The sequence below is a fragment of the Astatotilapia calliptera genome, chromosome 16 (assembly GCF_964374335.1).
Source record: "Astatotilapia calliptera chromosome 16, fAstCal68.1, whole genome shotgun sequence".
NCBI classification, from domain to species: domain Eukaryota; kingdom Metazoa; phylum Chordata; class Actinopteri; order Cichliformes; family Cichlidae; genus Astatotilapia; species Astatotilapia calliptera.
In genome coordinates, this window is record NC_137437.1 from 27852742 (window position 1) to 27974198 (window position 121457).

Consider the following 121457-nt stretch of genomic DNA (forward strand, 5'->3'; position numbering starts at 1 on the left):
CTGTGCAGTACCTGAGTTACACTAAAAGCCCGTCCTGGATTTTTCTTCAGGATTTTTTGACAAGACTAAGAGAAAATATTTTTTTCTATACATATTTTTGGAGGATTCAACCCCATGCTGATTTGTTTATGATTTATTAGATGACTATTTTTTCAGTTAAAGATACCACAGGTTGCTACTATTAACTGTGCACACATACATGTAATAAGTGCCTGTAGAAAATGTGTATAAACCTTGTTACAACACCACAGAAAATATTCTTAGTCAGCCCTGAACTATAAAAAAGAACATATGTGACAAATTTATGGCTGCATACTTATGGAAACAATTTTATTTACTTAAGATTGTTTAAAACAAGTATTAAATAGTTTACTTGCTTATGTCACTTTTACATGAACTCTGCTGACCTTCAAAGGGTTCAGTTTCAGTGACAGACACACTGGGAATTATCACTCAACTGCATGCTTTTCTTTTGCTCTCAGTACTTTCAGAGATGTTCATCTTCATTTGCTTGTATTTGAATAGAAATGGGCAACCTCCAGGCTAAAAAATAAACCAGAAACCTGCAGCACTTCTGATGTTTGCTTGAAGCTGGCTTCTAAAGTTTAAAAAAAAGGGTAAAAGACTTCATGCAGTACTTGTTTTATAGTCCTGTGGTTGTTACAACAGAAATGTTCACAAAACCTTTCACGGGATGTGTTTTTTAGAACCCCAAACTCCATTTGGATACAGGAAGGACTTGGGAATGTGCTGCTTTGGATAACAGGTTTAGAACTACTAGCTGTCTCGGGGATCAACTGTTACTGATTTAAGTCACTGAAGTGCCGCTGGTTACTTTTAGATCATTAATGATGGATTTGCCTGAAAAATAAAGTGTGTTGTTACAAGGTTATTTAACACTAATTAGTAGGGATTTGCATTTGTGAAACTTTGATGGAACTTGCTAACAATGTAGCTAGAATTAGCTTAGCAAGTCTGTTTCTAGTCTTTTTGTTTCTTTTTTGGTGTTTTCAGTTTGGTTTATTCATAGTTTCTGATTAATGTTAGGTTAAAGTTTTGATTTCCTGTTGTTTACCTGATATTGTTTCAGTATTTTAGGTGTTGTTCTTGTAACTTTAGAAATCAGCTCACTGTTGTGTTATTTAAATGTGGTTCCTTGTGTTTGTTACTCTAACCTCTCTGCGCCCTTTGATATCATGTTTAGTGTGTGTTCTCTGGGTTTTGTATTTTGGTGAACTTTAGATATTTTGTTTGGTTTCATTGTTCTTGTTCATAACTTGAGATTTTGATTTATACACTAGAATTCTGATCCCTTAGTTCATGTATTTGACTCCTAGTCACTGTTTATAGAGCCTGAGTTTCCTCAGTGGCCCTTTTGTACAGTGTAGTTTGTTTCTGTGTAGTAGTTAACCTTTGAGTTACTTCCTATTATATTTTGGTAGTTTGTTGCCTCCTGTTTAGGTTCAGTTTTCATCCTTCCCTGTCTTGTTGTCTTGATTGTCCTACCCGTGTCCAGTTTGACCCAGCTGTCTCCACTTCCTTGATTACCCCATATGGCTAAAAGTACTGTCTTCCTTCTGTCTTTATCACAGTGTCATCAACCACCCTGACATGAAGATGATATTTTAAATATATTTTCACACAGAATTCATTTTCCTTCATTACCAAGTGATCAGCTACATGGCCCAGTGACAGTGTTAGGAATAATATACTGGGTTTTTATCATTTATCATTATCTTTGATCTATTTCTGTATTTAAATTAATATAAAGACTTTACATAAACATAACTCACTTTTCATTCACTACTTGATGGCCATACTGGCTGTGTGGGATATTTAGGGAATTTGCATCAGCACAGTGATAATGACTCAATGTCTGAATTCCTTTTGTAAATCGGCTTAATTAAAATTTGCAGTTGAAGAGGCATTTGACACTTGTCCATTTTTAATAAGCGGGAACCTTTGATGGTTACCTAGTAAACCAAAATTCACTCGACGTGGACAGTGATGAGCAGCTTTCAGTGTATTTTTGGATGACGCGCAGTCAAATTCAAGTGGTTTAAACTGATGCAAGAAGCTGATGGTGAATGAAAGAATTAGATCCCAAAACATCACAACACTTTTTCCTTCCTTCTAACAGCACTGCTTGGTTTTATTGTCCTACACAAACCTGCAGTGTGAGCAAACTTTATGTGGCATTGTGCATTGAATGGAAGGAAACAATTTGTGTTTTGTCTAAGCAGGTTTATGTTCGCAGACCTCCTTCCTTGCCTGAAGGGACAGAATAACGAATATATGATATCTGTGAGATGCTCAGGCCTTGTTCTTATGTCACTAGGTGAAACTCAAAGAAACCTGACCCCACAGCTTTGCGTGGCTGGCTGGTTTCTCTAAAATAACGTATGGCACCAGTCTCCTCCTTGCTCCACTGATTTATGATGGGATGAAGATTATCTCGGTGCTCTGCTCTTTTAAGTGCTTCCAGGACTGTATGATTAAGGAAAAACAAACATGTTGAAATATCTATTTGCAAGGTTTTAAGGGCAAGTTCTACTGCAGAGAACTCATTTTGAAGGCCAATCATTCCACTGTAGCTGTGCTCAGACTTTCAGACTGTATTTGTAGATGGCATTTCCACTACATAATTACAGTGTTGTGGGATCTGAAAATACTAACTCATCAACTACAACTCCAAAGGGTTAAGAGTTCAGTTTCAGGGTGGAGAAACAGCCTTTGGAATATTTTGTGTAAACTTTATTTTTGTAGATCTTTTAATTCACAATTTACAAAGTCAAGTCAGCCTCTCTCTCTGAAGACTCTCTGAGCCTCTGTGCTGACCAATGACTGAAAGGCCAACATAATAACACATGTAACACCCAGCCAAGTTACAAAATTGGTACACAAGAAGTGGAGTGCACCATCAGTTGTGATGTCACTTTGTGCACATGTTGCATCATGAGGGTGAAAATGGCAAGCAAAAACTAGGTGTCAGACTTAAAGGAGATCTGTGGAACATCTACCATGAATAAACCATCCTACTGGACTGGCGCTGACTGTAGTTTTCACCAGTGTTGGTCAAGTTACTTGAAAAAAGTAATCAGTAACTAATTACTGATTATTTGCCCAAAAGAGTAATCCCGTTACTTTACTGATTACTTATTTTCAAAAGTAATTAATTACTTAGTTACTTTTTAAAAACACGATTTATAACCTGAATAGGTAATAAAGCGATAGATCTTTCAGCCCAATTCTACTTTTTCTGCATAATCCATCATACAAAATGTAATCAAATGGAAAAGTCTCTTTTTAAAACTTGTTTTATTAGTTTTGATCTTTTAGCTTTATGCATCAAGCAAAAATTTAATTATATGCAACATTCTCTGACTGGAAGAAATTTGTTTAACATTTAAACCTATCTTCTGCACATTCCAGCACATAAAATAAAATATTTTTTTGTGTTTACATTCAGTCTTTCAAATAAATGCAAGTAAAACACAGCATAAAATAAATAAAATCAAAGACTAGCGGTCCTTTGGCTCTATTTTCACCTGTAAAGCAGGAGTGGCGTAGGCGTAGGTTTACCCTGGTGCAGGTGTGCCGCAGCGGTCAGTTGAAGAATCATTACCTTGTTGCGCACTCGGTGCTTGCTCAGAAGTTAAGGAGTTTTTTTCGCTGTAAATAGAAGTTTTCTTCCCATGCAGCGATCAGCAGACGCAAATGTTTTTGTCACTTTTTATAGAATCAAACTCAAAGCAAGGTCAGTACTTCCACGCTTTAAACGCTGCACGCTCATACTCGCTCCTGCACTCGATATATTATCCATTGTTGATCTGCACACAGCTGTTGCCACCAACGTTGCACTCGTTTACGTCATTGTCATGAGACACTCTCGCAAGAAAATCACGGTTTTAGTAACGCAGTAACGCAGCGTTCCTACGGGAAAGTAACAGTAATCTAATTACCGTTTTTGCAATAGTAATCCCTTACTTTACTCGAAAAAGTAATCGGATTACAGTAACGCATTACAAGTAACGTGTTACTGCCCATCTCTGGTTTTCACTGATAGTCGAATGCTGTTTGGTTAGACAGGCTTGGGTAGATGAAATCCTCATGTGGAACTCATGTCATGTCTGTACTGTTATTCAACAGTTAGCTTAAGTGTCCTTTGAAAGCCAAGGTCTTCAAATATAAATCCTCCACTGGCTGCTCGAGGAAACCAAGACAATCAGATAAGTCCTTAAAAGATTAGAGAAGAAGTTGCATAAAGCTCCGACTTTGAACCATCATTAAGAGCCCCAAAAAGGATTTAAAGTGAACTGACTCATGGGGTCAAAATTTCTCACACAGAGTCGAAATGAACCTTGGAAGCCAGACGCAGGCATACTTTAAATCTTAAAGTTAGTTCTATTATGTACAGGAAGTCAGTGGAGAGGAGCCAGGGCTGAAGTGATGTGATGCCATCTGCTGAAACCAGTTAAAATCATGCTTATTTCTCTGAAAAAAGAAAGGAAAGATGCTTAGGTCAGTGTGGCCTACACAAAAATGCAAGTTAGCCTAACCAAAGGAACGTTGGTAGGAACTGACTTGCCCATTCTCCCTGTGGTGTTTACCCAGTACATTTCTCTTTGCCAGAATAACAGATCTATCATTTCAATGTACACAAGAATATTAGGAAAGGCTTCATTTCAACTTAGCAGACAAGTGTACAATCATGCCCCTGTAATCCGAATGACACAGCATTCATTTTAAAGGATGCAGTGAGTGAGGGAGATGAGTGGGCGCATTCTTTGTGCTGGTTATGACAGGAAGAGGAAAAGTATAGAAAACATAAAAGAGAAGCAATCAAAATGCTTCTGAGCAATAACTAACACAAGGTCATACACATGCCTGCTCTCTCATTCACGTAAGCCTTTAATCAGACGAATCCTCCTAACTTCAATCAAACTATGGCATTCCTCAACGGCCTACTCATGACGAGGTTCTCAGACCATCTGACCTCCAGTTTGGCTGCTAATAGAGAATAACTAAGGAGAGGTCATGATCTGGGTTAAAGACTGACTCTGGGCTCTCAAACCCCGGAGGAAGGTCCACAATGCTGCCCTTCTTCACAGACATTCTCTGGGCTCTCTGCCAGTTGATCATAATTCTTGTACTTCCAGAGTTTAGCAGGGTACGCCTGCCCTTGGGCCAGCAGCGGCGGGATGGGCCAAAGCTCTGTCGGAGCAGTAGGTAACCCTGACTCGGGTCATTTCCCTCTGATCTCAGTAGGCATAGAGCTCAGAGCAGGAAACCTTTGATGAGAAACTGAGCAAAGCCCCCAGAGAAAGGCACAGCAGCTCAAGCCAATGAATCGCTTTATTATGATGACCTGGCCTCAGAGGTCAAAGAGCAAAATGTGACACACTCCGATACAGCTTCAGAAGGGCTCAGATGTGTTTGGAATATATTGTGGATTCATTGTGGACACATGTTACGACAGTTTTGGGCTTAGATTTATTTACAGGAGCGCCATCGTAGTATAAAGAGTTTGAAATGATGGATATATTATTTTGCAGTTTGTTTAGTGACCTTAGTAACACTTGGTGACATGTCTGTTATTTTTATTGTATTTTATTAAATTATTTTTTATAAACATTACATATGTTCATCTCACTGCCCTGATAATTAAATTAACCAGATGGAGAAACACATTTATAAGCCAGAAACACACTATATACACTGATCCGCTACAAAATCAAATCAAATCAAATCAAATCAAATCACTTTTATTGTCACATCACATGTGCAGGTACATTGGTACAGCACATGCGAGTGAAATTCTTGTGTGCGAGCCCCACAAGCAACAGAGATGTGCAAACACAACAACACAAAGGAGCAAAATACAAGAATGGCCAACCTGAAACTAATAAATATATGTACAATATATAATAGTGTATGCATTTCTGGATGTGTATACTAAATATTTTCCTACGTGTGTGTGTGTGTGTGTGTGTGTGTGTGTGTGTGTGTGTATACACATTTTTACAAATTAAATAGTAAAAAAAAAAAAGAAAAAAAAAAGAATAATAATAATAATAATATAATATATAAAATATACAGAGTTGAATATGTGCAAAACAAGTGGCATTTATATACAGTGTGGAGTGCATAATGTTGAAGTTCCAGTAGTGAAGCTGAGGTGTCTATGACGTGTTCAGCAGTCTGATGGCCTGATGGAAAAAGCTGTCTCTCAGTCTGCTGGTACAGGACCGGATGCTGCAGAACCTCCTTCCTGATGGAAGTAGTCTGAACAGTTTATGGCTGGGGTGACTGGAGTCCTTGATGATCCTCCCCGCTTTCCTCAGGCAGCGCTTCCTGTAGATGTCTTGGAGGGAGGGAAGCTCACCTCCAATTATCCGTTCAGAGCACCGCACTACTCGCTGGAGAGCTTTGCAGTTGTAAGCGGTGCTGTTGCCATACCAGGTGGTGATGCATTCAGTGAGGATGCTCTCAATGGCACAGTGATAGAAGGTCCTGAGGATGCGGGGGCTCATGCCGAATCTTTTCAGTCTCCTGAGAAAGAAGAGGCCCTGCTGCGCCTTCTTCACTGTTTTGTTTGTGTGTACTGACCACGTAAGATCCTCAGCCAGATGTACACCAAGGAACCGGAAGCTGCTCACTCTCTCCACAGCAGCGCCGTTGATGGTGATGGGGGTGTGTACTTCTCTGCACCTCCGGAAGTCCACTATCAACTCCTTTGTCTTTGCGACGTTGAGGGTGAGATGGTTGTCTTGACACCAGTGGGTCAGGGCGCTGGTGATAAGACATTAAAAACCAACATTAAAACCACTGATGGAAAAATCAGGGGGTCAGCATCCAGGAATATCTGAAGGTTTTCATGTCAGTCCCTAGTTGTTGGGATATTTGGCTCAAAGTTGGGGATGATCCAACATTCCCACATTATTCTGAGTTTGGCCCCATTGTTTTTTTTACCCCCCAGGGGCAAAAATAGAAATTTTATGTCAAATCTCAAATAATAAAAATCATGGCACACTATCTTGATCTTCCTCCATAAATAAAGGGGTTTTTTTCTAGTTCTAAATGGGCATCTACAGGTGATGATGCACTGATGGAGGATTGCGCCACATATAGTTAAAGCAACGAATCTGTTTTACCTAAAGGTAATTTTTTAAAACCAGTTGTATAAATTGTAAAATGATTCATGAATAATAAAATTACCTAAAGATAAGCTGCATGTAAAGAAATGGCATCCACAGTATCTGATGTGTGTGTGTATTACATTGCAGAGTTATTACAGTCCTGGTGATTTTCTTTTGAGTCTAAAACCTTTTTGGGGGTGCCTAATGTGTTGTTTTTTCTGGGGGTTTTTTGAGTGGGAGTTTTTTATGCAGGAAAATCCCTGCAAAGTAATCCTGGTCCAGATATCCTTCTGGATCCATGGACTCAATTCATGCATGGAGTGGAGGGAATTTTCTGCCTTCATGGAGGTATGCAGTCACAGGCTGATCTGGTTCCCTCAAGCCTCAACAGTTGTGTTGCTAAAAGAGAAGGACAAGCTTTTATAAAACTGTCAAGTCCTTTAAAAACAATTCCTCTTCATTTCTTTAAGGATATATTATATTTCACTTATTTGTCATTAACCTTTACAGGGCATTGTTTGGCCCATACAGTCCCTATAATTTACTGCTTTTTATGTTTGCAGCTCTGAGAAGTTATTTTAAGGCTTTATAGTTCCATTTGTTCCATGTGGGTCAACTGAGGGGATCCGTCTTTCATCCACTTGACCCTCTGCCCCTGTGATGGAAGTTGTTTTGTCTGGTAGCGGCCACGGTGCAGGGTGTGAATACTACCGACCAACAGCTGATTCCTAATTGCATTCGACCTCATAAGCAGTTGTATCTTAGAGCAAAGAGATGTTGTCCACCCTCAGAACAGCTGAGCCAAACAAAAATAATGTTTAGCAACTCTTTGCTTTCAGTCCCTCTTTTTCCTCTAAGAACTTGTTGACAAACCTGGCAGCAACAACCAAACCCCCCTCAGTCTTTTCATCAAATTAAATTATTTTTTTTTATTAAAAATCATTGTGTTTGGGAGTGTAACTTCCCAGAAAGCTACTTATTTCCTCAAAAGAACACTTTCTGCTCATTTATAGAGTCATAAATAATCCTTCTTTCTCTCATTCTGGGTCTTGCTGCAGCCCTTCAGTTCATCAACTGTCTGAAACAAACAGCTTTAGTTTCCCCCTCTTTAAACCAATTTTCTACTGATTAGCTGCCCCTCACAAACAAGAGGTTTGACCAGCAGGTGGATGGGACATATTTGTTTGAGATATTACGTAGAAAAAAACTAAGTATTAAAAAAGATGAGATTTAAGAGCTGAGCTTTTGGCTCACGTGGATTACTGCAGGTTTCATGCGAACATCCTGCAATGGAACAGCAGAAAGCACAACAGGTGCACTTTAAAGCATCACTGGCTAATAATTTTATATGAACAGCTGGTGAAACGATAACGTTGATTGATACTTGATGCTACGCTCGCTGCCTTTTGGAGCATTATTATTTACAGCCCGTCCAACAAGTTTGTACGAGAGGGAAACTGAGTCTTTACTGTAAAACGCAAATTTTGTGTGAATGAAACAGGCAGTATGTGTGCGTATGTGTGTGTCCTGGAGCCTGTTTATGATGTGAAGTCGTGTGCTTCAGAACACACCATTTCTCCCCAGCTGTGTGCTTTGTCTGATCATCCGTTTCTGCCTCACTAACCTCTTGTTCTCCTCTCTGCTGAGGCTCCTTACCCCGGGGCTATTTTTCTCCCATCCTCTCTCTAAGAGAATAAGGAATTCCAGTGGCAAAAGCAATCAGTGGGCTCCACTTCGAAGCAGTCCCCAGCTGAATTCACTGTCAGATTAAAAGTGATTTCTTCGCTCTCTTTTCTGCATCTTTTCTTCTACCCCCGGCCCCTCATGTGGCATCTCTTTTCTGCTCTACACCTCTCACTGGCTTTGCTTTCTTCTCTGCAAGAGCCCCCTCTTCTTCTCTGATGTTCCTTTTCTTGTGCCACCTTTTCTCCCGCCTCCTCTTTCCTGCTTTATGTTGCCCCTCAGACCTGTTTCTTCAGGGCCGGCCTGCCACTGTTAATTTTGGCCAGTGTACCATCTAACTTTAGAAACTGCGCTGTATGCATTTTGCTGTATGGAGTATCCTTTTTCACCTGACTTTTCAGATGGGATTTTCCCCCCCTCTTTCTTTTGTTCTAAGGAAGGCTGGAGGATTGTGTGTAAAAGTGCAACTACTAAAATAATCCATTATCTTTTCATTAGCAGAGGGGCACACAGACAGTGATGTATGCAGAGGAAAGACAGGGCTTCAAAGCAAAACAAATGCTGCTCCTTTATTATTGAAGCATATGCACTGAAGCTATCACACGGCAGTCTAAAGACACCTTACTTAAAGGCAAAGGAAACAAGTGTGAAGGAAAATTGGTTTAATTTGACACCACATTAACTGTGATGTTATATTTATGCTGAAGAACCTCAGGAGTTTTTTTAACCTGACACAGAGTGTGAAATCTAAACTGAAACATAAGAAGAATAATTTCGAAGACTGAAAGCAGGAACATTTGCACAAGCATTTTCTTTACTTGGTGAAAGTTCTTAACAAAGCCCAGAGAAAATTTATGGATGGAGTACGCAGAAACCTTGAGTTTAATACAACTGTAGATGTAGACTGTCCTTGGGCTGCTTCATTCTCATGTTCTTAGTGTTTTTCCCTTTATGCTGCATCTGTATCTCCTGTTTGTCTGTGTCGTTGTGCATTTGTGTGATGTTGAATAATTGGAAAACTGAGTTGCAAGCATAAACTATGTAAAATATATACCTTTAAGTACATATAGCCACTGTGATGTTACCCATCGATCTTGGACTCCACATTCACAAAGTTTTGGCTCGACCAAGTTGTTTCTTTATTTCTAAAAGTGACCATTTTGGATGAGAGAATGGAGTGCTAACTTACCAGCTGGCTTTATTAGACAGAGATACCTGCTGATTACTGCTCAGTCGATTCAAATCAGTTTATTTATATAGCATTTAAACATATAAGACATAAAAACACTGCACAGTAAGTAAAACAAACACAGGATGACAAATTGATGAAAAATTAATACAATTACAGGCTGAAAATAATACTACAAAATAAAATAAATAAAAAGGATTAATAAAAAAACAGTCAAAGTGGCCGTGCCCCTAATTAACAAACTTTAAACAGGTGAATTAAAGAATATTCTCCTCCATTCTTTGGTTTCTCATATAAACATGTTTAGTTTTGCTGTAAAGTTGGACTCTATGGGTTGTGGGTTTGGTGCATTTAACCGATGAAGATTTCTGAAAGCAAAGAAACTGAATGAAAACCTAGTTGCTGGTTTGCAACTGAGAAAATAGTTGACGTGTGCAAATAGTGAAGTAGACTGTAAGTAACCCTGAAAACCAGTCAGGTTAAAGGAATTACATGATGGAGATAGTTATCAACATGGTTTAAATGCTGTTTTGTTTCCAGTAAGAATTAAAAGCAACTACGTCCCAGGTCCTGGATTGTGACCATCTGAGGAGAAGTTAACTTCAGAGTTAGACTGTTTAAATTTGCTTCCTGTTTTTTGGTAGTGACTTTCTTTGGGCATTTTTTCCTCTTTTCTTTGCCTGTGTTTTTCTTTCTTTGTGATTGTGTGCCCCGTCTTCATTAGTTTTACCTGCGCCCAATCAGTTCTCTGATTGTTTCTCGGTCACTCTGTATTCTTAATTCTTCAACCTCCTTGTGGTTGTTCAACTGCTTCCGTTTTGTATCATGAAGTAAGTTTTGGGTTAAAGTCACTGATTGTTCCTGTTGCTCGCTTGATCCTGTGTCTTGATTTGGGCCCTTTAGTGAAAAACCATCATGACTGCTTATAAAAAAAAAAATCAATCTGGTCTGTTTGGCATTTTGAGTAACATCATGGACAATAATTTAACATTGTATTTAGTAAAATTTATTGAATTTGTTTATTTTACTGAAGGTAGAATAAAAAAGAGAGCACACCAAATTTGATCCTGCCCGTTAAAATTCTTGCTGGATTATATGCTGGACTTCCAGGTTGGTGATGAAAACACCACCTGCAAAAAACTGATATCCTTTAAAACCAACAATTAAATCACTGATGATGAATCATTTTTAGCACAAATTCAACAGACTATGTGAAGTGTGTTAAAAAGTAAAGCTACAGGTCCATTTCTCTTCTTAATTAGTATTTACAGATGTCAAACATCAAATGACGTATTTATGAAAATAGCTTAAACCCAATAACCATGTGAGGCATTTATTAAAATGCTCTCATATAGTCTGTATATAAAAGATAGATGCAGCCATGGTGAGGTCACCCATCGGCATGTGTTTGAAGCATCGAATTCATCTTTATAGCTGCCACTTTGGTTTCTAGAGCCAGACGTTGCTGTATTAGACGCAGAAAATAGACACATTAGAGTCTAATGTGTGTTACTTTTTGCACTGAGGGTAAGTATGGCACTGGGGGTGATTTGTAGGCAGATTCAGGTCCAGTACTTATTCATGTTTCAGGAGATGAGTTGAAATTGCTAGCAAGCTTCACTCCTCTTTCCTTTATTAGTGTCTTCCTGTTTTTGAAATAAGCTGCAACCCCTAATAATTCAATCTTGGTATGAGTTATACAGGTGACTTATTTACCCCCCCCCCCCCCCCCCCAATTTAAGATATATCTGTTTTCAGTAACTTGTATGGATGAATATGTGATAGTGTTTGGTTTCAGTTTTTCTCAAGAACAGTCTGAGAAAATACACATTAAATGAGATTTCGAATGCAGTGTAGCCTCACTTTCATGGTCTGTCTCCAGGGAACACAGATCAAAGAAGACACAGCAAGCAGATTTAGACAGAAAAAGAGGAGATAGTTTATTTGAAATGTACAAAAGCTATATACACATGCACACGCACGCACACACACACACACACACACACATACCAAGCATAGTAAAAGTGGATGGTAGCATACACACAAACATTTAAAAGGCTACTTTCAGCAATTTCAGCAAACATAATAAAACAGAGGAATTTGCAGACCTAGTTTGCCCATCCTGTCCGAAAACAGGATTTCATTATCAAAGTCTGAGTCCTTTCCTGGACTCTGCAGTTCATTGAGAACCCAGGGGAGAGACAGGGTGCACTGACGGGGGTATGAATGTGTTAATTAGAGTTGGATCTCTACTGAGAACACACAGAGGTACTTGTATATTCTTTCAGAGAGTGCTCCTCATCAGATGCGCAGGGGTTCATGTGCCCTGATGGACTAACACTGATGCATATCCTTGTCCTTTTCAATCATTTACCCTTGTGAGATGGGACCATGGAGAATGAACGTCTCTGATCCAGAGGGCAAAGAAGGAAATCACATTTCACATCCTCACAATCTCAGATTATGACCAGAAAGCACTTCAGTTCTGTGGATGACAATGCCTAACAACCATGTGTTTAAACTAGGGCTGTCAAATATGTTCACTTTGTAAACTGCATTCAGTGAAATTTTATGACACACACACATGTTGGTAACACATTTCAAAACATTTCAGATGGTAAACATTTATTACATAACGACATGCTCCAGCAAACACAGCTTTTATTTCCTCTGCTGCAGGATGGTTAAGTGCATATATGAACTACAACGGCAGTTTATTTTTTTTCCAATACTGGCATTTATTAGGGAGCAGAGATACGCTGATATTTACTGGAACTTATTCGACTCCCAGACTCAAATACTCGAATGAGTGCACGCACATGTAGTAACATGCTAGCTTTACCTGACAACATCTGCACCGAACCTCATTTTTATTTTTTATTTTGTTTAAATTTTGGGATTTCTGTGGTTGTCTTTGGCTTGGCATGTTTCTCCTGTTTGTACAGCAGCGTCTAACCTTGCTGTACTACACATGCTTCTGTTATCCAGTTATTTTTCATAACTTATTTAACCTGTTTCCGTTGTTTAATGGTTGTCAGCAAACAGTTTCTACTGTGGCTACATTACTATGACCTCTGGGAGTATTAGTGTGTTATATATCCACCCAGATTCTGGTAAAGCCAAAGGAAAATATAGTTTAGCATAACCAACTGATTAAAAAAAAGAAAAGAAAATGATAGAAGAAAAAATAATTGAATGACTATTGAAAATCATGACCATCCCTGGTGTATAATTTGGCCTCAGGCTTTTTTAAAAATTTATTTGGTCACTGTGTCAAAGTAGTACTGCAGGCTAGACCCTGCCCCGCCTATTTGGTGCTATGGTAGCTCAACATGCCCTCCCATCTATGCGCATTCATGGATGTCAGCAACAGGAAGAGGCACTGAGCATGACACTGATGAAGTCAGACAAAGTATTAAAAGCAAGGAGCTGGGACTGGGGTGGGTTAAAAGCAACTTGCAGATGTGTTGAAAATGTAGAAGGTAGAGCTACTTAATCAGATCACCCTGTGTGAGGTTTGCCAGTTAGTTGTAGTAAAGAACCATAACATGGGCTGAAGAAACTGCTCCACGCTTCCATAATCAGTTTTTGCAACTGCCTATTATCGTTTAGTTAAGTCAATACAAAATGAATTTATCATTTATAAACTGTTTGACAGCTCTAGCTTAAACAGCAAGTGTGTAACATATCTTAGACCAGGTACCATACAGTATCATCTACAAACATAACAGTCTATCCACATATTGTGTCCATTTCCTGATAATTCGGTTTTTGTGTCATATTCAGATTCTCACACTTGATGACCTCATCAAGGCACTATGTGAACTGCTATCAGTGCACCACTTTTTAAAGGCCTATTACGCTGGCAAATACTGAATGGCAATTGTTCTTGATCTGTTTATATACCCTGGGCTATCATAGACTTGTAGCTAAAAAGTATGGCTTTTTAACAAATGATAGAAAATGGTCCTTAACCGTATCTATATTTACTATTAACCTTTTAATGTAACATATAATCTGAAACAAATATTACAGGATAAGCATATTACTATGAACAGTGTAGAAAAAGTTTATGTAATGAGCAGTTTTGCATTGTACAATCAGTGCTTTCTTGTATAGTCTTTATATTCCTGATATTCATGGTAAGAATGGATGGATGATGAGGTGTTTGATTGCTCTCAGCTAATCATGTTGAGGAACTTGCTTTCCTCAGCCAGGGCTGTGAGCATAGAGTTCATGTCACCGATGGCCATGTTGCCAATCCCTGCCGGTACAGAAGCGAGGGTGACAGAGTTGCGGGGGGTGGTGAGACGTGAGGAACTCTGAGAGAGGCTCTGCAGAAGGCCTGGACTCAGGGTGCCCGACATTAGGCTTGAGTGGTCTCCGTCATCAAGCATGGTATCAAAGTCGATCTGGGCGTGCTCTGTGGCCCCAGATCCACTGGTGGAAGAATCCACTGTGCTGCTGGAGACCTGGTTGACGCCTGGTGAAGCCATGTTGGCTGCAGAAGTGTTGTTGCTGGAAGGAGCCTGACTGGCACATGGGGACATGGGAGCATCAAAGCTGACAGAAGGTGGCTCAAACACGTGAATCTGACCTGTGTAGAACACAGCGGAGTTTGGATTTTCTGAGTTGCTGTCATGGGCTACTGACCCACTGGGCCTCTTTGGGCTTGCCTCAGAGGTATCATTACCTTGACCGGGGCAAACATCCGATGACTTGAGCAATCGGCTCGGTTGTGTCATGCTAGACCCTCCGTGTGGTCTGGCAGTAGACCTGGGCTCTGTGGGAGGCCTGGGTTGTAACATTCCTCTGCCTCCATTTTGGACATTGTGCTGCTGTTGGGAGATAACGTAATTTTGCTGAGGATCCACTTGGCTGACATAAGAATAGACATCAGTCTGTGTCCTTGATCTGTAACTTTGGACCTCTTGATCTGCCATACTGTTGCGCGTAGGTCTCATGCTAGTGCTTCCAGATATAGAACTTGGGATTGCTTCTTGGCCAAACCCTTGCTGAGGACTCATTTGGTTACTAAAGTTCACACTGTTGCATTGTCTCTGTTGTGGATGCTGCTGTAGAGAGATGTTCATCAGCCTCTGGTTGCTGTGGTTTGCATACCCCTGCATAGATATATTCTGACTCATAGGCACAACTTGCTGGTTGTTGCTCAAGCCCTGACCTTGCGTCTGGAAGGACCCAAAGTTCTGCCTCTGCTGTACAACAGCTAGATTCCCCCTGAGAGGATGCTGCTGCTGTTTGGGAAGCTTGGCTGTGGTGTCCACTGTTCCTGAACTCACCTCATTCCACTGCACTGGCATGTTATTCTTGTTCATGTTTTCTGATGGTGCTGCAAAAGGCTGCTGAGCACCTCCCGGACCCATCTGGCAGGACTGCACATCCTGATTGGACTGAGCCATCATGGTATCCACCATGGCCATCCTCCTCTGCGCAAAAAATGATGCTGGTGGAGCCACGCCTGTCTGGTAGCCCTGAGTCTGACCGTGGGAATTATAGTCGGTTTGTCCCAAGTTGTGAGTAGAGGGGCCAGAATTCTGTGACCTGAGGTACTGTACCACATCGTCTGGAAGCACCATATCATCCTCTCCACCCTGCTCACCCCCAACCATCATTCCATCTACCGCCATGTTCTCCATGGCTACATTCTCAGAAATGCTTGGTGGTCTGGGGGCAAATGGGTAGCGTTGCAGGCTTCCATCAGAGCGAGTATAGCCCTGTGTAGCCAGTGTCTGGTGACGTTCTGCAGCTGGTGGAGCATTCATGGGGTTCATGCTGCTCATGCTGTTGTAGCGCTGGACCCTTGGAAGGGAGAGAGGGTCCAGTGTCGTACGACGCACTGGATCACTTGCACGGCGTGGCAGATTGGTGGGTACTTCGTGGGGCATCATGCTCTGCGTGCCATATCCAATATCACTGCACCGTCTTGGTACAGTTCCAGAGGGTGGCTGATGGAAGGGATGCGATGAGCCTTCTTGGGAGTCGCTGTAGAGTGCCATGCGAGTCCTTAGGCTCATTCGTTCCATGTTGGGAAGAGGAGTAGGTGGTGCTCCACCAATGGCAGCAGCATACTTTGCCTTTAGCCGATAATGTTGTGCTGGTGTAAGACTGAGAAGGCTTGGAAGGCCTGCTCCACCTCCTCCGCTGACACCGCCACCTCCGCAGTGGCTGGCCTCACTGGATCGACGAGACAGGTCAGTAGAGATTGGGTCATAGGAGTCAGCTGAACTGATATTGTTGTGGCGATTAGCGCCAAACTGGGATGTCCCACTGGAGCGACGGCTGGAATAGCACGGGGATATACCAGAGGAGCGCCGGCTTAGGGTGTAAGCAGAGCTGATGGTGCTGGTGGTGCTGTCACGGCGCTCGTTCAGCTGGTTCAATAGCGTCACTTCACATGACAACAGGTCATCCATGCGTTGGCCAGGGTACGAACCACTTAAGTTACTCATGTTGGAGTTCTCCAGCAGGGACCCTGGCAGATAAAAAGATTAGAATAAATATTATTATATTATAACATTATATATGCACATGAGTTTATAATTACAGAGGAAGCATTTCTCAGCATCGCTGTTTTTGGTCTTTATAGCTAGTGTCCACCTTCATAACAACTGTACAGGGACTGAAAGCTAGAGCACTGTCCGCTTTGTTACATGTACAGGGAGCTGTAGCTCCTAGCTGTCTGCAAGGCTTAACCTCACCTGATTAAACTCACCATCACTTTTGGAACAAATAATACGGCTGTTGTGTAGTTAACTGTACTGACAGACTGTCCAAGAAGTCTGTGCTCCAGTTTGGGTAGTAAAATTCTGGGATTTTACTGGAATGTACTGAGCATTTATTAGCAGGTTTCTGTATGACAGACAAGTTTTGGATGTTCCTTATTAGTGCTAGCATTAGCTTACTGCTCCAACCTTTAATTGAAATATGATCACTCATTTAAGAAAAAACTAAGCAGCACATATAACTAAAGCTTAGGCTTCAAGATGGGTATAAATGGTTCATTCCATCTCCATCTCCAACTTCACAGTCTATGACAGTACAGCCCAATATGAGGTGTTTCTTCAACATGTAGTCCTTACCAACTGCAGGTATGGGAGGCAGCTTCATGCTAATGCGTTGGCCCTGCAGCGGCTGTGGCGCAGAGTTAACCCAGGGGCAGGGGTCCCTCACCGTCTTCAGCCTTTCCTTCTTGATGTTTTCCAGCTTGATGGTGACTGCACCACCGTGACCCGTGGCTTTCCTCAACTGAAGCCCCATCCCAGCCTGCTGGCCCCCAGTGGGAACAGTGGAGTCAACCATGGGGCACTCGTCCTGTGCGCTGAGGTCCCCGAAGCTGCCCCCGCTGTGCACGGCCATCTCTACCCCACTGTCGTTGTTGTTGGCGCTGCTGAGAGGCGATGGCTCGCTGCTACATGACGAGTGGCCACCAGGACTGGACTGATACGTCTGGAGGAGGACAGACGAAAGTGTCATGAATCAAAATCCAAGAGGTTAGTAGATCATAGAAATATTCACTTTGCTGTTTGAGTAAATGAAAAAGAAAAGAAAATGATTAAAAAGTGAAATTTAAAAATGAATATAAATGAAAGAAAACTAAAACACAGCCTTGTGCCAAGCTAAAAAAAAACCTATTAGATATTCTTCAATATTAAATAATTACCACAGTTAAAAAATTCTGATTGTGATGGTGTTTTGTAATAACTAATGTAGCCCTATAGCTTCATACTCTTGTGAATTATAAAGGAGGTTTATTTATTTAAGAAAACAAGTGGATAATAGAAAAGTTCTGTGAGCAGCACACATGCTACACAAGTCCCTGCCTTTCAGTATTAATGTGACAATGACTTTTATCGTTGGTTGAATATTGAGCTCATAGATATAAAAATCCAGTGTAATGGCAGCGTAAGACTGTCTTACATGCAAAGGAGCAAGAAAATATATGAACATGGATTATCATGCACCATACATTTCCACCATACAGGAATTTGAAAAAAAAAAAAGACATTGAAACAGGCTGCGTGCTCACCTCAGTGAAGTCTGTCCATTAGCAGGGTTTCAAAGGAAAGAGAGAAGCAGGTTCAGACAACAAACAGAGAGTGAGTTTGAAAGGACGCATGCAGGTCCAGCAGGGAACCTCTCACTAACAATGTTAGTAAAAATGTAAGATAACTGTTGTTCCCCTGTTTTAAAGCTCACCCAGAGCCACTGTCTCGTGTAACCGATAAACAGGACTCACCATAGAGTTCTCTGTCTTAATAGACTTGACTTGTAGGCAATCTTCCCCTCCCCTAGAGGTGCTGTTGGCCTCCACCTTGCCATCTACGGCTCTTGCGCTGTGCTTGGAGTTTGCCTCGTTCTCCCCATTGCCTTTGGGTGGCTGTAGCCTTGGGGGAGCGTCACTTCGTTGTTTCTTGGTCACGTGAGCTTCGGGTCCATGGACCGTCTTGACGTGCTTCCTGAGAGAGCTTGGGTCCGTGTAGCGCTTGGTACAGCCCGGGATTTTACACACATATGGTTTCTGCCAAGATGGATTCAACATGATTTTTACTGTGGCAAATCTAAATCTTAGCTGACCTTTCCGGCTGCTCAGATGAGATCCATGTGTGAACTTACCTCATTGGAGTGTGTGCGGTTCTGGTGCTTCGCTCGGTCTGAGGCATTTGAGAAAGCCTTGTTGCAGCCTTCGTGCTCACATACATAGGGTTTCTCCCCAGTGTGGGACCTGAGATGGGTCTTGAGATTCTCCAGGCGGGAGTAAGCTTTAGAACAGCCCTCAAACTGCAGAGAGACAGACAATGGGACAGACGGACAATGAGATTGATGCTTGAGTGCTGTTGTTTTGTCTGCAGCTGGCCAGAGAAAAGAGCCGGAACACAACAACAAAAACAACACGAAAAAGCTCTTTTTGTTCCAGTTTTTAAATGTCATTTACTCTTGGACTCTTGCCCACCTACTGTGGTGTGCCACACAAAAGCAAAGCTCTGCTACACTTTTGGTAAAAAAAGGGCTATTACACAAAAAATCCAAACTAAGTGTGAGGTGTGGTAGAGCTCTTTGTCTGGTGCACTTTGTTGAGACAAAGAGAAGTCTGTGTTTAGCCTTTGTATTCACTTATACTGTACAAGCTATAATTTGGTATTCCTTCTGAGCAGTCATTGTGAGTGTAATTGGCTCTGAAATTAAAAGAGAATCAAATTAGAGCAGCCCAGAAAGGGGATGAAAAAGTCCGAAGACTCATCCTTAAAAAGAAAAGACTAAAGGGGAGTTAGGAGAAGATGCATGTGGGATTTGTGTGCAGAATATACAGCTTGGTCTTAATAAGGACCCATGGCCCCCTGCTTGTCTGCAAATTTTAATTACACACCCACACTGTCAATCAGCTTTCTTAACTTTATCCTTCACAAGTCATCTGTTTTAATACATTCATGAGAGGCCCAGAGTGAGCTTTGAAGCCAAGCAAACAGGCCCCTCAATTTGATCTTCACACAGCAAATGAAGGCTTCAATGAAAGCCCATGATTTATCAAACACGGGAAATATAGTGGTGGTACGCACAAAGAAAATCATATCAAGTTTTTTTGTAAGGGAGTTTTTTCCACAGGCGAAACTGACGCACTAAAGGGCTGACATTCTTTGACTGCTAAAGCGGCGGAATAAATTCCAACTTCAACTAGTTGGTTAACATGTTAACAAGAAGGTTAAAGGGCCTCTCCAGTGTTTTTACACAGATCAATGAACCAACTGTGAGAATTAAAGTCAGTGTGTATAACTAGTTGTATCATGTCTGCTGTGGCTCTGCAGGAACTTTAGTGAATGTGAGAGGAGATTTTGTGTCTGCCTTCTCATTGTTATGCACACACACATTGTTAAAAAGCATTTTTGCAGATCACACCTAGGTTTATGGTTTTGGAAACAAAGTTAATACATCATTGCTTAACAGGTGGGTTTTATAACCTATGCCATATATGTTATGAAAGGAATTCTTCTCCCCCCCTGTTGCCTTTTGCTGCTTATAGTGGATCGTTAGGTTTTCTCTGTATGTCTGTATTTCTCTGGATGTCACCAACTATGCCAAATAGCTTGCATTGCAATCCGAGCTGGAAAATGGTGCTGGCTGCATTATGGGAGATGATGGCTTGTGATACCAGTCAGCAAATTACCAAGAATACGAGGCGCTTACCGTGCACTTATGGGGCTTCTCCCCCGTGTGTCGCCTCATATGGACCACCAGCATGTACTGTGCCTTGAAGGGCTTTTGCTCCCGTGAACACTCCTCCCAGCGACACACAAACTCTTTCTTCTCACCGTGGATGTGGTCATTGTTGATATGCTGTACATACAGATTGATTCCAGTAAATTGTCACAGTTCTATGATACTTTTCCCTAAAGATGAAAATAACGTAACAAAATGCTAAAGAAGAGTCAGCAAATTCTTGTCTTTTTCCCACCAGAATAGGCTCCCGCCTCATGTGTCCATGCATGCTTGACTCACTGACATCACTCTGCAATCCATTATAGCTGACAGTTATTATGCCTTTGTCAATAGTAGACAAAAGCTACAAAGGCTGTGTGTGTGTGTGTGTGTGTGTGTGTATGTGTGTGTGTGTGTGTGTGTGTGTGTGTGTGTGTGTGTGTGTGTGTGTGTGTGTGTGTGTTTTTTCAGGCTGTGTTTGTGTTCACATTTCTCTTGGAAAAGGAACTACAGCGGATCCTTGTAAAAAGTGATCAAGAAGAGGATTTCCGACTGCATTCCTTCATTTCCTTCATTTCCATGGATCATGAGGTCAATCGAAACAGTTTCTATGTGACTTTTTAACTTGCACTTTAAATATGCAGAAAGTCTTCAGAGAAATTAGACAGTACTCAATTATCAAAGGCGTGAAGAGTAAAAAGAATGGCATGCTGGAGTCCAACGTACATACAGCCTAAAGCACTTCAAGGCAAAATGTCCTCAGCTACAGCATATTTAGTCACATGACTTCTGCTGCAGTCAAACATGATTTCTCTGAACAGACACATTTCAAAACACTTGTCCCGTCCACCGCATTCAAATATCCACACACCCAGAGGAACCACCTCATTTCCTGAGGACATCCAAGCCTACAATGCTCCACTTATGTGGCCACTTCTTCACCAGCAGAAAAGGTCTGTGGTTAGCAATTCTACTGAGGGCTATTCTGGGAGGAAGGAGGAAGAGGAGGAGGAATGGAAAAAAGTGTGTGGCCCACGCAGAGGTCTCTATTTTCAGGTTACACACTACTGTGAATCCGTAATTTGGAGGCTCTTGAAACAGGATTACTCTGGTCAAACAGAAACCACAAGAAACCCACAGGTGTGTGTGTGTGGTGTGTATGTGTGTTTGTTTTGGTCTCTTTTCGCTGATGATGTTTGAACCTCATGTGAAACCCCAGATGTGCTCAGAGAGGTGGTGTTAGAGGTCACACCCATGTAATTTATACTTTATAGAAAACAGGAACATAAACGCACTGTTGGCACTGTTTATCAGCACAGTCCTCTACTGGTCCACAGAGTTTGCAAAGTTGTTAAAGGTAACTCTGGTCCTGTGTGTAGCAGCTTATAGCGACCTGCCCACCTCCTCCCATTGGTCTGTAGGTCTATGGACCTGACATATGACTCTCCTACTGCTACTCGGAGGTGACTCACTGCCAGTCAGAAAGTGTAGAGAAGAGAAGTTGGCCTGGAAAAAGCAAGGGTGCATAACCCCAAAGTTGCTGGCATGACGATGGATTTATGGCCGGCCCTTTGGGCTTCGGGGGTTGGGGGTGTTGCTGGGAGTAAGAGGTTAGGGGTTAGGGGTCTCTGGGCTTGTGGAGGGGTGGGCACAGCTGCAGGGCTTGGGCTTGAATTTGGTAAGAGCCAGCAGGCTCATTAACATTACGCGTGTCGACCCAACAGAAAGAGACCGGTCACTACTCAGCTTTCTGAGTGGACCCAATCAGCATGGATTTAATTAGGAGCAGAAGAGGAATCTGAACTTTTGAGTTTTTACACAACAACAGTAGTCTATCCACTGTCATTGCAAACAAAACAGCAGATACTGACAACATAATGAGCAACACAACATAGAACCCTAACAACCACCAGGGATTAAGGAGGGTAGTATGTATTTCTTTAAAGGAATTTCTAATTTAGCAGTTTTGGTGTTTCCCAACGTTAACTGAGTATTTTTTTTGCAACTCTCAACCATTTTAGAATATATTTTAAATTCATAGACAATGCTCTTATTTTGAAAAAGTTGGTTACTGCTAACAAGGTCCCCAAAAGTTGATTCTGTCCATCTAGACAGTGTTTTCAGTGTGAGAACAGAATCAGCTTTTTAGGATTTCCTTTCCTTGATGATTGAGGATGCATTAAGACATGCTAACAAGGTCGTTCTTGTTGTGGTCTGTGATGTCTCGTATTGGGACAGACTCTAAATCCATCTTTGGAGTTCCTGTTCTGCTTTTAAAATCTGTTTCTGGATGAGCAGTCCAGAACCTGCAGCAGGTGCAACTGGTTTAAACTGACTGAGGCTGCAGGGCCGGTTCCTGAAGTCTATATTACTTATTAATCTAATTAAGAAAGCTTGCACGTCCCCGTTCACCACTGCAATATAATCTAATCCTGTGGGAATCGCTGGATTTATGTCCTCTGTCTGCTGGCTGGCTGTCATTAAAAAACAAACAAACAAAAAAATCCAACTGAGTACTCAAAAACTCACATGAACGAGTTGGTCCTGGGTATCGTACTCTTTGGAGCAGCCATCCCAGTGGCAGTTGGTTTCATAGATGGCCTCTGGCTCCTGTTTACACTCATCTTTATCCAGATCTTCACTCAGGTCCAGGATCCCCCCACCGTGGTCCTGGAGACAAAGTGTATGATACTTCAGATATCAAATACGTGCATCCAATTTAAATGAGTTAAAAAAACAAAACAAAAAACAAGACTTAACCTTTCACAAGTCATTAAGAAGCATTCCGCACTATTTTGCATTTCTCTTATCTTATCAACCTCTTTATTACAGAGGAAGAGTTGTAAAAAAACACACCTCTTGTCACATATTAAAGCTGCATTTGTATCCATTACTTATAATCAATTAGAGACTAATTAGCAACCTAACTTTAAGGTGCACCACTCTCCCACTTTAAGGAGCTTATTATTTTCTCACCTGAGACGATGGTGAAATGGGCAGTGGACCCTCTGCTTCGGTCTTCACCTTTGACCTCTTCGTGATCAGTGGGTTGACAGTGCTGCTGACTGCTGGATCTCCACTGGCGTTCTGAAAGACATGAAGGAACAGAGGAATGTGTTTTTAACTGGTTGTCATTACCTACATTTCTTTTTATTGAAGGAAAATTAGTTAGAATTATCGTTCTTAAAGGGACAGTACACCTAGAAATATATATATATATTTATTTATTTACACGTTTATCCTTGGGCCACTAGTTTTGCTTGTCAATCCTAATGCCCAGTTTACATCAAGCTTTTGGTGTTTTGATGTTTGCCTTCCCTTGAATATAATGGAGATTACTTTTTGGTGCTTAAAATACAAAATACAAAACAAAACAAAAAACACAAATCCCAAATCCTTATTTTTACAGGTTTTGATTTTAAAATTTTGAGTTTGTCTCTTTAAATATTCAGCCATCCCTTGACACTGGAAATATCTCATTCATAATTTATCAGCCAACCATTCCATTACTCGTAATACAAACCATCCCTAACCATTCATTCATTTGTGAACTATTAATCTTCCCACTCCCTCACCTTTTAATTAAACCAACGACTGAGCACCAGACTCTACTGCTTTCCACACCACAGGGAGCAGAGGGGAGTCACAAAGTTACGCTGTGCCGCTGCAAAGAGATGTGACAAGTCCTGGTTGCACCAGGCACCACGGTTCATAAGTCAGACTAGGACCCGCCGCCGAGACTAAACAGTTTAGACTGCTTTATGATCGCCAAAGCCGCAAGGAAATATGAAAGAAGAGGAGTTATTACCCTCGCTACAGATTGGGAGAGGAGGCAGGGTCGGGGCTAGAGGAGTATGTGAGTGTATGTGGGGGCGACGAGAGGGCTTTGATCTGCCGACTGATTCTGAAAAGACAAAGACTACGAAGGCCTGTTAAAGCTCTAATGGAGAAGAAAAGAAAGGATGGATATGAGTGTGTGTGTGTTTATTGAGGTTCGTTGGAGGAAGTCCAACAATGGAGAGGGGGGTCTTCTAATCCCACCCAGAACACTACAGTGCAGTTCTAGGGGCCTCGATGATTCATTCAGTTGGCTGGAAACCAAGAGGGAAATATGGTTCTGATCACTACAGAAATAAAGCTGTGTGTGTGAGTGTGTGCAGAAAGGTGCAAATATACAGTACACTCCAGCACACTTGGATTCAGCAGACACAGTGCTGAAACAGAGCTGGAGGCAGTGGCGTGTAGTGTGAGATGGAGTGATTCACCAAGTGGGAAGTTTACATTACGAGGGGCTGCGGTGTTGACAGTGGGCTGATAAAGTGGAGCAGAGGAGACAGTGGGAAGTAAGACAGATGGAACTGGGAAGGAGCCTCAAACATTTTTCTGACCTGAGACATCATTTGTAAAAATACTTCATGATAACTCATGCAATTAGGCTTTGTTCCAGCACCTCAAATCTATGTCTCGGTTCACTATCTTCTTTTTACGACTATTTGTTGGAGTTTTATAGCTTCTAAAATTATCTAAAAATATCAAAAGAATGTGGAGAAACAGCAGTTTGGACATTTTGTCCAAGATGCCTGCGTATCGTGTTGCAGAGATATCAACTTGTGTTTGGTTTATTTTACTTGTTATGGTTGCTATGTTTGTTTGTTTTTTACATTTTATTTTCATCTGTAATTAAAATGTGTATGCTATTACATTTGAAGAATTCTTTTCAAAGTATTATTTTACAATTTCTCTTACCTTTATCTACGGTCAAGTTCAAGAGACACTTAAACTCTTTGCAATGTTTTATGTATCAGGACAAAATAAAAATAATCATTTGCTCCTTATTAGGTCTTAAATTTATTTAAAGACAAAACATTAGATGAACAACAACATGTGAAAAATGAGACCGTGGCATTAGTAACAGCGTAAAAACTAAGTACAGCCCAGAAATTCCAAACAAGTCATATTTGTTCAGTCTTTTTCTAATTGTACTGTCATGAACATTAGCATAACAACTGAGGCCTGCAGAATCTGAGGTGTAGCTGCAGAGCATTGCACATTCTGAGCTCAGGGTGAAGTTCCCTTCCCTGGGAAGACTGGCAACTGTCTAGGGGATAGTGTCCGGTGAATGTTATAAAGGTTTTGCTTGTTGGAGAACCACAAGACTTAAACTTTGTTTATTCTATTAATGTTTATGTGACCTAGTGATCACAAAACATTAGAATCATGACATAAAAAGTGAAAATTTGGTAATCAGAGAAAATCTGTATTCATCCCAAGCTTACATATCCGTATAATGCAATCTGAGGTATAACTTTAAAATATAAAGACATGAATGTTACCTGGTTTGCTTCGGAGTTGGTGCTATTGTGGGAGGACATAGGTGATGCAGTGAGGGGGTGTTGACGAGCAGAGAACGAAGATGGCGACTGTTGAATGAGAGGAGGCGTGTGGCCAAAGGCGTTGAGACTCCTTTGCTGGGACAACAGCTGCTGGTAGGCAACGGGGTTGATGTGATGGGGGAAGCTGAATGTCGGGCTGAGTGAGGGGGTGAGAGGAAAAAAGATATTTTAAGGCTAACATGGCTGGAGACTTTTGTCTACTAACATTAAAGCAACTGGAATCATGGTCGCATTGTCCCTCACTACCAAGTGAAAATAGATAAGCTAGCATTCTCCTTTGAAGCAAGGACCATGTAGTGTAACCTGGCACTGCAGGAAAGTCGATTTTACTCTGAATCTAAAATGCCTCATAAAGACCAAGTCAACGACTACAGAATTGTTTTTTTGTGTGGTTTCAGTCCAAATCCCGGACAAGCCCCCACTTACACTGCACCTTTACTTCCAGTGCAACCTTACACTTTAAGTGATAGTTGTAAAATGCTCACTGATGTATTTTTAATAGTTTTTGGAGAAGAATGTGTCATCTTTTCTTCAAAGCAATCTTGCTTAACTTGAAGCCACCCTGCATGTCTACTGGTTTGTTGTAACAGTATGAATACAATAAATTCGCTCCATTTGTTTTTAATAGCTGTGAATAGAAAATATATACATTTACTAGCCACCCAAAAAAGGAACTTGATTATAATGGATATTTCAAGAAAAATGGTGATTTTTAAAAGTGTGACTAATTAATAACTGTGGTAGATCTGAATCAACAGACGCCTGCAGACTACAGTTGCTGGAAACTATAAATATGCCTGTCAATGTTCATACAGTATTCTTGTATGAACCGCAATTATACCTGATTCCGCCGACTGAAAGGTGCCCATAGGAGCTGCTAGCGGCTGAACTGGAGCGTGAATTGTTGATGTAGGCCACCAGGGAGTTGGGTGAGGTACGAATCATGGTCTGCAGGTCAATGCTAGCATCTGACAGTGGCGAGATGGACAGCGCCCTTTTTCTGCTGAGCCGGGGTGTCAACCTTGGGCTGGAAAAACGGGATACTGGGGACAGACAACAAGAGACACAAATGCAGAAATGTCACCAATTTTGCCTTTTGATATTTGAGTTTTTTGCCACCAATAAATTAACTGCTTGAAAAATGGACAGCAAAATGCAGACTGTGAGGAAATGACAAAACCGCCATTCCCCTAATATATACTGGTTCCTAAAGTGACCGGATCCACATACACGCCAATGTTAAAATTTCTGGCTTTGCAGCAAAAATAAATGCTACAAAGCCAGAGCACTGAATACACCCAAGCTAGCTAACAGTATCTAACACTCCACACATATTGTCCCAATATGTTTTTTTGGATTTCACGTTGAATGCCTTTAATGTGCAAATTCCTTGTGTAAAAACTATGCATGGCCTCAATAGAAACCAGCAGTTATCCTGGACCATGTTCGAGGAAATGCTGAGCCGCGGGCATTCTAGTGGAGGTCACAGCCATGCTAAGCTAAACCCTATCTCCTGCATCTCTCTCACACACAGCTCCCCTATTTAACATTTGCATCCTCTTATGCATAATGAATCTGGGCCTAATCATTCTCCGTAATTACTTTGATAGGAATCTCTTTCAGCCGCTGTACTTGGGGAAGTTAAATAGAGGCAATTTGAACAAATTGATTTCAGAATCCCATTTAAAAAAAAAACAAGGCTGACTCACAAAGGTAGAGTTAATGGCCTCCTGTTAGACCTGCTTCTTGTACTGTTTTCTCATTCTTTTCAAAAAGAGCACAAGAAAATGACGGGGTTCACTACTTTCCCATGAACTTAAAGAAGGCAATTTGTTTTTCCACACATACTGATGTGTATTTATTTCTTTTAAAGGCATGCAACTCTCATTCCCACATAAGACGGAGACAAATCACTGGTGGGGACCAACAGGTGCTGGTCCCAGTGTGAGGGGACAGAGCTGAGTTGAGTGCGTTCAATTACAACTTACAACAGGCATCATCAGAGGTGTGAGAGGCAGGATACTCATAATAGCCCCATCACGGCTCACCTAAGCACGTGCATAGTGACCTAACACACACACACATTTCCTGCATGTCAGCTACGCTGCTGCCAATATGTTGCCAATCGCGACTCTTTGCTGGTACAACTCACAACCCCTCTAGCCAAATTAATCCAGGCACCGCCATAATCACCGCACCAGACCTGCAGCCATAAAGAAGGGGCTTACTTCCAAAGCTATTATGTTTGGAGGTGGCAAGTCGTAAAGCAGAGGCATATGCACTCAGTTAAAAGGCTCCCAGGAGCTTCAGATGGCAGACAACAGAAGTTGGGGGCCTGGAAAAGGAGAAAAAAGGCTGGTGGAGATGATATAGACATGTATCAAAGAGTTGGCAAAAACAACAAACGCTGCTCAGGAATGGGACTCCGTAGGGTTAATAAATAAATATGTCATCATCTCCCAGCCACACAGAGGGGTGGGAGTGGAGTAAAGGAGGGAGGCGGGAGGATTGAAGCAAAACTGGGATCATGAATGGGGACTTTTTTTTTTTAAAGGTGAACTTGCACCCTTGCCAACAGATTTAATGGGAGATACAGGTATTAATATTCCCCTTTATAAAGCAGGAAACAGGCCTCACAGCCTGGTGCCCTGGTAGGCTGGCGCCAGCCTCACCCTTCTGGGCACGGCGCCCACAGTGCCGCCCTCTACCCCCATCTTTAAACTGCCGCCTTCAATCTGTACATCTAATTCAGCTCAAAAGAATTCTCAGTGCCTCCAGCAACAAATTTTCAACAATGTTTGGTCAGCAAGCTCTTGTTTAGCCCAGTAATCTTTCCTAATTTTACCTGGAACAACTTTCATTCACTCTGAAACTCTCACCACTTGGTAAAGGAGCGTTTTATAGGTGGTGGTTATGACTGAAAGGGTGAACAGGTTCCGGCAGGGAGTGAGAAAACAGATGTTGCGCAGGCCGTGGCGACGCAGCAGTGTGTGGTAACGTGTGTGAGTGTGTTTGTGCGTACATATATGCGAGTGTCTGCATGTGCATCGGTGCTTTGTGGGCCTGAATCCCGGGCTGGTTGTAATTGTGGGATCTGGATTTATATAGAGGCATAATTACAGGCACACACTGATACAGTAAAGAAAAGGAATATTAAAAAAGAACCCGAGTGAGGAGTGTGCGTGATTATTTTAAGCATTTGCTTCTGCCGAAATAGTTTTGTGGAAAATGAAAATGCTCTAATTGGAGGGTTGTGCTGATCTCCAGAAGTTGCTAGCACTCGGTGTCGCTGCAGCCGGAGCCAATGGAGGGTCACTTTGCAGCCCTGCAAAGAATAGGTCTGCAGCTTTTCCTTGTGTAACACTGATAACAAAACAGCAGTGTTTGAAAAATATTTGTATTCATGGCCAATATGTGAGTGAAAACAGTTCTCTGAGAATCCACTGGCCTCTTGATAAGTTCATGGAGACAGTTAAGCTAATGCAGAGTTAGCCAACAGCAGAACGAGGAGTGGTGAGGATTGCAGCTGAGTTGGACCCACAAAGACTGCCAAGAAATTCAGCTCAGTGCCAATAAATCCTCAAACACGTAGTAAGAAATGCAAACCTTCTAACATCCTTGAACGTGTGAACAAACTGTCTCTGCTTTCGAAAAAAAGGGTTAGCATCTGTTTTGAGTACAGGACAGCAAAGCTAAGCCAAGAACATGCATACTTCACTGTGTTTTACTGCAACTAACTTTGTGGGTCAAAGGTTTTCATTAAGAACTAACATTTATGTTCTCTAAACAATTCTTAAGGGATTTTAGTTTGCATAGTATTCTGCAGATATTCAGCTTTGGACAGTGAGCACCATCATATGAATATGGAAGTAGAGCAAAGATCTATTCACATACACAAGGGGAAAATATCAAGTAAATATTTATGTTTCTAGGGGAAATAGATCAATGTAAAAACTTGGATTTTAATGGTTATTGGTAAAATAAAATACATTCAGTGCAGAGTGGCTTAACTTTTCAATATTTAATGTGTATAAACAGTAACATCTAGATACAAAAGTAACACAAATCTGCGAACCAAAGCATGCTAGTTTTTCCAAATAAGAGTTTCTAATAATGTTTCTGTGCTTTGACAAGCGCTTTTAAATGAGCAGATAATCTTGAGCTTACCCACCTTGACCTTGAATAGAGATATAACCACACCACCCACACCACCATTACACCAAAGCTAAGGTTTTGCCAGTCGGCCTCCTCATCTCCATCCACCCCCCAGTCAAGCCTGAGACGGGGACTGTTTATTTTTCCTGTTAAATCGCACTAATACGAACACTGTGAATTTTATTAGCGAGAGGGTTCGCACTGTATCCTCTACGAGCCCCCGGTGTCCAGCCCAAAGCCAGCGTTGTGTTTGCCATCGTGTTTATGCACACACTTCCAACCCATGTGCTCATGAACTAACATATAGTTAAGTGTTTGTGTAAGCAGTCTGAGGGGAACCCCCCCCCCCCTCTCCCCCACCCCATCAACTCCTTCTCCCCTCACCACCACATCGGTACACAAATCTATGGCCCCCACCCCCCACCCCGCTACATCAACACTGAAATCTTTTTCCTCAGGATGGCAGACATTTACTTTGGCTGCTGCTTTTGTCATGGGAGCTTCAAGGTTTTCCAGCAAACTACTCTGATATTTCTCTGCCCACCCACCCCTCACATACCTGTGCATTCATATACAAACAGCCTTCTGAAAGCCTCCCAATGTGATACCATAATGTGACTTTATTTGCATCCATAGCAGTGGCGGTGTACCAATGCTAATAACACTTTAAAGTCTATTCACTAACTAACTTTACTTTCCTTAGTCTTAATTCTACTGGGATTAAGAGGCTAAGACCAGCTCGGGCAACTGGTTTTATGGGCCCTAGTTTATCTTTTGTAATTTTAATATATTTATTATTTTGTATATTTATTTATTTATTAGTAGGGCTGGGCCATATTATACCATTCACAGTAATACCGGTACAATGTTAGGCAATGATAAGAAAATCAAATATCGCGATAGAATATGGGTAAAATGTGCATGCGCAGTGCCTTTGTTTTCATACGGACATGGCGGCGAATGAGAAGGGCATAAGCAGATCGTTGAATGAAACAGATGAACCAGAATTGGTTGGTAAAAATGGTGCAACTTCAGTGACGTGAAACTGGTTTGGTTTTTGTCCGTCAGATAGGCACCAAAGCACAGTTTTTTGTAGAACATGCAAGCGGGCCGTCGTTATTACTGTATTTTTCGGACGCTAAGGCGCTCTTAAAAGCCTTTAATTTTCTCAAAAATTGACAGCACACCTTATAATCCAGTGTGCCTTATGTATGAATTCTGGTTGCGCTTACTGACCTCGAACCGATTTTATGTGGTACACGGTGCTCGAAAATCTGCAAAAAAGTGTCTAGTTTGACTTTGGTAATCTATGAATCCGCACCGCTTGATGGATTGTCGGAGCATTACAGCTACCGTAGTCAGGAGCCTCGCAGAGTAATACGTACTGCGCTTCAACATAATATTACCGTATTGTGTGTGTATAAGGAGCCCAAAATGACACCTGTTAAGAGACATGCGTATGAAGCGGATTTTAAACTCAAGGCTATCAGTCACACAGTAGAACATGGGAACAGAGCAGCTGCGAGAGAATTCAGCAACAGCTGCTTGTTTAAGTGAAAATAAATTGATGGGTTTTTTTGCACTGATAAAGTTGTGGAGTTGTAAAGTATTTTGTCTCGCATCAATTATGTAATCAGTTCTATTGTTATCGCAAATTTGCAAATATATATCATGATAAATATTTTTGTCCATATTGTCCTGCCCTATTTATTAGTATTTATTTTTTGGTATATTTATTTGTAACTGTCTTTAGGTTTATTGAAAGGTGTTATACAGATCTAAGTTGTTGTTATTATTATTATTATTATTGTTATTTTTTTTTACCATTATCAAACCCTTAAAATACGCAAAGGGCATTTAAAATAATATTCATATACCCAGTATCACTTAAACCTCATTCAAGCTTAGGCCTCAAACACAACTAGATGCATCTGTACAGATCTGTACAGATTAAAAAATGCTAAATGTACTACTATTTTTATTTTAATGTCCCCCTGGTCTCCTTTACTTCCCTACTGTTACACATTACTTCATATTCATATTAGTTTCTTCTTTCCCAGGTCTCAGCCTCACTGCAAGTGGACCTCCACACACACACAGAGTGGAGCACAAAGAGACGGGAGAAGGAAAATAGTTCTTGTGGAAGCTGATAAAACTGTATATTACTATTATGCAATAAAATAGCTTCCTTACAAATATTACACTGAATATAACAAGAAAGAACGAGAAAGAGAGAAGCACCATGATTACCTGAGTACCTGAGTTTTCCAGTTATGTTGACTCACATAGGTCATACTGCTGATGGGATGTGACAATTAGCTGCACACATCTTTAGGTTGGCAGGTGTAGGTCAGCGTAACAACAAAAATGTTTTCTGATTTATTCATTTTTTTCCTTTTTGGCTTATGAGCTGGTGTAAAAATCTACTGAAAGTAGGTTAGTCGTGGGATTAGCTGTCACTTAAAGAAGCAACTGAAGGAACTTTTCTTTAACTCTAAACCAGCCGAGCTATTTTAATTAAAGAAACTCTAGGAAACAATGCTAAATTAAACAAGCTGCCAAACATGCACATTTTTCATGAATGTGTCTTTGGACTTGAATGTACTTTTGTTATTTCAGCCCAGTCGATTTCTCACCAGATAACGACAGTGATTGATGCGTGAAAAACATACCGCAAACACAGATACTAACTTACAGAAGCAGTTAAGCATTGCAGCGAGGCCTTCACGGCCACTGCTAACACTGTTTGCTTAGGAGACCTGTCCATCACCCTGTCATATGGCAGTCCTGAGGGAAGGGAAAGTCTTAACAGTGGAAAAAAAGCAATCATTTTGCTGGTTAGGTTTGTGTTTTTAACAGTCTGTGCCACTTCAGTCAGCGCCACAGCAGTGTCTTTCAAATGCTGTCATCCTCATCGGGGAGAAATTGGTGTGTTTAAGTTTCTCGTCTGAGGTATACCCGACAGCAAATCCTAAAAATTCTTAAGTGGACCAGCAAGACCTGCAGACCTGCCAGAAATCCCATGTGCTCACAACTTTTCCAGCAGCACCCTTCTCACAGCAGCACCCAGTGTTTGGGGCTCTACTCTGAGCCTTGCTGTTCACTCATCCAGAGGGAAAACATGGGCTGGACGAGCCATACTATAGGGTCACTGAGTGCTCCCAGTTCTTGCGGTGGGTCTGCTGAATATTAGTGCATAAATTGATTTTTAATATGGATTTTATCTGTGCTGCCTTCCAAAACTAACGGCAGGGGTGAAGCACATATTTGCCACGTCCTCCTCCTCCTCCTTCTCCCATGTTCTAGCAGTAAATAAGGCTATTGATTCAGGCTGAGGCTGCCCGCAATGACCATTAGTTGGCCGCCTCGGTCAATGTGGTCCCTGTGCCTCGAGACTGGCAGAGTGACCCAAACCTGACCACATCACTCCGAGGATGGTAGAACACTAAATAAAAGCTGGTAGCTAGTGTGGACGTTGCAGTGAAGCAGGCGGTGGGGGTGTTGGGGTGGGGGTTGTGGCTACACAAGTAAACAACCACCCAAACAAGTGTGGGCATGGCAGCACAGCGGCGGTCACTGAAGTGGTGGGAGAAGGAAGAGGAAGGAGGAGGGCGGGAGAAGGCGGTGGTCTACAGTTTCTGAAACCCCGCCTCAGCCTGCAGCTCAGCTCAGCTCTGTTTGACTAAGTGATTGAGGTAATTTAAAAGATTAATGTTCAAGCCATCCTGTACCTGATTTTCTCCTCTCTGCTGAGTTTTCCTACCTGTGTGTGAGGATGGCAGCTTTAGTGTCTTCTGGAAGCGTGACAGTGCAGCAGGTTTTTTTTCTTTTTTTCTGGGTGGGTGGTTGGATGGAATGAAAGGAAGAATGAGGGCTCCTGAAGGGGGTCAGTGCCAAGCAGGGTGTTTGATTATCAGGCATCGAAAAGGCTGACTTTCCTCTCTGTGAGCTTTCTCTTTCTCATTCATGAGGGCTGAAGGTTTCTTGGAAGCGTTTCCTTGCTGAAGTCAAACGTCTGTTCTGGTGCCTGACTGTCACTTTGATAGAGGGCCGAGGTTCTGGCTGGCATCAAAGAACAGGCTGGCCTCTGTGAGTTTGTGTGCAAACACGTGTACGAGTTTGTGAGCATTAGCCTGGCGGTTAAATTTCTGCCTGCCACTGAGTGTGAGTGTGTGTGTCAGCAATAACCTCCCTGCTATTACATAGCAGTATATGCAGGATTGAGCCCTGCCTGATACAGAGCAGAGATGAAGGTATACCTCCATGCTGCCTCTTTATTGGCTACCCCGGACGTTTTTCTTTTTTGTCGGCTGTTACTCATAACGACATCACAAACACACCTGAAACACAATCAGAATTAGAGACTTTAAGGTAATGTGGTTTTATGAGATCCTGGCCTCTGGGCTTTCAGTGTTTACACACCCTCAACTAGCCTCGGCCCCCATACGTGTAAGTCTAAAAACCACTAGCTTTGATGTTGAAAGCACTGCCATGAAAAAGCCTCAAGAGGAAGAACAAGAGGACCGTATCAACATGTCTGGTGCTGAGAACAAAGGACAACGTGGCTGTTAAATTTGCCTCTTAGTGTTAAAGTGGTGATAAAAGACAAGCTTGGGTTTCCGTATCAAGATGGTTGATAATATTTTGACATATCATGCTGGAAGCGCCGAGAGCTTCCACAGGTTCTGGTTTTGATTTGGTTTGAGGTTTTCAAAAATGCCTAATTATGAAATAAAAGTCTGCAGGCTGATTTTCAGCTGAACCAAACAGAATGATCTATCTTCTCCAGTGACTGATTTTCATGTCAGAATCTCCCAGTGAACCCAAACATTCTGTTAGATAAAATCTGGACAATAATTTGACGAATTGCTGTTGAAATTTGACCTCACAGTGGGAATCATGGTTTTTTTCTTCTCTCCATGCTACCCCCATGGTGTCACTTTTCAATGTGAGGCTCACACAGAGCTCCAAAAGTCCAGTCCTGAACATGTCTTTGCCTTTTTTCATTGATGTCTGATTAGGTCAACACACTAAATTAAGCAGTTTAGGCACTAAAATGACTTAGTTACAATTAGAGATGGACCGATCCGATATTACGTATCGGTATCCGTCCGATACTGACCTAAATTACTGGACGAAAGCACCTCACAAAACTTGCAACACGCCGTAACTCGCCTCAGAACGTTAGCACGTCGGAGCAGTATGCATCACGTGATGGAGCGGCTGTGGCATGCGGGACCTGTCGGTGGTCTGGTTGAGGATGTGGAGCTTCGCTAGCAACCCGGCATTTCATCTCCGACAAAGTTATCCCCGAGAGAAGTAAAGCAAGTGTGTAAGTCCATCTCTGAATGTTTGTAAAGCATTCCTGCGTTAAGCTTAACAAGCGATATATGGAGCGACTGCCTCTTCTTGCTGCTACTTCAATCATGAAACTGCTTAATGATCAGCTGATCGGCTTTTCTGTCGCGACTCCGTCTCTCTTGTTTGTTTTTGGCCCACTTTGCACCAGAAAGAGGAAACCAGTGTATAAACAACAGCAGCACGTTTAAGCTTGATCAGCTGTTGTTAGAATTTATTTAATATTACTTTCTACACCAGGATCTTTTTCTACGTAGCTGACGCTGGTAACTGTGCAGGGGCGGATTTAGCAAAGTTTAGCCAGGGGGGCCGATAGGGCATTAACATGGAAAAGGGGGCACAAAAACACACTTTTCTTTCTTATTCTCATTTAAAATGTCTAGCTTTTAATAAATAATTATCTGACACCCAAAGTTTTAATTTGATGTAAAATGAATAGAAGTCCATTACTGTATATAGTGACTATTAAGTCTAATATATATATACCCTAGTAAGCTATAGTACTTTTTCCTTTGGGAAGGTACCATCTGTGCAGTCTGCAATTTTGTTGAAGAAAGATGTTGAATCTATTTAATATTTCTTGAAAAATAATTGATTTCTGTGCATTTTTTTTCACACTGCATCAAATTAAGGTTGATTACGTCGATTAAGCATCACGAGGTGGAGCGTGAGGGGTGGTTCCCTATTTTTTATTTATTTATTTTTGTTGTTCCTGGGAGTTGGAACCCTATTAGTTAGGTTGCTTAATATTTACGCTAAGTACTCTTTAAAATACCAGAATAGGGAGGATGGTGTAGGTTTAAGTTTATTAGATTGATCAGTATTGCTGAACTATGAAATATTTTTTTTTGCATACAGGTATAACAGAATAGTTTTAGTGTAGTTGTTGTTTTAAACTTGAGTATGAACTTATACAAAATGCAGCAAGATATTTAAAAAAAACTGTTTTATTGATTAAAAAACACTATATCGGCTTCATATCGGTATCGGCAGATATCCAAATTTATGATATTGGTATCGGACATAAAAAAGTGGTATCGTGCCATCTCTAGTTACAATTAGAAGAAACCCTGGGTTGATATAAAATACACCTTTATGTAAAATTTGTTAAAAGTCTAGTACCATCTATAATAAGCTTCTCCAACATCTCCTGAGTTACAGGTATACCTATTCTTGCATGCATCCTTTCATTTCCTCATCATGTCCATTTATGACAGCCCTGGATGCTAGACAATGACCTTAAAGTGGTACATCTATGACAATAGGCTCTGATCATGTGTCAGTGTCTTTTCTTTTCAGTTTTCTTCCTGTTTTATTTTGAAGGTTATTTCCTCATGTGGCTTCCTGTCTCTGTTGAGTCTACTGGTTTACACAGTTTGGTTTCTTTTTTACCCCATTTTTCCTTTTTAGACTTTTTTCCACTATGGAAACTTGAAATAAAATATTGTATTTTTTTGAACATACCATTTAGCTTCCTTAAAATGACCCTGTCTTAAACTCAAAGTATTCTTTCTCAGCTAAACTATTAATGCATACATTGATGGGTACAGTAAATGCGTCAGTACACTCAGCATTTCTCTCCTCACCATCCACAGGGCTGATGTAATCGGGAAGGTGAGCTGCGGCCGCTGCAGCTGCCGCCGCCGCACCACTTTGCATCAGCAGGTCACCGTAGGGGCTTCTCTGGCTGGCGCTGGCCATCAGGTAGTACTCTGCAGGGTTCGCTCCCGGAGGCGGTGGCGGGAGACTGAATAGGGCGCGGTCCTTCAAGTGTTCGTGGGTTACTGCGGCAGAGAACAGAGACAAATGGAGAATAGATCAGCTTCTCTTTCTGGAAATAAAGATCAAAGCAAATACTCGCAATCAGTAAGAGAAATTGTTAGAATTCCCGCTCATCCCCCAGTGCAGAGGTCGTTGTAAACCTGTGAAGTGATGCTAAAGTAATTCTGACAAGTCAGAAGGGCTGAGCAAAATGGATTTCCTGTAATGAAGTGATATGTTCACAGACAGTGTTTGACATATCCCTCGACAGAATGACAAAAACAAACAGGAGAACAGCGAAGGAATCGAGTGCCCTGCTTCACAGACTCAAGATTCGTTCCTGCATGTTCGTGAGGCTTGCTTTTTTTTTTTTTTTTTTTTTGATGAAACAAGTCTGATGTCTTTGAGGCTTGAAGGGTTTGGGGAAGAATCTCTGGGGACTAAAGGGAAGCAGAAGAAGAAGGGGAGCAGGGCAAATGGGGGAAGGGGGGGGGGGGACCACATTCCTGCACCTCTTGTGTCTGACAGGCTGAAGTCATACACAGAGTGCAGGTGCTCACGGACCCGTGCAATGCTGAGGAAGCCTTAAACGCTGCATGAACAAAAGTAATATTGACGTAAAAAGTGTTAACACCTGCATCCAGTAAAGCAATGTTTAAAAATGTCATAAACTATAAGAGTGAGGGACAGATTGCTTTTACTTTTTCCCTATTCCTCCAGTGGGTGTGGGTATTTGGAGGAGACAGGGGTGTGGGCTGAAAATGGATTAATATGCACCCTAATGGAAACACGGGGGAAGCTGGGGTTGTACCCTCTGCACGCACAGACGCATAAAGCAAAACTGTGGGTCCATCAGAAACTATTAGGCCATAGCTGTGGTAACAGCGCACAGGCAGCATGTTTGTGCTGCTGCAAGCATACTCCTGGTTTCTCCACGGCTGCCAGATCACGTTACCACCGCCGCACAGAAGCATTTTGTGTCTGGGTGTATGTGTGTGACCTCACATATGAACACAGAGGGATGAGGGGTAGCGGCTACGCTCCACAGCCCCAGAGAAAGCAGACAGAAAGTTACACTGGTCAAAAGTTGAAATGTTTTCCAAACTCAGCTTCTACCCGTGCACACCCAGGCTTTCTCCAGCTTCAGTTAAGTGAAAAAGTAGAAAACAAAGAACTGTAATTCTGCTGTTTTAGTCTTTGTCAACAGATCAGCGTGAGAGGATTTTGAGTGTCTACATGAGTGTGAGTCACCTGTTTGTGTTGTTGTTGAAAGTGCTAAGAAAGCTTTCTGAAAGTGCTATATGAATAAATTGCAAACGCATATATTTCTTTTGACAAATAATACAGAAAATTATAATAATACTACAGAAAAAAACTAAAGCTACCACTCAAACTATTATCAGCTGAAATAAACAAATTAATCATTTATTCTGGTAACTTTTAAAGGCATCATACATTTCCTGCACATAACCAGTTCAATCCAATATTGTCAAGTAAAAACCCTACAATAAACCAGACTTCAAGAAGGTGTCAAAGGTAGAAAGTCATTTTGGAAACCGCTCCAAAGCTCAGCGAGTCATTGTCACATAGCTGCCATGTTTCCCATCTATATATCCAACAGACATTCAGAAATATTCTGGTGAAAAGCAAAAGTCTTCCAGTTCAGTGCTGAGCAAACATCCATGGATGTCTACAGGCAGTTTACTTTATTCTCTGGAGACCAACCAATACTAGAGGAATGCTGCTAACACGGCTGAGGCTATTTTACATGCAGTCAGATGTTAGGACGTCCTTCCTTTTACCTCTCCACACATACTGTAGAAATGTCAGAGATACATATCAGTGCAACTACCAGCTACTAATTACATTTGCGTTTGGCATTATGAGCACAGACTTTGTATCACACCAAAAGCAGTTTTACAAACAGTCTTTAACACATGCATTACACCTAGGTAACTGTATCTGGAGTTTACACATGCTCCACTGAGCTCCATGCTTCCAAAGGCTTTATTTATGTTCTGCTGAGCTGCAGAGTGCCCTCCATTTGGTGCCATACTTCCCCGCCTGTTTATCAGTGACAGCATCTCTTCCGCATTGCTTCTCCTGAAAGGTGGGGAGGCTTTGCTTTGCCAGCAGCGTGTGCTCTGTGATTTATTGGAGCTCGTTGCAGGCCTTGGGCTCCTCTCCTCTCCGATCGGTTGTGGAGGATGGCTCTGTCACTGTGTGAACTCAATAGTTCAGGCGCACGGAGCGTTTGTGTCTGTGCTAATTTTCCACGGTCCCCCCCTTTCCAAACACACATACAAACGAGCGGGCACCGCAAAGCATGTGCCTGATACAACCACAAATTACCAGCATGCGCACACATGCAGAAACACCAGAGCATGCTTGATGAAAGGTGTGGGTCAGGACTTATGTAGGGGAGTGTATAAGGTGTAAGACTAATTATCACTGCTGGTGAAATAATCAGCTGTGTAAACTGCAGCCGAGCAGAAACACTTGGTTTATAGTTCACAGGATACATAAATTCTAAACCCGCTCAACTCTTGTCTCACCTCCTTAAAGCCGAGTTTCCAGTTTACTCTTCAGTCTGTGGTCATTACGTACAGCAAAGAAGACTGAGTGTTTAAATCTTGCAGATGCATGGTGGTGACTGTAATCCAACAGAAGGTAGTCTCATCTTATTTTACTTGAGCAGATTTTAGATATAAATGTAATAAAGGTGCAAAGAAATTGTTATAAGCTTCTGATTTAAGTTGCCAGAATTATAGCTTGCATTCTTAGACGCTGAATTTACATAGAAGAGTGACTGGAGACTTTCAAACAAATCTCTTGTACGAGTAGTCCTTTTTCTGCTCTGGAGACTCTAAAAGTTGGAGGTCCACTTTAACCAGAACCTGCACAAGGTGGCTGACGCTGCTCCCCTTGTAGCTCGCTAAGGCTGCAGATCAAAACAAAGTCAACAAGATGCAGTGCAAGATAGTGGAGGTGCAGTTCATCCATGGGATAATGAAGTTATTATTGTGGTGATATTTATTGTTACAAATCTTAATTTGAGAAAGTGTGTACGTGCCTCCTTTCGTGTTCACACACACTTGGATGCACACGTGCTCTCATCCTTTCCCTCTCCTACCACACATACTGTCTAATTGTGCAGAAAACTACAAGATGATGATTTTTATGGCTTGAAACAACTATAAGTGCTTTAGATTTTTGACTTGGTGAGCAAACACCTCATGCAAGTTTATTCTAAATGGACCATAAACTTAATTCTGAATTGTACCAGAATGCAAGAAGGACAATCAGTGAAACCTGAGCCATTTTCAGACACAAACTCTAAACAATGTCCAACGTGTCCTTTCTTACAAACACAGCAGCAAAAATCTGACTATTATAAGAACTCTGGTTAGATTGTGATGGAGGGCACGGGACGAGCACACCACTTTGAGTCTGCAGGCTGATTACTCGCACATATTCTTCAAGTTATAAAAAGTATCACACAGACTTTGTCGGAATCCCATTTAACTTCTTAGTCTACAGAATTACACATTTGCATCCTGACACACAGCTTCACAAGGTAATGCTGAGAAAAATGCACTCTGATAAACTTTAAAGCACAAGTTCTATTCAAATATACCAACAAGCTTAAGCTCCACTGCTCACTGACATTTTTGTGGTGGTGCATCAGATCCACTGAGGGGGGAAAATCTTACCGTCAGCAGGGCTCAGTCCTCGGGCCGCTGAGATCATAGAGAGGGTGGGACTGCTGTGTACTGAGCGTAGGTAGTGCTCCATGTGAGGGCTGACATACGGATGTGGAGGGCTGAATGGTGACTCGCCGGTCCCGGCTGCCGCGTGAGGAGACAGGCGAATCAGCGAAATATCTGAGATGACTGGACTGCCCGTCAGTCCAGGAGGCCTGTGGAAAGGAAGTAAAAATTGGACAAATATAAATAGCGGTAGAAAGATTTAGAGGCAGAGTGGATTAAGGGAAGGCGCAAGACAGACTGCGAGAGATCAAGGGAGAGAAAATAGAGTGCGTTCATTTGAATATTAGCATTGTTGTTATCTCCTGAATGATCTCCAGTGGTATGTTCATAGACATGCCTTAACTTTTGTGTCTTCAGTCCAAATCCATTTACACCCTTTCCCCTCCCCAGTCACACAGCTAATACATAATAATCTCCATTTGTTCACCTTCTCCCATTAAGCCCTAAAGCTACAGACAAGTTGAGACCAGGACTTCAACTGCAACGCTACGATGAAGTGTGTTGTATCTGTTCGGGTGGGCAAAACTGCTGGGTGTCTCAAATCAAGTATTACAAGGAGTGTGATAAGAGGACACAAGCAGATGCTTAAAACCTTAAGTGGTTCCCTGTAGCCACATTCCACATTCGGCTCGAAGTTTGTCTGAAGTTCTCCGTCAGCCTTCCGGTCAAATTGGCCTATACAGTAAATTTGTTACCTGTGGCAGGTAATTGGCAGCTGTGCTAGCAAGAACGCAGACACCTAGGTGTTGTAATCCTGAGCTAGATAAAACTGTCTGATAGCCGCTGGCAGTACGACACAGCCCTTTGAAGGGGCACTAGTATTTATGTCGGCCAAGTTTGCTTTAGGCATGACAAGTGGCTTGTTTTTCCCCTGAGTGTGTGGTACGAAAACCTGGCACAGATCCAGCCCTCAGAAACACACTTAAGCCTAAGCAATGATTACTAAAATGCTAAATAAAAGAGGGTGGTTATGTTACTAGCTAGTAAATTGTCCATCAGTATGTTGCAGAAATCAAAGTGAGACCCTGTATCCACTTGTTTTCGTGAACGCCGAAGAAGGCATTGGAAAAGTTTCATTCTCTGTGATCACGTGGGAGCATCGCAGCCATAGGTCATCAGTCATTCATACTACAGTCAGGACAGAAACAGGCACTGGGAGGAAGCTGTGGGTAATAACTGTAAGACAGCCCTGAAGACAGCGGGGTCCTCCCTTTCTTAGAAATGACCAGACTAATGACTCACTAAAACTGTCAGCGAGTTTGAGGAGGGCCTTGCACAATGAGTCGGAGCAAGAAATGATTAAAGTTTTGGCCACCATAAGGCTGCTTTTAACCTTCTAACATCCCGCAGGTCTTCAGCAACCTATCTGTGGTTAGAGTTGGGCTTTTTTGTTGCTGTTGTTTTAGCCACATACTAAATAAGCAAATTTTGTTGGCTATAAACTATACAATGTTATATAAGATTTTCCATTTGGGTGGTCCGATTAAGCAAGTGTATAAAAAGGAGTGGTGTGTAACTGAACACTAACCCCAGATGAGTTGCCAATGACCTGTTGGATGTTAAGAGGTTCAAACTGAATGTTGAAATGTTCCCATTTGGTCATTTTGTTCCCATATTAGGCCTTACTTTACATGTTCAAGTGTGTGATTGAAGTGATTTTATGCTGGCCTTGTTCAAATCTGTCAAACATTACACGCTAAATGCCTCGAGTTAGCTCTCTCGTTCACATAATCTTCTCGTTTTCAGTTAAATGCATCTGTCAGCAGCACTCACTAGAACAATTCGAAGTAATAAAAATAACAGAAATGCTCTCTTTACGAGTGACGGCAAGCAAACTCTGACACTTCAGCATCTCCATGGCTGTTGTGTGAACAAGTGAGTGTTTATATGTGTGGTTTTGACTTTTGGCAGCATTGACTGCAGGCTGGGTACACATCGTGTGTGTGTGTGTGTTAGGAATGGTTAATCTTTTATAGAGGTATAACCTAATTTATCAAAAGTTTATGGCATAAATCAAAGTTAATGAGGAAAAAATCAAAAATCAGGCAGGATTTGATGAAATGAATGTGACTGCTCCTGTTTGAAACTCCTTTCTGTGGCTATGAAAGGTGGGCCAGGGACCTGGTAAGGCTGAGACGTCCCCCTCACCCCATCCTCCCTTCAGAATTTCCCTGCTCAGTCTTTCTTTCAGTGTATCTGTGCAGCCGCCAACCTGCACCCGGGCCCAGCCCTGCCCAGGCCCTCGCTCCATTTCCAGTAAGCGCCTGCAGACTGCCGGCCTTGTATGAGGGCCAACTTTCTGCCGTCCCCTACAAACAACCATAAAGAGCCCTCTGTTCTGGACGGGAGGGGAGAAGTGAGAAGAAACAGACGCTCCATACACAAAAACACGCTTTGCCCGATCTGCCTGTAAACAGCATACAGAGAGGCTGGCACTGCCTCCTCAGATTAGTGCCTGGGTGCTTCACTGAAGGACTACCTGGGTAAGCTGGCACTGGTGCTGTCTCAGAGCGGACTCAAAGTCCATCATAGTAACTGGGAATCCCAGCCTTTAGCTAAATAAAAAGGCAATCCAATGTGTCCTGAATGGACAGAACAGTAAAAATACCTGCCTCAATGCAACACAGGACTCTGCTGAGCATGTTGCATCTGTACCTCCATCCTGGATCGAAGCTGAGTCCATAATGAAACATAGTCAATTTCATTTAGGTCTCATTAAATCTTAAAATATAATAGTTTATATTCTATCTGCAATAGAGGGCAGATATCCAAGCCAAAATCTGCAGATATCTGACAGTTTTTGTTTATGGATACAAATGCATTAAATTAAAAACTACATAAAGATGATAACTGATGGTTTCAAGCACTTGTTTTACCTACTTACCTGCAACCAAAGAATGCAAACATGATCAGAACACGAATAAAGTTAAAGCACAAAGCTTTTTAGTACTAAATATCTCAGCCACTGATGCTGCACAGTCATTTGTAGGTGTGTCTTTATGTTTATAGACATAAGGTCAAATGAGCTGCCTTTAATTGTAACCACAGTGTGTTTTCACTGTTGTTCACTGAATGCAAAATCAAAGTTTCAAGTGTGAACTTCAACCCATCCTCTTCCACTTATCCAGTTCAAACTTGATTTGAAAATAAATGTATTTAATTCCGGTTATAATAAAAATGCCAAACTCTTTATTCTCACCTATTTTCCCACATTTTACTTTAAACCTTTATCCATCAGCAAAGTTATTTGTTTCTTGGCTGACAGCAAACCCGCGTGCTGACACACAATACTCGAACTGCAGTAAATCACTCAAACAGCCAAAGAGTGTGTATGAGGCCATGATAATAAGGTGAAATTTACTGCCCCTGCCTGTCAGGTGGTTGCAAATAATAGTCTTGCTTGGCAGGTACCATTATTGAAGCCTTGTCAGTCCACCCTTTTTCTGACAAGATGTTACTTGAAGTCTGTGTGTTTTCCCGAGGCTCCAATCACAGAGGCTTAATAGCAAGCTCTCCGAGGAGCTCTGAGCTCTGGAGGAGCCCTGCGTCTTAATCAGGAGCTGCCACTTAAAGAGATTTCCATCATACCTGAACACTATGGGTGGCTACCCAGTGGAAATAGACTAAGAAATGGAAAACAGACCTAATATAGATGTCTTGTCATTTGTCCTGGTGATGATGATACTTGAGGAGAAAAAGAGACAGAGGGATAGGAAGCCAGTGTGAGCCGGTAGATGACATGCTTTCAAGCAGGTAATTGCTATTTGTCTCTGTGTTCTGTACTGTGTGATTACATGCTCTCTGTTGTTCCATTGTTAAAACGCTGCTGTGAGAAAAAGTGATTTGGACAAGGTACGGCTTGTTGAGCATATGAGTAAGTGCATACCACAGAGCATGTACATTACAGCGCTGGTGGTGGCAGATTTCACTACGATTAGTTATGAAGTAAAGAAAAGTGGATCGTTTTTACGGGCCAGAACAGTTCCAGTCCAATATCATACAGAAACAATAAGTTAAGCAAACATGCTCTTTTTGCTTTGGTCTCCCTTCAATTTCAGCCTTTAAACACAAATGTGAAAAATTTATAGTTTTTATTAAGACTGTGGGGTCAGATGAATTTATTATGTCAGACTTTCACAAACCAACAACCCAACAGGCGCTGATTGGTCAAGTGTGCGGAGGTAAAAAGTGAAAAGATTAAACTGAACAGAAATATACTTGTTCTGACTGTTAAAGGATTTGAGGGAAACCCTGTTTAATTAAGAGGACCCAGAACTCAAAAAGAGCCATTCAACCAATCTGATAAATCTCGAACAAGAATGAATGTCTCCATCTGGACTGTCTGAGCAAATAAAGATTCTGAAAATGATCAGTTTTCTTTACCAAAGGATGCTTTCTGTGTTCCCGGGGAGGTCACATAGAGTCAGCTCCCCTTCTGACTCCCTGCCCTTTTAGCTGCCCAACAAGTTAGTGTTTGCCTCTCTGGCATTTTCCCTACTGGCTCAGGGTGGGATGAATTATGATGCACCACACTCCCTTCTGTACTTCTGGGCAGCCAAGGCGATCAAGATAAATCACCATGCTGCCCCACAGGGGATGTGGTGAGATCCTGCCTTGGATGTTTTTGGGGCCCTGATCAGGATGCTGAGGATTTGGAGCTGATGTGATACTGCACTCCCTGAGAAGCATGCACTGTGCACACAAAGGAGAGGCCTTGTGGAACTATGTCAGACGATTGGATAATAAACTAAAACGAGATGGGATTTTACAGTGGGTAATTATCCATTATTCGGCTCCGCTACTGTCACATACCATTTAGTCTTTTCTGAGTGTAAGAAAATTACACTGAAACCATGCGATAAACCGTGCAAATTTCAGCCTATTGATTCGCAGCATCCCGCTCTTTTGATTGATGGCTCTCTTGTCTTTTCAGCCGCACATTCCTGGCTGCAACTCAGGGGAGCCTCCGAATTCAAACATGAGCCGTGACAATGAGTAGGTCCTGGAGCCAACAAGAAACAACACAAGATACCAACATGTCTGTCAAAACCACCGAAAACTAATCGACGGAGTCGAAAATCCAAAGTCCACCCTACCCCGCCTCGCCCCATGTTACCCAAACCAAAACAATGAAGGGCAAAAAAAACAAAACAACAGCAGCCCAAATGGCTCATGCGTAAACTGTATTTAATCAACACATTCCGAGCTGTGGGGCTGCGGGCCGTCAGCAGGCTGATTGCCTGGTGAGCAGCACCACATCTGTTTGTGTACAGGGGCGGTGTAGGCCACAGCTCTGCCACACAAAAACCTTGGGCATATTTCAACTTTTCAGTGCTGCAATTTGCCCCCAACTGCTTCCCAAAAAGCATAAATACAGGCTGTGGAATGAGCGGGGGATCTGTTTTTCTCATCCACGGCGTTGTCATTGAGGTTCTGGGAACGGAAGGCTGGATTTCAGATGCTAATTACTCGGTCAAACGTACTGGCACGGTGGCTGGCTCTCCTGGCTTGTGGGTTTGCACAGAAGATGCACATATGCAGCAAACAGCACACAAGTACTGTATCAAAGTCCAAGTTCTACTGTCCGCCCACCAGAAGCTCTTCCTAATGTGTTTCAGAGCCAGCTCGGATATGGCACGGAGACCACAGTGTGACGGTTGCTACTTTTAAATTTTTGGACCAAGCCTTTAGAAATTTGCTGAAAAATGCACATGACATTGAAAGCCTGCATAATTAATAGAAAGTTGATACATACTTGGCCTAGACACTGTTTTATAACAGTCTTTTGTTCTCCGGAGATTCGAGCAAAGGATCACTTGTGTGATTCCAATGTAGCCAATGTAGATCACAATACCAGCTTGCACAAATATCCTAAGTGACTGCAGCAAGGAGCAGGCAGTGTAATGTGTTCAGCCCTGCGATACCTACAGAATCACAGGATGGAAGAAGTACTGCAGGATGGCAGCTTTTATAGAAAGGCCTTCAGACCTCATTATGTTATATGCAAACAGTAATGAAGGATCCATCAAAAAGGATGCGCAACGCTGACACTCGGGAACCATCGTGACCGACGAAGTTCCACCACCAGGTGCCCTGCGCCGACGGCCTGCTCCATTTCTCCAGTACGACACGCGGTAATTAGGTGAATTTGGTGCGGGCCGGGCAAAGACAGCTAGATCAAGGCCTTGATGAATTAGTGGGAGCAATCTGACAGAGTCACATCACATTAATCACAACAAACCGGGTGCAGAGCCACACTCTTGCCCCCCTCCTTTCTCTCGCTTTGCTAGTGATGAATAGCTCTGCCTGCACTGTGTATCACCTGATCTGGCTGAATTTAAATGTAACAGCACAATTCCCACAAAACCTCTATTGATCTTATTCCTGGGTTCCCTTCTAGGGTTCGAATATTTTAGATAAGGATGAAGGCGTGGTAATGTTAAGCAGGCCAGAGTTTTATGGTACGCTACACTCATAAGTCACAAAATAAATGAATCTTTGTTTTTAGGTCAGGTTAGAATACATGTGGTAAAAGTGAGGGGAAAAAAACTTCCACCCTGTTATAACAAACCATTCAATCAGTCAGTGCTCTTATTTTCATTTAAAGGATACAACAAAGATGTTGCTGTGTTGCAGAAACACTTTCTTTCAATGTTTGGACCACTTTCTTGGTAGAGCTAAGTCCTAAACCATGGTCCACGAGGGCAGATACAGAATGACACATTCACAATTTTAAAAGCCATCTAGTAGACTGGATTAGATTCTTTGATGGGGTGATTCTCTTGACCGTGTCTGCAGTGGCAGCTGGCTTTACTTTCAAATTGCTCGTGACGTCCCACGTGTTACGCATACATAACACCAAGATACCTACGGTATATTTTTTACTGCCACAGCTAGACTGCTGGATGGAGTGGTGGTGAGATAAACCAACTGACATGTCACACTGAGACAACTTTACATATCACCAAGTCCTCCAACTAAATCACACTAGTCGTTTGTTTAGACTGGTAGCCTTTTACAACATGGAAAACTCCGAATGTGAGTTTTCCATGTTGAACTCCATCCACAGGTGATGACTTACTGAGCTAATGTAGTTGCACTGTGTAAAGAGTTATTACGGCTTGATGATTCATGTGATCTAAGATAACGAGCCTTGTTATGAGCAAGCGTTTGTGTTTGTTTCTTTTTGTTCTCTGCTTATTTTCAGCCCTCCTTAATAGTATGTATGTCTTGTATTTTTCTCTTTTTTTTAAAAGAATATAAATAGAATACAAGTCCTTTTAATTTGGGTTTGTTACACAGCATGATTCCCAAACTTTATGACAAGCCCAGGGACATAAGCTGTAACTGTGAACCATTAAGAGCCAGAAAAATGTTATGACTTTACCCCATTTTACCTGTTTAGCTGATATTCACTTACTAAGACTCCGCTACTAATGCCACACAGAATGTGTTGGCTATTAGACATTGAATTAAACATTAAATTTCTCCCAACCCCCATAGTTGGCTGGAAATAAAGTGTTTCAGAGGACATCAATAGATACCTACCCGTGCATTGAATGGAGTGGGTGTGGCTCATAATGGTACCGCCCCTCGTGGTGCCGCATGTCAATCGGGATAGGTGTGTGAAAAGTGGGGAAAAGGTGGTGCGCCCCTGCAAACACAAAAGACAGAAAAATGTTAGAGAACAGCATTTCTTAACGCTCGCCGAAAAACTGGAATACAGTTACTGATTAGTGGCCGCTCCATTTTACAGTTCCCATAATGCAGGAGTAATTAAAACCGACCCATATGTGCCTGAAGAACCTTCATTAACTGCTCCCTCTCCGCCCAATAAGACCAAAGCAAGTTTTACACAACAATGAATGCTGCTTTATGTGTCAGACCAAAAATGCACGAATCTGCCATTTCCTGCCATAAATGCTCTGATGGCTCAAGGGAAGTCTCATTAGAACAGCTGTTTTTCATTAATTACTGTCATTAGAGCAGCAGATCATAGGAAACTTTACCGTCATGATTTAAGGAGGAGGAGAGGTCTAATCACACATAAAGGCTGGCTAATTCTCTCCACTTTAAAATGTTTACATCTCAGATCTTTGATGGAGAAAAATATGCCGTATCTCAGCGGGACTTTTTGTGAATCTGACTGGCAAATCCAGTTGTTTGTTCACTATAAGAGGAAAAAGACAAAGAGCTGTGCAGCAGAGTTCTGTCCTCACAAGGACAAGTAAGCCCAAGACCAGAAGGGTTAAAGGTCAAAGCAGATCATTATCTCAGCCTAAGAAAAACACTGGCATCAAGTGTCAGGAGGAAACTGGTGTAGCACCAATGGGATGCAAAGCAATATTCACACATGTTCAGCCCAAATTTAACCAGTGCAAGAACGTCTTCCTCACTTTGTTTCACTTCTTAAACTTACTAAACTTTTTATTTTTAGTTCTGCAGTTTCACCTGTTAGTGAAAAATGGTTTTTTTAAACTTGCCGTGACAGCAGCTGGGAATAATTAGTATTTATGGGTTTTGTTTTTTTGTATTTTTAAGAAAAAGAGCAACAGTTGTGTGTATAGTGTATAAATATAATATCATTTCATTCAGTGTTTGCATTGTTAACAACACCTTTCTCTATGAGATGTGCCTCAGGTGTGCTAATTCACTTTAGCCATCACTGTGAAAACAAGGTGTGTAACAGGACTCTGTGCCTGCAGGCTATGGCTAAATACTGGATGTTGTTTTAAGGTGACGGCAGTTACAAAGACAGACATTAACCCTAATAGAGCCTTTTGTTAGTGTGACTGAGGCAATCATTGTGATGTTGCACCATCTTGTTCTTGGTTAATTTGGATTGGTTCCCTGAAGGCAGCTCTGAACTGTATAACATTTGACAGGAGTGGAATTTTTTTAAGACCACGCATTAACGCTCAGCGATTATTTTACCCTTTGAAAACAGACTTTAGACAGGCCCGGTTTTACTGAGGCGTTGCCCTAGTGACGCTGTTGAAAACATGAAATTAAGAGAAGAATTGTACAAAACAATTTAAATAGATTTTTAACTGCAGTGCAGCACACCCATATCTCAAATTTTACGGCTCAGAAATTGTTTTAAAAAATGCTCAATTTTTGGTGAATTAAATTCTTGGATTTTATTAGGCTCTTACTTTGCACCAATTAGCATGTATATGTATCTCTCCCATACGGTCTATGGATATGGCTTAATATCCAGGCTAGCTAGCAGATGATAACACAGAACTCATCTCATCTGTCATCCAAATATAGTTAGTCTGGCTCCCAGAAACCAACATGGTGGCAGTCAGTAAAGCTAACGAGACTTTACCCTCTGGTTCCAACTGACATTTTAATGTCCTGATGTCTATGCCATTGTAATAATGTAGTCAAAATAAAGCAGCCACACATATACACATGTTCTATACTGTGCTACAAGATTTTCATTTGTAAAAAATTAGCAAATAATAAAAATTATTAGTTCAGAGAGCAGTGAAAAAAACCCCTGTAGGTTTTATTAATCACTGAATGTGCCCAGAACAGTGAGACCTGATCTAGAAGACAAATTGAGTTGTAAAACTCTGTCTGGTGCCTCTTCTCCTCCTTGAACTGTAAAGGCCAAGGGCTTGTTGTTTCTATTGAGACCTAAGTTGCTGGTTCTCAGCCACTGACCCGCCTTCATTTTATTTATTTATTTATTTTTGAGCAAGACGGTCAGACAAATCCAAGTCAGCTTCTGGTGAGCAAGCCAAAACAGGCACCCAGTAAGAGAGAGAAACGTAGAGCTGGGGAAAAGAAGTTTGAGCTTTGTTTCACAAGTGGAGCCAGAAGTTGGTGATTTGTGTGAGGGGTGCCCCCTGCTTGTGCTTCCTGGCACATCTCTGGTGAAGAGGATGATGAAGCTTACTTTTTCTTTACTTATTATATTTTGTGCGGTTCTGCAAAGCTAATGTACAGTGATTAAGTCTTTTTGGATAATGTATCACATTCTACAGGAAGAAGTCTTGGTGTTTCTTCTGTAAGGACTAATGCCCAGGACATTAGAGAAAATACATGCACAAACACTAAAAGAACCAGCACCAAGCAGAAGCTCCAGAGGCTGCATGAAGCCTCTCCCCACCCCCTCCCAGGATGATGCTGCTGGATGTGGGGGTTATAAGGGCTGAGCAGGACCTTCCATCACCCAGACAGCTGCATTGTTTGCTGGGCTGCAGGGACAACTACCGACAGGTACACGGCTGGGACGATTCACACGCCTCAGCTTCTTGATTTACCGTCCGTCTGTCCCCTTTGGGCGTGCTGGCATGTGGGGTTACTCCACCCTGGGCTTCATATAGCCAAAACTGTGTGGATGGCATTAGCACAGTGTCCCAAAAGCAATCAGTGTGCCAGAGACATGGAGGATAAAATAATCACAGTGACAACTTTAGATTTGCTTACACAGCAAGATTGTACCATGGATTTACTGCTTAAAATGTGATTTATTCACATTTATTTATTCAGATAGAAGCCTTTGTGTATTTTAACTGCATTGTGGTTTCTGAGTGTTTGCACAAACACACATTTAGTGGATCTCTGACATCACAAGTGTTTTGCTTCTGCTGTGTCATTGCAAACAGTTTAGAACTCAGCATCTAACATTATATATAAAAGCACATACCATGGAATAGCCGTAGGATTGTGAGTCAACTATTTTTATTATAGCATTCATTATCATTCTCAATATGCAATAAGCGTGTCGTGCACAGAGCACTGAGGGACTTTTGTTTTGGCACAGTCTTATGCAACACAGTCCCACTGGAGACTGGAAAATAGTTAGGACATTTGGAATATTAAGTTGTGTTCCCCTTTTTATTTTTACTCACCTGAATATGATCTTTTATCAGATCGGTCTCATATCTACTTATTCACCGTTTAACAGTTTTCCACTGTTAAGGATATAACAGTAACACGAGTGACCACATGATTTATTAATAGAATTGTATGATTGAGTTTCAAAAAGATCATATGTGTTAAAATGCAATCGTTGCCAGTTTAGAGTTGTTTGCCAGGATTTACATGTCCCACTGAACCCCTCACAAACAAACACTAAACAAACTTCCTATTAAAATACTAAAGTTACAAACTATCGTGAACAAACATCCATTTTCATGCCGTGAGACCCGGCTGTCTTATCTCATGAATCAAACCCGGCCACAGGGACTTTTGACCTGGAGTCGTTTTCAGTCTTCACATCTGCTCTGAACTCTGGTAACATGTTTGTTTTAAAACTGAACAAATCTTTGCTCCCCCATGACCCCCATAAGAAGGCTCCAGACATGCTAAACATCCTGCCAAGCAGCATGTTTAGCATGTCTTTTTAGTTTGCATCTTGAATCCTCGGTTTGATCTCTCACTAAAGACAATGGCAGGTGTTCGATATCAACAAAGGCTACTTCGAGTCTCATGACTCAGGGGAGGAAGAAGGAAAAGCACTTTTGCATTATGAAGTCCCAGATCAGGACTACGCTGAAGTGGAGAGCGGAGTGGGTTCATATCTTTGAGGAAGTACTCAATGATAATAATAATAATAATAATACCCTGAAAGGCCAGAGCAGGCCAGGAATAATTTTCAGGAAAAAGGCTTCTGTTGTGCTTTGATAGAAAGAGGCGGGGAGAAAGATGGGGGGGAGAAAGCAGAGGAGTAGGAGCGGTGGGGGTGCGCGATTCAGACAGGAAATTCCACTAGAAAAAGTTGGCCCGAGTCCTAACTACACAGCACCGTGCCAACGGCTATACACAAACGCTCATGTGCTTGCATACACACTCACATTCACAATTACACACACAGACACTGATTTGTTCTGCAGTTCGGTCTCCGTAAGCAGACGTCCAGAAAGTGACTGAGACAAACGTGCCGCTCGGAGCTTCAACAGAACTGCCCTTTTCAAACACACACACTGCAGCAAGTGCTATGCTCAAGGTTAATAAAAAAGTGTGTGTTTAGCCTAATCCGGGAATCCTGCAGTACACACACAACATGAAACCTGCAGGTTTAATTTGCAAGACTTTGCTTCCTCTAGGGCAGTACATGGGCGAGTGATGGCGACAGAAGGATTAGAGGCTTACAGGAGAGCACGAAAACCACTGCCATGTTTAAAAGGAAGTCTTAACAGGGTGGCTCTTTACTTTTAACTACCCTCAGGGAAGGTAAAATGATACCTTTTTTATTGATAGGGGGATTCTGGGCAGAAGGTAAGTGGATTAGGCCAGTGGTCTCCGTAATGACACAAGATGGTTTGAGCGGAAATTCATTAGTCCCTGTGAACTCCTGCTAAGTCTGTAGATGTTATGGTGTACACACCAAAACGCTCGCAGCCTGGAAGCACTGACACAATTGTTTTCCAGAGGTTTTGAATCATCAGTGTAACTATGTTATGGAACATCAGGATATTGGATATTTCAAACGAAATAATGTCCAGTACAGGTTAGATTTGTTGCTGGATCCTAATACTTCTGTACTGTAGACTAAAGTTTTTTTGGTTGGACAATTTAGTCAGTTTTGATTCTTGGGATCAGATAATATGCAGCATTTAAAAATTCTGCTAATCGTATGGTTTGTTTGTAATCCCTAAAGCTGGTTAGAAAAAAAAGAGGAGGGATGTAATAATAGGTTGGTCAAATTACATTATCAGCTTTCAGCTCTGTTTGGGTCTCCAAGTCCTAAAAATATAGCAAGGCTTTTATAATAGGTTCCTGTTTGTTGAACTGAAACTGAACCGAATCAGGGGAACTGCAGTACTGACCAGAACTGCTCTACATATGAATCATGCGCATCCATCAGAAATCTCTAAAGTTGAAGCTGAAGGATCCTTAGGTAGACTTGACAAAAACGGTTGAGCTGGGTCCTAAACTTTGCTGATCAGGATAGTGATACAAGAAAAAGCTGGTGAGGCTCAGCGAAGAGCTGCTACAAACGGAGCCAACTGAGGTGGTGCAGCATCTGAGCAGGATGATTCCTAGATGGCTCCCAGGAATTTCAATGGTACTGGGAGGAGGCCTGAAGCATACTGGGCGATTATGTCTCTCAGCTGCCTTGGTAATACCTCAGTGTCCATCCCACCAGAAGAAGAACTGGAGGAAGGGTCTGAGGAGAGAGATGTGTAGGTACGGTGTTGATACTGTTGCCCCCATGACCCAAACCAAGATAAACAATAGACAGTTGGATAATTGTTTATATTAAAATTTCTGTAAATAGGCTGACATCTATTGATATTATTTTTTTTATGATGTACTGTGTGCATGTCAGTGAGTGATTAAAATCTTAACAAGTCTGTTGCTGATCCTGTGTTTATGTCTCATTGCCATGACACCCCCACCCCCACATATGCTGAATCTACTCGCCCAGACCTCTGCTGCCTCCGATCCTGTCCCGGCGTGTTTACAGATCCCTCTCAGGCCCAGCTGGCTCCTCTCTGCTGTGATTAGTCTCTGTCAGTTCAGCACGTCTGCTTCGGCCAATCACTCCTCAGTCTTAGCTTTAACCCCACGAACCCACCACCAGTATGATCCATCACCTGGGCTACAAGGTGCTGCACCGCCTCCCCTAATTGTTCTAAAGACTGAGCTCTACCAAGACCTTACCTCACCTGGGTTGCCATTAGCTACTGAGCTAATATCTCTCTTTGGTGTAAAAGAGGTGCTGAGGGGAAACAGGAGCAATTTTGTCAGTTTTACCTCCAGATTTTTTCCAAATTTCCATTTTTAGCTCTTTTTCTAAAGAACACTGGCTACATTTTTGGCTCTCCACCCACTGAGACTTATAATGGACTAAAAACACAAATATGATATGCACCACTAAGCCTGAATCGTGAGATTTAGCAGGATTTGGTGTATCCTGTGCTAACATTCAGGTAGCCTACAGCAGGCCTCTCTCTGAAGACTGATGGGGTGTCGGGATAATCAGCTTCCTGTACAGACTTCTGATTTATTGCCTGGTCACTTTAGAGCACAGGTGTGAGGCAGATCAGGTAATTAACACACTGGGTTTGTCACCGTTCTGTAGGTCAGGAGGATGTAAGGAAAAACCGGAAGGCCCCCTGTAAATGTGTTTAACATCCAATGGAGTGATACTTGACATAATGAGGTGTCGCGACCACATTTTCTGCTTTTCCTACTTATCAAAAACTGGGTTTATGCACGACCTCTGTCCGGTCCAAACAGTGTTAGCAAGCACCAATCAAGCCAAGTAACCTCAAATGGCAAGAGCTGGCAGGAAAGCTTTGTCTGTCTCCCATGAGCCCTTTAACCTCTCATACACAGCTGATGAAGAGGCTGCCAGTTCACACAAAGAGCATCCTCAGCGGTTCTATGACAGCATCCTTTACCCAAAAGCAGCCATCCGACCCCCCTGAATTACAAACTGGGCTTTTTTCTTTAAAGGAAAGAAGGGGAAAGACAGAGGAAGTGCCCAAAATGGCATACAATGTGTGGGAGAAGGAGGCAGCGGACATCAATCTAAAGCTGTCCCAGCTGGGGTTCACCCCGAGGTGAGGTGTCCCCCATGGGTAAGCTGCTCCCCAGGTCCCGGGAGGAGGCTGGGGAGTATCTCTTGGACGGACCTGGTCTCCATCAGATTGCCTGTCTTTGGTCTTCCAGAAGGATACACACTTCCCCTTACTGAAGACATAGGCTTAGAAAGGCCAGAGGTAAATTGTTTCAGAGGAAAAATAATTTATGTTTAGAATAATTTACACTGCTGAAAATGTTTATATCCATCAGCGTGGAAGTTATATTAAATAAACGACTGATGTCCATTAGTTTCATTGAGACATTAATAGCAGCAAAGTTTACAACAACTCTAAAAGCAGGTGGGCCATTTCAGCCTCGACTGCAGGACACAGCCAACATCCTTCCACTTTGCTTAAATGCATGTTTGCATTAGAAAGCTACACAGTATAAAGAATTCACTGTACTGTACTTATTTGTTAGGGTTAAGTTTTGTTTTAGTCACATGTTTAAATAGACAAATTTCATGAAGCCGTAAGGCGTTTTCCTTCAAATGAAGTCTCACAGATGTTCCAAAGAGGCAGGATGTTAACTTAAACCCTCAGTACCTAACCTTAGATGAGTTGCTGGTGGATGCTAAAGGGTTTAAACAAAAAGATTTTGAAGAGCTCAAAAGCAACAGCTGACTGCTGGTGGTTCATAACACAGGGATGAGCATCTTAAGTGCTAGCCCCTGCACTCTCAGGTCAGCTATCCTGATAAGATAAAACATTAAGACTGCGCTGTTTATATACACACAGACAAGCCGGATCTCACAAACCCCTCTCTTGTCTGGCCTCTTTCTTCGGGGCAGGATTCAGCGTGGAAACTCTGTGAATTGGTTTTAAAGCACTAACAAGAAACAGCTGTGAAGGAGGTCAGAGGGCCTCCAACTAAACGGATCGGCTCGCAGGTGATCCACAGTCTGATAATGCTGCCCTTCTCATCCTCTTTTTGTGATGCGGCTCTTGTTTCAGTCTTACATAAAAATGTAGCAGACATGGTTTAGCAGATTATTCATTGTATTTCTCAAAAAGTGTAACCGGATAGGCTTATCAGCGAAGCATAAACACTCAGAATCAAATGAACAATCATCAGGTCAGCAGTGAACCCTGCTAGGGTTAGGGGTTTATGCCTATTGGGAACCTCTAAATTAAAAAGCTGTTACAAGGAAAATTGAAATGCTAAAATATTAGACATCTTCTACTTTCTGAATATTTGCCCAGGTAACATGTGGCTACAACAAAACCCAACCCCATCCCCAGAATGAGCCACTGGTTACCTGCCTTTGTATGACAAGGGGCCTGCAGGTGCCTCCTCATTCCTTAGGCACTGTTAGAGATCTGATGTGTGTGTGTGTGTTTTGTTTCCTTAAGCATTTCTTTGTGCAAACCATTCTCCATGTGCAAACACTTTTGGATTTTAGAAGTGCACAAGAGGCATTATGCTATCAGTGTTAGATACTGTATCAATCAGTGGTTCAGATCTCCTCCCCATAGTGAAAGTGATCAAACAGCGTAACAGTGCTTGACGTCTCTCCAGTTGTTCTTCAGCCTAAAGGCCAGTTTACTTGGCCTTAATGCAAGTATGGAAGCCAAATAAACAAGAATCCCTATGAGTAACACATGTCCCTTTCATCAGGGCCTCGCTGCCAACGGGGTCGAACCATTTACAAAGGAAAGAGGAGGAGGTTGATGCGTGTTACACTACAAGTCTGTCTTCAGTAGATTATACACGGGCAAATGTGAAGGGCATGAAGCCGAGCGGTGGAAAGCTTAAATCAGAGAGGAAAACGCGAACATAGAAAGCAACCCTCCCATGGGGGAAATGACACTTGAGTTTGTGTACATATCAAAGAAAGTTTGCGTTGTTTCTGCAGAGCGCTGCTTGAGCATTTTCGATTGTGTCGCTGTTTGTGTGTGTGCGCGCACGTGACTGCGGTTTGTGACAATTGACAGGCGAGCAGATGAAAGCTCCAGAGACGGGAGCGAGTGGCTAGGACATTACTCAGCAACAACAAACAACAGCCCTCAAGATAAGGCGTCATTTGTCACCGGAGCTGCAATGACAGCAGCGTGCATTGTGTGATAAAATTAGCTAACACGATACTTCCCTTGTGTGACACTCTGAGAGTTGAGTCACGGCGGGGTGAGCCTGCAGGGGAATCTCCTTTATCTGACAAACACCTTTATGGATACAGACAGGAAGGGCTCTCAATCATGAGGAAGTGGCTCTAGAGTTTTGTAACTTTTACATACTAGGAGCTTTCCTTTGGAATGGGAAGTATCAATTCTATTTCAGTCTAAATTATTTTGATGGAACAATAATAATAATGATAATGATAATGATAATAAATGATGAAATGTAGCAAACAGGAAGATAAATTGACCACTTATTTTGTGCCGTTTAAAGATTTTTTTGCATGTGTAAAAAATGTTTTTCACACTTCCTTGTTTATATTAACACTGAGAATCTGCCCAGTTTAACCACAGACCTCCACTGAGCCGCCTGACCCGAGCGACCAGCCTTCAGCTGATGCCTTGCTCAAACCCACTTCAGTACCAGCTGCTGAATGAGGACTTACTTTGCAACAGATTTTCCCAGAACTCAAATATGAAAATAGGGGATAATCCTGTTAATTTGTATTTCTACAAAAAATACGTCATAAGAAAAGCAACGGCCACACCCGAAGCCCAGCTGCAACTGCCAATAGGACTGCACACCGAGGCCTTTGCGCGCTATTTTTGGAGCACAGCCAACTGTGACTCCATCGCTAAATTCTGCTCACACACTCCTCAAAGCAATCTTAACAGCATAGTAAACATGTCAGGGGGTCAAAGCGGGCTGTACACGTGTCTTCAGCTCACCTCCTTTAAACACAACGCCATGGTGGCAAAGAGAAATATTGATTCAAGGCAGGCTGGACAAACATCACGCATGGGTCTGAAACACTTTTGCACCACCTGAACTTATAACTTGACAGAACTTTAATATGACACAGACTGTATCATAAAATACTATATAGATCTGTATATATAAAATGTCATAAAATGTCCTATTTTTGACTCTATATGATGTCATCAAGAGAGGAACTTCTTAATATGGTCATCTCAGGCTAAGAATACCACTGATTTGCTGTTCAAGCCTTCAGATTACTTTCAGAACACAAATGGCTTAAAGGGAAAGTGGATTTAAAGGAGGATATCTAGTTTGCACCATCTAGGAAAAAGGAATTGACTTCTAAATTGATCCACCAGATTCCTATTGGCATTCTTCACCCAGCATCTGGACTCCATTGTGGTTTCATTGACTCTACACTCGACATATGTAGCCTTACAGTGTTTCAGTGAATATGTCAAAACATGCAAATGTCAAAATAAAATAAGCATTTTCACAGTGAGTGGAAACTTCAAGGCTGCTTTGGTGGAGAGCTGGTGACGACAGCCATACAATCAGCTAGTTGACAATGAAGAAAAAGCATGTGTGTTCTGAACTTTCTAAAGCCCTGATGTGTGTAACTTGAAACTACAAGAGATCCAGGCAGCAGAGCAGTGATTGCAGAAATTTGTCTCGTATCGGAAATTCATCTCAGAGTGACAGACCTTACATTCTGAGGATAAAGGACCAAATTAAAGAGCTGCATTTAATTTAAAATTCTGTTTTGAACTATTTTTTCTCTTAAAGGATCCCATGTCTATAACATATTTGTCATTTCTTTCAGCTCATGGTTGTGGTAAGAACTCGTCATCCAGTGTTAGCATAATGACTTCATTATGACATTAATCCCCGATGTCATACTCATCAGAATTTGTGCACAGAGCATGCGATCAGGACGGCTATAAAGTACACTTTTATGTATTCTTTTAGGACTCTTGCCCATATAAGAGTTTGAGGATGGGCATTTGGAAGAATATGATGTCTTTTGGCTAATTTTCATTTTCTGTGTGTGCATTTTTTAACGTTGCTAATTTGGTGGAATGAACCTCATAAACAAGCACTTCACAATACTGACATATTTAAAATACAACGTTTTTAGATCTTGTTTAAGCTCTAAGACTGTCTCCACCACAAGCTCCTCAGAAAAATACCCAAACTTTACTTGTTCATCAACGAGCTGGTAACTTATAAAGTTAATAATGCCATGAAGTGGAGTGTCCAAGTTAACAGCTGTACACACAAATTTCCAGGGATTCTCAGCAGTATGATTTGGGCATGTCGTGCCGTGGAAACCTGGCATTTTGCGCTGAATGTTGAGTGCCATACAACAAAATGCAGAAGTCTCCATTCATGTATTTTTTCAAGCTAACAAGCTATCTTATGCCACTAAGCTGGGTGCACATTGCTAGTTTTATCATCAGTGCTACTGCAGACCTGATCATATCTCCAACTGTGTATTCACTTGGAGGCTGCAAACCATGCTCCATCTTTTTGCTTTATTAATAGTTAATAATTTTCCTAGGTGATACTTTTACACTTACTAAGATCGTCAGTCTTTTAATGGTAGACACCCTATTACTATTGGTGATTCAAAGTCAGGACAACTTGGCCTCCGCTTCATGAATTTTTGACACTTTTTGTTGTGTTTTTTCTTGAGAAGGAATACTTCATTCTGGGTGTACCATGTTGAAGCCTGACATCATTATTTGTGACACAGATGTTTGAAGTTGTGTCATCATATCGTAAAACTCTGTCATTTTTATACTGTAATTTAAAATCTCTACTGCATTGTTAAATTGCAAACCAAATGTTTTTGCATACAAACATTGGGTTAGCCATACTTGACTGGACTGTATGCGCACTCTGTCATTGAGCCCACATGTAGACTGAATCAGTGCTGGAGAGCTTCCATCAACATAGAAAATGAAACATTTGGAGAACAAATTTAAGAGTCTGGCAGTCAAATGTTTTTACTGAGAGCACAACGTGGTGATAACAGTGGCATTTCATCAGACCTTGATGTTTTGGAGGGCTAAAATAAGACGCCCTAATGTCTTAGTGATTGTGCAACTGACTAGCAACATAGTGAAACAATTACAGTGTGGACTCATGCCAAACTCCAGAAATAATGCAGGGCAAACTCTTGTATGCTTATCTTGACTCGATCCAAAAAGGGAGGGCCTGCTAAATTGTATTTACCGTCTGTTTCCAGATATGAATTCCATTTATCGTAATGAGAAAGTGTTATTTGATGCCTTCTTAAAGAATTTTCCAGAACGAGTTACTGAACAAAACAAATAGTAAATACAGATGGACCTATTTTATCAATCTTTTACTATTTAGTTTGGGTTTTCCTTCAGTAAACATGACTGGCGTCTTGAGCTGGAGATGGGTCTTTCTACAGTTTGATCACTGTGGCATTTGTTCTTCCGGGCCCTTGATTAGAAAGTATTTTTCCTTTGCTCTGCTTCAAAGCACTAATTTAAAAGCACATTGAAGTTTTAACAATCCCTGCCTGGCTCTCGTAATGATCCACATGTGGCACAGTTGTGATGTTCAACAACCAACCCATGCTCTTTCTGTTGAGAAAAGGGTGCCACATGCTGCCACTGTATTATTCTTAATCTACTTTTATAGGCTCCACATTAAAGTTCACAACAAACACTGTGAGAAGTGACGCCATATGCTGAGGTTTGGGTGCTGGGGAATGAATCATGACTGCGGCAAAAAACCATAAAGACGATGGTGAATTTGGCAGCTCCACTAATATCCAGTGTTTTTCTTTCCAGTGCCTACTAGTTCACACCCCGGATTGTGTTTGGCCCAAATGTTGCCTATATTTGCAGTTTTTTGGACCACATTTGGTTTTTACTGCTAAGTCAGAGACTCACTGTTTCAACTCAGCCATACATCCACCTCATATGGGCCAAATGCCAGCTGTGTTGCTGGATTTGTGTAACAGAGAATTTTGGGGGCATATCTTGACCGTACAACTCTTCTCAGTGGTATAAGTAGCAAAAATCTGTCTCCTGTCCATGTTCTCTCTAAACCCATTAATGTTTCTAGACTTGTATGTATGTCTCAGGTAGCTAGTTAGGTTTTTCTCTGTCATCTTCTCCCAGACTGGTAGCTAAAGGGTTAGTCTTACAGCAAACACTCACAGCTTTGCGGGGCATACAGTATTCATTATATCTAAAATCCATTCTGCTTTTTTCAGTTTGAGCCCGCACACCAGTGGCGCTGAGGCATGCATTCATTCCTGAGACGTACCGTGTCACGAAAAACACCACTGTCCTATTTCTGTCCATCTAGCATTAGTACCATTTGACACTCCAGCAGAGCTGTGAATTTTGTATATTCCCCCATGAATTGGTGATAGCTCTTCTTCTTGTGCGGTGTTGTGAGTCACACAGCAGACAAGGAGGAACATTTACTAGAGTTAGCATTTCAGTACACAACACAGCCTGGTAAGAAAGCCAGACTGTGCTTCAAGGTAATGTCCTGCAAAAAAAAGCACAAGTCTCTGGGTATGTTATCTGAACTCAAACCCTGCTAATAACCTGAATGCACCTGACGACTTGGTGGACTTTAAGAGGTTAGAATATACGTTCACTATATTTATTCTATCTAGTCTAAGGATGCTAAAGAGTACCAATTAAAATATGATAGAGCCTCAGCAAGCACCTATATGTGCTACTTTGGCAGTGAGACTGGGCTCATAGTTTTGATAACTAGTGGAACAAATAAACTTTGATTTTGACTGACCCAACAGGTCGTGGAACACATTTTATTTACACTGTCTGCCAAACCTGGGGAGACCAAGCAATCCATAAGCTCAGTTTTTCTACCATACAAAGACTTTATTTTAAGCAAGCCCGCCACCGCAGGTCTTATTGAAACAGGGTTATGTTTCTATAGCGATCTCCCCCCCCCCCATCAGACCGCCACTTGTCAGCTACTATTAGGGCTAGCGGTTGCCTCTGCTTACATGTGGTACCCATCACCCCAGACCACGAGGTAGTGATCGGGTTCAACTGCTACAGCTCTAGGCCCCCAGGGACACTTGGTTCAGTGAGACCTCGGATCACCTCCGGTTATATGTGCCGTGTTATGACAGGCTAATAGTGCTAGTCACTATGTGGCAGCCGAGTGAAAGAGAGAAAGTTAGTTAGACAGTGGACGAGAAGGATGAAGGTTAATGTGCATGCAGATGTTGGTCTTCATAAAAAACAGAGTTTAGTGGTGCTTAAAGAAATAAAGCCTGCATGTGTTTAGAAGTTTTGATATTAATAAGATTTTGAACATCAAGAATATCTTAAATGTCAGTGTTTGACATGTCATTGAGGATGTTCAGCGTGGTTTGAGTTGTTACTTTTATCTGTAACTTTTTGAAGGAAAATATTTTTCAGAGCATTTTTGGTGAACATGAGACTACAAAAACACCCAGCGAGGCCAACAAAAACCACTGTATGTAATAGGTATGAAATTTCTAGTGTGAAGAGTTGAGCTAATGTGCTCCATACTCTCTCACAAATTTTTTAAAATTACAGAAAAGAATTCATAAATATTCAGGTTAGTATGGTGAGCTGCTCTGATATCCTGTCCTTATATGAGCGTGAGAGTCACCCAAAATAAAAGCTGTGTATTATTGTTTTTTTCTCCATCTGCCCCGTGGAGAAGTTCAGGGGCAATTACACCATCTCGATTACTGTGACAAACTGCCAAAGCTAAACTTTAACCAGTCAGGACAACACACACACACACACACACACACACACACACACACACACACACACACACACACACACACACACACACACACACACACACACACACAATTTTCCACAAGACCCATTGAACAGAATCAGCAACAGCCTGGTACATTAATGCACACCTGCACAAACAGCTTCGCTGCTGGTGAATGAGCTAGTCAGCGTATCCTAACAAAGTCATAATTTACCTTGAAATATACTAAGAAAAGCTTTTACAAATGGGTTTAACATGGCCTGATTAGCAGCACTAGCTAGTAGCTTAAAAATCTCATCCACTAATCAGTAGCAGTAACAACCAGATCACAAACACTAGACTAAACTACATGTCAGGACTAAAATAACAATGTGGATTCATAATTGATTTTGCTAGTGAGGAGGCTAGCTAAGTATGCCAGCTTGGTGCTATGTTTGACATCTAGAAAGTCGTATATATCTTAACAGTAGGAAAATGTTAGCTGATGTTAATCAAAAGAAAGCCAGTGTTAATTATTGAAACCCTTTTCCCAAACATGAATATGAATGATGTACTGGAAAAACTAGGGTCTGCATCAGCTGCGGGTTTTAGTCATGGAGGGAGCTTCATTTGGTTTCAGCGATCAAAACCTCAGTTTATATGAGAGGGATGGAAAAAGCCTGAAATCTGATTTCTTCATAATGTCAGTGATTTCTTTTCTGACGAGTTTATGATATCTTTTGAAGTCGTGTTGAAATAAACATAAATTAAAACGCTAAAGCAGGGGATGAGCTAGCCTATAAGTGCACTTTTCAGCTAGCTAGCCTTCACAACTAATAGTTTAAAATCAACCCATCCTGAAACTCCAACTTCAACTGATGTACACAATTGATTAAGTCATGTTCTAATTATTTCAGCTCCAGTCTGTTGAGGTACTGTGATCCCTGCTGTCTTTCAGGGACTTTGGAACTTGTGTGAAAATGTGTTGAGATTAATCAGCTTCCATAAAAAGTTTGGACACTTGTCACTTCAACTTAAACAGCACTGAAAATATATGAAAACATAAACCATGTGCAGATTTTTTTAGACTAAATACACAACTTAATGACGTGTTGATGGATAGCTCTGCAGTATCCATATATTTTACCCTTCTTGGAACATTTATAGGTTAGGTCAATATTTGCTCACGTCTGTCATTACAGCTTAAGGTTCAAGCACCCAGTCTGGATGTTAATTGGCTTGCTTGTCATGTAATGGCTTTTGCATTCAATTTTCCAAAAGTTGGGATGATTTTATTAAGTGATTTCCAGTCTGTAAATGGTAAGGGACCCCATGGTTTTGGCAACCTGAACCATCCCCCCCTCCATTCTTTGGGCCACGACGCCTATGAGTCTGCACCAATGTAGCTCGCCTGGCCTCACAGGAAGGAAATATTACCTGGAGCGGAGCGTTAATTGGAAAGTGCCCAGACGACGTTGAGTGCTAATGAACAGCCAAAATGGCCACAGAAATGAAAAAGTAAAAAATCCAGATTGAGAGCAAGGGAAGAAGAGGGGGTCAAAAACTCACTGAGGCTCTCTGTGAGCCCTCAGCCTCTGTCCGAGGCTTACGGCTACTTCCTTCTCTATAATAAGGGGTTATCCCCCTGCACAATGGAGAAATTAAAGTGTAAAACCTTGCAAGGCAAATTACAGCTTTTCCTCGGCGTTAGAGGAAGTGTCTTGATATGTAAACAATACCCCCTCTTCAGCTGAGTACCCTCTCCCTCTCTCTTTCTCTCTTCCCCTCAGTCGCCCCCCTCACCCCTTCCCCCCTTCCCTCCTTCTTTGTTCCGTGGGAATTTCAGATGGGCCAGATTCTCCCTAAGACTACAACTCTGTTGAATAAAGAGGATTTACAGTACCTTTATCGCTTAAGCATCTCAAACCTGTTTCGCCAAAGCTAACACTTAAAGAATGTGCACAGCACTCATGCAAAGAGCATAGACACAGTTTAAACTATCTGAGGTTAACTAGATCTTCTCCAAAACTTCTTTTTCACTTCTAATAAAGACAGGAAGATAGTCATGATTCCAAAATTAACAGTTTAAATCATGTATGCATTCAAAAAGCAGTGCGTATTTTCTGCTGTGCACCTGGAAAGAAAGTGCCTCAGTCTGCACAACAATATCACACACACTTGCCTTTCAGCAAGACAGCTTGTACCCAAGAACAAAGAAGCTACCAAAGATGAGTTAATACTAGAACATAAAAATGATGTGGGATATCAACGACTGATAACTGTCCAGTTATGGAAACTTGTCTTTTACAGAACATAATACAAAGGAAAAGATGACTGAGGCAATTTAATTTTATAATTACACAGCTTGCCCAGCAGTGCAGTTCCAACTCCTCTGTTTAATCGTGTCAGTACTGTGTGCAGCACATGTTGCAGAGCTGAGCAGCCAGTATATGTGCTGTTGTTCTGCAGGAATATTAAATTCTTTCTTATAATTCCTGCAAAAACCCCAGAACATATACTAAATACTTACCACTATGACCACTTCCAAACACTACCTTATATACCATTTTTACATTTTACATAATGTTTTCCATTCATGTTTACACTTCTTTATACTTTCTTAAATGTCTTTGTTTTTCTCTTTTGCTAACAGTTAAGCATCACATACCAAGCCCAATTCTTTGACTGTATGAATTTTCTGATTTTGACAATAAAAGTCTGGATGTCTGGATCATGGAAACAAAAAGTGCTACTTTGTAATTCTGCAGTGTTGCTAAAGTTTAGACCGGTTTAGAGTGGATGTGCTATATTTACTGAATGACCTCTTCAAAAAAAGCCCTCTCTCTCTTGTTTGTTTGATTTCAAAGAGTAATGAATTTCTAAAGTTAAAGCAGGAGGAAAGAATAAAATTATCCAGTGTAAACAAATGGTCTTGGCAAATATCTGAGTCTGTGTTTGTGAGGCAGCACTGGACTCGTGACTGGTTTTCAGTTGAAGCATTGCATTTTCTTTGTGAAATAGTTTATACAAATCTTCAGGCCCGTGCAAAGTGCGATGAAAGCGGTCAAACAGACAGACGGGATATTTTTCAGATCTGTGTCTGCCCTGAACATGTCTGTATTTGTTGCTGTCAGGGGATGACCCCAGTATCCTTTGAAGTCCAAACCAGGAATTCTCAGGCTTAGCTGACACCATCAGGGGAAATCACCTGGCAAGCAAAACACAACAAGCTTACATACTATACTAACACAAATGCCTAACACACACAGCCTTCAGCTAAATAAACGCTCATTTGCAGACTATTGATTAGATGTAGGGGGGAAAAAAGTGGGAAACTTCACTGTACAAGTGTAATTATAGCTTTGCATAAGAAAACATTATCTTTACTTGGCAGAGGTAAGTCTGGGAATATGCTTGGTATTTTCTAAGAATGTAAAACCTGAATTTGAACACCATTCATGTGTTGTACATGTACCAAAGCATCCCAAGCAGCTTATAGGGCTGGACGGTATAGAAAGAAATTCTATCTTAATATTTTTAGGATGATTTACATGATGCATTTATCTCTGTACTTTCTACTAAAGCAACAAGTGAGAAGTCACAGCAGTGATTAATTTCACTCGGTTGAGGATCGAGTTTCTTTCAGTATGTTACGTGTAATAAAAAGCAGAAACACAAACTAAAGCCATGGACTGCTTGGACAGAGACTCTAGACATATATCACAGTTTTTACCTGATGTCAGACAGGAAGTGAAGCCATTATATTTACACTTCATTGCACTTTATGTAACAAGACATGTTAGCTTTTATGATAACAGCTGGCTATATATGAGAGGAGATATCTCGGTGGACACACTGAGAAGCATATTTGCTTTCTTGCCCTGTGCAGGATACACAGATTGAGCTCATGGCTCAAGTCGAGACTTGTTTAGCTTAGCTTAGCTTGAAGATACTGGGGAACTGTTCACTTTACTTTCTCCAACTAGCACCTCTGCCATTACACTCCACCAGACTCCACTGACAAAAGTGGCAATTCTGCCTCACAGAACATGAATGATGGTTAGTTTTGTGTCTTAAGTGTTTCAGTTCAGACCCAAATGGACCCAGTAAACACCAATGCTCACAAAGTAGAAAAGCTACTTTTTTTTTTGTCAGCAAAGTCTAAAGGCTTTACAAAGAGGGCGTTATTTCCCGCAAATGAACAAATTTCATTGACAAATCTAAATTTTAACATTAAGGTATTATGAGCCGCGTGTTATTCAGTGATGTATTAGCACTGTGTCCCCCTCCACGCTCTTCACATAAAATGCAAAACATTAAATGAAACCACCAGCACGACTTTACTGACAAAACACTGAAAGGAGAAACATTATGAAGGATAATTTCTAACCACTTTTGAAAATATATGAGTGTATTTTAAAATATCTATGTACTGCTTAGTCCTTGCTGCTTGTGTTGCCTTGGGAAGATACTTTTCTACTTTTTCCATCAATTTTAAGTTCATGTGCAACTTAATAGTGGTCATTTCTTTAGGTTCTCTGAGTTTGCCAAATGAGATTTAATATCTTGTGAGTCTCAGGTTGCATTCCTAATCTGCACAGCTGCCTCGCTGGTGTGTAGTGTATTCAGAAACCCAATAAACAATACAATGGCAGCTTAGCTAAGATCTGTTTGCTATACATATGAACACTAAGGCAATTCAAGCGTAAAGTGATAGGTTAACAGACCAAAAGCAGGGACATGTGTCGTGTTAGGATGAGTCAAAATGAGGAGAATTTACGATTCAGATCTCAGACATCCTGTTTCTAGAAACAGGGTGGATGCTTTTAGCCAGGAATACCACTCAATCATGTGTTGCTACCCAGCTGTTAGAACAACTGACTTTATTCCTGCATTTTTCTTGCAGCTGGATGATGAATGACATTACAAATTAGTTTTCCATATGGCAGCATTTTGTTTGCTTTTTTTCTTTTCGAAGGGCCATGACAACCATCCAGGGGCCTCATGACAGGCTTAGCTGTGATTACAGAGCAGTGCAACTAATAGAAACAAAGTCCTGAAGAATTTTCTCACAAAGAATAAGAGGATGTAGCAAATGGATACTTATAGCTGGTAGAATATATTTCCAAATTATAGCGTTTTTTGTTTTTTTTGTTGTTGTTGTTGTTGTGTTTTTTTTAAATCCTGGAGTAAAGAAGGCGACATAAAGAACTGTACAGGAAAACCAGTCCCCAACTGGAATTTATCTTCTATTCTATATATGGAAAAATTGTATGAGATTCAGCTTATTGCCTTTTTTGTTTCATATGACAAGACAACTCAAATGTTATGATAGCAGGTGGCTATATATGATTCCATTTGATATATGGTGATATATCAGTGGAGTGATCTTACAGAAGTAGGTGGGCAATTGGGAAACTTTTGCTTTTTTCCCCTGTGTGGGATGAAAAGATGTAGCTCATGGCTCAAGTTGAGACTTGTTTTGATTAACTTAGCTTAGCTTAGCTTAAAAACAGAAGGTAGTGAGGAACTGGGGATAGATTTTTAAGTGTATCCTAGCTTGGATGGAAAAATATGGAAAAAGATTTACTCCTCGACTGGTTGGTGAATGCTGGACATTTCTTGCTGTTACTAGATGAAACTGTTTGCAAAGAGGAATAGAGCACTGCACCAGTCCCCTGTAGTTTGTACGTAAGATGCCGACTGGATGAAAACTCTCAACAACTATTTGCCAAACAACAAGCTGTGAGGAGAGTGGCTCAAACCAAAAATGGAGATCCTTTGGCTTGAGAGAAAAAGTTGTGCCTTTTGAGACATGTTGGTTTCAGCTGTAAGGCACAACTTCCACTTGAAAGCTAATGGGCTGGTTTCATGACTTGGGCATTACTTGTATCCTTTGGATGTAATGTAATTACAAGATACTCTGTTTTTTATGTAATTAGAAAAATATGAAAGTCATTAAATTTATAACACTGTGTTAAATCTATGCTGTGGCCTCACAGACACCTCCCCAAAAATGTGCATGTGTACCTCAACAGCTGTCTGTTTGGTAGTAATATACAGTGTAAAGACAATCCCCATCCACTTCTCACTAGAGTTGAAAACTTCATCAATTAAAAACTAATTCTGCCAATAATTCTCTTGAGTGTTTAAGGTTTAGTGCACAAGTTTTTCCTGCTGGTAAAGTAATAGAAGCTTACAAAGCGTTAACAGTTAAAAGCACTATGGTAAAAATAAAAGAAAATAAAATGGGACTACTACTTCCAGGCCCAGAAGTAAGAAATTGTTTATATGGTATATAGCTTTAGAAACTTGTCTTTATTCTGAACTTTGAATCCCACACACAGTGAATATTCATCAGTGAAAATAAATATTTTATGAAAATTGTATCCACTCTTGACTCAGATATCTACTTATTTTGAAGGTTGCCCAAACGAGGCCACTGGGGGCGGCCGGACTCATGGCTGGACGCTCCGTCTGGAGGAAGATTTCTCCCTCCTGGGGATGTGACTACGAAAAATATTGTAAAAGTTTATTTTTTCATAAATGTTTATGGAATTCCTCCGCCTCCGCTGCAAACCCAGCTGCTGCTGACAGGGCAGGATGGTCTGAGATTGTTTCCATCCATGACCGTTTTATTTAAAAGTTTGAACCAAAGGCTGGCAGGTGATGTGTATGAACAAGTGTGACTGTTCCCCAGAGCTGTGGGTGATTAGGCTAATTGCTAAACGCTACCAGAGGCAAGAGACTGAGGTGTTGAAACCTTATAGCTGTAATTAAAAGAACCAGTGTGTCCCCCAGGAGGAATTTCACTGATGGCAAAAATCAATTTCCTCCTCTTGCTTTCAGCTACAACACAATTACACCAGGCATTAATTTTAAAGACACCTTTTGTCCAGCGGCTTACTGTGGCTGGCACATACCTTATCTGTTGGGCGGCCGGAGTCGAGGGGGTCTTGTGTGAAACATTTGAGAACATTATCCCCAGAGAGCTGTTATGTGGATGCAGACGTTCTGAGGTCCTATATTCTCTTAACCACAGACATGCTTGTCTCATCATGGGTCAGTGGGCTTTCTTCCCCCTTAATCCTTTTCCTCCAGCAGTGTTTCTACGAGGGCGGACCACAGCTGTGCCTGCAGTCAAGGGGGAGGTTAGGGGATAAGAACCGGAAGAGCCTGACCACAAACTGTCCGCCCCGAGAACAACTCAGCCATATGAACTGGGCCTGTTTATATAAGCACCTCCCGCCTGTGTTTACAGCTAGCACACATTTTTGTTTTACCACGTCTAAACTCCTCGGACGTTTATTTGGCTTCACTTGAACTGTGAGTGTTAGGGCTACATTAGCGGATGAAAGTAGCCGAGGCTGGCAGACTGGGAACTCTAGTCTGAAGGATACTGAGGATTACGCTGGGTCGGAGAGGTCGAAAAGCGCAGTCGCTGACTTTCAACAAGTTCTTTGATAACATGGCGCATCTTCCCATGGCAAAAAAAAAAAAAAGCAGTTGCTTGAGCCGACACCTTAGAGAAGAGTTATAGGCACCTTCTTGGGCAGATTTCCATGAGTCCACAAACAAAACAGGCAGGAAGTGTCTGAGAGGTGGGGGCATGGATTACACTCTGCATGCTGGGAAAGGGCTTTCTGCTTAAGAGAGGATGAAGCACAAAAAGAAAAAGGGAAGTGCAAGGAAGGGACTTGAAGGATAGGGAGAGAAAGCTGGTTGACGGGGTGTTGGCTAATCCCCTAAAGCATCCATATATTGCCTCCACCTCCTCTCTCTCTACTTGTAAACTGCGAGGAATGTAGCATGTTGTCTTTGGTTCTTGTGCGTGTAGACACCTCTGGTACAGAGAGATTTATATCCACAGACATTGCCCAAAGCATACCACATTGCTTTTTTAATTCTGGGGGCTTTGAAGCAGAGGCGGAGCTCCAAAGAAACAACCAGTATCAGAATTGTCCTCTCATTTGAGCCTGATTTATGTTTCCTAACCACATTAGAGAGCTGCCAAAGGCTGTTAGCCCTCCATTGAGTTGGCATACAATAGATTCAGAAAATACAGTGTTAACATTGGGCTGTTTAATATTTTTCTCTCCGGCTGTCTTCTAAGCAATCTGTAAAATAAACATTTGTCTTGTGATATTCTTTTTCAAAAGTAGAAAGAAATGTCTCTGTGGTGCTTGGAGCTCGTTAGGAATTCCTCTGAACTCCTTGGTTGGACTCAAGTTGGGGTTTCTTTGCTATAAACATAAAAAAGAATACTGGGAATGTATTCATAATTCAGTTTTACATAAAATACCCAAATGTTTGATTATATACCATAAATTAGACTGGAAACCCTTGTAGCCAATTGATCCCAGTCTCTGGAGGACAGCCACACCATTGCTTCTTATTGCCTCCTCTTGTACTTATTTTGTAGGCCAGCCACTTTGTGATGAGAACTGCCTACAATAACTAATGATAAAGGCTTCAGCAAAAGCTCAGGGATCAGAAATGAGTGTTTTTGGCTACAGCACAGCAATCAGCAAGGCCAAAAAACAAAACAAGATGTCCTCCTTCTGCTTTCACTTAGCATATCTAATCTTTGAATTCTGTCTTAGCCAGCCAGAGGCCTAAAGTGAAACACTAGATAAGACAGAGAGGCAGACATAGACATCAGGATTACTTAACTGTTCATAAGAGCCACATGAATTAACTTAAGCGCCCAGAAAGCCAGTCAACCGTTCAAGTATTGTAAGAATGCTAGCTGGTGGGAAGATGTGAATATGAGATGCGATCAAAGAAGCTACTGAAAAAAGTTGCTAAAAATCAAAAGATAAACCAAATTTAAATTTGGCTGATCACCAGCTCAAGATCATCTTCACACCGACCTCTGGACCCTTTTCAGTGTGGCTGCTATGTTTAGATCACTTCACAGAAGTCATTTTATGACCTCTGCAAAATTTTTTTTTTTAGAAACAACATAGTGTAAAGCTCTGCTAACAGTCTCAACTTAGGGGATGAATTCATGGCTCAAAATGTTGCAATCCACTTGTCACACATTGCTTTGAAGCTTACACCTAGGAGCTTCTGGCCATTCCAACATCTTCATTGCCTAGGTAACGCTCTAATGTGTTTACCATGAGATCATATCATATTATCAATGACTTGAACTGGAAATTGGCAAAATAGATTTTGACTTGCTTCTTTCTGAAGATGCTGTTCATGTCCATGTGTAAAAAGACAAATTCAATGTTTCCAGCTTGAGCTTGCGCAGACTTAAGACAGGTTCTTAACCTAATATTTCTTTAATACACACTTTCTAATGTGCCTTGAAAGATTCTAAGTGATGTTAAATTCAGTTTAAATGCTTTATGTCATTTCACGTAAAGCACACAGTGCTAGTGTTTTTGACCTCTCCAGACAATCAGATCACTTGTTTTGATGTTGAACTGACATCAGTCTGTTTACTTGAAAAATGTACATTTTTAAAATTTCATCTATTTCCATTGCACTTTTGGTAAAGTAGCATCAGAAGTCTTGAATTTAACTTGTTTCTGCCTGTAGTCACTTGGTTGAAACACATACTGGAGCTATCAGGTATGAAATCTAAACAGGTATAAGCCGATCCTGCAGACAACAAAGCTATAAATCTGGAAATAAAAGCTGTAAATTGAAAGTTTTTCCGGGACAGAAACAATATCGGCATCTCTTGAAGTCATCCTTGGAGGACAGCAGTGAGTTCCTGATAGTGTGCTGCTATAGACCCTGACAGGAAAATAAACACTGGGACTTGGTCAATAGGCCTTCCTGTAAGCTTGTTGCTTGCAAGTCTTCTCAAGTATCAGGGAAGGCATTATTGATATGTTACAAAATGTTACTGTAAATGACAACTGATAAGAGTCGATTCCCTCTCCTCAGTGGGGATATATACTGTTAAAAATGAAACCCGTGACATGTTTGGTGGCTTTCAGACCCAGGGGAGGTGGGGGTTTTTTTTGTGTGTAGCCATGTAATTCAATCTACAGCACCTCTTTAAACAGGACACATAACATAAGGTTGAATTTTTACTGCCAACTTAACTTGCCTCCTTCAAAGAATAATTCAGGAAGAATTGTGAGGAACTGCATTTTTCTTTTTTTAGTTGAGTTCTTCAGGCATCACAAGATGAATTCTGTGATTCTTTCAACCAAGGTGGAGGGCCAAGGAGTTGAACCCCAAGGGGGGCACAGGGGTATAACATGAATGGAGTCATCCCTGCATAACTCTGGCCAGTGAGTGCCCCCACCCCCTCCTCCACCTCTGAACTGTTCGGTGGAACCACAACAGTGTAAGAGCCTCATTTAGGAGCACAGAAAGAAAAGCAGAAATCTCTTTCTCAGGAAGATTAGTGGCTGTCCCTTTGGAGTAGCCCTGTGGACGGGGAGGGATGGGGGGAGGTCTATTTTTCTCTGGCACATTTTTCTCTGCCAGGGAGGGCCGTGACCCACTCCAGAGCACCATCCAGAGAAAGGCCCCGTGCATAAGGCAGAGACCTCAGCAGAGACCCTCAGACTCAAGTTCTGAGACTTACCCAATGATAACCATAATTAACACCCAGTTCCTTATCGCAAATCCACCCTCCACTCCCAGAAAGACCAATTATACTACACACCATGTCTTCATCCATCTATGCTACGCTTTCGGTACCTTTACGTGTAAAACAGCTTATCTCATGGGTGGTAACCTCTATGGTACTACAGCTGTACCCTTGTGGAGACCAGAAACCAGTCTTGAACCTTTGGTGACAATTTTGGACTTTAATGTCAAGATCTTAGATCTTGACATTAAAGATCTTTGTATCTTCTAGTTTCTGAAACTGTGTTCAGCATAGGGCTAAAAAGCAAGAGATTCACCTGCTGACAGGTACCTGATTCAGAATAAAATTTTCTTAGTCCAATAAAATGGACTCAAACTTAGTAATCAGATGATTCCAGCATTTTAAATCTAGAAGAAAAGTTGCAGATGCAATTTGTTTTCTGCTTATTGTAATATATGATCCATTTTTAGCCTTCAGAAAGTTACTCATAGTTACCCTAATAAAAGGCTCCAAGGAGTTACATTCAAATACCCGTAGGAACAGAAACAGACGTTTTTTGGATTTCTGTTTCAGAGATATTTCGAGTTAGAGTAGTAAGACTTATTTCTGATCTATTTTCATGAGGAAAGACTGGAAGAAGTGATTTAATGCTTTTGCAGTAAGGGCTCTCGAAAGTGAGTCTCTCGAAAGTGAGTCATTTTTCTTCTATTGGCACTCTCCTTAGATACATCAGTGCTACGAATAACTATCTGTGGACATTACGTTTTATATGCTGAGGATCATCGATCTTTGCAAAGGCTGAACAAGCCTCTGGCAAATTCTAAGAAAGATGAAGACAACACTGTGGTTAGGCAGAAATAATCAGCATTACCCAGCTTGTCTGCTCCACTGGCCTCGTACAGTCAACACAAAAATGAGCGATGATGGAAAAATTCTCTCTGGCAAACTTTTTCTGAATATAACGGGAGTCGTAAAAGAACTCTGGCAGGTCTGTGTTTGAAACCGTCACTCTTCGTCAGTCGAGGTCAGAGGAGAGTAGCACATCTGAGCGCATGTACACTTTGGTGCAAAGTGGGGAGGGGGTTGTATCAATCACAGGTTTCCCTTTGAAATTGTGAGATGTTTTACAGTCCTGGAAGTGGGCACCTAATCTGAACACATGTTATTCTGACATGCTGAATCACTCGTAAATCCCTGGGCCTGGGAATCAGGTTGCGGGAGGCGAGCCTGTGGAAGCACGCCCTGCACCGAGACAGATGCAGGCTGTCACACAGAATGTGGGTGCCCATTTAAAACCATTAACAAGACCCTGAGAAACAAGTCTGATTCTTATCAGATGGACTCAATCTGATCTGGGCGTTTGTGCCAGCATTCCCCTTTCCCTTTATCCTCATCCTACTTCTTCTTTCCCCTTGGATCCTAACACACTCTATTAGAAACCAGACACAAACTTCCATTATGTTTCCACACTCAGAGACACAGACAAGTTCAACAAGGCAATGCAAGTCTCCATGAAACACAAGCAAAGTGATGAGATTCGTGACCAGCTGACAGAAGGGATTATGGAGAACAAGATGTTCACGGGTTGTTTCTCCTTGAGTTACACTATTCCATTGTGGAGTTATATTTTCAAAAATAACCTCACTGCATATGGACTATACAGGGGACCATTTGGTGTCACCGTTAAAGCTCAGAGTAGTCATCCTTTTTCAACTTGCAGGGATACTGTTTTTTTTATTTTTTTATTAGTCCTTTATCCAGGTAAAATATCTCATTGAGATTAAAAATCTCATTTTCAAGAGAGACCTGGCATCATGGCAACAAAAGTCAAAATACGCATACCACATAAGTATATAACATTTAAAACAAATACAATATCCCATACCAACATGTGTAAAATATACAATAACAGATCAAATTAAAAGTACATTAAAACAATCACACTGAGTAAAAGAGTTATTCTCTCGTTCCTTTAAGTCAGACTTAAACTCTCCCAAGGTAACCAATTCTGATAATTGGTTTTAAAGTGAAACAAGGCTCCTAAACAGTCTGAAGGCTGATAAACCTGCGACTTATCACAACAAGAAACCTATAGCTCTTTTAAAATTGAACTATTATCCTTGTGCATCCAATAGCGTCACAGGCAGTGAGTGAAGCTACTCACTCTAAAACACACCATGTGCTATCATGGTATTGTGGAAGACTGGCAGCATTTTATGTCCTGTAATGAGACCACATCGGTAATTTTTCTTTAAAAAGCATTTCCATTTTGGTCTTCCTAAGAGGAAGAAATTCTTTAAGAAGAGTGGATCTGAACCTAAACCTAAACCTTACACCCACTTGGTCAACGGAAATCCATCTGGGGTTAGGGTTAGGAGTAGGACGCGGGTACTTTTAAATGTAGTTTGAGTACTTAAAAATTCCATTTCAAATACGACTAAGCAGAACAAACAAGGCCCTAAAAGTTTACCAGTACAAAACTACTTGATGTATTCACAATCGTCCTATATTTTTTGTTTGAATCTGCATACTAATATAAGAAACGAAAAGGAGGCATAATCCAAATTGAAAGCAAAAGCCTTAAAACTATCTAATGACATACTAATGTCCTACTTTAAAGGTTCCCCTGTGTGACAAAGTGAGCTTTGTGATGCCAGGGCATCAGGCACTTCATTAAACAGTAAAACAACTTGAATTCGCTGCAGTGGCCTCTCACTTGATGCCAGAGCATCTTTCTGAGGGGGTTCAGTGTCCACCAGCCGGCGTTAGTAATTTATAACACTTGTACCTCAGAGGCCCCAACAAGGTCCTCCAACCTCGTTATGATGAGTTTTCATCACACACTCACTAATGAAAACATGAGCTCTCATCTTTTAATTATGAGACGAAGTCTTGGACACCCAGCACCCTCACTGTTACCTCACAAGCACAAATAACCCCTGATGGTTGCAGCCTGCTGCTTTTCAATGGGGCAAGGTTATGAAAATTCAACCCCCACAGTGGTCACAACTGTGTAAACGACTGAATAATTCATGTTATGGCAAGTGCAATATTTTCTTATCGCTGGTTTGAAAAACTTTTGGACCCTTTGTGGAGGTGCCAGAGAGGACGCACTGAAACGCCCTAGTTTCTCACCACGCATCCCTAAACAATTAATGCTCATGGCTCCTCTCGTGGCAGGCCACCAAGCCCATCATTAAGCAGAAATAGCGCTAACGCCACAATGTCATACGACATCTTGTTAGCATTTCAAAGGTGCTTCCCTCCTCCCTCCTCTTTATCCACGGCCTCTGATACACCATGTCGTCCACTGCTGTGCCAGCCTTTTTTAGTAATTCATGAAATTTACACTCGGGAGGTGAGAACAAGGTCTTTCGACCTCATTATAACATTTTTTCATCACTCATTCTCTGACATCTCTGAAACACGCAGCCCCCATCTTTGAGCATTTTCATGTGCCACCCAACTACTTAGTGAGCAGCAGTTCACTGCAGTGCAGAGTGCAGAAACCTAAAGACAAAGGTCCAGATTCTGGTGTTTGAAGGCGCCAAAGAGAAGCTGATTTTTTTTTTTTTTTTAACAAATTACTTTGACAAGTATTATGTCAAAGCTCTAATCTGTCATCTCTTCTGCTGTACTTCCACCTTACAATGAGGAAAGAGCAAACGGATACGGATGTACCTCTGGTCAGAGTGGTGGGCGAGGGTTTCTTCGGGAGTTCTGAGAAGCTGCTTCCATCCAGACCAGAACTCTTACACTCCTTCTTGTCAGTTGCTGTTGGAGCTGAAGTTTCCATGCTGCTCTTCAATTTCTGTCACAAGCTGCAGAGGCAAGACACACATAAGAACATAAGGTCAAAAAACTGATCAAGGAAAACATCATGTGGTGAAGGAAGTACTGTGCTGAACTCAAAGTCCTGCAGAAGCAAAAACAGCGTAATAATAATAATAATAATAATAATACAGAAAAGTCAGACAGTTGTATTAATGTATTGTAGTAATGTATTAGTGTTCTGTCATTCTGGGAAATCAACTCAAAACATTTTTTTTCTTGCATTGAAAAATATTTAAACATTGTCCTTTTCTTCTAACGAGCGAAAAAGATACTCATCATTCTCACATCTAGCACACCAGTTCTCAAACTTTTTCTTGCATGCCCCTCTTCAGAAACTCAGACTAATTCCCACTTTACAGTCCACATTTATCTTCAATTATTAACATGAATAGTAACAAAAAAATAAAAGCAAAGAACAAAAAACTGACCCCTTACAGTGGGTCAAATACCCCAACAGAGGGTCCCACCCCACAGTTTGAGAACCACTAGACTAACAAAAACAGAGCTAAGTTTAACAGAGCACAAATGTTTCCATTCACAAGCCAAACAAATTTCAACAATCTTTAAGCTACAAAATAGAATTTAAGTTGGAAAAAGACCCAACATTAAAATCTGGAGATTGTAGAATTGCACAGTTGGGCTTTCAGGAAGCCAAACATTAAATAAGTAAATTACTCTCAGCAATTACTGCTGACATAACAGACGGCACAGGAAGCAAGAGAGGTGAATTTTTTTTCATACTGAACTAACAAAAACTGTCTTGCTATAGTGTGTTTGTAGCAAATCTCCATAGGTGTGCATATGTGTTTATTGGGCCAGTGTAACCGAAAAGCCTTGAACACACACACACACCCTCAGGTTTCTCAGTTTGATGTAATGAGTTCATGGAGCCCCTTCTGTTCCAATTGTAAATGTGAGTGGCCCTCAGCGCTGAGGTTTTAGCCTCACGCACTGTGTCAATACCTCCTCATGTCTGTGTGAAAGGCTCGATGACTTGGCAACCTGCCACTTGTTTGACTTGGTGGGACCTACAAGATCATCCTCTGCTGAGAGCAAATAAGACCCAGTCTCTCCATCCACCTCCCCCACCAGCCCCCCACCACCGGGCTGGCCTAGAAGGGAAAAGTCATTCTGGCTAGCTTGTGGTCGTTGCTCTTCCACATGCTTTCAGACACTGGTGAGAAAACGTTTGTCACAATGCTGGAAAGACAAGAGAATGAACAACTGCATGTAATCACAGGGGGGTGTTGGGTCTGCAGGTTTCTGTCCTCTCCTCACACCTGTTTGCAGCTAGCTGATTAAAACAACCTCAGATCTTATAAACCAAATGTGTTTATGACCTAATATGTGCCCAAAGAACACAAACAACATCCAGAGGATATTAATTGTTGCTTATATACGAGAAACAAATGTGATTTTTGGCTGCAAAGAAACCACAAAATAATTCAGTTATACAGCACCTATCCACAACAACACCCGGCTCACTTTGTGTTAGGGAGGGTCACCTGATCCATCCCAAACTATAAGCTTTTTTAGAAAGCTTATATCTTAAAGTTTGAAGTCTAATCTTAAAAGCAGAGAGGGTGTCTGTCTCCTGAATCCAAACTGGGAGCTGGTTCAACAGAAGAGAGGCCTGATAGCTGAAGTCTCTAACGCCCATTCTACTTTTAGAATCTCAAGGAACCACAACTAAGCCAGTGCTCTGTTGGGATTATATGATACTGTGAGGTCTTCAAGACAAGATGGGGCCTAATCAAGAGGAGAAGTATTTTAAAATTCAATTCTGGATTTTAAATTGCGCCAAAAAAGAGACGTTAATATAGAAGAACACGGATCTCTCTTTCTAGTCCCAGTTAGTTGTCTCATTGTGTATTTTGGATCGACTGAAGGCTTTTCAGGGAGCTTTCAGAGCAGCCTGATGATAATAAATTACATTAGTGGAGCCTATGTTGTAACATATTAAAACACGGGATGGTGTGACACCAGGTAAATACACAATTAGGAATGTGGAGAATGATACTGTCATTCAAATGGAAACCTAATTGCTCAGTGATCTGGTTCCTACCAGGCAAACGTGTGAAGCGTTGTTTTCGGTTTCATGTGGATTTCCAACATGTCATGCTTTATTGTGAGGTGTGCGTACTAGCAGCCATGTCTGTTACCCTTCGGAGGTGCCAGTCGCCTGTCAGTGAGCCAATGTAAGCCGATTAGAGGTGGGCGACTAACAGGTTTAGGCTACATCTGTTTCTTTTTTTCTGCTGCCAAAAATGTCGCTGAGCTCGCCAGCGAGCCATCTCGTCTCTGAGAAGTCCGTCACTCTGACATCACCTTAGTGATAGAATCTAATTTGCTCTTTCATGGGCCTTTATCGTATTTAGAGTTGGCCAAAAAGCCGACTAGTTTTTGGTGGTGATCCCTGTTGGCTCGGATAAGATGTGCCCATGAACAGACCAGAGCTCGGAGCAACCGTGTTCGCCTTTCAAGCAGCCTGACTGAGAATCCTCCCCTTAACATTGCCGCCTGATGAACATCTGGCATCGCATTAATGGCCGTTTCCATGCTTTTACAGCAAGCCAACTATTTGGTTTCCAGTTGCCTCTGAACCTCGAGCCAATACTTAGATTAAGAGGGGTTTGGGGGTGCAAACACCTTTAAAGGTCGTTTAGCAAGAAACGAATAAATAAAAAAACAGGTGCAAAAACTGTCAATAACTGGAAAATTTGAGCACATTTTTGAAAAAGTGGCCCCAACTTCACCCTCACTCATCCTTCCTTAATACCTTGGAGCTGTTACATTACACCCTCCACCCCCCTTAACCAATCTCTCCCTACAGGCAAGACCCTGTTGCCCCCAATGACAGGGGAGCCCAGTTCTGACGGGCTGGTACAGGTGTCAGGAACTAAGCGGACAGATGGCAGGGGCCAAAGGCGAACAAACAACAAGGGTGCACTTCTTTACTCATCTTCTGGTTGGCTGGGCAGCCTGTCGCAGGACGAGCAGCGTCCCCCCCCCCCCATCCACCCTCTGGTGTCATGTGACCACAGGCTCAGAGACTTCAGAGGGCAGAGCAGGCATCTGATTGAGTCTTCTTTTTTTATGTTACACCTGAGCAGAACCCAGGCTTTTAAATTTATCTGGTCTCTTACAGGACGGTCACTGGGGGCGATGCTCTACAGACGGCCTCAAAATTCTGATGATCGAATGATTTCCTGGAAGTGCAGAGCTAAAAACACCACAGCAATGTCAGTCTAACAACAAAATCCCAAAACAAGACTTACGCAGATTGCAGTTCTAAATGATTTATTTTGTTCATCTGAATGCAAAGCTGCTTTTCTTTGCCTGTGGTTAAGGCCAGACTAACCATATCCGAAACCTTAAGCTTCACTTTCATCTTTGTTCTTGCTCCTTCCTGCCACAAAAAACTGGATGATTTTCCCCACTTTAGTGAATTATCTTGCAAACATTCAAAACTGCTATTTAGAAGTGAGCACAGACACAAAGAAACATCTTATATTTATTTAATTACCCAAATCCTTCCTTTCCTGTCCCATGCAGTCTGCTGAACATATTCTAGATTTATAATAAATTATTGTATTTGATGATTCATAGAAAAGGAGTAGTTTATAGGAGAGATTGCACATCTTGATTTTCCTTCCCCAGGACTTTGCTACGATGGACGGTCCAGGCGTGCCAGTAACCGCACAAGGCACCGGAAAAAGACTGAGGTAATGGGGAGTTGTCACTGATATGTTTTCTGCTTCGAGGCTTAACCTCTTAAGATCCATCAGGTCACCTAGGATTAGTGTTCAGTTGATGTCCCCCCATTTTCATTGACGTTTTGCCTGTTTGGAAGATCAAATGGAAAACTTTAACACAAAAAAACTAACCCCAAAATGTCTAACACCTCATTTGAAATGTATCATCTTCTACTTTATATATTTTAAAAAAAAGGCTATTCAGCATGTGGCTAAAACCAAACCAAGCCCTAGATGAGCTGCCAGTGACCTAAGATCATAGGAGAGCCATATCATTCCATTTATTTCTGAGCAAAATCATTTGTTGTGGGAGCAACGATGAAAGCAGTAGTGAGAAAAATCGCCTGCTTAATGAATTTGCTCTTCACGTCAGGATTGATTTTCCCCTGGTCTCGCCTGCTTTTGTCTGAACTCCTCTTCCGCTCTCTGTTAATTTACCTTCTGCCCCCTTCGTCTCAGACGTGCAGGACTTTTGTTATGAGACCCGGTGTGTGTTTTTCTTAGCGCCTCGTTCAGTTTCAAGTGTTCCTCTCCTCCACTACCGTTCAACAGCTCCCCTTTCACCAACACTGAAAGGAATGCAAACACACATCAAAAGAGGCCCTCTCATTCTGAAGATTTCCAGGCTTTGCTCTTCTTACTTTCTTCCTTCCTATCTTTCAGTGAATGCGATCCGTATGCTGGTAGGCTCTCTTTCCTGGCAGCGCGCACACACACACAGTCAGTTTCTCACACCAACTGCTGTCCCACACTCTGCTCACTTGGCAAACAAGGGACAGACGGATAAGTGAGGTCTCCAGCCCCTATGCCACCTGCAGACCTCTCTGCTCGGGTTTCTGACGGTGACACTCATGCAGGTTAACAAAACAACTAAAATGAGCCAAAATATGGTTTTGTTTTACATATTTTTGGATCTTCATCACACATTTTGTTTTGGAGCCATGATTAAGATGAAAGACTTTTGATCTTTTTTTTGAGGTATTGTAGACTTTGGATTGTATACTACTCTTCATATTTTCTTATTTGTCACCTTTAACATCTTTAACCCTTATGAGTACCTCCTGATCTGCCATCTTTTTGGTTCAGATTTGGTTACATTTAGGTGACTAAGCCTATTAGATTAAAGTTGTCCTATGACAGGGATAATTCACATAAGCTGAAAAAACTGCTAAACCATTAAGTTTGCTTAACTAAAAGTCAGCTCTATAGCGTGACCAGCGGTGGATAACACTTTTATTTCTTGTTACAGGGACGGTGTCCCACATTTGTATTTGCTCTACTTTATAGAAGTCAGAATACTTGGCTCTAACAAGAAACATGCCGCTCAAAAAGAGACCTGCAGATGTACAGATGCATTCCTATTGAAACCTAAAGATGGTTACCAGACAGAACAGCAGCTCAAATAACGGCTGAACAACTACTGAGACACAAAATGGGAAAACATGGGTGAAGGAAGGCTATTTTATAAGAATCTTTCACGTATGCTTACTGTATTTACTTAATAGTCAATCTGGGGGGAAAAAAAAGAATCCATTTGTTTTTTAGTTATTACCTTTTTGACCAATCTATATTCTGCATAGTTTGTTAATTACATTACATATAACCTCTTACCATATTAGGGTGTTTCACATTGTCCCACCCACATTTGGTTTGTTGGAATCTGATCACCACACACACCGTATGCTAGCATGCTTCAATAAGGCTGGCTAGCTTGGATCGAACTCACAATCTTTTAAAATGCAGTGACACACAATGACCACTAAACCATCTAACTGATGCCTTGATAATTGTATAATTTATATTTTTACTTATTTACTCTCCGTAGGAACAGAATAAGTTTCATGTTATTTTTAGGTTACGTAGGAATTCTTCAGCTGTCAGATCTAATTTACAGGTAGACAGGTGTACGGTGCACGGAGGGGAAGTGCTGGTGACAGGTTCACCGCAAGTTTCTTTTTTTTTTACTGTGCTTTTGTTGCATCCCCTGCGTATTCAGAGAGCTCACGGCAAAATGTGGACATAAAAACATATGGTTTCCCCCTCTCATGGCCAGCTCTAACCACCTTGGCTGGACTTTCTCCTTGACTCTGTGACAGTTTCATAAGTAACCTTTAATTTAACTTCCCAGATGTTCTCTCCATGAGAGCATTTTTCACTTACCAAATGCTTCCTTCCTGAGACTATTCAGCTCATTTTTGGTCTTGGCTGCAACACTACCTAACAGTAAAATGGCAGTACTTTTTAAACCACACTCTAAAACTTTCACCTTTGGTTCACCACATTTGAGACTGTATTCAGGCAAATGTCCATTACTTAATTGTTTTAACTTTTTGATTTCTGCATGTTGTTTTCGGTGCCAGAGTAAAGAACATAGGTCATGGTCATGTGAAAGTAAAGTCATGGGGTAATGACCCACCGTAGATATGCTTGTTAGGTACTAAATCTTGAGATTATGTGGAAAACTTAGAGTTTTTTGACCAGGTATTATACCTTTATAGTCATAATAACCAATACCAATAAAACGGGTCACTCAACTGCGTTGGCCCTCTTTCTCCCAAGAGTTTATTTCACTTGAATTTATAGTTTTGGCTGGGTTTGCAGCCATGGCAGCATGCTGTTTTCAGTGATAAATCTCTAAAAACCCAACAACAGTTCATCATTTAAGAACTAAAAATCCAACATTTCCCTTAAAAGTTGGTGGAGACCGAAGATCAAAGGTAAACAGGATAAGACTGAACTTTGGGATGACCACTGAATGGTAACGTGGCTCAACTGTAGTCCACCATATAAAATTAAAAATATGAAAACATGTCAGAGTTGTTTTTTTCTTTATTCTTCCCCTATGTAGCTACAAATCTGTTACAAATGAAAAAAAAAAACCTCTTAGGATACAATATTACAAATATTTGACATCATGCAAAATGCAGATGTCTTGTAAAACGGAAGATGTGACCTTGGCACCTTTAAACAAACCCTCAACTCCTTTCATAACACCATAAAACTACTTAATGTGGTTGATGTTGTTGTGGCAAAATCTGTACCCCATCAGTGCAAAACAGTCTGTATCAGACTAGGAATGTTTTTGTTGACAGATGATATGCCAAAATGGACGGCGACTACAAAGACCTTTGGGAAAAGACAAGTTTAGACTAGGACAGGACACATTCTCCATGGGTGAATCACTTCTGTGCGGAGAAATGTCTCCCTTTGAGGATTTGAAGCTCAGGTCTGAAGGATCATGAAAGCAGTTGAGACGTGAGAGGCCTGACAGTAGCACGTTATCCATTAGTTTGATTCAGAGGTCGAAATTACCACAGGCTGCCTCACATGTATAGCTTCAGGTCAGCCAAGCAGAAAGGAGACGATTGCCACAATATGCTTTCTCATTGCCAGGGTGAAGGTTGTTTTAAGGGTTAAGCACTTAACTTGGCTGAGCTACTTTAAGATCTTTGCTTTAAGAGCAATTTAACGTGCAGTGAATCAAAGGAAGCCTGCAAATAATTTCTTATATCAATTAAAACCACTATGGCTCATATGTGTGAGCCCTGTTTTCAATCACAGGCATGTAAATCGGGGATTACTGAACTATTTTCTCCATTGCATTCCATGTTTGTATGAATCTACTATCCATTCCAAATGTTTACAATGTGCACAACACACTGGGGGAACCAAATCCCTCACCAAAGACCAAGTATCCAGTGGATTGCAGATCATACAGAGTAATGAGAAGCTAACAACTGATGTAATATAAAAGGCATCTAAAACAGCAGAGAGAAAAAAGCCCTGTGGATGAGTTCTTGCTCCACCCCTGAACCTGACCTTTCCTTCTAGTAAAGGCAATATCCTGTGGTTGATCTCTTTGTCTCTCTCAACCAACAGAAAACAGATGTGGAGCTCGTGGCCTATATAGTACACGGTCACCAGCTGGAGGGGAAGATATATGAATGTGATTATTATTATTATTTTTTTTTGTAATGGTCCTAACACTGTCAAAGGCACAAAAAAAAAAAAAAAAGAGTTTGGCGCAAATTTAGGTGTCACTCACATTCTTACATTTTCTTCCTGTTAAAAGAGAGTTTTTCTTTCCCACTGTCACCAAATGCATTCTCAAAGTCAGTCTTTGATCGCTGGGGTTTTCACCATATTATTTTATAAAATATATAGTATGTAAAACACCTTGAGGTGACTGCTGTTGTGATTTGGCGCTATATTAAAAAACTGAATTGAATTGTTTTGATCTCTATTGAATGATTACATGAAAAAGGGACAAAAAAATATTTGCCACGCATTCTTCTGCTGTGTAACCTTACACCTTAGCTGCAAAGTGGGAATGCTTTTATTTTTGCAAGTATTCACTTTTTTGCAAGAAGAAATGTCACAGGACTGCCGAATTTATCACAATTCACGGAACAACTATGCCCGCGCCAAACTTCACAGCAAGTTTTTTTTTTTTTAACATTTTCAAGTTATTTTAGCCAGTGTGGCCCCACCACGCTGGTCTACAACAAGCATGCAAATCATTAATCAAACCATTAACTGATAAGCTGACGAGTTAGAAAGTTCTCATTGCTTGCATATCTCAGCTGAATGAAGCTGAGCTGAGTCTGTATCCATGTAATGTGTGTTTTAAGTCCCAGCTGTCACTGGTGCCACCATGCACACTGCTGAGTCGTGCCTCCCTCTCTGAAGCATTTGGCCGGGGGCCATTCATCCTAAACGTGCTGTTAGCACTCACTCTCGACCACTCCAGCTGTCACTGACCTCGACCACGACATCAGCTAAACTGCCACTCTGCACGTCTGTGTTCGGACGCTCCAACGAGCCAATGTTGGCATTTGCTACACTCAGGTTTCACTGTGGTGCAGCTTCCACGTCGTTGTGGTGAGTTTAGTAGAAGTGTCTGATAGCTGACAGTCTGCATGTGTCTGCATCGGCCACTCATGCCAGCTGCTGCCAATTCACAGTCAAAGCTTTAGTCACAGCAGAGGGACTCCCATTGAAGTTTGCTGTGCATGTGTGTTTATGCAGGCATCCAAAGCAGCTGTCAAAGCGCATCTTCAGATGAGATCCTAGTTGACCAGTAACAGTTATCAGGACCTAAAGTGCATTTTAATTTTTTTTTTTTAATTTTTCACTAAAACTAATAATTACACCATTAGCTGCTAATTTCCACACTCCCAGTTTGTATTGCAGACTTTCAGTTAGTTACTCAGACATCTCTTCTGCTCCAGAAAGAGCCTCAAAACTTTCCAAGAAGCTGAGAAGCTGAGCTGTGGTTCTCGATTGATCCTTATGTGTAGAAATGGTAGACCGTCCCTTTTCCCGTGTGCTTTTATGTGGCTGCTACAAACTCTAAAAGTACTAAATGTGTAGCTCAAGGTGAGCCAAATGGCACTGTCCTCTAAATGCAAGGATTAGATTTAGTGTTAGAAAAACCACTTTAATGAAGCTGCATTCTTTAACCTAGAGCGTGACCTTCTTATGTCAGGCCCATATGAAAGGTAACATGCGCTTTGCTGTTAAACAACCTTTTTCTGCCGTCTTCACCTGAATTTTTTCACCCTGGAATCCACTGCTGCCCTGCGACCATGTTTTGGCATTACCGAGTTCACGCTCAGAGCAGCCTGACATTACAGAAGTTTTGCATGTGAAACAAATTAGAACAAAAATGGGCCCTGAAGATAACACGGCGAGGTTTTCATCCTACTTTCTCTCTAATGAGCTGATTACAAAACACAAGCAGACCTCTTTTTGGACCCAAGCCACAGAGAGAGAGGAGAGGATGGCAGCAACAGAAACGCCATGAGGGAGGAGGGGGAAGGTTTGGAGGAACTTGCTGAAGACAACCACATGTCTCTATATCCTAGCTCAACTCTGAGCTCCGACTCTTGTCTCCGGCTTCTATCTGAGAGGAGACTGTGGCCTGGCACTGAGTCAGCGTGATGTGGAATCTAATATTTCCCATCATATGGAAATGTAAGAAAAGGAGCCCAGCTGCCCTGCCCTTAAGGCTGCGTTGACTTTGTAGCTATGGGAGGGCCTGGTGTAAATCACAACTTACAAACTCCCTGCCCTCTCCCCTTCCCAACACAAACCCCAGAGTTAGGAGCACAAACAGATCCCCCTCCTCTCTCTCTTTGAGCACGATGGCTGCATTTTGCTGCGAGTGGCCTCTGCGCAAACCCCGATCTCTGCCTCTGCATCAGATTAGGGCCAACGGCAAACAACACAGACAATACTGCATTGTCTGTTAGCCTGTGTCAGTCTATCTCACAGCTCTCCACCACACAGAAAAAAGCCTGCTGGGTGTTTAATGAGGAAGTGACAATGATACAGTGAAGGGAAATCAGAAATCCTCCTCATCAATGGCACTAACAGCTGATTCCACAGCCAGTCAGGGGGGCAACATGGACTGAAGAAAGCATGCATGAGCTTGGAAACATTACTCTGCCTTCCCATGTGGTTTCCATTTGTTCACAATAAACAGGACACCATCATCACTTTCTACAGACTCAAATATTTTGGGAAGACAGTTCGACTTAGTCTAAAGATGTGAAGTTCAATCTTTAACCTTTTTTTATTTACAATACGCACAATATGAGAATGCAAATGTCCAATTTTAGTCTGGATATTAAACACCTTGACAACATTTGATTGTGCCCGTGTAAAAAAAACTATTTCCTAAAGTGTGAACAGGTCAAAGGTCGACTATTTCTCTGTGCTGTGTGCTACATTTAATAAAAAGCAACTGTGGACAATATCTGAAGCTGATTCTCTGTAAGGGCTACATGTGCAGAAGAGTGCAGTGCAGTTTAGGTGCCAACTTTCTGTTTACATCTATAAATGCTAGCTACAACAGGAAGTGACCATATCTGAATGAAGTGGTAAGTTTTCACCTGATCATCGCTGAAATGCTTTGCAGTCTGCCTCTGTAGACTGTATGGGAGCATACAGACACAGTTTAATAAAATTCTAGAATTTCACTGGAGCTTGGACTTCTTTGATATCAGTTAGTACAAATAACCGCACAGCAGCCATATTATTGGTCCGATAATTTCATTAAAAATGCGTCAAAAGGCTCAGGCAGCATAAACACAATCCAGAGGTCCAGGTCAGGGACGAGGTGAAGCCTAGCAGACAGCTATCAACTACAGCCATCTGTCAGTCAAAGAGACCACGCCTCCTAATGATGCAAAATATGCAAAACAATTTAAACAGGTGAGTTAAAAATATCACACAATTAAAGCTGTTGCGAAGGGGAAAATTAGCTATAGAGACGGAAAATAATTTGTTGCTCTCATGTGAAGTTGGACATCACATGGACGTCTATGGGCACTAACAGACTGCTGGAGCCTCAAGTGGATGTTAAAGGAACTGCACCTGTTGCTGTTTCCATGTTGGTTTTATTTTTCAGCTCTTGAGGTTATTGCTTGTAGCTGATACAGGCTAATAATGTCTGGTAATCTACCATTTTTCTAACGGTCCAAGCCAGAGACAAACACTTCATCACTTAGTCACAGGACTAAATTAAAAATATTCAGTGTTCGGCTTAAAAAAAACATCCAACCTGTCACTTTCCTTTGTCCACAGAGTTTATCTTGCGGTGAGATAATAGAATAAGTTTCACCACCCCACCCCCCCTCCCTCCCTTCCTGCAAATGAACTGACCTGTGGTGACCTGGGTAGGGTTTCCCCGCAAGACCCCCGCTCTGTGACCACCATTGTTCCTTTGTAAGCTGATAGACAATGATGATGTTAGACCTGAAACACTTTTGGGAAACCAGGCTTGAGATGAGTCAGTGGAGAAGCGTCTGTGAAGAGTTTGACCGGGCTGTGTGTTTGTCCACCGCTGCTGCTGATGACACATCGTGCATCACACCAAGTACAGTGTATACAAGAGTGGATGTGTTTAAGTTTTCCTCCCTCTTTGGAGAGTCTCGAGCTGGCTGAGGTAGAATTACATGACAGAGGAAGGCGATCGTTAGACCCTCAGTTTGGCTCAGTTTCCCTGAAACAACTTATTTCCGCCGCAATCGTGTTGAAGATGAAGGAGAAAGGCTGCAGTGATTGACGAGGTCAATCGGCCTGTAATGAGCTTGTCAGTTATTTTACTGCACAGCCCTTAAAACGGCTTGTTAAAACTACATTATCCTGCATTTTCACATGTGTTCTCACAGGCCATGTGTGCTCCTTTTGAATGTGGCGTGACCTCTGTTTCTGTGCCGGGATTCGAGTGGCCACTCGTACCCGCTCTAGTGTAAAGAGGACGAAGCCCAGCCCGGATATGATGTGAGCCTCTTTAACCTCACGCACTTGAGTCAGAATTGAACGGGACGCCTCGAGGGGAGAGAAACAACAAGTGTTAAAACAAGCGGGGATTGTCCTGCGCCGCCCGCCATGCCAGAAGCAAAGGAGACGGGATTGAGTGAAGGGCTCTACACATGAATGTAAGCGGCCATCTCTCTCTTTCGCTCGCACACTTTCCCCTCCGTCTGAAGTGCAGGCTGACTGTGAAAGATGGCGGTTGCACGCCGCCTTTTACTGCCGCTCTAAACGCCCATTAAAGTCTCATCAATTCATCCCTGCACATTTTAGTCCTCAGCACACCTCCCCACCCCGTCTGTCTGTGTGCTGCGGGTCTCACAGTGAGTCTCATCATCACCAAATCAGAGTGTCTAACAGATTTCATTAATACAATATCAGATATTTCTCACTTGGTCCACATGTCAGCTTTGAGCTACACATTTCATTATGTTTTATTTTCTAAATCATAATCATTAACTTCGGGTTCAGCAAATTGAAATAAAACAAACAAAATTAATTATTTTACAGCATTTTTTTGTGATGGTGAAAATCAGTCGTTATATATTTAATCCCTGCATACAAACCTATACTAACACACAAACACACATCTTGCTCTGTAAGGGGTGTGTGATCGCACTTATCATCCCCTCAATAATGTGAATATTTAACAATTATGTTTTTTTGTCTTTTAAAAGAGAAAGAGAAACTGATAATGAAACTGATGATATCACGTTTTCTATATTTTTAAAAAAGCACAATGGCCGTGACAGACGTGAAGACAGAATTGTGAGTTTCCTGATCTTTTTGACCCCTCAAATTTCAAGTCAAAACCCTTTTTTTAAAAAGCACACCACACAGCGTGAAAAAGAGGGAGAAATAAAACCATAACAGCCACGTCGATATGATAAGCAGAAGAACTCAAAGAAAATATATAAGTAGAAATGGCATAAAAAAAAACCATTAAAGACTCAGAATGGACAAAAATCCTGAGACACCACAGCCTGAAGTGAAAACAAATTAAAACAGAAAGTAATCTTAAGTTGTCAGTTATGGGACTCTCACAGAGACGGTCGCTTCAGGTTTTAAGGCGTGCTCAGAGAAGATTTTAGCAGGATAACTAAAAGCTGGTTTCAAACCGAGCTTCTCCAGAACCTTACAGAGCATCATGCGTGCTGCCTCCTCCACGCTCTGTTCAGGCAGATCACTCACCTAAAGCACATGGAGTGTGAATGCATCTGAAGCTGAGTATTTCCTGCTTTACGCTCAGACTGGTCGATTATTCAAATATTAAAATTTCACTTAGATTTGTCTTCCAATCATAATGAAAATCAATCAATCAAATCAATTTTCTCTTTAAAGATTCAATCTTTTTTGTGCACCTTAGCGCACCTACAGTAGTGTGCTTTCACCTCTCCCTAAAAGCTTAAATCTAATCACTGTTTAGTTCAGCTCAAGCCAAGATGGTTTAAAACACCCTTTGGTCAATGAGATCAACAAGAAATAAAAGTTTTAGAAGGAAGGATGTTGTCTGCAGCAGATTAGGTTTTAGCTTCAGCTCTTAAATTTTAGGTTCTTGGGCCTAAAGTTCAATTTAAAAATTTGAACTTGAACTGAAACTATCTCACCCTGACTCGGTCCAAAATTAATGTCTGAAAAACAACTTTGCAAAGCTGAGCAGGGACAACATGACTCACGGTTTTCTATTTACATTTAGTTCATCAGTCAGGGAAAAGAGCTGCAGCTGGTGACGGACTGCCTGTCAGGAGCCTGGAGGACATTTCCCGGTAGCCCGAGGCTCATTTTGGCTCACTACAAACTCGAACGGTAATAAAGCAACAGGCAGGCAGGAGTTAACAGGCCTTTCACGACCGACTCATCAAGATCGACTCCCGCTCTCGCACACAGACTCTCTCACTACCATGTCCACGACGCTCAGGCGTGCACATGCTTCTGCTCCTCTGCCAGTAATGTTTAAGTTTTTCAAAAGAAAATGAAGGGAGGAGGAGGAGAGAGAGGAAAGAAGAAGAAGAAGATGAAAAAGGCCCAAAGATGCAGTTACAGACTGAAATGACAGTCTGAGGCCAGCTCAGTGAAAACAGGAGCAAAAACACACACACACTCTGAATATATGGGTGTCGTTCTCAACTATTTTTCATAATCCTTTAATATAATCATTTAGCTCACTTTTGTATTTTCATCTGCTTTTAAAAATAAAATAAAATCAAGTAATTGTTTTGTGTCGATTAGCTAATATCGCCAGATTCCTCTTGACTCTTTTTATTGGTGCCTCCACAGCCTTGGAATTGAGTTTTCTAATCCACATAACTTTCCAAAAGAGGTGTCTAGTGCCTGTTTGATCAGCATACTGTTATTACATATCATATGCTGTAACAGCGAAAAACAACATTTTTGAAATATTGTCATTTTAGAAAATGTGACATGTATTGAAGTATTGATTTATTAACACTCACAATACAGCCTTTCCCTGGAACTCCCTGCACTTGTTTTTTTTCAGTGCAGATCGGGGGGGACAAAAGGCATAATAAACATAAAGATGAATTGGACACCTATTTTTTTTTCCATGTCCCAATTCCCATGGCTATTCTAAAAATTGTAGCCTAAATGGAGTCAGATTGTCAGCCTAAATTGCTTTTTCATTATTTATTTTTCTTCTGCCGATCTACCACCAACAGCCAAGCATCCACGCATTCATCTTCTGGAGGTTCTGTACACTTTCTGGATTATAATCTGGATTACAATCAACTAACTGAAGTGATTGAAGGCACATATTCAAAGATTTGATGGCCAAGTGCTCATCAGTATGTCTGCAAAGTGTTGTCTGACGCTCCCTGCAGCAGTTCAGGGGTTTACACGGCACTTAAGGGAGCAAGCAGCAGCTATCCTTCATCCACAGCAGCTAAATTCCAGTGCAAACATTTTTCCGCTCAACCACAGAGGCCTCAGAAGCCCCACACACACACACACACCCCCCACAGCTACTGCATCCCGACGCTGGCTGCACTTTATGCCATCACGAGGTGACAGGCCGCTGAATGGCTTCATTGGTACAGTGCAGACTGTGAGAGGCATTCTCTCTCTGTCTTTCAACTTTTGAGTTTACTCAGCAGGAGTGAGCAGTTGTGGTGTTGGAGAAGGAGGAGGAGGAGGGTGGTGGTGGTATAGGGGTGCTCCTCCCCCTCCTCAGAGTCACTTCACCCTCCAAACCCTCCTTTCTGCCCCTGTACGCTAGACTTCATCGGTATTTGCTTTAAAAAAAAGAAAAAAGAAAAAAGAAAAGTACCCCCTCCTCCTCTTCTTCTTCTTCCAACACACACACCTACGCACACACACACACACACACATTGACTCCTTTACCAGTATGTGGTTCATTAAATTTTCTGCAGACTTCCAAAAAAGACACACACACACACACACACACACACACACACACACACACACACACACACACACACACACACACACACACACACACACACACACACGTGTTTAGATAGATGTGCTGTGGGGGAGATATCACACACACACACACACACACACACACACACACACACACACACACACAAAACAAAACAAAACAAAAAACAAGAAGCAGATCAATAAAATAGGGCCTGTGTGAAATGGGGGGCTTCAGCAGCACACGGGGGCTGCAGAGATGAAAGTGACATGGCCACTATAGGGTCTATGAACGGCACAGAGCGGAGCCCCCAAACTGAGGCTGAATGAGCTGAATAGGCTCATCCATTCTTCCCTCCTTTCACTCTCCATAGGCCTGAACTGTTGGAACTCTTCATTCCTCACAATGGCCAAACGCACTAAAACTTTTTCTTTTTTCTTCTCATGCAAATCACCTCAGCCCTGACCGCCAGTGTCATCATGTGCAGCAAAAAAACACACATGAACCTTCTCAGTTTTTAAAAAAGGATCACAAATGCTGCCATCATCTGAACCTTTAAAAAAATCAAAAAATTCTTTAGAAAAAGCTTCATTTTGGCCTTAAAGTCCAAAAAAAATCCCAATTTTCCTAAATCTGTGTCTCATTAACATACAAATAAATAAATAATAATAATAAAGCAGATTTTCAAATGTGACTTAGAAAAATTCCCACCAAAGACGGGGCTTCTTTCCCACTAACATTTAGGCCAAAGCAAGTAAGAAAAAAGGGGGACTCATAAAAGTCCACCCATGACTTTGGAGATCATTAGCAGCGCCTGTTAGATAGGAGGGAAAGCCAACAGCAAATATAGCTGCTAAAGGGCCCCACAAAGGCGTGAAGTGTTTGTTGACTGCTCAGGCTGCAGAGCAAACAGTAAACTTTGAATCTTTCAACAATAAGTACACATCTCCCACAGTCCAAGGCACTGATGTGTCCACCATTCCTCAGCTCACTGTTTGATTTTTGCTCCTTTGTACCATTACAGGATTAAAAAAGTGGAGCGTGTGGCTGACATCAGAATAACTACAATGAAGCAGGAAAAAAATATATATCAAAGGTTATTTTTGCTTGAAATGAAACAAATGAAAAGAAGATAAAAATACAGTCGACTTTGGGTACGTTAGTGCTAAACTGTGAAAAGTGAAGCAGGAGGATTGGCGCCGGGTATTCTGATCACATCTCTTCCCATATGGATCAAGTTGCAGGAGCAAAAATTTTTTGGATTCCTGTGTCAGATAAGTTCAAAGTGCAAATGAGATGTGAAGCTGCCCTAAAAGCTTCATCTGCCGCTGACACGCAAGGCAGCCGAAACAGAGGAAGAAGAGGAGGAGGAGGAGGAACAGCAGTGAAACACTTTCTAACACAAGAGAGGGAAAAAAAACCCAGCAACATTAAAGCGACTCCAGTTAGCATCTGCACGAACTTCTCCTACCTTCACTGACGTCTCTTTTTCTCCTCGAAGCTCTTCCAGCTCCGTGTTTTTGCCGGGGGTGGGGGGTTGAGGACTGTGCCAGGAGTCGAGATTCCCGTAAACTAGAACCGAGCTGGCACCAGCACTGAGCGACGCTCTCCAGGCTGGACGCAAAACTCCATGAACCGAGTTAAGAAAAGTTTGGAAAGCCGCAAAGTTTGCGCGACATTACACTCCTCTCTCTCTCTCGATCGCTCTCTCTCTTTCGTCTCCCGATTCAGAGCGCAGTGTCTAACTTTTTCTTACAATCCATCTTCCTGAAGAGGTGCGCTTGTGCGTGCGTGCTGTGCTGTGCGCGCTCTCAGCTAACTAACCTCATGCTTAAGTTTCTTCCTTGATGCGCGTAAAAGTTTGGAAGCAAACGCGGTTTGTGTGCGTCTCACGGCAGTTGTTGCAGAGACATGCGGTGCTGTTGAGATCTTCAGACTGCTGATCTGTTTTCAATCCGACCCCCCTCCTTCTCTCTCTCTCTGTCTCTCTTCCCCCCCTCACCATCCCTCCTCTCACTCCCCGTGCTCCCTGGTGAGTTGGGCCATTTGCTGCACCAGATGGGCCGGGCTAACTCAATCCAGCAGTTGCAGAAAGCAGGGGGAAAAAGTTAGCTTAAGTTTCAGTTATTGCCCGGTTTTTCACAGGCTTCATCTTTAAGCGTGTCTATCTGAGCCGGGTTTAGACTTCACGCTTAAAATGCGCAAATCTGCATCAGCTGAAGCGCTGATGTTGGAAAAGAAATAAGCGCCTGGTAATTTTCCCTTTTGGGAGCAGTGATTTCTTTGAGTGGGTGGACACATTATCAAAGCGCTCTTTTATCATGAACAAACCAAACGCGCATTCAGCAACAGATACATACACAGCCTGTAGTTCCAGTCACAGCTTGTTGATTTAAAAAGTAGACAACAGGCAATCTTCATAATTCATGCTTTGTTTACTTCCATGTAGGCTTTTTCATCTTGGTTGGAACCTTTTATTGAGCGGTGCAGCGGGGGCAGCACGGTGCGGACAAACGGCATTTATGATGTGATGCATGTACAGTAGATTTCACCTCACATAACCCAGGCAGTGGCAGAGCGTTCAAAGGCTCATTTTGTGGTTCTTTTTTCAAAATATTAGATGTTCTTTTTTAAGGAAAGTGACGATGTGGAAAGAGGAGACAGAAACTGAGGGAAGCCAGGTCCACTCTGCACAAGTGCGCGAAGTTTACTTTTAATCAAATCTGAATTTAGTTGAAGAGTAAAAAGAATGAACTCTAAATCCTGCTTAAGTACAGATTCATGATAAAATAAATAAATAAAAAATACCCATAGTAACCAAAGTTGAAGGCCTCAATCTTAGAATATATACCCCAGCAGATGTTTTTCCATGTGAGCACCACTTTAATGCTGAAGTGCCTCATGGTGAAGCTGATTTACTGACTTTATCAGCCACAAAATGCCAAGGCAGCATCTTATTTGTTAAAAAAAGAGGAACATGGCTCCCATGCAGGTGTCACAAGGTCTCTAAAAATTTTAGATTTACAGAAACATGAATGCAGGACCTAGTGCTTCCCAGTGGAACTTCCCAGTGGGAACTTGGGGAAAGGATGCCAACGTGGCATCCTTTCCCCAAGTTCACACCATGCAGCACCTGACCATCAACATAATGCAAAAGAAAATGAGAACCGTGTTCCAGCTCGCCTCCTCACCTTCCGGTCTTAAGTGAATTTGCGTTTAACACAGGCTTACCAGAAGCTGCAGAGCTCTGTGCATTCTGACTCTTTCACACATGGAGCATGGACAATTTCAGGAGAATCAGTAGTCCTTTTTCACAGGCAGGACATAGTCTTACTACAGTAAGTGCCTGTGTGGTTTAGGTGAAGCTGCCTGATGGAGCGCTTAATGAAACAGGTTATTAGCTGCTTTATTCACACATCAGTGCACAGACTTTATACCAGGTATCTTGCAGGTTAAAGTCTGAAGAACACTCGATCCATCAGCATCGGCCTTGTCAACATTACTAAAAGTCCTGTTTTTAAAAAGCTGGGTGTTGCAGTGAATGTGTGAAAACAGAAAACAGAAATTATATATATAAACTCATCAGTTTCCCCTTTCAAATAAAATATAATAATAACTGAGTTTTCATGTCCTCTCTGCAGTCTGTGCAGACCATCAAGTGAGTTGTTCCCTGTCTCCACCAGTCTGCATTTGGAAATGTCCCCAAGCAAGATACTGAACCCCAAAGCTCCTGATGCATGCTTTGCGTCAGAATGTGAGTGGCAGTTAAAAAGTACTTGAAGTGCAGCGCGTGTGTGAAGTCTGAGTGGATAGTAAGAGTAGAAAAGTGTTACATAAATACCAGTTTACCAATGAGCTGTCCCCACTCATGACACAGTCACATACAACACTGCACAAATGTCTTGAGCTGTCACTCATTTCTTCATATTTCACTCAGAAAATGGAAAATAAGTCCAGCAGTTTATCGCATGCTTATATGTTTGTATATGTTTCCACTTTGAAACGTGTGCAAACACAGCATACGAGGCAAAAACAGAGTGTGTACAATCCTAATGAGCCTGAAAGTCAATATTTAGTATGACCGCCTTTACAACACAGCCTGAACTCTCTTAGGTAGCTTTCTTGCAATTTCTGTAAGTGGTCTTCAGGAATGGTTGTCTAGTTTTCTCGAAGAAAATCTAAAGCGATTTTATCTCACTGTTGACTATCTTTTATTCTGTTTTCTGTCAAAATGGTTCCACACAGAGACCCTCAAATGAGAAGAGTTGCTTCAGTGGGGTCCAGAATGCGGGATTGTCATGTGGTTCATATAGATTTCAGATAGTTCCCGGAAGTGCTGTGCAGGGATTTGGAATATGTGAATATAGGGAGGCAGAGCTCTTCTTTCAGGAATTAGTCGTGAATAAAAACATTGCAATACAATAGTTGGTAATGCCAAAGTGAAGTGCATGTAGTTAGATCTCTGTATATAAATTAATAAAATATTAAAGCTCTAACATTAACTGCAAGTGTTAACAAACCTTTAACTGCAGTTTTGACATAGTTGAGCTGATCATTACAGTGAGAAATCCGGCTGCTTTCATTAATATAACAGAATAAATATTTAAAAATGATTTATTACCTACCTGCCAGTTTTTTTCATGGTGGTTTAAGTAATCCCGTGATAACTAACATGATGATAAGTGTGTCTACAAGCGAATATTTAACTTGGTCAACAAAACAAGGTCAGATTTTGAAGCTTTTTTTTTACTGATTCCAAAATGTTAGATGAAATAATATTAACATAAATTAATTCACAATTAATTATATGCTCCTGGTTATTATTATGTTTGCTAACCTAATCTGGCATCAACTATCATGCCCAAAATCTACAAGTGAATTTGATTTCATTAATTAAACATTAACATTAAACATTTTTTAAAAGTGCATTTTAAACTTCTGTGTCACTATCTCTATGGCATGGGTTGCATATGGTGCTAACTTCTGGGAGCCATTGCAAGATTTTTGAGCCGCCATTGCTGTGTATTAAAAAACAACTAAATACCAGGATGCAATCACTCATCGTGGTGACTTCTTGACTGTGAGCTGACTGCAGGTTTCTGCAGCCTTATAAACAGTACAGCTGCATAATGACTGAAACTTGCAGTGCTGCCCAACAATAAGCCACAAACTCAGTTTTATAACTATATAGCAGTTGAGTAAACAGAGACTCAAAGCTGAATGACTGGTGATGTTAGACACCGACTCACAGATGCATTCATTCTTCATCGGCTTTTCATCCCTGCGAGGATTTCTTGTTTTTTGAGGACCTGTCAATCACAGAGCCCCCTCACACTCACACACACACACACACACACACACACACACACACACACACACACACACACACACACACACACACACACACACACACACACACACACACACACAGTCCATAAAAGAGGCCTTTTAGCATGTTTTCGTGATCCTGCCCTGCCATTCATGTGTGAGAGAAACAAGCACTAACAATGGACATCCCAGGTAACCCTGGCCGCACATGTTCAGCTCCAGAGCAAAGAGAACCAGGAGAGACGGAGTCACAGGAGGGCTGTCAGGCCTAGCTAGTTTTGGGGCTCAAGGTGCCACCTTTTGTGGCATTCTCTCTTTGCGCCTGCATCATGCCTGAGTGGCCACTGTGAAAACCAGCCTGTGCACATGAGCGTCCTCTGTGCCTGTATGTGTCCTCAAAAGAGGGTGAATGCCAGTGTCAGGCCTCTCTCCTGTGCTACTACACTCTCACAGGCAGGAATTTTAATGAGTGTTTTTTTCCCCTGATTACAGCAGAAGAATGTAACGGCAGAGATCGAACACCAAAGCTTTTGGACAGAGAATCAAAGAGGGAACAAGTATAAAAGGAAGGAGGTGAGGTGAAGACATGCAAAGGATTCAAAGTCTGACCACAAGATCATAGTTTGATCGTATTAGCTCATGCATTCTTTAGTGATGACCCCTGCAGCCCGTGATGGTGCAGCTTATTATTTGCCCGTGTTTATAGGTCACATGTTGCTTTAAATGAAATTGTTGGCCAATCTGGTGGATTTCAGTTTGATCTGACGGTCAGTGTCTGCGTAATAGAAACTCAGCGTTTGTCTTTATAGCATACTTCTTACTGATAACTTGGCAGGTCGGTGATCCATTGCTCAATCATGCTGCTATTTTGATTTCACTGTTAGAAAAAAATCACTCCGAGATGTTTTGCAGCATTATATATTTAAGATTATTCATCATTACGTCAACTTTTCTGCATTGTTTTACATAATGAAGTAATAAGCCTAAGATCTGTGAAACAAGTCAAGTTAATGTTTTTTAAATACACAGTAAAGGTTGTGGCTAAAACACATTGTCTGATAAATATACAAATATTTAGAAATCTATGTCGTATCAAAGTTAAAATTTCATTATTAAAGAATAATAATAATTGTTTTAAAATTATTATTTGAAAAAAGGTTTCTAATGGTTACCCGTCAGCTCAGTATTAAAGCAGCATAAATTCTGTCCCAGTGCTGAGTTAAAGGATGCTTGACTAACACTGCCATGACTCACTGCACCACCCTGTGGTTCCAAGTGGCATGACACAGGGAGTACATGTCTGCAACACAACAAACCAGCGCAGTCTCACAGCAGTTTTCAAATAGTTATAGTTAAATCTATTGATTTGTATCTCTGAACATACATTTTTTCATCTCCCTGAACATGACTTCTCATCTATTCAGTCACATATGAACTATTTTGTGTTTATGTGCCCAAAATATTTTTCACTTTTTAATGGCCAAAAGTTCGTAGGGGGTTGAGTCACACATTTGACCGATTTTCATTCATCCTTTATTATTATTATTTTTAATATGTTATTAATTTTGAAAGATGAATAACTTTTTTAATGGTAAACATATGTTGCTTGGTGTAGCCTTTAAAAATTACTTGGTTCGGATTACGCGCTGTAACAATGTGGTTAGGTTTAGAGATTCATCACAGTTGCCACTCCTTTTAAAGGTCTGTTTTCTTGGCTACCGTGGTTACGTGAACCATGGTGCTTTCTCTGGACAGCACATTATACGTTGTTGAAATGCATCAGTTAGAAAGTATCTGTCCACGGACAATTTGTGTCACTGAACATGAACAAATAGACTCACTTTTTATGTCTGTTTCTTGTTTTGTGGGCTGAATTCAGCCCAAATGCACAAATCTTACCTTTACATAACATCATACGTGTTGTCTCTTCTTATTGATAGTTGATAAAACTGGTAGCTGAACCAATGAGCTAAACTGGTTTTAGTTCATGGGCAAAACACTAAAAAATCTAATCCCTATAGGGCTAGACTATATTGTTTTATATTACATTATTCTGAATCATTTTATTGCATTTATTTGTTGTTCACCTTTTATTTTAGAATAAAATGAGTCATTTTACGTTAATGAGCTCTTTTGTTTTGTCATATTGTGTTTTAATTTATTTAACTCTTCTACTTTATCCTGTTTCACATGGGGTTTTGTCTCCTTTAACAATGAATTTATCAAATTTCGGGATAACAAAAGTGTCTCTTATTTGTCTCATCCAAACTAAGTGTGTTACATGCAATCTGAAGAACAGAAAAAGTGTAATTGTTCAGATATTTAAAGTGTGGTCTCCTCTCTTTTCTGCTATCACTGAAGCCCATTTTCAACAGACACATCTGTACAGAATATTCAGCATAGTTCACGAAAATGAAAGCAAATAGAAAGGTTTGCTTTGAACAGAGTTTAATGTTGCATTTAAAATCAGTTTATTGCCTTCACTAACAGAGAGGGCATTAAAATCTGTGCAACATGTGACATGTTCAATCCTCCCAGCTCCATAAAACAAGGTGGACTTCATGAGGTACTGGCTTTAAGTGAGGCAGCCCTCTGCTGGAGTACAGGGGCTGCTTTGTCCTCTTATCTGCCATCGCTGAGCTCCTCCTTCAGTCACTGGACCTCCTCCAGCGTCATCTGTGCACAGTCGGAAGATTCAGGTTATTATAAACACACTAATGATGCAAATAAGCTGAGAAAAAGAAATTAAAAATAACACATATTTAACATGTATTTTAAAATAGTTTCTTACTCTGATCATTTTGCTTATGATAGAAGAAATTAGATTAGATTAGTAGGACTAAATTAAAATAATACTGTTTTAAAACCATATAACACAGTATCACATGACCTTGACCTTTTGACCTATGTTTAAATATTCAGCCCTTAATGTGGATGTTTAGTTTTCTTTCTTTTACTGGAACATTTGATGATGGGTTTTTAGAAGCAAAAAGAGCTGGCCAGTATCACACACACACACACACACACACACACACACACACACACACACACACACACACACACACACACACACACACACACACACACACACACACACAATGTGTAATGCATTCAGTGAGTCACAATATATGTAGGGAAACTGTGCCTTGAATAATTAGGAAAGTGCTTCCCTCTAGTGGTCCTCCAAAGTGTTGCAATGTTTTCGGTTAAAAATCAGTAGAATCTGACATCAGATTGGAAACAAAACCTATGTCTCAACTGATTCAGACTGAAAATAGTCTTTTCCTAATTGTTGATATATTTTGTGAGCCCATGGGCTGTAGTTAAACTGAGGGTTTCTAAAACCTGAGCTTGAAGACTTGCTGCACATGAACAGAGCAGTTAAAAAGTGGGTCTGAGAATCATGGCAAGATACAAGAAACAAAGAACTGTAACACACTGAAGAGACAAGTGCGTCATCCAGCACAGGAGATACATCATCACTGTAAAATTTGAAGTAAATCTGATGTTTTCAGTTTTGCGAGTCAGTGTTTCTTCCTTTTGTTTTAAAAAACCAATAAGCACAAACCTGAATGCATAGACAGGAGCTTAATGATTGCCCACCCGCAGGTACAGCTGGATCGGACCTGGTAATCTTCCAGTGCCACAGCATGATCGACGGAACGCGCTACCTGTACTCAGTTCCTTCGCTGAAGTAAAGTTTAGAGCGTTTATGTTGTCCTTGTTATTTTGGGTGTACTCCATAGTGTTTAGTTAGTTAACTAACTGTTGTGGAGTACAAAGTACACCTTATACTTCTGATAGAGGTACACAATTGTTTATACTTCTGACTCAATTTTAAGTGAAAATTGTGGTGTGAAAATATATCTAGTTCTTTGCAGCCTTTATCGGGACTGTTAGTAAATCAGCTCTGGATTTCACATGTGGGTGAACCTTGAACCTGAAGAAGCAGCAGTTAACTGCAGTATTTTGGAGGTGTCAAGCACAGCAGTGAGAGTGTGTGTATTTATCTGTGACAAAACTGTCCCAAAGCTACATTGAGGCACCTGGAGAGGTCATTTCTCGCAGTCCCTCTTTGGGAATCCTCATTACCACAGATCTCAAAGTGGCTGTGACAAAGGAGAGTCCGTCCGGAGGTACGAAAGCTACAAAACAACCCTATAAACTGAATGGATCTGTCTTAGTGGCCATTTCCTTGCCTTGGGTGGTAAATCGCAGGGTTTGTCGCAGGGAGGTTTATGTTGTTTGTGCACAATCTGCCACCACTTCAAAGCTGTGGGAGGGGAGCGAGAGACGGGGGAGGGAGGGTGTTGCCCCATTTCAGTGAGTCACGGTCAACCTCAAAGGACCCGGTCTCTAACATCCGGCCCAGGCATTTTGTTGGCTCAACTGGGAGAAGTGGTGAAGAAGATGTCATTGTTTGAGGCCATGCAAGTTCAGCAGGTGGAGACAAGTCATCTTTATGTTTTAAGACTTCAAATGCTAAGCGAGCTGCCACAGGAACAATCACTTTCGGATATGACTCTGTCTGGGACTTTCCTTCACATCCCCTTTGAGCACCATGAGAAAGTAGTTCTGGCCACTTGAGGTCCAGACCGGTAACCACAGATTGCCGCTGATACAGTAGCTGTAACTGTAAGTGGAGCTAATTCTGTGAATCACGACCCGGTCTGGCCACCCGAGTCACGGTAGCGTGCAGTGCAGAGCCTGTGAAAGAGCACCAACATACACGCTGACCACTAATCACACATGAACAGTCACTCTCATGGGAGGAATCGGTGAGGGAGTTCTGTGATGTCGCCAAATGATCCAGTAAAAAGTCCCACTGCTGTTACGGTAAAGAGGAAAATCACACATTAGAGGAGGGTTTACAGCTGGAGCCAGAGTTTTTTATAGAAGTAATAAACGTCATTTTACTGCTGTAGCTTGGTTTAGGTTCTCACTTAAGGGTTGTGTTCAAGTGTGAGCTGCACTATGAGCGGTCAACACAAGGAGGCATCGGTGATCAGTTTTTGCAATAGCTGTTTCAGTCACTGATTCAGAAAATTATCTGCCAGTTGATTTTTATGTTTTGATGGTTGTAGGCCATAAAAAACATGCTATTGGTTTTTAACAGATAATTATAAAACTACTAAAAAAGTATTTTTATACACCATCTCTGAATGTGTGAAAACTTTCTGTTTTTCCAATCTTGGAACTGTGTTGCTGCTCTATGCACACACATAAGTGTTTTTATTCTCAGTCATTGCCAAAATTTTGGCTGTAGACAATCGGGAGAGAAATATGAAGTAAAAATTTTTATTTTTGGAAGGTATTTGCTCCTTTTTTGTTATTAATGAGGTGTGGGCGGTTGACATCTTTTAGGTTCTGAAGTGGGGCGTACATGGAAAGTTTGAGACGCACTGCTGCAACTCTCCAAGATCCACAACCAGACCAGCATGCCTCTGTAGTTTGAACTTTTCCCCCTTTTTATAGAATTTTTCCATACTTTGTAAATTAAAAAGCTTTTATCAGCATAACTGTAATGCCAAACTTTATTAGATTTCATTTAAAATGTCCTAGTTTTGAAAAATTGGCCCATTCATTAGATAGCTAAAACTAAACCCAACCCTAACTCAGATGGGCATCAATAACCTGGTTGATTTTACCTCTGTGAGATCTAACCCTAACCCTGTGTTATACAGAATATTTTTTTATTTATTTAACTTTTACTTATACAGCTACTCCCATTGAGACTCAATGTCTAGTTTACAAGAGAAATCTGTGTCAGACAAATGTATTAAAATTACAAAAATAATAAATTAGCTATAAAAAATGAAAATAAAAATTGTCTAAATAAAAAAATATGTATTTTTTCATCTTTAGAAATTGTTCCCCTAAGACATGCTATCCCAGGGACAAAAAAATATAATAATATTGGTGCCTCACAACAAGAAGATCTTGGGTTTGAGTCCAAGTGTCCCCTGGGGTCTTTCTTTGTGGAGTTTGTATGTTCTCCCTGTGCCTGTGTAGGTTCTCCGCAGGCACTTGAACTTCCTCCCACAGTCTAAAGACATGCATGTTAGGTTTAAAGTGGGTATAGGTGTGAATATGACAGTGAAGGATAGCATGTCTCTCTTCATCTGACTGGTGACCTGTCCAGGATGCACCCTGCCTCTTGACTTAGGACAGCTGGAATTGGATAAGCCAAAAAAGATGGATAGATTGCATTAATCATAATGATAATTGTAACTGACATCCCTGAATGACTTTTTACAGTTTTTCCAAAAAGATCCTTGTCTTTTTTCAGTGTTAGGTTTGGGTAAGAGCTATTACCAATGATGGCTTTGATCTCACAGAGGTCAAGTGTGGCTGTTCATCTGTTCATAACAGGTATCAGCACTGACCCCCTTAAGGGACGGTCAGACTACACATGTATGAACAAGTTAGTTTTGAGTGCACCCAAGTTAATATGGATGGATTTCTAAATGCTTACATGATCGCTCAGCTTCACTTTCAGCCCAAAGGGGATGAAAATAAGCTCAAAGAGACAATAAACAAGTGCAGAGATGGAAAATGATCACATCGAGTGACTAAAAATACATGAAATAACAAAAAAACCCCAACCAAACAAAAAAAGCCAAAAACAAACAGTGTCCAAGTGATTCAAAGTGATTAAAATGTGATAAATTAAAAATGATTAAAAAGGGAATCAAAACGAATTAAAAAATACACAATGACCAAGAATACAAGTAGAAACAAGTAGAAGTAACATATAGAACATTACAAAATAAATGATAATATTGCTGAATCACTTCTGTGCGTATCTAACCAGCGCAAACACTGCTTAGAAAAACTGCAGTAAAAGGAACAATCATCTGCCTTGTATGTGAAAGACCTCCCCGCAGTTCTTACTGATCTGTGGTGCTGATATGAGTGAGGCACATCTTTACCAGAGGCCTTTTTTTCAGAGATATCCGCTGAGTTTTTCCATTCTGTGTGGTGATAGTTGTGCTAACAATAAAGCAGGAAAACGTCCTGGTTGGTCTAAACTTGCATCCTGTTGTTCTCCGACTAGAGCAGTCTGCTTGAAATTAGACCAACCACACGGGCACATTAGCATAATGAATTTATCAGCTGGTTGCTTCTTAAGGCTTTCTGCAAGACTTGGGGATTTTATCTCTCTATGTATCCATGGCTCAGGGGTATGACTGAGATGCAACTGATAATATTTCAGGACCTCTAAGGCATCTGTTCAGCTGACATGGCACACTGTGTTGTCATTGTGCAGGACTTCACTGTCTCATAAATCACCTAGCCATTGACCTATGAAGGGCCTTTCATGGTCTGTCTTGCATTTGGGATCGCTGCTGAAGAAATGTGAGACGGCGGGCATGCGTTGGGACTCCACTTGCAGCTGCCGATGACGAGATAACGCTCTGTGGCTGTGTGCGTCACTCTCTTGTCATGACACTTTGAATACTATCAGCGCTCTTTCAAGCTTGCCCAAACACAGAGGGTTGGTTTGAGGAACTCCGGCGAGGGATCAGTCCAAAAAGATGCAGATCAGATCCAGATACACATCTGTGGTCTGAGCATCAGAGAATAAAAGGACAGCAGAGGAGGGGAGAGGAATAAACTCTCCCTCATCTCTACATCGCTCTCCCATATCGGCCGCTTTTTGACTTCCTTTTTGTAACTCTTTCAGTTCTCTGGTTGCCTCGTGACTTTTCTTCTTCTGCCCATCTTTATGATTTGTCCCAGATATTTCATATTTTGACTACTTAAAAATAGATTGTTTTTTTAGTCATCCAATTCATTCTGTTGGCTGAGGAGATGCCAAGCACTTCAAATTGCTCTTGGCGTCCTTAAATGGTGAAGAATCTGTTATAATCTGTTATAACAAAGGTTCACCATAAGTGAGAGTACTGTGGTGATTCATGTCCATATGTCTGTTGAATTAGGCAACTTCTAGTGGAACCTAGGCAGGACCTAGGCACTGAAAATTATTGTGCCCAGTATTTCGAAGCACTGATACCTACACACACCTTGTCTGTATCTCTGTGACACTAGCCACTTCTGATGCAATAGAAGCATCACACACTGCTGGAAAGGCCTCTGTAATCAATTATATTTATATTAGAAAATGTTAAACAGTATCTTTACACAACATTCATGATAATATTTTCAATTTGTTTTGTGAGTTGTGCATATTACAGAAAAATCTTCCTGTTACAGGGACTGCTAGCCTTTGACATTAAACTGTAGTTGTGCTGTTAGTTTTCTACTTTTCCAATCTGAACTTCATGCAAGAGCTCTCAGACACCTGTCCGAATGGCGGTACCTAAACACTCTGCAGACGTATGATCAAGGCTATTCTTTTTGACATGTCTTTCCCCCTTTATTATAACCAGCTTGTGATATATTACATAGTAAACCTCTATGAGTAGCTAGCTTGGTGCTTCCTCTCAAATCAAAGACCCGTGTGTTTTTTCCATATGACCAAACCGTCTGGGAACCTCGAGTGTCCAGACAGACAAGGAAATTGGACTTGGACTTAATGCCTTTGACTTCTCTCTGAAATCTGTGCCTTGTGGTCTCCAGAGGTCCACTTGTTCTCTCTCAGATATGATCCAGTTGCCATGACTGCCCCCTCCTTGGTTCCATCTGCAGCCCTTGTCATATAGGGAGGTTACAGTTAAATTCAAGCAAAGCTCACAGGCTTGGGTTTGGGGGATGGGGACAGAAATAAGGGGTTCATGTGTGCCACATCTGAGAGCTTTAATTCCTCATATGGAGTCTCATAAGGGAAAAGGTCAGAGGTTGGGGAGTTTCCCCACTGTTTCCTGCTTTTGTTGTGGGCTCTCGCTTTAGGTTTGGTGATTAAGTAAAGGTGCTTTGAAGTACCATTAGATGAGCTTAAAAGTGACAGAGTATTGGGTGACTGGTATCATTCTCAGACGGGCGAGTGATGATGACAGACAACAGGCCTTGTATTGTCAACAGTTGCAGTAAAAACACCCTTTAGCATCTGATGGAGTAACAAATGGGATTTGCTTCAAGAGCGCACTTAAAACCTCCTGAGTCAAAGCCCAAATGACCATGCTTTGAGTCTTATGTACACCTGTGCAGACAGCCATTCAACTAATGATGTTTGGGGAACATTTCCATTTGAAGTATGTAGGTGAAAAAATATCTTGAGGGATTATTTTGAGTGATGGCAGAGAGATCAGCCTGCAGTGACTTAAGCACGCGGTATTGGTGTCTGATACGAATACACAAAGCAAACACAAGCCCCTGATCACATTACCTACATGTGGCATTTTGTGTGTTACCAGGTATTTCTTTTAACAAAAGATCTTTTATAGTGAGAAATTAGTTGCTTTGAAGCAAGCAAGTTATTCCCCTTAAAGCAAGAAGCCAGAGTGAAGGGGCAGTTTTGAAATCCTCAAACAACTTGACATGTGGGCCGCAGACATCTTTAAGACCAGGAGCATTGTCTGGGGCATCGTCTGGAACTTCATGTAATTTCTGACTTAACCGTTTCCACTGTCCTAACCCTATTTACCTCATCGCCGTAGTTGCCGACAGGCTGTCCAATCAGCATGCACGAGGGCCACGGGAAGCTGGACGACCTCATTTAGGAATCTTAAGACCGTTGCTTGGCAAGAGTCACTGTAAGTCGCTCACCTGAGTGTCATGTGTCTGTGTGTGTTTGTGAGAAAGTGGCTTCACGCTAGCTTTAGCTGTTGCGTTTACTTTAGCCTTAAAGGGTCAGAGGGTATTTCACTTACCTCTTATGGTATCCAAGCAGCAACCTCCAGGGCTGGAAAATTCAGTGACATTACTCCAGTGTCCAGAAGTGACCTAGTGCTTATGGACATAACAGCTCAGTTTATTTGTGGATATTGCTAAAGCTTAAAGTTTAGCTAACAGCTGGATGATGGCAGAGGCAGCTATAGCGTCTAGCTGTTTGCTAGGCTTCCTCTCAACGACTCAGGGTCGCTGAGGAACTGGACCTCTGTGGTGCTCTTTGAAACAATTTCAAATGAAATGGGTATTGATAGCAAGTTTTGTGGATAATCTGAAGAAGTTTTTGCATTGCTTTGTTAAATGTTTCCTAAGTAACTATATGACACTTTTTTCCCTACAGCTTTAGAAGACTGGATTGACACTTAGCATATTTCACCAGAGCTCATATTTTCCACTGTGTTTTCCGGCTGGAACTGAATATTGTGTTACAGTAGAACACGTAGAGGCAAGTCAAAATGTCAACACATTGACTTAATATTAGTTGCGTAGGAATATTCATCTAAACACGAGCCACCTCAAGCTGCTCGTTGACTGTGGCAGGAAACCAAACCATGGAAAATAAAATGAGGGGAATCCAGGAGGCCTGGCTGAGAGAGACAGAGACAGAGATTTAGTCCTTCATGCCTTTATGGAACCCTGCTCAGATGTGTGAGCAGAGGACCCTCACAGCTCCAACTCAAGTTCTAGTGCCTGGAAAACAAACAGTGGTGTAAGATTAAAGGTAGACAGAGTGGGAGGGGTCACCGCAGTATTAAAAATGAACATCTACATTCAAACATATTGGAGGCGTGGTTATGGATCCAATCATGGAACTTAAAATTCATGTGCAGCTAATAGAGGATGCAGGAAAAAGATTAAAGTTTAACAAGCACAATTTGAAGCTTAAAGAAGTTCAATTTCGAAGACATTCTGATATTTTTTCACAAGTGGAGCAACCATAAATGATATCAAAGATAGACAATTTTAGAATTGCAAACTGGATGAATTTTTCAAGGTGCATCCATTCACTGTATGAGAGCATCATGTAGACAAAGATACTTGGTAAGTAACATACAAATAAAATCTTTGAATTTCATTAAGCAAAACTGGAACTCAGAATTCTGATGGCCTGTTAGAACAATTAACCACCACCAAAAGGCTCCAACAGCATAAACATGGTCCTAATTATCTGAGGTGAAGCCTAACAGATAGCTAGCAGCTACAGCCATGAACCATTCAAAGAGGTTACAGCCCTAATAATGCAAACTTTAAGTGTTAACACAGTTTATACAGGTGAGTAATAAAAATACTCTCCCACTGTACAATTATTATGAAGGGGCAGATTAGCTATAGGGGCTACAACAGTTTTATGTAGCAGGCTGTAAACATTGGCACCAGATGCCAAGATGCATCAAATGTTTTCTAACAAGTCTGATTATCTGAAGAAACACCTTTTTCATTGTTTAAGGGAAGTCCTCCTTGTAGCATGTGCCTTCGCCATTGAGGAATTCAACCTGGCTCATCAGTGAATGAAACTGGAACCTTCTGGCTACCCAGAAAGCTGCCCTGCTTTACAACTACAAGTGTAATCACAGTAATCTGCCTGAATCCCATTATAGCACTACCAGTCTAGACAGCATGATCTCTGCAGTGTCCTAAACTCTGCAGTCATAATGGCATCAGTGAATACTGTACCATCTCTCACACACTTCCAAACAGACGGCCCTCCATCAGCACACCCACCGCCAACTCCCAGTCCAGTAATCCACCTAAATCAAACTGCAGAGTAACCCTGCCTGATATCATTCAGAAGGGACAGAGGATTTACAGTCTTTCTAAAAATATTGAGCTGAATGAGGGGAATCCATCGCACTAAGCTGTATTATACTTTTGTCTGTGATCATGCTTTGCCTTCATTTTGCCAACTCTGTTTTCTTTCTTCAGCTTTTCACCTTCCATCTTCTCTCACTTTGCTTTCTGTTTTTTTCAGCAAAGTAGAATGATTGTGCCTGAACAGTCTGATTTATGAGGCGGGACATGTTCCAGACAAACACGTGGATTAGAGAGCACAAGGACACATTGTAACCCGAGCACAGGCAGATGGAAATGTTGTTTTGGATTTCCTCCGCCGAGCTGAAGTTAACTGTCCTCATGAACACGGCCTTCTGTTTTCACTAATGATGATGATGATGATGACGGTGATGCTGTTCTTATATTGAGGGCATCACCACCCTGACGATGATGAGTGTTGAATGTCCTCAGAAGGAAGTTCAAATATGTGATCTGACTAAGTCCATTTCAGGACTCAGCTACTCTTTTATAATGCTGCTGTAATACTGCAGATTGAATGTCTGTGTTGATCCCTAATCCATAGTAATTCAGGTGATGTCATAAGGTCAAAAAATGCATCCGGCAAACACTTTGGCCTAGTCACACTCCCATTCAGATTTAACCATTCCAGTTATCCACACATCCATCAATTTTTTTGCCTCTTGTCTGGATCCGGAGAAGCTGATTTCAACTACTTAGATACACAAATGTATTCTTTCAGCCACTAGCTCGTGGTCATAGGAAAAGACATACAGCAGGGCAATAGATGGACCATAATCCACAGCTTCCACAGATCAGTACAGCACCCACATCACTGCAGATGCTGCACCAGTCCAGATCAGAAAGGCTCTGAGTCAGCAGTCTTGTTTGCCGGGTTTTGCTTCAGGTAGTTCAGGTCTTTAAACCACCTCTCCCACATTCGAAACTCCATGAGAAACAAGTGTTAACTATTCCAGTCCTTAATATGCATCATGTAACGCACTAAAGCAAATTGTTTCATCTTGGAATGTTCAGTGTATCACATACTTGGGTCTAACTGTGCTCAGAGAGAGGAATGGCAGTGCAGCAGCCATATTTTAAGATGGAAATGAAAATTTAGATGTGAAGCCCTGATAGTGGATGGAAAAGAACACCAAGGTTTGTGATTCTAGCTAAATGTAGCAGCCAGTTTCTATTTTTGAAGATTACAATTTTTTATTGAAATCTGTATTTTAATTTGGTGAGTGAAATTCATCAGGTGTTCATCTGGAACAAATCTAAGATAAGCTTAGTGGACACTGTTAAACACAACATTTGAAACAGACTTTTACTGCTCACTATTCTTTCCATATTTTTATTCTAGAACTCTAACTTTGTATGATTCACAGCTCAAAAATAATGATAATTTATTTTAGATCTTGATGCCATCTATTATCCTGTTCATCCTGTTTGAAGGAACCTCCTTCCACTTTTAGGCAACTTTCTCCTGGCTAGCTGCCCTTCATTGTCAAAGCAGTGGGTGGAGTTTCTGTGCCTGAGATCACCAAACTTGGGTCATCCCATCTCTTTGACATCATGTTAAGCCAGAGTAAAACAAACAAACAAACAAAAAAAACCCCCCAACCCAGCACTTAGAGCAGTCTGAAGCTTGAGGAATTTAAAGAAAATTAATAATCCCTTGCTAAATACAGGCAGCAGTGTAGTGTAGTGTAGCAAGCACGTATAGCACAGTCTTATTGTCTCACAGTGTGACTTTATGCCCGGTGATTATGGACCGCTTATTATGAGGGAGGTCTTGGACAGAAATGAATGGAAGATGTAGGAAACACATGAGCCTGCCTGCACAGTGTGGCCCGGCTCCATGAAATTTGATCAGGTGATCTCCTGACTGCTATCACTTCTGATGTTATATTAAAAAAAACGAAAAAAACCCAATCACTCATCATCCAAAATAAACTCACGTCTCAGTTTCACTTCTACGTTTCTTTCTACATGCAAGCTTGCTTAGTCTTAACGTGTGTGTCTCTCTCTTTGTCTGCTTGTCGCCACTGGCGATCCTGTCATGTTCATCATGCCAGCTGTACCAGAAACACTGGACTAACAACAAGCTCACACTACCAATTAAGTATAATTAAATGGATGTTTTGTTTTGTTTCTTATATCACCTTATGACTAATTCCAGGAGTTCGTGTCTGTTGCTTTGTCTTTCTTCAGTTATTGGATAAAACAAATTGCTGCTTAACTGAAACATTGTCATCTCTGCACCTTAATTCAAATAAACAAGACCAAACTTGCATCTTTGCAAAAACTTTGCAAGACAATCTGTGTAGCTGCTACTATTTAAAAAAAAATCCACAAGACATACCTCTAATTAGTGAATACTGGATATTATATGAATATTAATTATTAATTAGTAGTTTACAGAACACACAAGCACGTTTGTTGTTCATCACCTGTTCAACCCTCCACACTGGGCTGCCTGTGCTTCCCTTCTTTTTTCCCTAAAATGAAATTCAAACTGAAGTATCAGTTATCAGTTTTGACATATTGGAGAAGATCCAGCTTATATCACACGCTACAGTGATATATTACTCAGAACAAACACCTTGTCATAACTGCAGTCTTTCTACAAAGCTGCTTTTTGCTAAAGCTGGATGTTAAAGGTCAGTCATGAGCCTTCTGCAGAAGAGGCTTTTTGTTCCTCTAAATCATCTGTTTGAGCCAGCATGAATATTTATGCCTCTGCTAGAGGGCCTTTTATTATATAAAATCTTTCCTTAGTGATTCTTATTCATTCTAGTCTCCTTGGCATGTTTTCAGATTACACTAGCTTCAACTCTAAGAAATTTGAGAGCTTTTTAAAGTCTAAACTATTTGGATTCGTGTCATATGCCAAGATCTTTTGAATGTTTCCCTGAATGCCGCATAATGATACTTCTTGGCATCCTTTGTATTTTTGAAAGTCCTTTAACAAACACTAGGGTTACAGTTGACTGAAAACTGAATGGAGTGACCCATAGGTATCTGCAGCCATAGCTGGAGCTGGTTGAAATCTGTTACACTACATGAAAGTGCTTCAGTGGTGCCCTTATTAACTCCTTAAATCTGGGATACACTAGAACAGCGGTCCCCAACCCCCGGGCCTTGGACCGGTACCGGTCCGTGAGTCGTTTGGTACCGGGCCGCGAGAGTTGAGGCTCAGGTGTGAAATGTATAGATTTCAGGGTTTTTATTGTTTTTCAGCGTTATTTTGTTATCGTTTGTATCGTTTACTCGGTTTTCCTGGGTCTTTTCACATGTGTTATGAATAAATTTTCTTTTTTTCGGTACCGGTACTAGTTTTATTTTGTTGTATTTATCCGCGACACCTTAAAGGCCGGTCCATGAAAATATTGTCGGGCATAAACCGGTCCGTGGTGCAAAAAAGGTTGGGGACCGCTGCACTAGAACATCCTGATCTGAATGTTAAATAGTTTGTAAAGTTCACAAGCATTACTTTGTAACACTTTCTTCTCATAACTACTTTTTTTTTTTTGCTGCTGACAGAGTAGGGGGTGGATGTGGCCACTGTGACATCACCCATTGGCTAATGAATTATTGAAGTCCTGTTATGAAACTTCAGTGTGAGCATGGAGACCATCTTTTAGCCCTTTTCCTTTAGTATCTACTTGGTTTGGTTTGGCTTGGCTCAACTCAGTTTTTAGGGTTTGCCAGTAGGTGGGAGGACCTGATTCCAGGTACTTTTATAAGACCTACTTGACCGGGGTTTCAAGCGATCTGAGTCGATCTGAAAATGTTTCAGTTGACTAGTCATTGGCGTCAATTGATGAGTCATGAGAGTGTCTCCTTCACAAAATTCAAATCTGCAAAACGCAGCACAGTGGGAAATGGCTCCACAAAAACCACCACAATGTGCATGCTCATGTGCATCTTCTGGATAATAATTTAGAAAATCAACTTCATCTTTTAATCATTATGAACTGAAACTAGCAGCTGAGGCTGTAAATTCATCAGTAAAGTATTGAGTGTGGTCACAGAGCAAGTGAGCTTGAGGATAGTTTACAAAATAGACTTCTGTACAAGTAACCCTGGACTTCTGTACGCCTGGAGTCACCCCCTGGTGGCTGTTAAAAAGAATACAAGCTTTGGGCACTTCCACGTCGCCTTCACTTCTCAGATCATGAAAAAATGACTGTCTTTTATACCTTATATATGCTTTTAACTTGGATTCAGAAATACTACAAAAAAGATAATAACCTATAATAAAATCACCAAAGTTAAGTGAAGGTTGGAGCATAACTGCTGTATTGTTTTTTTTATTCCAGCACTGATAATGAAGTGGAATGTTTTTTTTTTTTTACTAAGTGCAGACTCTGCAGCAGGCTATGTTTCCACATGTAAATAGCCTTCAGGCAGCATGAAGCAGCACCTTAGCTACTTAACTGTGAAATATTTAATATCTGCAAATAATTAGATTTCATGTCATGGTGTGTTTTGTTTATAAAGGCCAGTTGTCCAAATGTAGATATTCAATTTCAATTGAATTGACTTGAATTCAATTTTATTTATATAGCGCCAAATCACAACAACAGTCGCCTCAAGGCGCTTTATATTGTACCGTATATCCTATAATAATAGATACAGAGAAAAACCCAACAATCATATGACCCTCTATGAGCAAGCACTTTGGCGACAGTGGGAAGGAAAAACTCCCTTTTGACAGTAAGAAACCTCCGGCAGAACCAGGCTCAGGGAGGGGTGGGGCCATCTGCTGCAACCGGTTGGGGTGAGAGAAGGAAAACAGGACAAAGACATGCTGTGGAAGACAGACAGAAGTTAATAACAGGTACGATTCAATGCAGAGAGGTCTATTAACACATAGTGAGTGAGGAAGGTGACTGCAAAGGAAAAACTCAATGCATCATGGGAATCCCCCGGCAGCCTACGTCTATTGCAGCATAACTAAGTGAGGATTCAGAGTCACCTGATCCAGCCCTAACTAAAAAGGAAAGTTTTAAGCCTAATCTTAAAAGTAGAGATAGTGTCTGTCTCCCGAATCCAAACTGGAAGCTGGTTCCACAGAAGAGGGGCCTGAAAACTGAAGGCTCTCCCTCCTATTCTATTTTTAAATACTCTAGGACATACAGTGTGGTAATTAATGTTACCATTCACCATGCTCCCAGTGACTTTATCACTGGCTTGCCTTTGTATGTATCTGAAAGACTCTTCAAACATGGAGCTAGACTCTTCATGCATTAGCCCAAATGTAGTCAGTCTTTGGAGCATTGTAATTTAGTCACGACAGACTCACGTCAAATACATCTGCTCCTGCGTCATTAAATAGCTGAATGAAATGAAGTCCGATTCTCCTTCCTACTTTTTCTTCACTTTGTTTTCAACTGAGATAGGGAAAAAGTGATTAGGAAAAGACATGGGTCATTTTCAAGCATGCCTGCAGTGTAACATTCACTAATGCATAAATTCTCTCATAATCACTTGTGCTCTGTTTCTGCTGTTTAACCTCCAGCAGCGTCCCAGCATCCAGCTAATCCAGTATGGTCCGCACTCTTCAATCTTTGCTGAGCTGAGTTTGGTGTACAGTGGGGCAAAAAAGTATTTAGTCAGCCACCGATTGTGCAAGTTCCCCCACTTAAAATGATGACAGAGGTCAGTAATTTGCACCAGAGGTACACTTCAACTGTGAGAGACAGAATGTGAAAAAAAAATCCATGAATTCACATGGTAGGATTTGTAAAGAATTTATTCGTAAATCAGGGTGGAAAATAAGTATTTGGTCACCTCAAACAAGGAAAATCTCTGGCTCTCACAGACCTGTAACGTCTTCTGTAAGAAGCTTTTCTGTCCCCCACTCGTTACCTGTATGAATGGCACCTGTTTGAACTCATCATCTGTATAAAAGACACCTGTCCACAGCCTCAAACAGTCAGACTCCAAACTCCGCCATGGCCAAGACCAAAGAGCTTTCGAAGGACACCAGGAAAAGTATTGTAGACCTGCACCAGACTGGGAAGAGTGAATCTACAATAGGCAAGCAGCTTGGTGTGAAAAAACCAACTGTGGGAGCAATCATCAGAAAATGGAAGACATACAAGTCCACTGATAATCTCCCTCGATCTGGGGCTCCACGCAAGATCTCATCCCGTGGGGTCAAAATGATCATGAGAACGGTGAGCAAAGATCCCAGAACCACACGGGGGGACCTGGTGAATGACCTGCAGAGAGCTGGGACCAAAGTAACAAAGGTCACCATCAGTAACACACTACAACGGCAGGGAATCAAATCCCGCAGTGCCAGACGTGTTCCGCTGCTGAAGCCAGTGCATGTCCAGGCCCGTCTGAAGTTTTCCAGAGAGCACATGGATGATACAGCAGAGGATTGGGAGAATGTCATGTGGTCAGATGAAACCAAAGTAGAACTTTTTGGTATAAACTCAACTCGTCGTGTTTGGAGGACGAAGAATACTGAGTTGCATCCCAAGAACACCATACCTACTGTGAAGCATGGGGGTGGAAACATCATGCTATGGGGCTGTTTTTCTGCCAAGGGGACAGGACGACTGATCCGTGTTAAGGACAGAATGAATGGGGCCATGTATCGTGAGATTTTGAGCCAAAACCTCCTTCCATCAGTGAGAACTTTGAAGATGAAACGAGGCTGGGTCTTCCAACATGACAATGATCCAAAACACACCGCCCGGGCAACAAAGGAGTGGCTCCATAAGAAGCATTTGAAAGTCCTGGAGTGGCCTAGCCAGTCTCCAGACCTCAACCCCATAGAAAATCTGTGGCGGGAGTTGAAAGTCCGTGTTGCTCGGCGACAGCCCCAAAACATCACTGCTCTCGAGAAGATCTGCATGGAGGAATGGGCCAAAATACCAGCTACTGTGTGTGCAAACCTGGTAAAGACCTATAGTAAACGTTTGACCTCTGTTATTGCCAACAAAGGTTATGTTACAAAGTATTGAGTTGTATTTTTGTTATTGACCAAATACTTATTTTCCACCCTGATTTACGAATAAATTCTTTACAAATCCTACCATGTGGATTCATGGATTTTTTTTTCACATTCTGTCTCTCACAGTTGAAGTGTACCTCTGGTGCAAATTACTGACCTCTGTCATCATTTTAGGTGGGGGAACTTGCACAATCGGTGGCTGACTAAATACTTTTTTGCCCCACTGTATCTTTGCAGGGAGTTTCTCTAGATATTCCGCGTACACACGACAATCTGTTCCACATGAGGAGGCTTAAATGAAAACTAAATGATGGAGTTGGATATCTTGCAGTGGTCCCTCCCCACGTGCACATGTTGGCATTGCTGAGCCCTAAAGTACCACTTGATTTAAAGAGCTAAGCAGGTCTGGAGGCATGCCAAAGGGGAGCTCCGATTGCAGTGTTGACATTGCTCATTCTCATCCTTCACCTGCTATCTATTAGCTCTGTGCTGGTGATACCAGGGCAACAGAAAATAGTTTCTCCTACAGTCATTTTTGCCTGGGGCTGGTTTCACTGTGTTGGACCTTGGGATGTTTAGTTGAAAATTAGAGTGGGGGCCCTCCCGGTATCAGTGGTGTCATGGAAAAACTCACTTGTTGTAGTTACAGATTATACAGTAATTTCTTAATCTTTCCACAGTCAGTGACACCTCTGATAAAAATAAAATACGTGTGTCATCCAACATGAATGTAGGCCTTATTTTTTCAGCCTTTTTTGGAGTACAGTGCTTTTCATTTAATACATTCTGTCTCTTTGTTCCAATCGTGTGAGAGGCCAGAGAGGTCCTTGCTGTGAAATGGAACTCAGCTTATATCGCCTATATTGTGATTATTTGGCTTCTTGTTCCTTTGTGTCCCTGTAGTATCCATAACATGTGAATTATAAAGGCATTGTTCTGTGTTTTGGTTATGATGTGACACATATTTCAGATTTCAATACACAGTAACTCCTCATGTGTCATGGTAGTGTTTATTACCCCCCTGAGGACCAGCAGGTGTAAGCTTTCACACACAGTCACACGGAGAGTCCATGCACACTTTTATTATGTACAAACACATATAACTACATTTATGGATGGTCACATGCACTCATGCACACACACACACACACACACTATAACTTTATAAGTGTCTATTTTCTCGTTGTCTCATAGAGGTTCGGATTTAATTAGAGTTTAGAGGTTAGGATGAAATTGTGGTACCTCGTATAAGATCCCCAAACCAAACAAAGGTCCCTGAATGCTAATCTTAACACTAGTTTTACACTTGCAACATCGGTCAACCTAATGTTTGCCCAGACTAGATAAAATTGAGTTTGTCGTCCTCAGGTTAATAAAAAAATCACTCGGGCTGTGATTAAAAAATATTCTTTAATTTAATAATGTGGTTAGCCTACTCAATGTAAATTACACACGAACAACATTAAGCTATTCACACCGAGAAGAACGGCTGCTGCTGCCATCATTATCCGTCATCATTTCTGCTACACTGGCAGGGCTAGGGGCCAAGACTCTCCTCTTCGGGTTCTTGGGGTATGTTGCTAACTCCGGGTCCGATAACAGGCACCACACCTGCAGTAGATGTGCTCGGTATGAGCTCTTGCAGCAAGCTATCAAATACAGTGCATTCCTCGGCTTTTAAAAAAACACTATGCGTCGCCAGGTGTTTAATCAAATTTGAGGTGTTACCTCCTTTGCACAGTATCACATTTAAGCACTTGTTGCAGGCTTCTGAGTTTACATCTTTTGCTGTGAAGTACAGCCAGACTTTTGACTGCTTCGCCTTGGGCATTTTTAATCTTTAGCTCTGCTCTAAAAGAACGTACGTACCTGGGCCTGCCTACTATCCTTGGAAAGGTAAAATGATTGGCTAGAATCCAAAGTGTATGACGTCTCAAGAAAAAAAAAGCACAGAAATAAAGCACCAAAATGTGTGCTGCTTTTCGGTCTGGTTACTACCGTTTATGTCAGAACCGATACCGGTACTCATCCTTAATGCAGACCAGTTGCTGGCCATCCAGCAAAGCTGCTAGCTCGCTAGCTAACCATCTCCTGTGTCTCAGTTTGCATACTTGCTTATTTGAAAGCATAAATACAGGGTGGGCCATTTATATGGATACACCGTAATAAAATGGGAATGGCTGGTGATATTAAAGTCCTGTTTGTGGCACATTAATATATGTGAGGGGGCAAACTCCTCAAGATGGGTGGTGACCATGGTGGCCATTTAGAAGTTGGCCATCTTGGATACAACTTTTGTTTTTTCAATAGGAAGAGGGCCATGTGACACATCAAACTTATTGGTAATGTCACAAGAAAAACAATGGTGTGCTTGGTTTCAACGTAACTTTATTCTTTCATGAGTTATTTACAAGTTTCTCTTTGTTCACAGCCATTGACATATCGAAGAGATTAACACGTGAGGAGCGGATCGAAATTGTGTTGATATCTGGTGAATGCAGTAACCGGGTCATTGCAGCAGATTTCAATGCAAGACACTCTACGAGACCACCCATCTCCCATACTACAGTTAGCAAACTGCTTGCTAAGTTTCGTGAAACTGGTTCAGTGTTGGATTTGCCAAAATGTGGACACAAGAAAACTGTCACTAATGAAGAAACATCAGTGGCTGTCCTAGCTTCATTCAGCAAGAGCCCACGGCGTAGCAAGAGCCCACAGCGTAGCAAGAGCCCACAGCGTAGCACTCGCCGCATGTCACTGGAGAGTGGCATTAGTCGAACATCCCTTCGGCGGATATTAGCTACTCACAAATGGCACCCTTACAAACTCCAGCTACTGCAGCATCTCAATGAGGATGACCCAGATCAGCGCACAGAATTTGCAGAATGGGCAAAACAAAAATTGGAACAGGACCCTCAGTTCACGCACAAGATTTTGTTCAGTGACGAGGCAAACTTTTATGTGAATGGTGAAGTTAACAAACAAAACCACCGCTATTGGTCTGACACTAACCCACATTGGATGGATCCCTCCAAGACTGTTGGAACAACAAAAGTGATGGTTTAGTGTGGTATATGGGGTACAACGATAGTGGGTCCATTCTTCATCAATGGTAACCTCAAGGCCACTGGACATTTGAAATTGCTACATGATGATGTGTTTCCCTCTTTATGCACTGAAGCTGGCACGTTCCCTGAGTTTTTCTAGCAAGATGGTGGACCACCACATTATGGGTGCCAGGTCCGAGCATTCCTAGATGAACAGTTTCCTGGAAAGTTGATTGGTCATCATGGGCCAGTTGAATGGCCCCCAAGGTCTCCCGATCTGACCCCCTTAGACTTTTATCTTTGGGGTCATCTGAAGGCAATTGTCTATGGTGTGACGATACGAGATGTGCAGCACCTGAAATTACGGATACTGGATGCCTGTGCTGGCATTTCTCCTGCGGTGTTGCTATCAGTGTGTGAAGAGTGGGAGAAAAGGGTTGCATTGACAATCCAACACAATGGGCAGCACATTGAACACATTTTATAAGTGGTCAGAAACTTGTAAATAACTCATGAAAGAATAAAGTTACGTTGAAACCAAGCACACCATTGTTTTTCTTGTGACATTACCAATAAGTTTGATGTGTCACATGGCCCTCTTCCTATTGAAAAAACAAAAGTTGTATCCAAGATGGCCAACTTCTAAATGGCCACCATGGTCACCACCCATTTTGAGGAGTTTGCCCCCTCACATATACTAATGTGCCACAAACAGGACTTTAATATCACCAAACATTCCCATTTTATTACGGTGTATCCATATACAGTGGGGCAAAAAAGTATTTAGTCAGCCACCAATTGTGCAAGTTCCCCCACTTAAAATGATGACAGAGGTCAGTAATTTGCACCAGAGGTACACTTCAACTGTGAGAGACAGAATGTGAAAAAAAAATCCATGAATTCACATGGTAGGATTTGTAAAGAATTTATTCGTAAATCAGGGTGGAAAATAAGTATTTGGTCACCTCAAACAAGGAAAATCTCTGGCTCTCACAGACCTGTAACGTCTTCTGTAAGAAGCTTTTCTGTCCCCCACTCGTTACCTGTATGAATGGCACCTGTTTGAACTCATCATCTGTATAAAAGACACCTGTCCACAGCCTCAAACAGTCAGACTCCAAACTCCGCCATGGCCAAGACCAAAGAGCTTTCGAAGGACACCAGGAAAAGTATTGTAGACCTGCACCAGACTGGGAAGAGTGAATCTACAATAGGCAAGCAGCTTGGTGTGAAAAAACCAACTGTGGGAGCAATCATCAGAAAATGGAAGACATACAAGTCCACTGATAATCTCCCTCGATCTGGGGCTCCACGCAAGATCTCATCCCGTGGGGTCAAAATGATCATGAGAACGGTGAGCAAAGATCCCAGAACCACACGGGGGGACCTGGTGAATGACCTGCAGAGAGCTGGGACCAAAGTGACAAAGGTCACCATCAGTAACACACTACAACGGCAGGGAATCAAATCCCGCAGTGCCAGACGTGTTCCGCTGCTGAAGCCAGTGCATGTCCAGGCCCGTCTGAAGTTTGCCAGAGAGCACATGGATGATACAGCAGAGGATTGGGAGAATGTCATGTGGTCAGATGAAACCAAAGTAGAACTTTTTGGTATAAACTCAACTCGTCGTGTTTGGAGGACGAAGAATACTGAGTTGCATCCCAAGAACACCATACCTACTGTGAAGCATGGGGGTGGAAACATCATGCTATGGGGCTGTTTTTCTGCCAAGGGGACAGGACGACTGATCCGTGTTAAGGACAGAATGAATGGGGCCATGTATCGTGAGATTTTGAGCCAAAACCTCCT

General features: G+C 41.5%; 1 protein-coding gene and 1 long non-coding RNA gene across 2 annotated transcripts; both read right to left on the reverse strand.

The window, feature by feature from the left end:
- Window positions 1-12910: 12910 nt before the first annotated feature.
- Window positions 12911-94768, reverse strand: gli2a (GLI family zinc finger 2a). Its single transcript, XM_026144175.2, has 14 exons — window positions 94189-94768; window positions 77091-77230; window positions 48209-48314; window positions 40604-40809; window positions 36716-36913; window positions 26458-26659; window positions 25557-25752; window positions 23200-23310; window positions 22753-22893; window positions 20212-20361; window positions 18646-18810; window positions 18269-18550; window positions 17112-17478; window positions 12911-16504 (listed from the first exon to the last, which is right to left on the reverse strand). The coding sequence occupies exons 2-14, from the start codon at window positions 77203-77205 to the stop codon at window positions 14190-14192; spliced, it is 4554 nt and encodes a 1517-aa protein (XP_025999960.2). The 5' UTR covers window positions 77206-77230; window positions 94189-94768; the 3' UTR covers window positions 12911-14189.
- A 5708-nt stretch (window positions 94769-100476) lies between these two features.
- Window positions 100477-107996, reverse strand: LOC145420939 (uncharacterized). Its single transcript, XR_013902178.1, has 2 exons — window positions 107819-107996; window positions 100477-100721 (listed from the first exon to the last, which is right to left on the reverse strand). It is a non-coding gene; the product is annotated as an uncharacterized LOC145420939 (long non-coding RNA).
- Window positions 107997-121457: the final 13461 nt, after the last annotated feature.

Excerpts from the sequence above, each read along its gene's own strand:
- gli2a (XM_026144175.2), bottom strand. The coding sequence starts at position 77,205 with ATGGAAACTTCAGCTCCAACAGCAACTGACAAGAAGGAGTGTAAGAGT. Across the intron at positions 40,810-48,208 it reads CCACTCCATTCAATGCACGG|GCCTCCTGGACTGACGGGCA; the intron begins GTAGGTATCTAT and ends TCCTTTCCACAG. Across the intron at positions 18,551-18,645 it reads ACCGCACACACTCCAATGAG|AAACCATATGTGTGTAAAAT; the intron begins GTAAGTTCACAC and ends CCATCTTGGCAG.